Raw genomic sequence first — 144179 nt, 5'->3', positions numbered from 1 at the left:
ATTTGCAGGAGCTGAATTGAAACATATAAGAAACATCTGGGGTAAATCATATCAGATAGATAGATAGATAGATAGATAGATAGATAGATAGATAGATAGATAGATAGATAGATAGATAGATAGATAGATAGATAAAATAACATATGTTTTAGGCCACACCCACAACAGTGTGTATTCTGATACAGATACACATAATTGCCACACTAAACAGAAACAGGCATTGCGTTATATCTCTAGTGTCTGTCGGGTCAGTAATCAGCAGCTTCTCATCATCTTCCAAATTACACAATCTCTGAGAGCAACTCGAGTTCTCACTAAAACCTCGAGTGTCGAGAATCATGTTCACATTCTGTCACACTTCAAAGCTTTCACATGCTCTCTCTCTCACACACACACACACACACATTAGTATGACCTATGACCGAGTGTCTTTGTTACGAGATAGAGGTGAAGTGGTAAAACTTCAACCACCAGACTTTCATCAACCAGCATTTCAGACACTTTTAGATTGAAAGGCCATAAAGAAATATCATGAAATTTCATTAGGGTACTAATTAATGAGCCTTTTTTCCAGGGAAATGATTGCTACAAGCTCTATGAGAGGTTTCCAAGGAAACTATTTACGGTCGACTTCCGCTGAGGAATTCTGCAGACACAAAGAGGTACTGAGATAAATCTTAGGCTAGAGAACCTCATGGGCCGAGAAAATATAATCCAAGAAGACAGGACATCTGAGCCAAGCCCCTTTTTTAACAGAGCATGGGAGAGTTCCAAACTGTTTAGTTGTTTTGTCACGGGATAGGGGCTTGACAAATGCCTGGGCAAGAAGTGCATAGACTAGCACTTGTCTGGTCTTAATCTTTATTTTATAAGCAGTGATGCCTTGTAAGGGCTTTGAGAAACCTTCATGGAATCCTGATACCTTCTAAGACATTTCTACCTTTGTTGGGGTTACAAAAGAAAAAAACAAGACATAATGACTTGATAATTCTTTACAGGCAAAACACTTCAAGTTGACAGGACTTTCACTTGGCCATTGTATTTTATTTTATTCATTAAGCAGATGTGTCTTTCTGACATCAAGAAGTCAGCACCAAAGCTCCAGCCAAACCCAGTGCAGATTAATGGTATGAGTAGAGGAAGCACTGTTTCTTGCGCTGACACTGTTTTGTGGTGCAAACTGAAAGCTACACTGATTGAATCCAGAGGTGTCTTTTGTATGAAAGAAACCCTTCACAATACAGACATTATTGGAAAACAACCACAAAAAAATGCTTTCATGCAGCTTCAAAAAGAAGTTTCTCTTCAGAACATTACAGGGGAATATTGTCTTTTTTTCTCTTTTTTCCTAACTGGCCATAATAAGAAATATGCCCTGCTGACCAAGTCACACAGTAGAAGGTTCACACTGTAATAATGCCCCTGAATGACCAGCTTTCTGTATTTCTCATTGGTTCAGCTGATCAGAGTCCTGGGTTACTTCAGATCTGACCAAAAAAGGGATTTTTACTGCTACTGGGAATCTATCTCCCCCACCGTCTGGGGAAGTGACTGACATGTTATGCAGCACAAGGAAAGAATTTTGCAAACATGGTCTGGTTATTCCCATAACAAGGGAATGCTAAATCTCAAGGGCTAAAAAGAAAACGTAAGCCTAGAATAGAGGATAGTAGAGATTACTTAACATAGCGTTTTTAACAGCATTCATGTGAAAACTGAAGGATGGCCATTGCTGCAAGTAGGATCTTATCCTGATGTTATCATCAGTTACCGGTGGTAAACACCATTTAAGCATGGGTGTGCCAAGTGACTTCAGAGCAAATATTTGCAATGCGTAATCTTCCAGGGTTAGAGACAACAATTAAGGTAACTGACTTCTTAGTTGATTAGTCCCATTCTCCTCTGTTGTTTTTTTTTCCATCACTAGACTTGAGTACATCATCCTTTAACACTGTACAGGATCATCATGACATTATTTGTTGAGACGTGTCTGGGAGCAGTACAATAATAATAAAAAAAGTCATTATATGAGTAATGTAGTTCAGCATTAACTTTATGAATGAAAGATGTGTGTTTGGTTACAGATCATGTCTGAGAGCTCTGAAACAGACCCTGAAAGTGTATTTAAGAGAAGAATAAAAAAAATCAGTGGGTGTCTGACTCCAATTTAGAGAGACTCCAATTCTAGAGATATGTGGCATGTATGTACAAGTGATCCAGATTGTGTGTGATCTTCTACCTTGGCAAAATCAACACAGTGTCACATACGGAAAATCATGTGAAAATGAAAACAAGCCTGTTTATGCAAGTATGTTTGTATTTATACCTTTTCATAGAGGGTGTCCTGGCATTTTCAGCATTTCTGATTCTATCAGTGCTTCATAATGGCCACCATGCAAAAGAACAGGGCGGCCCACTGTTAGCCTAAATAACAAGCATTGTGCCAGTTTGCAAGAGGTGAGATTGTGAGGATCTGATGCTGGTTGGGTGTAACTGCCAGTTTTCCGCCAAACAGGAGGGTTACACCCAGTAGATATATGCAGATCATCTGATTAAACAAGTATAAACAGATACCCTTGTTTACCTGGCATGAAAATGTTTAGTTATACTGGCACTTTGTGAAACTGAAGGAACCTTCTGACAGCTATATTAAAAACGACCTAGGTTTTCTCACACTCTTAAGCTGTGCACACAACGGCTGGATCTGAGGCATTAATGATCTTCTGATGAACCTTTTTCTTGTCTTGAGTAGCCAGGCTGAACCCGGGTCTATTTTGTACCCAGCAATTTCTTATTTCCACTAACTCAGCTGTTGTGTTTGCACCCAATGGGACTTTAAACCAAGAACATTTAGATGTTATCATCTAAACAGCCAAAAATCTCCAACACATCCTGTAAAATAAACACTGTTCATCCCCTTTATACATGTTGTAGTGTTACAACTAGGAATTAGAAATGAGATTTGTACCATTTAATGTACACAGTAGTTTGATGGACTAGTGTTGCATTCTGGGTGAATTCTCCTGCTTTGCATCAGGATTGGCTCAGAATCCACTGTTAACCATGGCTCCACCACAACCTTCACCAGGATGGAGCAGTTACTGAAGAGTAAATTATTTATACAACATGTGTATCATTTTAAAGTGCAAAATTCTTTTTTATTCTAACACAAAGGTTTATTAATCTAAAACACAAAAAAAAACACACAGAAATATACTAAATACTTGGTATAATCAGCTTTGCCTGCAATTACAGCTGCTGGGATATATTTCTGTCAGGCTTTGCACATCTAAATTTTGATATTTAACCCATTCCTCATGGCTAAATTGCTCAAGTTCTGTCAGTTTGGATAGAGACTATTGGTGAACAATTTCCAAGCATTGGGTTTTGTAGCACTTTGACAGTATGCTCAACACTGGTTTTCTGTTGGACAGCGAACCTCCTCCTCATTCTCATGTGTCTTGCAAACTGGAACAGGTTTTTCTTTTAGGGTTGTCCTGAAGTTGACTCCATTCATCTTGCCCTCAAACTGTCAGTTTCCCAGGCCCTAATGAAAATCATGATTTACTGTCATTTACTGTGGGGATAAGATTTTCCAAGTGATGAGCAGTATTGGGTTTCTACCCAACACAGAGCTTTGTACTAAGGCCAGTATGTTCAGATTCATCAACCCAGAGAACCTTGTTCCACATTACATTGGGGTGCTGAGAGATGGGACTTAAATAGGCCTTTTTGCAATATTGGCCTCCTTCTCTCTACTCCTTTATAAAGGCCAGCTTTGTGAAGTGCTCCTCTGTGTGTTTCCGGTGAACAGCTTTTCCTATCTCACCTGTGGATAGCTCCAGCCGGTCCACTGATGGTTGGTAGAGTCATGACCATGCCATATTAATTCGTATTAACAACCAATTAAATAACCTGCTTGCAGTCAGTTTATAACCTGATTGGCACATTTCCAAAACTTTTCCGAGACTCGTTTTGATAGTGTCCAGGTCTTTAAAGTGTTGTTTGTGTACTGTACATAACATACTCTGTAATAAGGGGCCTTCCAGAAATAGGTCTATTTACAAAGAGATCATATGACACTAACTGCACACAGGTGGACTCCATTCAGATAAATATTTGACTCCTGATAGTCGCTAGGTGGATCAGAAAAGAACTTTATCAAAGCAGTGAGGGTAAAGGCTAAAGCAATCACGATTTATTCGTTCATTCATCTATCTTCAGTAACCACTTTATACTGGTCATGGTCAAGGAGGACCCAGAACTTATCCTGGCAACACTGGGCACAAGGTGGGAGCATTTATCCTGAATGAGATGCCAGTCCATTGCGGTGCACCATGTGTTTACACACACATTCACACACTTGTTTACACCTAGGGGTAATTTTTCATAACATAGGCTAGTCTACCTACCTGCTTGTTTTTGTACACTGGAAGGAAACCGGTTGCAAAAAAGGGGAGTAGCCTGCAAAAAAATTCAATAGCCTAAGCTCAGGATAAAAAAAGACCTAGGATCCTGGAGCTGAATCATATCTTGTGCTGTTTTAATTGCAAATAAATTCCAAACTACTGTATAGGCTATTTTGTGTAGATTACCGACACATTATTACCGACCGACAGATTACCGACCTCAGTTCATGTTGAAGTTAGAAAACTACAAAATATGGAAAAGTTCAAAGGGGTGAATACTTTTTCAAGGCACTGCATGAAGCAGCTGTAACAGAATGTCCTTAGAGGAAGTGATGTTAAATCCATGATCACTGAGAATTGTCATACACTATGCAAATTGTCTTTGGCCTAGATCGGAGCAGTTGATCTCTGGTCCACATACAAAACTGAATGATTTTCATATTAGGCATCAAGAGTGGTCTTCCTCACATCTCATGTGAAAGGCTCACATTTGGGCCTTATGAGTAATGTTTACATGCCTCACATATGGCTAGCCAGTTTATCCAAAAGTACACTATTGTATTAGTTTAGCCTACATCTTCCCCTACTTAAAAATAGAAAAGGCCCACATGTCTGACTTTAATAACTTTAAACTTTTGCATATTTGCATATGAAGTGATTCTACCTATGTGTTTCCTAATTCAGTCCTTATGACCTTCCACATGGTTCATATGTTTGCCATCTTGTGTGTGACCTACACACCTATACCAGATGTTCAACAGTCCCAACTGCTTTGTTCAAACACTGTGGTATCTCACATAATATATGTTGAGTTAATAGACACACAAGACACCTGGTTAATAATTCTTCACACTGTCTGTGCTATGCCTTTAAATTGAAATGCATGCTATGTAGAAATTCATGGAAGTTAATATCTACCCTAGGCACAAGTTAGGGCAAGGGAATGAAATGTGTAAGTTTCCAGATTTTTGTCACAAATCATTACGAGCATCAGTGTCTAGATATGCTGCATTCTGTCTCATGTATGTTGTGTCTAGTGTGGGTATTGACGCTGTGTTTTCCATCATAATTTCCAAGTTATTCTGATCTTAGTCAAGCTTCTGGTATTCAGATGCAGACATTATCTTTCCTGTTTTATAGATATTTGACCCTGCGTTTGGGTTAGGAACGGTTCTCCTGTGTCTGTTTGGATTTCCTCCCTCCTCCCAAAGACATACCAGAGGGTGGATAAGCAGTCATAACTTGCCCTTAGGTGGGAATGAGTGTATGAATGTGTGTGTACCCCTGTGATGGACTGGCATCCCTGCTATCTAGGGTGTGTCCAGAGATCAATATCAGGCAAGATAAAGCATTTACTGAAAATGAGTGTGAGTCAGTGAGTGAATATAATAATATGTATATCACGGATGGTCAGACATACCAGGTCCAGTTAAACAATTGCAATTTCCATTAATAATAATAATAATGCAAAAAACATTTTGCAGATTTTCTCATGTTACAATATTGCAAAAGAATGTTTCTGTTATTGCTAGAAATGGATTTTCTGAGTAAATAAACCTTCAGCTTGCATATAGGCTGCTTTCTGATCTCATTGGTCACTGCAGTGGTGTCTAGTCCAGGTTGTATTCCCACCTTATGCATCATATATAAACTTCAGGAAGCTTTCATACAGGCAATTTAGTCTGAAACAGACAGGGTTCAAGCTGTAAAAGCTCTCCTGTGCAATGGGAAGCGCACTGCAGTACCGAACCCGGGACTACCTGTAGGAGGTGGTATGGGTTTGGCTGCATGTGAACATGAAGTAAAGTAACCTGTACATGTGTTTTAGCCAATGATGACATGACTCATTTCTACAAGACATGAGTGACATGAGTGGCAGAGAAACATTTTGGAACACATAAGAGGTGAGCTTCACCCATCTATCCATCCATCAATACATAAATACATTCATCCATAAATACATCCTCTACATCGCTTATCCTACATGGTCATGGGGAATCCCAGGCTCAGAACACAAGGTAGGGTACACTATGTACAGGATGCCAGGCTATCACATGGCCCAATCGCATACACACTCACACACCCATTTAGACAATTTAGAGATTCCAATCAGCCTACAATGCCTATCTTTGGACTGGTGGAGAGGTGAGATCCAAAATAATAATTAAAAACGTAAGATGACGTAAGATGAACTCAAATTCACGGCTGTGAGTCTGAAACCAACACTGAGGGGGGCACAGGGAGCAATCTTACTCGGATTCATACCGCAGCAAAGGCTCAGACCAAAAACCACCTGAGATCCACCAGTACCCTGACCAGAATAAAGCTATCTTATTGAAGGGATGTGAACGCTGGGCCCATATATTTCAGCTGAAATCCCATAAAGCCTGTGATATTTGTTGTCAGAATTAAAAAAGCCACATGTGGCCTTATAAGCAGCTTGAGCCCAAATTTTTTTCAAAATGAGCTGCTGCGTACCATTTACTGTGCTCTTCCTGTGTGATTAAGGACATGAGTCAAACCGAGAGAACTCATTTGTCATGGGAGAAAAAGCTACACTTGGGAGGCTCCTGGTCTATAAATATAATTTAGTCTGGCCTGCCTTTCCACACACTTTCTACATCTCTTCAAAGCTGTGCTATAACGAGTGGCAAACACTCCACTTCTCACACCATATTTATGCCTGTCCATCTATCTGTGCCTCTAAGAGCTAGAGATAGAGGAAGATAGAGGATAGAGGAAGTTTCCGGTCACTGCTCTAACCTATAAAACTCCTACAAAAGTCTCCCTCTTGTGTAACTGTAAACAATGTAGCAGGAAAGTGAGGATTATGAGGCCATAACCTGGTGCAGATTATATCTGCTGATAGTACACATGAACATGTTTATTTATTCTTCCAGCATTTGAAAGTAACAGAGTACTCAGATATCTGACATTAGAATGCCAAATCACACGAAACCGCAGGAACCACTGGTGACCCACAGACAGGGAAGTATAATACAGTGTACACATGCGTGCATGCACACAAGTGTCATATATATCTATCCTGATGGGAGTGGGCTCTTCTGGGATGTACACATGGCACAATGGTTCACTGAATGCTTTGAGACATGTGTAAATGATGCAATTCATGTGTAGTGGTTTGTGCAGTCATCAGATCTCATCAGATCCCATTATAAACACTTTATATGGACAGGAATGTCAAACAGAGCTGTTTACCATCTTCATCAATACACAAACTGAGTGAATATCTTCTGAAGAATGGTGTTCATGTCTCCAGTACAGCTGAAAAGACTTGATTCCAAAGTGCCTGTTTGTGTGTGTGTGTGTGTGTGTGCTCACTTATAACTAAACAAACTACAAAAAAACACTCCTTCCCCATACAACATTCTTTCTCCACTTATGGATACACATGATGATCACAGCAAACTAGACATAAGGTACACAAAGTTGAAAACTCTCCCTCTAACAAAACATGCACACATCTCAAAATCAACACTGGATAGGTGAAAGGCCTAACTAATGCTAATGATGTTTACTTTGCAGTCACCTTGTAAGGTGGTGCAGCATTGAGCAATATTTGATTTGTTCATATAAATAAATAAAAAAAGTTGAAAGACACGCACGTGATGACTACTCTGTGTGTATTGTTCAGCCTTCTCTTTCCTTTATTGCTCATGAGCTTTATGAACAGCTGTTGATATACCACAACTGAAAAGAGCACTGAGAGAGCAGGTGAGGATGCACTTCAATATAATCAGCACACACAGAGCCCAGACACAAATTTCAGCCCATGGACCCATTGGTATATAGCTAATGGATTGAATCAGGTGAGAGACAATGCTAAACTCTACCTTTATACAGCCATCCAGGACTGGAGTCTCACACCCCTGACTTACTAAAACCATCGATCTATGACTTGTTCCTTTATGACTGTTATAAAATACAGCAGATAGATGAGCAGGCTAGGTGTCATTTAGATAAGCTTTCAGTCATCGAGCTCATTTCTCACACATGACCACTCAAATCCCATCATCAGCACTGTCAGCGCTCTCAAGCATTTGTTCACCCCCTAAAAACAAACACTCTGCTGACTCACCAGTCATGAACCTGGCAACCAGAGAACTGCTACACAGGCACTGCTACACATCAGGGCCTGTTTTAATGAGAGTCTCTGAAGGAGGCTGTTCACATTTTAGGAGACCTGGCAACTTTGGAGTAACTATGAGCTTCTTCTAGAGTGAGATGAGAGGAGTGTATAAGCAAGATGTAATCTGATCGTCTCGCCCCTATATGCGATCGCTATTTGTATACCAACAATGCTTTCAGCAAACCATGCTCAAACATGTAAAGTGTTTACTGGTTCCCTGATTACAGTGAAGACACTGTAGAGGTTTTTGACAGGGTCAGAGCATATTCGAAAGCAGATCTATCCATGAGTTGAAAAGGAACTGCAAGAAAAACTAGCAAGTACGGCACAAAATCCCCTTTTGTAATCGCACTGTGTGGAAAGCACACATGTGGGCTACTGTTTGGAATGCAAGGGGAGGCTATCTGTTGCCAAAACAAAGAATGAGCAGTTTGGCAGGTTGTAAAGACCTTGGGTTTGGCCATGAGGAGGGAAGGCATGGGAGACGAGGGCTACAGTCCTCTTAATGGCTCTTCTGCGCTGATTTGTGGGACATTTGGACGCCTCCCAGTCTTCCCACGCGTTCTGGCCCTTCCCTGTAGTGGCCTATCAGCCATGCACAAGTCGTTTCCATAGAGACTTTTTCAGATTTGGACGAAAACAGAAGGCCGAAAAAAAGGGAAGTGTTGAGGAGTGACTCACCAAGTCAGGAAAGGACCTTGTGATCGTGAGGGAGGACAACTAGGCGGAGAACTTTTGCTAATTAATACATCTTAACTTTGTCTCAGAGTAAATATGATTAAGCGTCTTTCATTCATCTTTTTTTAAAGATAAGTTTTCTGGAATAGTGGCTTGGTGTAGCCTAAATGAAGCATAACCCCAGTACTTTGAATGCAACCAGAAGTCACTGCTGTTCTCCCTCTACACATGGAACTGAAAGAGGGAAAGTTAGTGGCGCACTGGTTATAGCAGCTTAAAAACATTGTGCTCTCCTCATTCAGGTCCATTCAGGGAAAAATCTGTCAGTCTCTGGTCTACCAACACCCTGTTATTCAGCCTAGTTTGATAGTTTACATGATTAAACTTATCTGAATGAGCTGTTGAATGTAGGTGCTTACTGATATACAGTATCTCTCTATCTGTCTGTCTTCAGAGACAAAACTGCCACCCAGTGGACAGACGATAATCTTTTTTTTGTTGTTTTTATGCAAGACTGCTCACTTCTCTGACAAATTCAACACCCTTCGGAAAAATAGCACATGTAGCATTTTTTATTACAAATTTATATAAAAAGCCAATTAATTTTAAGAATAATACTTGCAATAACAAAAAAATAATGTCACAAGTTGAGGCACTGGTAAGGATTCACTACATATTACGGCACAGATGACTCAATTTCCAGTGACATTCAAATTTAAAGTATTAAAAGTTTATATGTGATATAAATTCCATAGCTGACATGCTCACAAGTTTCTTTCAAGGTACTTTCAGGCAGGATCTAGTGTTTACTTTTATATCATTAGTCTCAAACAAACCATATGGAACATCAAATAAGATAATAAATGAATTAAATAAATCAAATAGTGGTTAGCACTGTTGCCTCACAGCAAGACAGTCCTGGGTTCGAATCCTGGGTTCGAACAGGCAGGGGCCTTTCTGTGCGGAGTTTGCATGTTCTCCCCGTGCCTGCGTGGGTGTACTCTGGTTTCCTCCCACAGCCCAAAAACATGTACATTAAGTTGATTGGTAATTCTAAATTGCCCATAGGAGTGTGTGTGTGGTTGTCTGTCTATATGCGGCCCTGCGATGGACTGGTGACCTGTCCAGGGTGTACCCCTGCCTTTTGCCCAATGTGTGCTGGGATAGGCTCCAGCAGATCCCCGTGACCCTAATTAGGAATAAAGCGGGTATAGACAATGGATGGATGGATGCATAAGAAATCATTTGGAGATCTACAACAACAAATTACATTTATAGATGAAGCTGGATGAGAGTTCATCCACTGAGAGGCTTCAGAAAATAGGATGTCATTTCCTGTAAGGGAACATGGTGAGCTCTGATGCTCCCTTGTTTTCATAGTGCATTGTGGAACTTTGCAAGGGAGTGAACTTTCCAGTGTAAGGGTTTTGTGATTGAGACATCTCTTAAAGTGGCTCCCTAATCAATGCCCTGGATACTGAACTAGCTCCCACAGTCAATGACCCTTATAGTACAGATTTATTTTATAAACAATATTGTTCCAAAATGTTCCTATTCCTGTACAGGGAACATTAGGTCCAAGCTGACATTATTTATAAGGCTATACTTGCTTTTGAGTTAAACCCATTAAAATCAAGGGAGAAGTCAAACAGACTAAGAACTATAAAAACACAATAATAAATTAACTTTAACAGTCAGCATTGCAACATTTCTTTTTTAAATCATGGACTCCACTGTATAAACCACAGGCCTGTATGACAACACTGAAGAAATTTCCTCATAGCGTTCTGGTATTGAAGGTAGGGATATTGACTGATTTGGATAGCACTTAACAATGTTAATAATAAATCACACAAATTGGTAAACAACTGACCTTTCCTGTTTAGCCAGGACAGGACAATTACTCTACAATCAGTCTATAATCCAAAAGGAAGATGCAACGCAAAATGATAATGTTTACTATAATTATATGATAGAAAAGCTATTAACTAGGTCTGATTAGACATTTATTGTAGACTACAATATATCATTTAGAAAGATAAATGGCAGGCAAGTCTCCCTCGGTGATCTGGTTAGGCAAGGATAGCTTGTCACAAGCAGTCTGTCTTAAATATCAGTTATATAACCATGAGAAGTGGAGATATTTATGAAACAATGGTCTTGGAATATCTCACGGTCAGTACATTTGATCAACGCTAGATAGCTGAAGGAATAAAGGTTAATAGCCTTGTAAGACTATGCATAGTGCGTCACCCCCCTCTACCCCAACCATTACGGGAAACAGTCCATCATAAGATCAGTAACAAGAGCACTAACAGGTCATTGTCACCACTGTGCTGAAAATAATCTAGCAGAGAAATAATACCTAATGCATGTACTGTAGTAGATAATGGTTGGCCCACTACATAGTAAAAGACAGACTACGGTCACTAATTTCAAACCTACAAAGAACACCTATATGTAGGTGTACAACAAAAACCCAGTGAATGTAAGTGTTAAATAGATGTGGCACCTGAATATATATTAGTCTTCATCACAATGTTCATTATATTGAATAGGAAGGCTGAAAGACAGAGACTCAACGTAGGTATTAAACTGTTATACATACACACAGGAACACGTTCATTGCAAGACATACAGTCAACTCCATTTATGATTCACATATTAAGTGTTTCATTTCCATGCTATGTCTCATACATAAAAAAGCTGTGCTTGTGTGTTTGTGTATGTACTCCGACCAGGCATAACTTTATGACCACCCACCTAATATTGTGTTGGTCCCCCTTCTGCTGCTAAAATAGCCCTGACCCATCATGCACTGTGTATTCTGACCCCTTTCTATGAGAACCAGCATTAACTTCTTCAGCAATTTGAGCAACAGTAGCTCGTCTGATCTCATCAGATCACACGGTCCAGCCTTCACTTCCCACGTGCATCAATGAGTCTTGACCACCCATGACCCTGTCGCCAGTTGACCACTATTCCTTCCTTGGATCACTTTTGATATATACTGACCACTGCAGACCGGGAACACCCCACAAGAGCTGCAGTTTTGGAGATGCTCTAATCCAGCGGTCTCTCTCTCTCTCTCTCTCTCTCTCTCTCTGACAGTCTCCACCTTTACTTGAAAAAAAAAGGAAAAACCTCACAAATGGGCAGACATAATTTTCTAAAATGTCAAAATTAGTACAAATAATTTTAGAAAAATCATAATAAAATTGATTATTACTATGACTATTATGACTATTATAATAAAAGTGATTATGACTCATTTTTGTTCATGTCTGCCCTATAGCTCTTGTCTCCCTGCTCCCCTACTACCTATATAAAAGAATGTGAATATTTGTCTGCTAAAATACTCATGTAACTTAAAGAAATAATACTAAAGTCTTTTAGCATATGGTATTTCAAGTGATGATAGTAGGGGCGCTACTGCTAATTTTTGCAATTCAATTCAATTCAATTTATTTGTACAGCACTTTTAACAATGGACCTTATCTCAAAGCAGCTTTACAGAAGTATAGAAACATAGAGAAGACAAATAATAAAGTTTAAAGATAAGTTACTATTTTACCCTATTTAACCCTAATGAACAAGCCTGAGGCAATGGTGGCAGAGAAAAACTCCTTGAGATGATATGAGGAAGAAACCTTGAGAGGAACCAGTCCCAGAAGGGAACCCATCCTCATTTGGGTGACACTGGACAGTAAATAATGTAAATGTAAATAATGTCCTTACTACAGCAGCAACCAAGAGCTCTTGAGGAACTATTAGGCCAGTATAATTTCTGAGTTCATTATAGACATAGCACTAGTTCCTTCCTGCTGAAAGCTGACTGATGCAATGGCAGTTCAGAGACTTCTCCAAATGGTTCTATCCTCAGTCCTCTGGGTCACAGGCTGTTCACACAGATCTAGCCAAAGCGGCAGTGAGCACCACCAAGCAACAAGCGTCTGGATGGATCAGGTCCGGAAAGAAAAAGTGGTCACTCTGGGAACTCAGGAGTGGGGCATATAGCTTGACAGAGAAAGACAGAGAGAGAGAGAGAGAGAGAGAGAGAGAGAAAGATATATGGTATGCTTGTGATCATGTGATGTTTAAAGACAATGTAGATTATTTACAGATGAAACTGATTTGCACTTGAAGCTCTGAACAGATCTGAAATTTTGCAACTTTTCGCTGCTTTTTCTTGAAGTGCTTTCTTTTTGCGTGCTTTTTCCCATTCTGCTTCACCTGGCCACTTTCTCCCCATAATAGCATGTCTGTTTAACCACTTTTTGGCAGCGGAGCAAGTGTAAATCAAACACTGACAGTTTATTTTTTATTATTTTTATTTACTTAATTGATTTTAAGACGAATATGAAAATTATCACTCATAAAATGGCTGGCTGGCAGCAGGTCAAATCAGTCCACAGTCCACCTCCCGGTGCTCCTGATGGCCAATCCGGGCCTGGTTGTGTGTGACAAATAAAATTTGAATTTGAGTTAGCAGAAAATTGCGTACTGTTGTTTGTCCTTTTGCGTAATTTGTACTTGGAATTTGTACCAATGTTAGTCTACATTATACACTACTCGTTTCTCCACCAAACACCTTATAAAAACTTGGTGTTCTACACTCGCTACTTAATGCCAGATACAGCTGATGAGAAGTGCTGGATGTTTTTAAAGAAGCAGGTTTAAATAAATTAACCCCAATGTACATGACTGTCATGAAGAGAGATAATGTGTGAATCTATAGTCTGGGCTAGAAGGAAATCAGCCCTAGGCTTTACTCCATATCTATTTGTGTATTTTTACTCACAACCATTGGTGACACAAGAGTTGTACTGGTTTCTAAAATGAAACATTTAACTGAATTGAAAAAGCCATTTATTAACAGTTGGAAGAAACTTTACAATATACCTACGCATTATTAAAAATTAAATATTTTAACATAAGCAAAGAGAAAAACAACTAAACACAGTACATCAAGAAAAGCTTTCGCTTTTGAAGGACAAAACGGTGTCTGCGTCATCAAGCACGTGGTGGCGTTTCCATCCGGGGCATGTGACACGCACTCGCTCTCCAACATGGCGGCTTCAGGTGAGATTTACTACAAGAGGTTCCGTGCTGGACCAGCTCGTTGTATTGGGTTTTGGTGCGGGATGGCATTGTTAAGCCGTGTTCTGCAGTACTAAGGACTTTGCAACGGCGCCTGATTAGGATCAGGTCTGAATAATTACGAGGCGTTATAGATAAAGGGTTCGGGTGCGAAGCTGGCGTTAGCGGCTTATTATGCAAAAGCGTACGAGGTTCGTCTGCAATCTTCCGAAAAGAAAACATCCGACCTCAGTTCTTAGATCGACATTAGTTGTGTTATTTGGTTTGAAGGCTGGATCGTTTGCTTTCTTAGCAGTCTCCAGCTTGTTTGGTGGAAGAGTCCGGACAGCTTCAGCGGCAGCAAGCTGATCTGCCTCCGTCTCGCCTGCAGGTTAATGAGGCGGTGGTAACTATCAACTAAATGTCCCCTGCTTTGTTGCTGGATAACGTGCACTCTAGGGAAAAAACTCGTTTTCTCGTTCATTTTAGACCTACAGAAACTTCCCACGTGGCAAACACGCTTGAGAAGTGTTTGTACGCTAAGCTAAAAACAAACATTGAGCAAGTTAGCATGACCGTCTATTAGCCGAGTCGATAATAACGCAGGTCCCAGTGTGCAGGATAAAAGGGAAGTCTTTTTGTTAAATAATGTTTATATATGTTTAATAAACATCACATTGCTATAATATTACGTGTAAAGAGGCTTGCGCAACATTTTGTACCGAAAATTCAGCTGCTGCTAAACAGGCCGAGTTGCTAGGCCAGATTTGCTGCTAGAATGGAAACAGCTACGTCGTGTGTTTTTAAAGGAAATGACACACATTGGCACGTAGTTATAAGGAAATGAATGTTTAATAGGAATTAGGAAATGTATTAATCGATGTAAACGAGGATTAAGAAAGCTGTGTGAATTTTCACAGCTAGAAATCCATGTCTGCAGCTACATGCTGAAGTGGCTCAATGTAGACCTGGCAGTCACCTATACTGTGTAGAGTCCCTTAAATTTAATACAGAGAAGATGGAAGCCGGTCAGAACCTCTGGAGGCCTGTTGTTGCATAATTGTTGATTTTCTTTCTTCTTCTTCTTTTTTTTTTAAAACAACTGATGCAACTCATCCAAGGCGAGTTGATTGCAGATCACTATAGTTCAAGGCAAAATGCAGGTTTCTGAAATGTTGACTGTACTTCAGCCAGACTTTCGTATTGATCGAAGCTGAGATGAGACCTTTGATTAAAGGTTTGCTAAGAAAACAAACCACAAAAATAAAAAACAGATTTGGGAGATGCATATACAAATGACTTTCTTGCTTCTATGGAGAATGTGGTCAGTTTCCCTGGTTTTTAAATTAGATTCAGGAAGTGTGTGCGCGTGAGTGCAGGCTTGGGTGGGAGTGTGTGTTGGATTAGGTAAGAGTGTGTTTGAGAGTGCAGGCTGAATTTGGTAATGAGTGTGCGTGAGAGTGGGAGCGGGGTGAATTGGTTAAGTGTGCGTGAGAGTGGGCTGGATTGGGTAAGAGTGTGTGTGAGAGTGGGAACAGGCTGGTTTGGGTGAATGTGTGTGAGAGAACGTCTTGGATTTGGGTAAGAGTGTGTGCGAGTACAGGCTGGATTAGGGTAAGAGTATGTGTGAGTGCAGGCTGGATTAGGGTAAGAGTGTGTGTGAGAGTAGCTGGATTAGGGTAAAAGTGTGTGAGAGTGGGCTGGTTTGGGTGTGTATGTGTGAGTGCAGGCTGGTGTGGGTGTGTATGTGTTAGTGGAGGCTGGTTTGGGTGTGTATGTGTTAGTGGAGGCTGGTTTGGGTGTGTGTGTGTGTGTGTGTGAGTAGCTGGAATAGGATAAGAGAATAATAATGTTTGTAAAGGATAATGTTTGAGAAGTGCATCAGCTAGCACAACCACACTCAATGTGGAATTAATTGTCTGTTTCTATGTTTATACAGAATAAAATTTGGGCTGTAGTTTCATAAGTTGTCAATTATTAGACATCGAAATGAAGCTGAAGCTCTTTTACCATCATCAAAAAAATCCAGATTCAATGAGTATACAAATTTATACGCATCCATATCCTTACCCTGGAAAAACAACAGAGTATTTTGGCAGCTTGCATTTGTATATTGGAAACTGATGGACATATAATGATGCAATGCCATTTGATATTACAAGTCTTAACTCTCAATGTAGTGCTGTCAAAAACATGTTGTTTGGTTAACCCAGATGGCAATAGACAGAGAGGTAAGATTTTCCATGCAAGTCTTCAAGATTAAAATATAACTGGCAAGCATTGTGCCTGCATATTAATTTCACCATTGCTGTTCTGCCCAAGTGTGGTGCCAGTATCTAAATCAGGACCTACCATGGTCCTAGTTCTGTATTACTTCAGAAAGCATGTGAAAAGTGATCTCGTGCACCACAATGGCATATAAATCAGCAGTAAAAATGTAATCAGAAATCAAATTTTAATTTATTTTGCAGCCCTAGATATGTCTCATTTATGCTACATTGGCTGTAGCCTGCATTGTGCTTGCAGTAGTAACAATGAAGGCACTACTACTAGTCTTCATTTGAGAATTTGTGAAATATTTTGCATGTATTTTTATTAAATGTCTCTTTCTGCAGCTAAAAAGAAGGGCAAGAAGGGGAAGACCCTCACCCTGACTGATTTCTTAGCAGAGGACAGTGGAGGCAATTCTGTACAGAATTACCCACCCCCAAAACCTACCAGTTGGGCAGATGAGACCGATGACCTGGAGGGAGACGGTGAGAGCACTAGCAAAAAATACACAACCTGTGTCATGCTTAGAAATGGGGTTCGGTCAGTATAGACCAACTGTTCTCTCAGGTACTGTAAGACGAGACAATTCAGTGCTTTATAGGTCATTCGTAGTATTTTACAATCAATGTAAAATATTACAGGGAGTATGAATAAGACAATGTGATCAAATAGTAAGGACTGCATGGTGTCTTTCAGTCCCACTTAATTCCTAAGTACATTTTCAGGTACTGAAAGATCAGTGTTTGCAGTCGTAGTTTTCACTTGATTTAGGAACAGGTAGCTTTATCTCTGGCTCTCTCTTGCTGACAGTTACTACCTCCTGGCACACGGAGGAAGATGTGTATCGTGCACCACCCATTGATCGCTCCATCCTGCCCACTGCACCCCGTGCTGCCCGTGAGCCCAACATTGACCGCTCGCGCCTGCCGCGCTGCCCGCCATACACCGCCTTCCTGGGCAACCTGCCCTATGATGTGACTGAAGACTCCATCAAGAGCTTTTTCCATGGACTCAGTGTAAGGGCTAAAATTTTTTATACCTATCACTGTGTTATCAATATTTATATATGACATCTGTTGTCATACATCTATCACCTTTTATGCCACTGTACTGTATGCAAGCAGTTGCTAGTGGCAGCTCACTCTTTACAATTTACTAGAAATTTGTACTGGAAATTTCTGTAGTCTGTGTAAACTTGTATAGCCAGTTTGCACAGATGCTGTGATATATGGGGCCCCTATAGGCATGTTAGTGTTGACATCACGTATGTTATGTACACTAGACCTACAGTTGAAACCTAGAAGCAGTGTTTCCTGCACATGTTCCCTCTTCCAACTTTATCCTAGTTTAGCTTTATTATTACTTGATGTCTTTTTGGGGTTAAGGAAAACACCACAGACAAGACGGCATGGACTATGTTCTCCAGGTTGAGAGTATACTGTCCTAGAGTGCTGTACAGGATGTTTTATCCCCATCTGTGTCCAAACCCCACTACTATACAAAATACTGATTTCATATTTTCAAATTATCTCGGTCACATACAAAATGCTTTTTAGGACTGTGTATTTTACAATCAAATAAAATGGGGCCCGAAGGAGAGATTTAAAAAACAAACAAATAATACAATGAAATAAAATCGAATAAGTTCAGATAACATGAAGTAAGTATGAAGCAGTTAACCGTATAGACACAGAGCACTGAGCAGATTGTGTTTGTGGTGAACTGTTTTCAGCACAGCAGTAACACCCTCAATGTCTGGCAGATGTTGCGCTGGTACAAGTGTAACAGGCACAGCAGTATTTCTGCAGGGCTTTTAACACCCTGGTGTCAATGCTGGGGTTTGAAGCATTCCACAAGCCCAGAATATCCAACCAGCAGTGGTGATGTGGTCAGAAAGTGACCACAGATGAACGGTCACATGATTTGTTAACCCACTGTGACTTCTGCAGAAGCTCTATGTTACATGAGTAAATATTCAGTGTCAACAAGGTAGGTATGTCCAATAAAGTGGACATTAAAAATAGATAATTTCTGTGTATTCACTGTAATAAAGCACAATTTGAAATTAACTTGCAGAAACAAAAATGCATTTGCCTTCAAAGGTCTCTCTTCAATGAGGATAATGTCTCGCCCTAATGCTTTATTTAATCTGTTCTGTTCCTGCAGATCAGTGCAGTGCGTCTCCCACGGGAGCCCAGTAACCCAGAGCGACTGAAGGGCTTTGGCTACGCAGAGTTTGATGACGTGGACTCTCTGCTACGTGCACTCAGTCTCAATGAGGAGGTGAAACTTCAGTATTGTGCTGTACTTTATATCATTATTTTTAATATAGTGCTAGTTGGCTTAAATGAATAGGTTCATATTTACCTATATTTATGTTAAGAAGTGAGCCTATAAAATGGTGATGTTCCTTTTGTAACTTTTGACATACATTTTGACTGTAACTCCCTTTCCCTGTTTCATAGAACTTGGGGAATCGTCGGATTCGTGTGGACATTGCAGATCAGTCCAACGAGAAAGGTGTGTTTAATTAGTATATGCTGCCGACATGTCTACTAAACTGAAGACTTATTCCTAATTGTTTATGGATGACAGTCAAGCTTATTCTTGATCAATTTCTGTTTTTATCAAAGGATTAAAATTAGAAGTAGCTAATTAAAAAAAACAGTTGGTTTTATTACAAAGAAATAAATGTGATTTTAAAGGACACTGTTTTGCAGAGAGGGATGACCGTTCAATGTCAGGCCGAGACCGTAATCGTAGCATCGACATGGGACCAGACAAGACGGACTCAGACTGGCGAGCAAGGCCAAGTGCTGACGTGGATGAAGGGCCACGCAGAGACGACGGCTACGGAGAACGTGAGAAATCGTATTTCAGTTGACAGATCTCCTCTCTCTTAGTTATTCGTATTTGTCATTGTTCTTGAAGGAAACTACTTTGGACACTTCAAACATCTCTCTCTGATTTTTAGGATCCCGAGATCGCTATGACTCAGACAGGTTTCGTGATGGTCCACGCCGGGACAATGATCGCTACGACAGTGGCAGAGACAGATACCGGGATCGCTATGACGACCGGGACCGCAGAGACTATGATAGAGGTGGAGCATCATTACACTTGCTGGTTACCAACTATTGATTTTGCATAATAAAACATGATACAAAGTGATATCAGTCAACGAGTGGACGTCCATACATTTTTACGTTAATGATCCGTTTGTAGGTCAATAGGCAGGGGCACATACACTATATTGCCAAAAGTATTCGCTCACCTGCCTTGACTCGCATATGAACTTAAGTGACATCCCATTCCTAATCCATAGGGTTCAATATGACGTTGGTCCACCCTTTGCAGCTATAACAGCTTCAACTCTTCTGGGAAGGCTGTCCACAAGGTTTAGGAGTGTGTTTATGGGAATTTTTGACCATTCTTCCAGAAGCGCATTTGTGAGGTCACACACTGATGTTGGACGAGAAGGCCTGGCTCTCAGTCTCCGCTCTAATTCATCCCAAAGGTGTTCTATCGGGTTGAGGTCAGGACTCTGTGCAGGCCAGTCAAGTTCATCCACACCAGACTCTGTCATCCATGTCTTTATGGACCTTGCTTGGTGCACTGGTGCACAGTCATGTTGGAAGAGGAAGGGGCCAGCTCCAAACTGTTCCCACAAAGTTGGGAGCATGGAATTCTCCAAATGTCTTGGTATGCTGAAGCATTCAGAGTTCCTTTCACTGGAACTAAGGGGCCAAGCCCAGCTCCTGAAAAACAACCCCACACCATAATCCCCCCTCCACCAAACTTTACACTTGGCACAATGCAGTCAGACAAGTACCGTTCTCCTGGCAACCGCCAAACCCAGACTCGTCCATCAGATTGCCAGATGGAGAAGCGCGATTCGTCACTCCAGAGAACGCGTCTCCACTGCTCTAGAGTCCAGTGGCGGCGTGCTTTACACCACTGCATCCGACGCTTTGCATTGCACTTGGTGATGTATGGCTTGGATGCAGCTGCTCGGCCATGGAAACCCATTCCATGAAGCTCTCTGTGCACTGTTCTTGAGCTAATCTGAAGGCCACATGAAGTTTGGAGGTCTGTAGCGATTGACTCTGCAGAAAGTTGGCGACCTCTTCGCACTATGCGCCTCAGCATCCTCTGACCCCGCTCCGTCAGTTTACGTGGCCTACCACTTCGTGGCTGAGTTGCTGTCGTTCCCAAACACTTCCACGTTCTTATAATACAGCTGACAGTTGACTGTGGAATATTTAGGAGCGAGGAAATTTCACGACTGGATTTGTTGCACAGGTGGCATCCTATCACAGTTCCACGCTGGAATTCACTGAGCTCCTGAGAGCGACCCATTCTTTCACAAATGTTTGTAAAAACAGTCTGCATGCCTAGGTGCTTGATTTTATACACCTGTGACCATGGAAGTGATTGGAACACCTGATTCTGATTATTTGGATGGATGAGCGAATACTTTTGGCAATATAGTGTAAAACACCTAGTGAGGCATCTTGTCACAAAATTAGGCAAAAAAAAAAGCACCTGTGGCGTGTTCATTGTTTTCAGACATCAGGATGCTTTAGTGGATTTTCTCTTGAGTAACTCATGTTAACTTACCAGCTTATGTATATGTTGGTAGCTGACATACAATCATATACTGGGCCACTCATAATGTACTGATTACAGACCCTTGGTTTAGTCTTTTGTCCCCTCCTACTGGGATAAATTAGTGGCATTTTCTGACCTTTTCGACACACAATGCCGGCATATTTTGTGTATTAGACGTAAGTGTGGCTGTGCTGATTACTTTGGAAAAATGTTGTCATAACTCTATCAATAACTGTCTATTGACTAATTTATTGCATGTTACACTGAAAAATAGATACAAGTATATGTTGAACTTTAATACCCTAAACTTATTTTTGTTAAAAAGGAAAAAAATATACAAATACCTTATCACGTTGTACTAAGATAAAAGCAATAATAATTCATGCATGCAGTTAAAGATTAAGGATGAAGTGTCTCTTGTGTGTTAGGTTTTGACTCTCGCGGTGGAGGGCGTCGTCCATTCGGTAGTGGCTTCCGTCGTGACTATGACGACCGCAGGGATGATTACCGTGGCAGCGGAGATCGATATGGTGATCGGTATGGAGATCGCTATGCTGACCGTGATGACCGATACGAGAGGCGGGATGAGAGACGTGAGGACAGAGGTGAGAGTTTCTGAAATCAATATCTCAGATAAGCTTCGTAAAATTAAAGAAGGTCAATATGTTGTCTGCTTATTGTTTACATCATATGTGATGTATAAAGTATATCTGCTTTTTTCCAAAAAAAAAATTGTGCACTACACATGGTATTTACTGTGTTGCAGTTGTCATTCTACTCTAACTGTATTATTGTTTGTGTTGTCCTGTCTACAAAGCATGTCTGGCATGATAGACAAGATTGTCTTACTGTTTACGGTGAGAGAGAATAAAGTGTTGGCTTGATTTGCTCAGGCCCTCCTCAAAGGCCCAAGTTGAACCTGAAGCCACGCAGCGTTCCAAAGGAGGAGGACCAGACCAGCACCCACTCAACCACCTCTAGCCGATCAGCTTCCATCTTTGGAGGAGCCAAACCGGTGGACACGGCTGCTAAGGAACGGGAAGTAGAAGAGAGGCTGAAGAAAGAGCAGGAGAGGTTGCAGAGACAGCTAGATGAGGACAAGGGGAGAGGACCTGAACGCAAGGCCAGAGAGAGGTAATCCCCACATCCGATCAGGAAATTTTCATCTTCCAAATATACCGGGAAAATGATTTGATGTGGAAAAACCGAGCCACCCTGTTGTGACTGGATGATGGCGAGAAGATGGTAACTGATCCTTTTTTTCCCTGTATAAATATTTAAACTTACTAAGGAGTTTATTAGGAAGACACATACAGGGTGGATACCAATCATATGGTATCCTAGACTTCAGTTATTTAAACCAAACAGGTTTTATGCCCCCCCCCCCAGTATAGTGCTTTGGACAAACACCGGTAGAAGCGCCCTTGCTGTTGTCGTTCATAATACGTCCAGTAGATGGCAGCATTGTGTTGGTGTTAAACGCTTGACCCACCCTCTCCTCAGCTCATGTGCTGCAAATTTGGCAAAATTCTAAATGTCTCTCTAAAAATATCACATTCTTCCTGTGAAGTTTCATAAATATTGAATGTCTGGAATGTGAACTGCCTGATGTATCGACCTGATTTGACTGCTGTTTGTTTTCACTTGCTGTATGGACACGAGAGGAGGAAATAGATGAATTATTCATTGATTTCATCCCTATATAGAACTGTAAGAGCAGCATTTTGTTTGTAGAAGGCTGTCTGATTGATTGCAGAGAAGAAATACAGTACAATCGCTTTTATGGCTCTGTGTCTGTCGGTTGTCTTGTCTCGATAGGATTGTTCTCTGCCAAGTAATAGTCCTTTATGTTGTCTCTCCTTAAAAGAGAGGCTTAATAGTTCAGTTGTCTGCTGTGAAGTCAGCCAAACCTTAATAATGATCATATTTTAAAAATTAAAACAGAACTGATGAGGCTTTTTGGAATTAAAGCATATGGAATGATTAGGAAGAAAAATGTATTCGGTCCTCTTTTCTTTTCTATGTATTCAGACATCCCAGTTGGCGAAGCGAGGACCAAGCAACAGAGCGCTCCCGAACAGGAAGCGAGTCATCACAACCAGGAAGCACCACTAGCAGAGGTGCATCTTGGTTCATCGTCATCATTGATTTAAGCAGTTGTTGTTGTTGTTGTTATTATTATTATTATTTGAAAGGAAACTCCCTCCTCCTCCTCCTCCTGCAGGCTCAAGGCGTAGAGAGAGCGAGCGCTCTTTGGAGAATGAGGTGTTCAGCGGGCGCGATGATGAGCCACCCTCTCCAGGAAGCCATGGGTCATCATCCAAGCAGGACGGGCTTCCCCTGAAGGTGGTCCCAGCCCCGCCCCCTAAAGAGAATGCCTGGGCAAAGAGAAGTGCCATGAGCAGTGGCTCCTCTGAGAACGAGGTGAAAGCTGGTCCTCCCAAAAGGTCAGAATCGAAACACATCTCTGAAATATACTGCCTGTTTCTGAAATATTCCAGACCAAGTTTATTAGCATGCTGTAGCCATTGGACAGTGGTTGATTATAGAAGAACGACCCAAACATTTAGTTAATAAGCAAGAGAATTATAGATGTCCGATTAAATGAGTAAATTACTTTAAGGGGCATTTATGCCTCTTAAATTTGGAGGCATTTTGACCTTTTTTGAATACTCATTCTAACCTATTCTTCCAAGATTTTATGGTCATAGAACACAAAATTACAGCGTGTTATTCTGAGGAGCTTGAACTTTGTCAAAATTGCTCCACATTATTCGCAGACTTGGGCCAAGACATGTCGTGTGACACCATAACACGCATTCAGCCAAAGCCCTCTTTCATTCATGTGCATTGAATGAGTACAGCTATCACAGAAAGTAGTTACATATGTCTTTACTGATAGAAAAAGAATCCTCTGCCTGCAGTTTCCACAATTCAAGTTGCCTTCTGTAAAAAGCAGAAAACCTCAAAGTGCAGATTTTTGAAAAGAAATCGCTCTGCGCAAGGGTGTGTGCCAGATGCCAGAAAAATGTAAATGCTGCAAAATCAAGGATTTTTTGGTTGCAGCAATCACAAAAAGAGGGACTGTCTAATGCTACGTAGCAGAATAATGAGTTTGACTGCAATCATGTTGGCTTCTCTGATTTCAGCTCTACAAGCTCAGCTGATGAGAGAGTTCCCCAGAAAGTCAAAGGTAAGATCAAGAGAAATGGGTAATCATCAGGATGTACGTTAAATGGCCGGACCACCTTACTATCACACCCATATGTGGGTCTGCCTTAAGCTTTAGTTATAGTTTCCCCTTACTGGAACCATTGGGTCATGAAGATGCAGTGGCCTTTATAGAGCCCTGACCGAAACCTCAGCGAGCACTTCGGACCTTCTGAACTGACATTGTTTGACCACACTAAGGCTCTTTTGCTGAATGAACACAAATTCCCACAGTCACGTTCTCAGTACAGCAAAGGAGACTTCATCTGGAATGAGATGTACACATGTGGATGTGATGGTCAGGTGTCCACAAACCTTTGGCCATATAGTGTATCACATGTACCCTGTTGCTTATGCCTTGGTTATGCATTTCAGTAAAAAAAAAAAAAAAAACTGAAACACGGAATGCCTAAGTGGGCGGGATATATTAGGCAGCAAGTGAACATTTTGTCGTCAAAGTTGATGTTAGAAGAAGGAAAAATAGACCAGCGTAAGGATTTGAGCGAGTTTGACAACAGCCAAATTGTGATGGCTGGACGACTGGATCAGAGCATCTCACAGAATTACCAACACAGTATTAGACAGCTGGTCATTGTTATAGCTGACTGGTGTATACTTCACTTTCATCCCCCCTGTACGTCCACATGCGCAGGTGCAACATGACAGACATTGTTCATATGCTCATTTATGTACATCTCTCGGATAACCAAATCATCATAAACATCTCTGTCCAGCTGGTTTCCTGTGATGTTAAACAGACTGGAAAACTCTTTCAGATTTTCTGCGATGAGTGTGTGTGTGTTGTCATGATCTGTGTCTAAAATCAAATCTCTTACAAATTTTTACTAGCAAATATTTTACTAGAAATTTCAGATTAGGTTTAAGAAGTTATAAAAATTACCGTTAGTAACTGTAATAGGAAAACCACTTAGTCTTAATAATTAATAACAGTCTAGAATAGTGCATTAATGCATGATTTGAGGCACAGTGTCTGACACAGGGTTCCACAGTGCTGTACTGTCTCCACCATAAGGACATGTCACATTAATTGCTGAAGACGTGCACAGGCTAGTTAAGGCAAATATAAATCAGCCTTTAAATTCTCTTCTTGGCTATAGTAATAAAAGTGAGTACTTCCAGTCATTAAGTGTTTTACTTTGGTCAGTCTACTACTCCTTACCACTGCTTCTTTTTGTTAGCATTCTCAGTGGAAATTATTTCTAAATGCTACATTTTGCTTAACTTACAAAATGTAGCATTTAGAATATGCTATAATTTCCAGTGTTTATAGTTTTTTAGGGTAGTATGACCAAAGTTCAATTTTCTATGTGAAATATTTTATAATCTAATTAAATTCTAATAAAAACATCTTCAGAAGTGTTAAGTTTAGTACCATTTTATGGCAGGTAAGGCAGATATATTGCTATCAGCTTTACTGTCCGTTTTTGTTTATTTTCTGGTAGCAGGTGTGAAGTACACTATATTGCCAAAAGTTTTGTGACACCCCTCCAGGTGTTGTTTTTCAGGGTTTCGCCCCGGCCCCTTACTTTCATGCTCCCAACTTTGTGGGAACAGCTTGGGGATGACCCCTTCCTGTTCCAACATGACTGCACACCAGTGCACAAAGCAACGTCCATAAAGACATGGATGAGTGAGTTTGGTGTGGAGGAACTTGAGTCCTGACCTCAACCTGATAGAACACCTTTAGGATGAATTGGAGCAGAGACTGCGAGCCAGACCGTCTCGTCCAACATCAGTGCCTGACCTCACAAATGCACTCGTAGAGGAATGGTCACAAATTCGCATAAACGCACTCCGAAAAATTGTGGAAAACCTTCCCAGAAGAGTTATAGCTCAGCGCAGGGCAGGGCCAACAACTCCATACTAAATTCATGTACATGTGAAGGCAAAACTTTTGGCAATATATTGTATCTTAATATGGTACAAACTCAATTAAATTGTCCTCTAAAATGTTCTTTTACATTAGTCATGTTGGCAGAAACAATGGCACCTGTTAAGTAACAATAATTAAGCCCCTCAAGCTAAAAAAAAAAAAAAAAGTCTTACTGTATCATCTCAGTATGGAATATTGAGACTCTTGAATCGCCGGACAGGCCTATTTCAAAAGGCGTTGCCAGCTTTGATGACCAGCTTGCTGCTGCACCCACATGCCCTCATAACTGATATTCTCTGGAATAAGGCAGAGGATGTGTTCAGCTCTCACATGGATTTAGAATGCAAACCCACAGGGGGCTCCATCTCCCTGGGGGTGTAAGCTAAAGTAACCTCCATAATACTTTTCTGTGGCAGGTTTACTCACAAACAGCTGATCAAGAATTGCAGAGATTGCACAAATGATGGTTTGTGCACTTTGCAAACTCCATTAGCAAAATAACCTTGTTTGTCCTTATTGATCATTATTTCTTCTTGCAAAACCCTTGGTGAATTTTCTGTCATTAGGGAGGGGGCGCGTGTCTTTCCTTTTCTAATTGCCAGGTTGCAAGTTTTAGAAAAAAGGACCTGAATGCACACCAAACCTTTTTACTGAAGGGAAGCACTGGTATGTGCTTATAAGATTCAGTTTGGGCTTGAACAGACTTTGTGCATGGTTCACTTTCCTTCTGACTTTAATGGGGTCATTTACTGTGGACACCAACAAGTGACCCAGGCATGATGTGGCACAAACCAGCTGAGTAAACATGCTCGATATCGTAGTTCACAAACTCACCCGGTGAGGGACATGTTAGCTTTTTTTGTACACAGTATAATATGGCTGCAGTTAATACCACTTTCAGAGACAAAATATTGTCTGTGATATGAGGTGGTGCCGAGGCAGGCAGCATTTGGTGACTAGTGGTTAACTCATTCAGTGAACAGTATTACTAAACACAAAGTCTGTTGTACAAGACATTTTAGACTGCACTGCCTCTGCCAGCCAATATTCAGGCTAGGCAAAATGAGGGGGCTTGTCCCATATTGTGATACCTGAAAAATGCTTTAAAGAGAACACACTGAACACAAAATATCTATCATCAATGAGAATATCTTCTGTTTCTACAGTAGGTATGGGATGTATAGATTTGACTGGACATTGTAGGTATGCGTCACAGTATGGATGGAACACAGACATTACGACAAGGGAAAGTGGAGAGAAATTCTGCACTACTTATAGAATATTACCTGCTATAATTGTGCAAAGTTGCATTTCAGCAGTAGCAGCATAATATTAGTGCTTAAGACATTAGTGCAGCCCTCTACTGAGGAGCCACTTTAACTGTCTAATTGCACATTGTCTATACATGCACCTCTCCTTGCAGATGAGAACAGGGGAGATGGTCCACGCCGGGGCCGAGGGGGGGCTACAGCTCTGGCAGCAGGGAGAGAACGGCGCAAGGAAACGGACAGGTTAGCCTCTACTGAGTAGAATTTTGCCCATGGGACAAACAGAAATATTTGCAGCTACCTTTAGGTCTCGAATGAATACTTACAAAATTGTTACCTTGTGGCCTTACTATTCCATGCCTTGTAATATTATAGCCACATTGCCATCTAATTGCTCTGCATCATGTGCTGCCTCTAAGCCCTAGTTGCTTTAATTATTAAAAAGAAATTAATCTCTGGAGAACTTTGGGCTGTAATAGTTCATTCCTTACAAACATACATGAATCATCCAGCCTTCAATAAGTCAAGTACAACCTTCAAGAAAAGACATTTCTAGCCATCAGACTAAGTGTGGCTGTACATGCATGCCAGAGACTGCTGTTTCAGTCTGTTCTACGTTGCTTGTAGAAAGGACGTCAGAAGAGAGCCAGATCTCAGACCGGCACCAGGCCCAAAGAAATATGAGGAATCTCCCAGTCCTGTGAGTGACAGAGCTCTAAGGCACTTTCTCTGGGTGTGACCTCCTGTCCCATGACCCTATATATTTTCACCTCTGGGTGTCCCTGTGTCTTTGTCCAAGTATTCTGAAATGGATAGCTGGTGTTTGATTATAGTTTGTGTTTATCATGTTTGCTGTATAAGAAGCAATGGAGAGGTTGCCATAATCAAGCGTGTTCTGTCAAAATCAATATTGACAAAAGCTTATTTCAGTAATAAGTGTTAAATGTAAGTCATGCAAATTAAACCTAATTAGTTTTAGATTGCTAACCTGTTGCAAGGCCCCAGATTATTCGCTTGATATTTAAACATGTGCTAATAGACTGTCCTGATCTTAACAATTCTAGGCAGTGCTTTTATGCAGAAAATACATGGTTAATTCTCTGCAAAATCCTAGAATTGTAAGATTTTTTTTTTGTTCGATTCCTCGGACTGCCCTGTTTTACCTACCTTGAACATGCCATGAAAAAGGCCATTGATGCTGACATGCCATTGTTAAAAGAACAAGAAAGAATGAAAGGAAGAAAGAAATACTTGCAGTGAAAGGTAAGTGTGTGCTTTAGGTGTGAGATTAGGAGTGAGTATTGTGTGGCTTTAGAGTGAAAAGGGGGCAAATGTTTTCTCCTGTACATTATTTGGACTAATGAACATAAGGCAGAATCTTCTACTTTGTTTGGAGCTGCAAATTGTTGTTCATAGTTCGGATCTCAAAACCCAACCCATTGATTGAGCCATTGATTGCCCAAAATTCTTCTCTTCCACAACAGCATACAAGTGTTTGAATTGTGTCAACAATTCAAAGGGTTATACTCACTGGCCACTATTAGGAAAACCATATTACTACTGGGTAGGACCCCATAGCCAACATCCCAAGGTTCATTATGTGATGATTTCTGGTCACCACAGTTATATAAGCTACAGTAAAATAAGTGACTATTTGAATTGTTGTGGCCTTCCTGTCACTTTAACAGAGTCTGACCGTTCTCCTCCAACTTCCCTCATCAGCATTGCTTTTCTGCCACTCACTGAATGTTTTTAGACCATTCCATGTAAACACTAGACACTGCTGTGCATGAAAGCCCCAGGAGATCAGTAGTTTCCTAAATACTCAAACTAGCCCATCTGGCACCAACAACCATGCCACGGTCAAAGTCACAGAGATCAGAGATATTCCGGATTCTGATGGAAACTAATTGAACCTCTCGACCCGTGTCTGTATAATTTTATGCTTTGTGCTGCTGCTAAATCAGTGGCTGGTTGTAAACTTGCTTGTCTTTACATTTGGGGACCCTAAGTGACGACTTTGTCAGCTTGGCCAAAGTTTTGGGACATCTACCTTTACATGCACATGAATGTAATATGGAGTTGGCCCTGCCCTTTGCAGCTATAACAGCTTCAAATCTTCTGGGAAGGTTTTCCACAAGGTTTAGGAGTGTGTTTATGGAAATTTTCGACCATTCCACTAGAAGCGCATTTGTGACGTCAGGCCACTGATGTTGGACGAGAAGGCCTGGCTCACAGTCTTCATCCCAAAGGTGTTTTATCAGGTTGAGGTCAGGACTCTTTGCAGGCCAGTTCTCCCCACCAAACTCCCTCATCCATGTCTTTATGGACCTTGCTTTGTGCACTGGTCCACAGTCATGTTGGAACAGGAAGGGGCTTCACTTCAGTCTTCACCAGACTTTTTGCATACATGTTTTTGATTAGGTTATTGTATTTACACTTTGCTGTTTTGTGGTCATGAACAAACCATTGTTTCATTGTTTCAAACCATTGTTTCCATCCAACACTAGCCACATTACCCGTTATGGCCATTGGGCTTAACCGTGTATTACGCCCCTTCTACATTGTGCATTTTTCTGCCCCAGATAGACACAAACGCTTCATGAGCTTCAATTCTTGATTTAAAATTAATTTGTTAGGTAAATAACCTATATTTATATTAATCATCATTTACACTATATTGCCAAATGTTTTGGGACACCCCTTCAAATCATTGAATTCAGGTGTTGTTTTTCAGAGTTTGGGCTTGGCCCCTTAGTTCCAGTGAAAGGAACTCTTAATGCTTCACCATACCAAGACATTTTGGACAATTTCTTGCTCTTTGTGGGAACAGTTTGGGGATGACCCCTTCCTGTTCCAACATGACTGCACACCAGTGCACAAAGGAAGGGATAAATTAGAGTGAGCCAGGACATTTCGTCCAGCATCAGTGCCCTCCTCAGAAATGTGCTTCTAGTGGTATGGCCAAAAATTCTCATAAACACACTCCTAAACCTTGTGGAAAGCCTTTCCAGAAGAGTTGAAGCTGTTATAGCTGCAAAGGGCGGACCAACTCCATATTGCATTCATGTGCATGTGCGTTCCAGTTGTGGAACGGCTCATGGTCTCCGTTCTAATTCATCCCAAAGGTGTTCTATCGGGTTGAGGTCAGGCTAGATAAGTTCCTCCACACCAAACTCGCTCATCCATGTGTTTATGGACCTTTAAGAGTTCCTTTTACTGAAACTAAGGGGCCAAGAACAACCCCTGAATAACTAGACCTGAATTCAATGATTTGGAAGGGTGTCCTAAAACTTTTGGAAATTATAGTGTATATACATAAACCTTTTCAGGTGTGGGTGATTTTTTTTTTTTTTTGTGTGTGTGTGTATTTTAAAACCTATTGGGAGCCTAAGTGACCGCGTACAGCACAAAACAGCCCTGATAATGGCATGAATGAGGTGTTCCTAATAAAGTGGCTGATGTGAGTATACATTTTCCATGAATAAGAATCAATGATGTACATGCCTTCGCTTAACCTTCATGGAGGCAGATGTTCCAAATGCGACGCACATCCACATGCAAGAATAAAAACGCTTGCCCTTTTTTTCAGTATAAACTACCTTACACACTAGGGATTATTTCAGTCTGGAAAAATTCTTTTCCCATTATTAACCATGTTTGATTTGATTGAGTTATATGAGGAAATCCATCCAAATGCTACACATCTTATGCGGAAAGTTCTTGGGTCGAGCTGTAGAGGGCAGTCTGTTTTTGTAACTGGAGCCTCTGTAATGTTGTTTTTGTAATCATCTCATGTTGCAATCCTTAGCATTGCACATATTTGTTAAACACTGTTATTGGTACAAGACAAAGCAATTATTAATCTGTGTACCTGCACAGAGCTTAATGCTGAACAATTTTGTTACCCCTGTAAAATGCTAGTTATTTATGTAATTGTGGTTGTATGAAGCCCAGATATCCATCAGGGCAACTGGATATGTTCTTGTGTGCTTATTCCTGCATGCCTAGACACATGGTGATGTTTAGCGCAGTGTTGATAATACATCTTTCTGGAACCATCTCAAATTTTCACCAGCTCAGTCCAGGTCCCAAATGACCAGCAAATGACCCTGGCAGCATTGCACCACAGTTCTGTTTCAGACAGACTATCTAGAATGTTTTCCACAGTGTATGATCATGGGTGAACTGCCTGAATCCCTCTTCACAAAAATCCTTCCACTGTCCCAACAAGCTGAAGAAAGCTCATGGTACAAGTGGATTTCCTAGAACCCTCTGGTCCATCTTGAAAACTTTTAAAAAATACACTCAGCAAGGCAGAGGAGATGAGAAGAGGATTCAGCTGCAGCTATATCTCCATACAGTGTACATGTGAAATATGGTGGGATTTGTTGCACATACCGCACGATCCGTCACACTTGATGTGCACGATACAAGAACATGTCCAGATGCTTCTTACCACAGAGAGGTGAAATAAATCCCACTGCTACATCCTCCGTACTGTCGTAATTTAGGATCAGGTGCATGACTGATGAATTTCATACAATGTTAGGATTGAAAAGTTTGTATGGTTAAGCAAAAATGGCTTAAATATAGATGATGGACAGAATTATTTAAAACGAAGTCCAGTTTAGGGACTACTCTCCAGCTGTCTGTCATTTTGCTTGGCATTCTTACATTTTCATGGTGTGTGTTAAGCTTTAAGCCCCGTTTGCTGATATCAAGCCCATATTATGTAAGGATCTGCCACAATACGCATTATATCACTGATTACAAAGTACTCAAAGGTATGTTAAGTGTAACAGAAGTATAAAAAAAATCTCTGCATTAATATACCTCTTCAAGTTTTGTGGAGCTTCTGTTTCGTCTTTTCCTTCAGACGATTCAGACCATAAGCTGTCAATTGCTTTAATTTGGCCGACTCAGAAGAGTTTAATATTTTTTTATAGCTAACGTTTATCAGTGTTGGGTTACATCTGATCATCTCTCTCTCTTTTGGCAGAAATTCAGCTCAGCCAGTAAATACGCAGCCTTACTAATGGATGGCGAGGGAGACGACGCTGAGGAAAACTGAGAATGAGAGATTTGCTGCGGGAAAGTCGGTCAAAAATGAATTACGAATTAATCCTCCAGCTTTTTCCACGCAGCAGCGAAGGACCCCGCTCTGCTCCCTTGAAGCAAAACCTGGAGAAGCAGTAAAATTACATGGCAATCTCTTATAACCACCTTCTTCAGGATTGAGCGGAAGCTAGTGGGGGGGGGGGGATACCAGACTCATTTTAAAAATAAGAGGTTATATGGGAAGTTGGCTAAGATAATTATAACTAATAAAAAACAAACAAGAGAATGTGATCCTGTTTCTGCAGCCACATACAACACACACATTTCTAGCACTAGTTTATAAAAGCAGGGCATGACGCAAGGTAGGTTCATACCAAAGGCGAGTGTCTTGATGCTTTTCAGGGTTTACGCTTTTTTTTTTTTTTTTTTGGTTCCTTCCCTCTTACTGATAGGACAGCAGAACGCTGTGATTCTACAGACATTGGGACCTGCATGATCTGTTCTGCAGCATTTTATCTTGCAAAAACATGTCTTAAAGCATATTATATGGGACTTACATTGAGGATGATCTACTAACTGGGAGGCAAAAAGCAAACCATTTCCACACCTCATATCAGTTTAGCATCTTCCATCATTGCTTTCTCCCCAAAGTTTGGCTAAGGTTCCTTTATCTCGCAGACCCATTCTCATGGACAAGTTTATCGAGCTACCTCTGTGGCCGGCTGTGCCCTCAGAACAAATATTTTCTATCTTCGAAGGATTAACAGCTTGTTAGTCATTTACAAAATGTTGCCCCTTAATCAGTTCCTTTTAAACATTGGTGACAAATTGCTTTTTGAATCAACCAGTACAGTTTGTGTGCATTCTGAATAAAGGTTTTAATAAAATGGTAACTATTGTGCAGTCTATGGTTTCATACTTGTTACATTGAGGTGTTCTAAGAAAAACAAAAGATTAAAGGTATTTAATTACATTCTCTAAATAATAGGAATGTGACATGACATTCAAACGTAAGCCATTCCCATTAATTTCCTTTCTGAAATATAAACAGCAGATTAAATGAACGGGGTTACACTCTACTGCAGCCGATTCTGCTGTGATATTATCACTCGCCCATGCCTTGTCTAAACCATCAAGTAAGCTGATATTCCATGAAGCAGCAAATATGAAAGTCGGGGGTCTCTCTTTTCCTGTAACTACAGGAAGTTTTGAGTTTATCTACAGGAGGTGGAGGAGGCAGACGGTCAAAAGGTCATGCACTTGATTCTTCCTGAACGCCACATCTCTAATAAAGAGCCCTGTGTCTGCTGCTTTGCTTCAAGGTCAAAGCATACTTGTAGTTCATCCCCAGTGGCACTTGCCAGTGTGGTTCAAAGGAACATGATCTGTGGTAACTCAAGGCAAAGTTAGCGTCAACATCCATGTGTAAACACTCATGCGTATTTCCTTGATGCAGTGCTGAGGGGAGATTCCATGCCATTTGTAACCTCTGATTCCCATGAAAACAAGCAAAGCTGCACGTCCCTCTCCATGGGAATGTAGTTTCTGCAATCAGCACATTGTGCGTGTATTTTGAAAGTCGCCAAGTTCAACCCAAATGGTTGCAAGGAATTTACAGTTTAACCTCAGCGCATGAAAAATGATATCCTAAAATAAAACTGCTTGTTTTCAACATGGTTCACAATGATTTGGTTCAATCTTTTATTTGATTAAAATCATTCTTCAGATTAATCACCCATTTACAAGCTCTTGCTCGGTGTCCGTTGGGACGCAGCTGAAGAATGTGCCCTTAACCCCAGGCTACAAGGTCTCATAAATAAGTGTCCATGCGCTGGATGTGACAGAAAGCAGACTGGGCCGTTGGAGGCAGCAGTGAGAACAGGCACACAGTGTTCTCAGCCTGGACATCTGCTTGTGTGTTGTCCATCACTGTGTGACCCTGACATTTTCTCAGCATCTTCCTGCAGCACACTCCCACATCTATCTATTCTGAGATCTGGGCCCAAGAGTGCATATAATAATATATAGAACCAATCCAGAATGGTTTTGGGTTTTTTTTCTTCTTCTTCTGCGATTACTTTGGATGCTGATCCAGGCTTCAGTAAGTCTTTGATTTTGAGCCCAGTCGGATGGTTTATTTTACTCTCTAAGTAACATTATCAACATTATCAGCTTGACACTAGTAGCTTCCGTACCTTTTGTCCTACTGAGATCTTCTCGAATGTTTTGGTGGTTACTACCACTAGTAAATAGATTTAACGTCACACAGCTGTCTTTTTGACTTCTGTTATCATTTTTTGGTCTTTTCCTTCCTGATGCTTGCGCTTGGTTTACTTTAACTTTGCCATGTTTTCCTCGAATCGCCACATGCAATCCCTTCTTATAGAGAATAATGTTAAATGAGAAATTCCAGTCGACTCTGAACAGATGTTTCTGTTGAAAAATCTTACATTTATGCTAAACTAGTCTATTGAAATTACTAGTGGATGCACTTGAAGAAGACCTCATCTTCTCATTAGGATCAGTCTGTAAAGGACCATACAGGTGACTGTACATATGGCAGTAATTCTGGGCCAACTGTGACCCCCAAACATTTTTTCACTTTTTTTTTTCCTTCAGATTTTTGTAATATTCCTCGGAATGCTGTGGTATTTCAGCTCTTCCTGATGGTGAAAAATACAGGCCAAGTTTGTGTGTTTTTGCACACACCCTAGATGTGGGCACAATTGTTTTGTCCTTGCACAAGATTATGCTTCTATACTGAGATGTAACCAAACCCTGGACGATTCCAGAGTACATTATGTACTAAGTGACCACTGCTTTAGGTGGAGACTGTGTGGTCAGTTCCATAATGGCTCTGTGTAGGGGATTATGATGTAGTATAAACAGCAGGTGGGAGGCCATGTCTTTCGTAATTTTGTTTTCTATGTAGTCAGTCTATATATCTTTAACCTTACTGATGTGTACAGCATTATAGCAGTTTCATCGCTTTCCGCTTTGCTCAATGATCTTAATGAGTTAGTGTTTTGTGTGCTGAGCAGAAGAATTGACAAGTGGTCTGAAAGCTAAGAATAAGCCTAGAACAATGACGTGTAGGACCTTAATATCTTCCATCCAAAGATGCAGAGAGTCTGGAATGTTTGGTTGCGAGCTGAGAAGGACAGTGAAGCCAGAGACACCAAGACTGATAGTCTGATAAGAAAAGGTGATCTTTAGTGAGGATTCCAGGTTTCTTTCTTTTTCATAGAGGTGATAGATCAGTCTATGTGAGGAGGATCGTGGGAGAAGCATTTAAGGGAGCATGATGCATCCCTGTAATCAGGAAGGTGTTTTTTATGCAAAAATGGTAGGCTGTATGATGACTTATTGGCTCCCACTCTTACTGGAATTCACTGTTCCTAAATGACTACCTTTTTTCACTGCTTTGTGATGGTATATTCCAACAAGACTATGCAAAGTGCCATTCAAGTCTCTAACCTCAAATATTCGCCACTCTTGTCTCAGTCCAAAACAGCAGTGGTAGGTGAGTTCTGGAGCTTCCAGTCTGCTGTCAAGAAAGCTGGCTTTTACATTCCTACTTTCCTGCTTTCCTACTTTTTTTTTTTTGGCACTGACTAAGACCTGGATCACTGCAGAGATCACTAAAGAGAGCTACACTGCCTGTTCTGTCCTCTGCCCATGCTTTTTCTTACACTCCATGAAAATGTAGCACAGGTTTGATTTTGTCCCAAAATGCCTTACATTCTCTTTTCTTAAGTTCTCAACCATCTTCCTCCTTTTTCACCCCCTCCCTGACTGCTGATGACCAATTCTTTCCCATCCTAGCTCTATTTCTACACTACACGATCACTCTTCTCCTCCTATTTCCTTAACATATTTTCCTCTTCTTTCTACAAATGAGAGCCTGCAGATTATCTTGTATAACAGTTCTGCCACATGTCTGCGGTATCACATTGCTTTCACCATGCTCCAGACCATCTTGCAAGTCCTCCTCCCTATCACTACTTCCATCATAAATGGTCATGTACCAAGAAAGGTAAGGATATTGTCATTCGGAAAAAAAAAATACATTCTAGGTAATTCAGCTACAATTGAATGGTATTACATCTCTCTATTCTTTCTAACCCTGTATGATCCTGCAACTGACCTAAAATGTAGCTACCTGCTTCAGACTTAAAACAATGATGCGTGCCTAGAAAGTCAAAAATGGACAAGCCTCCACATACCATACTCTGCACCATGTTCCCTTTGGACTCTAGCAGTTCTCCATTCCTGACAATCAAAGAAGACTCTGTCCTGGCATCCAGGTGATGGAATGAACTTGGGAGCCTGTCTTAAAGACTACAGACCTCTTCACCAAGCACTTGAGCACTTAATTCATCTATGTTTAAAAAGAAATCCCCTTTTCTTGTTGTACTAAGCTCCCTTCTAGGAATTTAGCTTAATGTGATGCTCAGGCCCCGACCTAGTAAGATAGCATGAGTCAGGGAGTGAATTACGGGAAGACAAACAGGAAGTTGAGGCTGTGAAATGTCCAGCACTTGACTTATATTCTATTACAAATGTGGAGATTCTGTTTGGGGAAATTTGAGGATTTGTTACATCCATCCTCTATAGATAATCTGTGGACAGCAGCGCAAAATGGAAAAGTTCTTTAAGATCATTCAAAATAATGTCAGGATGGTGTGAGGATGTCATCAAGGTGCCTTGCACATCTGGGATTGAGGGTTTGATTCCTGCCTTCCTGTTTTTCCTGTGCTTCAGGGATTACCTCCAGGTACACCAGCCCCCCTTCTTCTAGTCCATATACATGCTTTGTAGGCTGATTGGCATCTCTAAATTGTCTTTAAATGGTCCATAGTGCATGTGAGTGGGTAGTTATTTTGGGGGGGGGTTATCTTGGTTATCAAAAAATATGACGTGATGAACTTTTGATCTGAACATATTATTTCCTATAATTTACAGGTTATTTTCTCAACAGTCATTCCATCACTTTGTCTTGAAGTTAATAAAAGAGCAAAAAAATTTTAAAAGTCATCTGTCCTGAATTGCAGCCAGTTTTACCTCTAAATGTCATAAAGTGCTGACAAAGGAGATTCCTTTGGGATCTTATCTTATCTAATTACATTATTCCTTTCATGAATGTTAAATGTGTTTATTTCTATACTGTAATGGTAGAGATGTTAAAAGTTCAGCATAGTTCAGTTATCCAGTGAAACAGAATATTTCAGACAATAGTCCTCCTTCACTGTCTGTGTAGGCAGAGAGTGCTTTTAAGGTATTGAAACCTGTGAATATATACACAGTGAGGGAAAAAATGAGTTGATTCCCTGCTGTTTTTGTATGTTTGCCCACTGACAAAGAAATGATCAGTCTATAATTTTAATGGTAGGTTTATCTGAACAGTGAGAGACAGAATAACAAAAAAAAAAATTTTTTTTGCATTTTATTGAGTGAAATAAGTATTTGACCCCTTTGCAAAACATGACTTAGTACTTGGTGGCAAACCCTTGTTGGCGATCACAGACGTCAGACATTTCTTGTAGTTGGCCACCAGGTTTGCACACATCTCACATCTCAAGGAATTTGGGCCCACTCCTCTTTGCAGATCCTCTCCAAGTCATTAAGATTTTGTGGCTGACCCTTCAGCTCCCTCCACAGATTTTCTATGGGATTAAGGTCTGGAGACTGGCTAGGCCACTACAGGACCTTAATGTGCTTCTTTTTGAACCACTCCTTTGTTGCACTGGCCGTGTGTTTTGGGTCATTGTCAGGCTGGGATATCCATCCACAACCCATTTTCAATGCCCTGGCTGAGAGAAGGAGGTTCTCATCCAAGATTTAACGGTACATGGCTCTGTCCATCGTCCCTTTGATGCGGTGCAGTTGTCCTGTCACCTGGGGATGGTATACTTTGGGTCATAGGCAGCATTCCTCCTCCTCCAAACACGGTGAGTTGAGTTGATGCCAAAGAGCTGGATTTTGGTCTCATTTGACCACAACACTTTCACCCAGTTCTCCTCTGAATCATTCAGATGTTCACTGGCAAACTTCAGATGAGCCTGTACATGTGCTTTCTTTAGAAGGGGGACCTTGTGGGTGCGACTGGATTTCAGTCTTTCACAGCGTAGTGTGTTACCAATTGTTTTCTTGGTGACTATGGTCCCAGCTGCCTTGAGATCATTGACAAAATCCCCCAGTGTAATTCTGGGCTGATTCCTCACCGTTCTCATGATCATTGAAACTCCGTGAGGTGAGATCTTGCATGGAACCCCAGACCGAGGAAGATTGACAGTCCTTTTGTGTTTCTTCCATTTGGGAATAATTGCACCAACTGTTGTCACCTTCTCACCAAGCTGCTTGGCGATGGTCTTGTAGCTCATTCCAGCCTTGTGTAGGTCTACAATCTTGTCCCTGACATCCATGGACAGCTCTTTGGTCTTGGCCATGATGGAGAGTTTGGAATCTGATTGATTGCTTCCTTCTGTGGACAGGTGTCTTTCATACAGTTAACCAGCTGAGATTAAGAGCGCTCCCCGAGAGTGCTCCTACTGTAATCTCAGCTGTATAAAAGACTCCTGGGAGCCAGAAATCTTTCTGATTGATAGGGGATCAAATATTTATTTCACTCATTAAAATGCAAATCAATGTATAACTTTTCTGAAATACATTTTTCTGGATTCTTTTTGTTGTTATTCTGCCTCTCACTGTTCAAATACACCTCCCATTAAAATTACAGACTGATCATTTCTTTGTCAGTGGGCAAACGTACAAAATCAGCAGGGAATCAAATAATTTTTTCCCTCACTGTATATTCAAATCCCAGGTCCACCTAGCTCCTTAACGCTCAGTTGCATAAAAATGTAAGTTGCTCTGGTTTAGGGTGTCTGCTAAGTGTGTCATTTTACTTTGCCCACTCTTACCAACAAGGTGTTTTCACCCACAGGACTGTAGCTCATTCAGTGTTTTTTTTGTTTTTCACACCATTCTGTACAAACACTAGCGGGTGTTTTAAGTGAAAATGAGATCAAAATTTTCTGAAGTAAACCAAAACTGGTGCCATGGTTAAAGTCACACTTAAAGATCGGAACATTCTGTGGTTTGATGTGAACATTAACTGAGGCACATGTCGAAGAAAAACTGATTAGATAACTGCAGGAATGTAAAGGTGTTCCTATTAAAATGGCCAGTGAGTGTAGCTCATTAAAACAGGTCACCTGAGAGATATTAAACAGAATAAAATATTGCACGGATTTAACAACTGAAATAGAGGAATGTATAGGTTTCGACATGAGGTTGCATACTTGGATCTTTTTGTTTTTTTCTTTATCCACAGCATGTGTTCTTATAACAGAAGCACCCATTGTGAATGAAGAGAGTGTTTATTTTTAAAAAAAAAGTGGAGGACGGGACGAGTCCTCAACCTTTATTTATCTCTCCTTATTTGGGATTTTTCCCTTGCTACTATTTTAGGAGTTCTGGTCAGGTTTTGTTGTTCTCCCCTCTACTTTGGAGAAAATAACCTAATTGAAGGAACCAGAAGATAAACTCCAGTGCCAGAGACCTATCATTTATTTGACTGCATTCTTATGTATAACCAAATCCATTTATCATTCAAATCATATGTAGTATGCATTAGGTTTCTCTGCCCTGCTGCAGTTTGCTTTAACAGCCTCACCAGACCACTGGCAGAAAGTGAGAAATGTCTACAGAAACAGCTGTCCATGTTCTTGCCAAAAAAGTGCTCGACTGTTGACAGCTGGATGAGTTTGCATTCTCGCAGCGTAGTCAGCTTGCAGGTGGAGAAAAACACATTTGTTTTCACTACTGCATGTGTTCAGAGGTCATCATAAGAGACGTGCAATGGGGAAAAAAAGGTGCTTGCTTCGATCAAAAGGTGCAGGCTAATTGGTAGTACCTCAAGTAGTAAAGAGTACAGCAGAGGACAGAGCTTTTTCTTACAAAGCCCCACAGTTAAGGAACAGCCTTCGGGATTCAGACACAGTCTCAGAGTCTAGGCTGAACACACATTTGCTTTCAATGTATAGTTTTTCTTAGGTAAAGGAGTAGATCTAGAAGGTTCGTGGGCAGAGAGTGTACTGGGATATTTGGATGCTGTCTCCTTACCACCCCCTTGCTGACTGTGAAGTGTCACCTTCTGGCTCTCCGTTTTAGTTACGCTGTCATAGCTTGTCTTGCCGGAGTCCCTGCCTGCACTTTACACATAATCTACATTGTCTTTAAACATCGCATACCTAATGTCTTTCTCTCTCTCTGTCTTTCTCTGTCGAGCTATACATCCCACTCCCGAGTTCCCAGTGTGACCACTTCTTCTTTCCGGACCTGCCTGATCCATACAAACGCTCTACCCCTGGTTTGAGTCTGGTCGCCTGGTGGGGATAGATCTGCATGGACAGCCTCTGACCCAGTAAATAGAACCACTTTGGATTTCCATTACATCAGTCAGCTGTTCAAGCTTTAAGATTTGCATTGTGGTTCACTATCGCTCCATTCCTCTTGTAAATTTGTCTTCAATCTACCAAGCTAACAATTAAACTGTTCTCTAGTATATTTTGGTACCTCAGCCTATTCGTGTTTCCGCTGCTGATGTGTAATACCTCGGCACCGTTTGCAGAAAAGCGATGATGAAGCAGAGATATCATGATAGCATCCACCTCCCTCTACATGTTGTTCTTGGAATGTTCACAGCCCTTCTTTATTTAAAGAAGAAGTGTTCTAATTTTGTTTTGTCTGGCCTGAGTTTATTGCTTTTAGGGCTTCATGGGGTGAGGGAATTGAGATCATTGCAGTGCATTTCATTGCTGTGTAATTGTTGTTCCTGCTGCTTTTACGTCATCCTGCAAATCGTTTCTTGTCACTGCTGACTTCTCTCATAGTTTCCTTATCATTAACGAGAGAGCAGGATGAGAAATCTTAAAATTTCCACCTAAATATTGTACCTATGTATTTCCATCTACAGTTGTTCTGGCAGGGATGTAGCTTTTTTGTGAGAACATTTGGAAGCTCCATCAATATGTTGCCATGTTGTTTTGTGAAATCCTCCCAACAAATGTCTTTTACAAACCCCAGGTGCAATTCTGCAGCATTTCTATCTAGATTGATTTCTATGTAACCTTATAAATTAATAAATTGAGAATTTGGACATTAAATCGAATATATATATCTGCAAACATTAATTGCAAACATTAACAACAAATGTTAGTACTGTTACTATATTGTTTATGACTGAGATAAAGCCAATATGTATAAAGGACATTGATGTATTTTTTTTTTTTTTCTGTAGTGCTTTTAAAATCCCAGTAATCCCGGGTCACTTCGCGTCGTACAGTACTAAAGGGTCCAAAAAATGAGTTTTACATGTTTAATTCCTCAACAACATTTAAATGATGTGTGTAGCTTTAATTGTAGCAAATGTTTTATATAATGAGGGTTTCTTTCATTACTTCTTACCTAGAATAGATAAGATTAGTATTTATGATTATAGGTAGAATTAATGCTAGTAGTAAACAGAAGAAAGCTGTGTAATGCATAGAGAGATAGACAGAAAGATAGACAGAAAGACAGACAGAGTGATAGATAGATAGATAGATAGATAGATAGATAGACAGACAGACAGACAGACAGACAGACAGACAGACAGACAGACAGACACAGATTTTCCGTCTTGCACATTTAATGCTTATTATAGCTTTTGCCTTTAGAAATCATCAACAGTGGCATGTATTAAAGATTAAAGTTGTGATATCAAAAAATCTTTTTGACTAGACTTCATGAAGTACGTAGAAATTAATACTAAGAAAATCTAAAGCGATGAAAATATATTTAAAGGAGGAGCTCAGTGGCTGAGTGGTTAGCACCTTTGCTTGGAGTTGAGGGTTTGATTCCTTCTTGTACATGGAGTATACATGTTCTCCCTGTGCTTTGTGCTTTCCTTCCCCAGTCCAAAGACGTGTTGTAGACTGATAAGTATCTCTAAATTGCCTGTCGTGTGTGTGCGTGTGTCCTATGATTGGTTGGCACCACCTCCTCTGCCTTGTGCTCCGTGTTCTGTGGGATAGTCACCAGCTTCCCTGCAACTCTGTGTAGGATAAGAGTTTCAGAAGATGGATGTCACACACTGCATGCACTGATTTGGATAAAGTACACCATATTAGCTTACTGATGGAACAATTCATACTGTGTGTGATACCCAGCTCTGGGGATTGTTTCATTTTTGTTTGCACGTTGTTTTTCCCCATTAAATACCTGAGAATGCAGGCAGTTAGTTTCGTGCCGAAAGTAGAGCGAGAATGAGGGGATACAGGAAACAGAGGGAGGGATGGAAGCAAGAGGGCTTCAGAGGTATGAATGGAATTTGTTTTAACATGGGGTACAATTTGAAATGCTGCCCCCCTCTTCTCTACACACACACACACAAATAAGAACTTCTAACATGTGAAACTTATTTTAAGCTGAAACAGTAAACATGCTCGCTTTGCTGCTGTGGTGTTCTGCTCTCTGAGGCCACAGCGGAGGAATCCGGCCCTGCCTCTGAGAGTTCAGCACAAGGTTGACTTTGCTCTCACAGTCTCACTTACACACCGGTGTGTGTTCTTGAGTTCTGTAATGGCGCTTGCCAACATGGATACCAGCTGAGCCTGAGCTGCGGCTTTCCCCACTTTCCCAAGCGCTGCTGTTGCGGTCTGCTTCACCATTTCTGTCTTAGGAACATCTCCGCTTCGTTTCCCTCGCCGCAAAAGCTCAAAAGTGCAAAAGAGTGAACCATGTATCCAATGTGAAGTCTGGAAAAATGCACTGGGATAATGTCAGAATAGTTGAACGTGTGCAGCATATATTTAACAGAGAGCCTGATAGGGAGTCAGAGAGGCGAGTAATATACCTGTGTGTGTGTGTGTGTGTGTGACTGTGAGTGAATACAATGGTTTATGTGTGTGTGTGTTGAGGAAAGTTGGGGGTGGGTGCATGAATAATCCTCAGACTTAGAACCTTGTGTGTGACTGCATGAGTGGTGATAGAAATTAGATTGAAAGGGTAATTTGCAGCAGTATGTGTGTGTTATTTCAGGATGGACAGAGGAGTGAGTATGAGCTGGTGTGTGTGTGAGTGCATGAGTATGCGCTTGTTAGAAGGAGAGCCAGCAGAAGGGGAAGGGCCTCGAGTGAGTCGACAAAAACAGCTGCCCCAGTGTAGTCAAGAAAACACGAGCAAGAGGCAGAGAAACGAGAGGAGAGAGAGGACCAGCAAGGTCCAGTGTCCTTTTTTTTGTTTTTTTTTGTTGTTTTTATTTTGTTTTTCTTTTTGTATAATAGTAACAAAATCTCGAGTGTAAAGAAAAGTGCAGTGTACATAAATTATTGCATTATTATATGGGTTGCACCCTGTGTACGGATTGCTGCGGGGACGAGCCGGAGCCAGAGGTGCTCAGAGGGACACAGAACAGGGAGAGGACACACAACAGGATCAACATGAGACTCACCAAGGTGAGTTAGAGCAGCACTTGGAGTTCGCTGTTTCTTTTAAAACTTTCTTCGTAGCTTATTACTTATCATGACACTGAATTCGAGCTCTTGTTAGGTGATTCCAGAGGAATGTTGCAGTCTACAGGGGCGTTTTCACATGCGCCTCTATTTTTGGTCCACAGGACAGTTTCGTATGCTTTCCTCTATTTCTAAACTTTTTAGCCATTCTAGTATTGCTTTCATTCTTTCTTATTAGTAGATTTAGATCTCTTTGTTTGTCTGTCTATATACATAACTATATGGGTAAATAAATGCAGACACACATATATAATGTGTGTTTGTGTGTGCACAGATACATAGGTACATACCTATACACACTCATGCATACAATGTCCAGTGTTTTGGACCGTGTGAGCAGAGATGGAATGAGTGTAACAAACTGTGTGTGTGTGTGTGTGTGTGAGAGAGAGAGAGAGAGAGAGAGAGCGTGTGTATGTATATGTAATCGCCTATTCCCTGAGGCTTGCTCACACGCTGAGCAGTGTGGGAATGTGAAGCCCTCTGTACGATGACACATTTGTAGTCGACCCAATGTAGGAGGCCTGGGAATTAAATTTGTGTGTGTGTGTGTGTGTGTGTGTGCGTGTGTGTGTGTGTGTGTAGAGAAAAAGAGAGATCCTGAAAACTCTCCTCTCTGTTGGATTTATTCCATCGCACTCATTTCATACTGCTGTGGTCTAGTGTCTATGCCCAGATGCATAACTGAGAACCTCTACCGAAATTTAAGCGCTACACTTTAGTTCCAGTCTTGTATAAGTAAAATATAATAATAACGAACCTGTCCACTTTTATATTCGTATTTTAAAACCAATGTTTGCGGTTTCTTTTGCTGTATCTATAATATTTGGTCCCACATATTTTTTTCATCGTGATACTGGTTGGAATTATTGATAGGTACCGAGGAGGGCTGTGGTGGTGCATTAAAACAGCATGTGATCATGTCAGGAGTAATATACCTCATAACTCTATTGGGTCGTAACATGTTCATGTACATTCAAGCATCACAAATTGAATAAATATTGCAGTGCATTCAACCATCATTCGATCAAGCCTATAATGCTTGAACTAAATCCACACTTTATCCTCTTCCAGTAAGCAGATGAAATATGGACAGCATTGATTCTTCTTAACTAGCATGCTTGGCATTGTTTGGAAGTAAACAGAGATGACGGATGGTGGAGTTATGTTACTGTGCAGATGCCCACACCCAGTTGAAGTCTTGTGAGGGCAGCAATGCTCACTGTGGATTTTGTTGGGGTGGTTTACGCTATATTCCCGGAATATCCTTGGAATGACAAGCCTTTAACAAGTGCTAGTTTACAGCAGCCATAATCCACAGGCATGTGCCATAACACCACACAGGAAAATGCCTGGTTGACTGGATATAATATATATATATATATATAAAGACCTGCTATTCTGATAGCACAAAACACAATGTTGTTTACACACATGTGATTGCACATATGTTTTATCTTCGACATTACAATGTATGCATGAAAGAGTTTAAGATGGCTTTATGATTGATGTATGAATCTAGTTTGAAAAGGTAAACAACCTCCAGTTTGGGGGGAAATCGTAAATATTTTTAGCTAAACATATGCTTGGGAAAATATCTGAACCCTTTTTCAAGCATATAAATATGTAAAATATGTTTTAAATATTTATTTCATATTTTTTGAACACTACAAAATTTCCAAAGTCTTGCTTAAGGAGTAAAAACACAATAGGGTGTATTGATGCAATACTGACTCAAAGTGGATCATTTTCCTATAACAGCATATCCAAAAAAAAGTTTGTTCCTCTTGTACCACAGCAATTTGCATTATAGTGCCTACAGTGAACTCAGAAACTACACAGACCTAATAGTTCCTCATGGGCCCTTGGTTGCTGTCGTAGAAAGGACATTATCAACATTTACGTTATTTACTGTCCAGTGTCACCCAAATGAGGATGCAGTTCCCTTCGTAGCCTGGTTCCTCTCAAGGTTTCTTCCTCATATCAGCACAGGGAGGTTTTCCTTGCCACTGTCACCACAGGCTTGCTCATTAGTGATAAAATAGGGATTAAATAGTAACTTTAATTTAAACTTCATATAGATATATATTTTTTTCTTTCTCTGTTTCTCTACTTCTGTAAAGCTGCTTTGAGACAATGTCCACTGTAAAAGGCAAATAAATTGAATTGAATTTGCCAAAACTACCATTTTCCATATATTATTATATTATAATTTATTATTTTAAAAAAATTATGTAGTGGACATCCACAAAATATTCCCATTATACTTATAATACCTTCCCTCACTAGCCTCTCGCTCTCTCTTTAATAAATTTATTAAAAGCAGCTCAAGCTCTGGAGAAGCAGCAACTCTGTACTAAAGACTGGAGCACATTGACTTTTTATGGTTTTTAGCTTAAGAGATTCTACTAGGGCCTTTCTATCTAATGGAGGAATTTTGTGTGTGTGTGTGTGTGTGTGTGCCATCATGAGATTTAGCTGATTTAAATTCCTGGAATTTAAATTCCTTCTGAATTCATGGGCACAGTTTACAGTGTTAGATAGCAACATTAGGAGTAGTTAATTTTTCTAATCAAGTACAGATTATCTAGTAGTTTCCCCGGTAATCTATTCAAAAACACTCTAGCTATATTGCATGGCTAGAAAGTGTGTGTGAAAGAAAAAAGGAAAAGAATAAACAGTGTGTGTGTGTGTGTGTGTGTGTGTGTGTGTGTGTGTGTGAGAGAGAGAGAGAGAGAGAGAGAGAGTGTGTGTGTGTGTGTGTGTGTGTGTGTGGTGAGTGTGCCATTGCATGACTATGGGTGTGGGAACAGAGAGAGATGGGATATAGAGGGTAGGAATACAAAATGGAAAGGAAAAGGAAAACCACTGATGTGATTTCACTAGTTTCCCACTGCCACTCCAGTCCACCCAGGTCACAAAAAGAAATCTCTGTGATCTGGTTTGCATTCTTTTGCTACTCATGAAAAAAAAAAATCCAAACCTCTCTAGCATAGTGGTGCATGTGGATCCAGATGTTTTGGGAATGAGATGGTCATTAACGGGAAAAGAGAAGACGGAATGGGATTGGACAGCATGAAATATAAAGAGTAAATATTCCAATCAATCACCTGCTTCCTTACAAGTTGTGGCATTCATATTTTCTCATTTCTGTCCTTCTCCAATCCAACAAAAGCTTCTTCTTTATTATTATTTTATTTTTTCATACTTTCTGTTAGCCTCCCCAGTCTCATCTCCCCCAACTCCACAGCTGTAGTTGATCAACGCCTGGCTTTTCTCTTGGCCAATCATTTCTGTCCTCCCTCCTCCCGCCTTCATTTCCTCTGCCTAAATGTTCCCATCTCTCTCTCTCTCTCTCTCTCTCTCTTCATTTTCGCTCATGTTTTCATTCCCCCTTTCAAGAATTCCATCATCTGGCCTCTTTGACCCATTAAAGCAACATTACCTCACTGAATATGTCCCTAATCTGTCCTTTCTCTTCAGGCCATATTTTGCATATAGCTTTGAAGTATTTCTTCAACTTTACCCTTTTGGACAGACTGATGTTTTGCATGCTCTGAGGTCATTTTATGTTATATGCTTAATTTTTTCAAATGTCATGTTTTCGGTCATCAAATAAAAGTCATAGAGACATGAAATGTGATTTCACCTGACCAGAGCTGCACAGTAAACTCTACTGTTGTGGCATACTGAGTCCTCTCTACTGAATCTCTCTGTTCTCCCTATTCTCTTTCACATTGAACTTTTTTTCCTAGAGAATAGAAGGGAAACAGGAAAGACAGGACAAGGCTACGAGCATAAGAGGGAGGGGAGAGAATTCTTACTAAACCCTTCTAATAAACAAAGGCTTTTTCTTCTCCTTGTACCCTCTTCCCCTCTCTTCCTACTCCCTGTGGTTGTATAAATACTGTAAATTTATGTCCACGTGGCTCAGTGACTTGAGGAGTGGGAACATGTTTCATTCTTGGCACTTGGATGTTTGTGCTCACATTCTCTCTTATTGGGTTATAGCTCATGAGCCCCTGTATCATGTCCCTCACACCTTCTTATGCATCAGTTGTAGGTTTTCTCTCAGTTCCCCCTACCTTTTATCCTTTTCCTCTTTTCCATCTCTATCATCGTCCCATAGCTCAGTTTGTAAGCGCAACATTTGTAAAAATCAAATACTTTTTCTTCCACGTTTATGGGTGTCTTTGTAGGGTATTTGCCTTTTTCCCCGGTTCATTAATTCATTCATCCTCAGGAACTGTTTTATCCTGGTCAGGGACATGGTGGATCCTGGAAACAGTAGGGTGTGATGAATTTCCTTGTTTTGTTATTTCAGCTATCTCCAGTTTCACAATGACACCTGGATCCAGTGGAAAACTGTAAGATCAGCAGCCGATCCACATACTGTGTGACTCATTTCACATCTACACACTTGTTTGCTTGCAGCATATTTGAACATTTGATACTTTTGGGCTCAGTTCAGCATCTTTATAGCTGACTCACTGCTATGCAGGTGTAAAGTATAGTAAAGATACCTGATACTTCATGATTTAGTTCTCCTCTGTAGGATTTTTTCACAGCCTTATTTTACACTCCATGTCCTGAGGGATTATATATATATACGCTTGTGTAAATGTATTTTAATAGGCATAATTATACTAATAAATTCACATATTAGCCAGTTTCAATAATCAATGTGAATTGTTATACACCAAACAGGCATAACATTATGACCTCTGACAGGTGATGTGAATAACACTGATGATCTCCTCATCATGGCACCTGTTAGTGGGTGGGATATATTAGGCAGCAAGTGAACATCTTGCCCTCAAAGTTGATGTGTTAGAAGCAGGAAAAATGGGCAAGCGTAAGGATTTGAGCGAGTTTGACAAAGGGCCAAATTGTGATGGCTAGATCACTGGATCAGAGCATCTCCAAAACTGCAGCTCTTGTGGGGTGTTCCCGGTCTGCAGTGGTCAGTATCTATCAAAAGTGGTCCAAGGAAGGAACAGTGGTGAACCGGCAACAGGGAAATGGGCGGCCAAGGCTCATGGATGCACGTGGGGAGCGAAAGCTGGCCCATGTGATCCGATCCAACAGACGAGCTACTGAAGAAGTTAGTGCTGGTTCTGATAGAAAGGTCTGAGAACACACAATGCATGACGAGTATTAGGCATGATCGGCAGGTGGTCATACGCCTGGTCAGTGTATGATATATGATGTACATTTAGTTGGGTTAGAGGCTGTTAATGTCTGAAAAGATATTGTCTGATGGTGTCTCTAATTTTGGACTTTTTTTTTTTTTTACTAGAGACGTTTTTAATAACTGTCTTACAAACTAAAGTCAGTTTTCATTCTTTGTTAGACACCTGATGCGTTTGTGCACTTTTCTGTGATGACATTTTCCACCACTAGGTGTCGCAGTCGGATCTTTTTTTGTTTATAACTGACAATACTGATCAATTTACATAGGTACATATGTACAAATTTATACATATAGGTATATATGGTTCTATATAAAAAAAAAGAACAATTGTTTAGATTACAGATTTGAAAGTTGGTATAAAAAAAACAGCCTTATGACTAAATGTCGGTGTGTTGAACAGAATCTTTGCATTTTGCTTACTTTGTGGTTTTATTTTTCCATGCAGTTTTTTTTCCATGAACATGCAGCTGAACAAACACTCAGAAACAAAAATGCCAAGTGTTACTGTTCGTTTCCTCCATAATTTCAACACCTTTTGTATCTTTACAAGGGGCACGTGATGTAGCTTTAGCTTTCACAGTAAAGGTATATAAGTAGTCCATATGGTCTAATTATGGAGCACAAATTATTTCTTTTTAAGGTCAGAGACAAAGAAAAGTACACTTTATTTTTAAAAAAAAGTGTGAGTTTTCTTCCTTTTTTATTTTATTGATATTCGTTCCCGATCATCTGTTCAGCACTGGCGCCAGAGGATGAGAACAATCTTCCATTGATGCGCTATAAAAACAGGTCCCGCCCAATTTTCCCGTTCCAACCAATCAGGAACGCATTCTTGTCCTCCATGTATCCAATTAGAAAAGTGCGCTTCAATAAATCCGTTCCAGAGCGCGTGTTTTCCGCTGTGGCTCCGCCCCTGAGCTCAGAGTTGGAGGAAAAGTAAACATGAGAGTCAGTAGAACAGGAGCTGCTGCTGGACACTGTTTACACTGAACTGGATTAAATGTGTATTAAACGGGTTTAAACGCCAATATCTGATACTTGCGTTAGCGCTGTTTTGAGAAGCAAGATGAGCAAGGTAAGACTCTTTCAGAAAATACAGCCGAGGTGCGGGCAGATGTTTTTTGTTTTTTGAGTGAACTTTAATATTGAAAATTCTGTTTTGTTTTATATTTCAATTCACCCTCTTGGTGCACGTTAATGATCCGGATCGCGCTAAAGATCCGAATCCCAAATTACCTTCTGTCCATTCATGTGCACTACAAAGGATATGGGATATAAGCGTCTGTGGAAAACAGATGTAGTGCACTGTGGAAAACAATGTAGTGCACTAAATGTCTGCTAGAGAGGGATTTGGAATGTGACCATGCCATTGGTCACTAATGGCAGCTTCGTCACAAATTATGAATCGCTTTACTGGAGACGCTTTCATTTCACGGTCTTTAGGAATATGAAGATCACGTCTCTCTCTCTCTCTCTCTCTCTTATTCTCACTCACTGTCTCCCCCCCCCTTCTTTGTGCACTTTGTTGTCATCTCTGTTGCCATTCCATCAGCATCTTACTGACAGCCGTGTGTTTGCGCACGCGCTCCCTGTACACTGATTAAATATTGAGTAGAGGACTTTGCACTTGCCCCCCCCCCCCCCCCGCATATGAAGAGTTAAAAGTTAAAATTCGAGGTCTATTAAACACTCCTGCTTTACATAACAACAAGCTTGTTCAGAATTGCCTTGTTGCTTCTCCAGGGTTGTCCATGTTTCCTGGCGCGTTTATCGGCAAAACCCCGGCGCCTGCGTCAGAGACGTGGAGTAACGTTTCTTTTCCCTTTTCCAGAAGATTCGACGCGCTGATTGCTGAGCTTTACATAACCAGAATCCAGCCTTCAAAAAGCTCGGAACTTTTATTGGTGTTGTAATTAAGTCCGACTGGGCTAATTTGAAACAACCCTGTGGTTGTGGGAACTGTTTTTGTGCATGCTGTTTCGTGAAGAAACATCTACAATCTTGACATTCTGTTACATTTCTGATTCCCAGAAGCGTAACAGAAAGGTCCGGTTCCCGGAAAAAAATCTCAGGGGGAAAAACGTAAGTCGTATGAGTCCCGCTGCAGCGCGCGCTAATGATCCGAATCCCAAATCACCTTCTGTCCCTTCATGTGCACTACAAAGGATATGAGATATAAGCTTCTCTGGAAAACATGTAGTGCACTAAATGTCTGTTAGAGAGGCATTTGGAATGTGGCCATGCCATTGGTCACTAATGGCAGCTTCGTCAGAAAAATTATTAAGCGCTTCACTGGAGACGCTTTCATTTCACGGTCTTTAGGAATATGAAGATCACATGTCTCTCTCTCTCTCTCTCTCTCTCTCACACACACACACACACACACACACCTCACACACACGCTCTCTCTCACTCTCTCTCTCTCTCTCTCTCACACACACACACACCTCACACACACGCTCTCTCTCTCTCTCTCTCTCTCTCTCTCTCACACACACACACCTCACACACACGCTCTCTCTCTCTCTCTCTCTCTCTCTCTCTCTCTCTCTCACACACACCTCACACGCTCTCTCTCTCTCTCTCTCTCTCACACACACACACCTCACACACACACATCTCTCTCTCTCTCTCTCTCTCTCTCTCTCTCTCTCACACACGCCCTCTCTCTCTGTCTCTCTCTCTCTCTCTCTCTCACACACACACACACCTCACACACACGCTCTCTCTCTCTCTCTCTCTCTCTCTCTCACACACACACACACCTCACACACACGCTCTCTCTCTCTCTCTCTCTCTCTCACACACACACACACCTCACACACACGCTCTCTCTCTCTCTCTCTCTCTCTCTCTCTCTCTCTCTCACACACGCCCCCTCTCTCTCTCTCTCTCTCTCTCTCACACACACACACACCTCACACACACGCTCTCTCTCTCTCTCTCTCTCTCTCACACGCCCTCTCTCTCTCTCTCTCTCTCTCTCACACGCCCTCTCTCTCTCTCTCTCTCTCTCTCTCCCTCTCTCTGAACAGTGAACCACTTGAAGTTTTCCCTTCCAGTGAGTTTCTAGTAAGATTACAACATTACTGGAAAGACTGGCACTAATTTGAAACACCTCCAGTTCACTATAAGGCAGACAATTGAGAGCCTATAAAGTGTCATATTTTTTATTAGCCTTGAATGGCATCTCTTTTATCATTTTGACCAAAGAGAATAGAATTGTCCCTCACTGTGTGCAGACCTCAAGACCATGCTGCATCAGCTTTAGAGGTCGAATAGGTAATGTACAGATACATTAAATGATTGTGTGTGACTGCTAGCAACAGTATTTAGTCCGTATAAAGAGCAGTTCTGCTGTGTCACAATAAAGGCACAGCTACTTAATGATCGACCAGATGACGAAGCATGATGGTGTTATCTTTGGAACGTTTTCTGTTTGAGCTTGGTGTATAGATGAGAGAGTTGGGCAGTCTAAAGCGCTGCTGCATCAGACTCAAGCAGTAGGTTATCAGTAGGTTGTCAATTGGCATGTAGGAAGCCATTAACCAAAATGTCAACCTGGGGGGCACAGTGATATAGTGGTTAACATGTATGCCTCGCAGCTACCAGCTTGTAGGTTTGATTCCTGCATGCTCTTCCCATGCTTCCTCTGTGTGCTTTGGCTTTCTTCCACAGCCAAAAGACATGTGGTAGGCTGATAGGTATTTCAAAATTTTCTGGTGCATGTGTTTGTAATGGATTGGCACTTCATCCAGGGTGTCTTCTGCCTTGAGTCCCCTGGGTTAGGCTGCAGGTTTCCCGTGACCCTGTGTTGGATAAGTGGTATAAATGGAAAATGTCAGCTTAGAATTTAATTAAATAAATAGGCTATTTGATGCCACTGTGGCAGGTTGGCGTTTGTAGCCTTCTCTTTTAAACAAAACCAACATAAAAAGCTTGGAAAATACAACAGACAACATGGAACCTTAAATTAGAGAAAAGTCTAGCTATACGTCCCGCTCCAGAGCTCCCAGAGTGTCCAGTGTGACCACTGCCTCTACCCCTGGTCGGAGTCTTGTTGCTTGGTGATGCTGTGGATGGATCTGTGTGGACAGCCTGTGACCAGGAGACAGCCATGGACAGAGCCACTTGAAGACTATCACAACCTCACGGATCTGCCGTTACATCGGTCAACTTGCGACAGCAAGGAATTAGTGCCTATAATGAACTCAGAAACTACACTGATCTAATAGTTCCTAATAAGCCCTTGGTTGCTAAATAATAAGGACATAATTTAGTTACATTTACATTATTTACTGTCCAGTGTCACCCAAATGAGGATGGGTTCCCTTCTGAGCCTGGTACCTCTCAAGGTTTCTTCCTCATATCATCACAGGGAGTTTATCCTTGACAACGTCGCCACAGCCTTGCTCATTAGGGATAAAATAGTAACTTTGATTTAAACTTTATCATTTTTTTTCCTTCTTTGTTTCAATACTTCTGTGAAGCTGCTTTGAGACAATGTCCATTGTTAAAAGTGCTATAGAAATACACTGAACTGAATTGTTTAACTGAAGTGGTGAAGGAAGAAACTGAATTTTGGGATACTTCTATAGTAATACAGACAAAACTGCCACATCCACGTCTTTTCATGCCTGTTTAATTAAAGTCCTGCACTGAACGAGAAAGAAGAACTGAAGGAAGCCGATTCTCCTGGAATTTGTCAATTAGCCAGCACTAAGGTTCATTAGGAGTTCCTGAAATGCTTCAGCCTAGTGTTCGACAACGCCTCCTTCAGCGCACAGTGGCTGTTTTGTAGAGACTGTGGCATTTTGGCATGCTCCTTAATACGAAGCCTGCATACAAACAGCCAGCATTTACAGTAAATATTTGGAAGAGTCGAACTAAACCCCTTTTAGACTTTGCTGAGGAGTGTAGAGCTGTAATACTAGGAGGATTAACCTTCACTACCTCTGATGTTCAGAGAGCATCTTGATTTCTCTTTCTGTAGTCTTGTGCAGTGTATTTCAGACTTAACTTCTATTAGACTTCTATGAGAGATTTTTCTGACCTGCCTTAACTCACATCTAGCTGCAAGAAGACAGAAAACAGTTGTTTACCAAAGGGAAATACACACACTGATGTAAATGTGCTGGCTGGCAGTGTGGTGATAACTACAGTTGTTATAGCAGCAGTGATCACATCAGTAACAGCCAAGTGAAAATTGCTTTCATATTTTGTAATCCTAGTGCATTTCTAAGAAATCCATCTGTAAAAGGAAACGACTAAAATGTCATAGCAGGAAAGGCAAGAAAAACAATATAAACAAATAAACAGCTCTGCTGTGCCTTGGCTGCGAGTCTGCACATCTCTGAACCTGTACTAGAGGAATGAACACCATTCTCCAACATAGATAATTCCCTCTGATGATGGTGTCAGAGAGTGCTGACTTACACATCTGTAAATTACGTGTCGAGTAGCACATGCACTTAAACCTGGGTTATCGTGGTTCTTAACTAGTAGAGGAACATTTCACACTTGTAATTTAGAAGCAAGGTTAGCACCACTTTTTACCCCTGGGGTTATCAAACCCTGCTTTTGTGTATTTTGCGCATCAGTTGAAGCAAAGATGAGATTTGATGGATTTTTAAAAAGGATTTACCTGCAAATGAGTACATTAACCCAGGATTACACAGGATTAAATGTTAACCCCGGGTAAAGTATGAGCAGTGTGACACATGATAAGCCAGATTCAGTTTACCTGGAGTTTACAGTGACCCAGGGTTAACTATTTCAAGTGTGAAGAGTCTTGTCATATCCTGCAGATGGGGCAAAGTCTTCCTGCATGAGACCATTCCCTCAATCAGGCTAGAAATATTTGATTCTAGATTAAATGTGACAGAAAATCGTTGTGTATTTTTTTTTTTTTTACTTTGACTCTGACCTCTAAGTGGACAATTGGGCTTTAAATAATGCCAGCAAAATTCCCATGGCAATCTTTGTCTATTATGTGTCTGTAAAACAATACCAGAGCAAAAAAAAAAAAAAAATTTGAGTGCTTATTTTAATGCAATGAAATTAGACTACAGATAAAAAGGTAGTTATTCACAAGTACAGATAAAGAGCCAGGTGGTTATTGAGTAATAGGATGTTATGAACAATAGCTTGGCAAAACTGTCCACACATGCATGTATTTTTGTGTATGTGGCGTCTGGCTTGTGTGTTTGCTGGTTCTGTGAGATCCACCTTTCCTGCTGCATGTATCCCGTAGTCTAAAAGTCTCCAGTTTTCATTCTGATCTTGAGGAAAGAGAAAGCTTTGTAAGCTGATAACATTGTGCCCTTCTAGTTCGTCCTTGATAAACAAGCTGCTGCGTGTGATTAGCGTGTGCAGTCTGACATGACACAGGTCATATGGTGTACAGTGCAGCCAGATAAGACATCAATCCTGATCAGTGTGTCCGATGTTAGGAATGATGACATTATAAGCTTCTTTGAGTTAATCAGAGAAGCATCTTAATATGCCTGATGCCTGAAAGTAAATTATAGCTTTATCTTGTGTTTGTCTTTTGTAATCTTTCGCTCTTGTTTAAACTGATGGTATCATGCAGGCGTATATAGACAATTACACGAGTAGATACTGACCTGCTTTTCAGCCTTCGCTACATACAGTTATATAAAATCTGAAATGTGTATTTATGTAAAATTTGACTCTTTGATTTTTTTTTATTAAAGTAAAATAGGTCAGATTTAATCCAGCTGAGCCAAAAATGACTTGTTGAAAGAAATGAATGAAGCCAAGTGTTTTAGTGTGTAACAACCTCAAAAATATATCACCTTACAGAATGTTTGAGTCATAAGACATTCTGGGAAAGGGATGTAGAAAAATTATGGGGGGAAAAAAAGAGAAAAATTAGCAGAGATTCTAATAGAAATGGAGAGGGGAACACTGATGTTTCTTCAGTTGAAGGACTGGAATTAATAGATGCAAGTTGCTACATTGGTCAAGTTTCGAAACATGCTTTAACACGGCCCATGGTCCTGTGGCGCAGAAACCAGTTTATAATGGGCCGGCGTTTAATCTGCGATCCATAATCTGTAATAGAGGTTCTAGGGAGTTTATGCAGAGCCAGTGGCATGGAAACTTGCATGATGTGTTGGGAAGGTCGAGTGGACGAGAGGGCAGGAAACTTATAACAGTGCTGTGCTGACCTCATCTCTGGAACAGGCAGCCTCTGTTCCCCTACTGCCTGTCCCACCCTACACACACACACACACACACATACGTCATGTCCACCCAATTCTGTAACACACATACACACACAAACATACAGTCAGTTCCTTCTTTTTACTGTCCCACCCTGTTGGGACACACTGAAGCATTGAGGCTACAATTGGGGGTACATGCACATACACACACACACAAGCACAGATGTCCCCTGCTGAGCTACTCCTGGGTATAATGAAAGGGGGCATCATAAAGGCAAAGCCCACAACCAAGTAATCAAGTTCTACAAACTAAACACTGCTTTAAGTCTCTGACAGGATAAACAGTGGGGTTCGAGATTGTAACCTATTTCATGTGGCACAGGTCCATGAGATTTGCAGCAGTATCGGGTCTCGGATGGATTCGTCACTGTTCTAATTTACCAGCACAGGAATGTTCCTCACATGACATATTAGTTTTGCTCACCAGACCCGTGGATAGGTGAGAGCGCTTGTTCATCATGCTACAATTTTCTGTTGCATCATTGAGCAAGGTGTCTAATCATCTTTGTAGTGAATCTTAACCAATGCTCATGAAAAAATGAATATAATGACGGCTTTGGCGGTGTATCTGCTTGTGCTGTCTATTTTTGTGCGTGTGTCCAGATTGTCCTTTGCTCTCTTCAATTCCTCTTCTGTTCTTTCATTTGGGCTCGAAGTGAAGCAAGGAAGGGGAGGGTCCTCACTCTTAAAGGCCATCTTTTGACTAAAGCGCTTTTGGCTCATGCCCTGGGTGGCTAAAATTATGTGAACAGGCACCCGTTGTCTGAGCGAGAAGGCCATGCCCAGGAGAGACGCCGTCAACACACTGTTGACTGGGCAATAGAGCCGGCCAGAGAGAATCACACCTTAGCGAGTTGGCTAGAAAAGCTTAGACGAGAAGTGCTAGAGGGGGGTGGTTGACCTGTACAGGTAGTTAGTGCTGGTTTGTAGTGATGTGTTAGCTGGTTAATCGTTTTTCCACTGGGGCTTGTGGGAGTCTTGGGAGCTTTTGGTTTCAAAGGTAAGAGGATTTTTCTGTATATGAAATCAGTGAGGTAGGGTGGAGTTAGCAAAACACTGTGAATGCCAAATACCAAGCATACGTTTGGCATAAAATAAACCCAGGATTTGGGGCTGGAAGTGTTTACAAATTTTAAGTTTTATATTGTCTTATTTTAATTATAGATCATTTCGCTTATTTCTACAAACAGATGCTTGAAAGGAGTCAGATTATCTACCAGTAGACCAAGACTCTTTCAAGCTTGAATTTTTTTTAAGTCTAGAAATAAGTTTAATACATTTTGGTTTTTTCTGATTATGATAGGAAATACCTGGAAATAGGTAAATCTGATTATATTCCAAAGATTTTCACTTGATAAGATTTACTGTAGAAACATACAGTATTGCTAGTTAAGGACCAATGCCTGAGGATTGTAAGCAGGCTGGTTTATTAGAGCTATAGAGCCAAGCTGGTCAGTGTATTCTGGCAGAGCTGATCTTATCCTCCTGTAAACACTCCTACTCTGGCCCTAAACAGGCTTTTTCTCACTCTATGCATATTTTTCATATCACACTTCCAGCTTGTAGGATATTGTGAGTTGAGAAAGATGGGAGATTTATAGCACATGGTCTATCACTGTTTATTCAGTATCTGCATGCTGTTTTTCCACATTCTTTTCTTGTTATATAAAGACCTGAAGTCCAATGGCCTTTTCCGCTCAGAGCATTTCTTTTACAGCATCCTGATCTGCAGTAAGAATCTAAAGTGCTTTTTTATAGTATTAACAATCAAAACAGCTTCTACACAGTTCTTCAAATGTCCGTTTTAAATGTTAAATTCTCCGCACTTCTCAAAATGTTGTGATTTTAAGCCCTATATTTTAATATGATCTTGTTTTATCTGAAATATCTGAAATGGGTGTTGCTTATATCTACATGTGAAGGACAGCTGGACATATCACTAAACAGGAAAAAAAAAAATTGGGCAAATTTTATTTTTCCACAGTCCTATTACAACTCTGATTAAAAGCATTATTATCCCCATTTATTCTTTTATATATATTTTTTTAAATATTTTAAATGTATTAATTGTCAATAATTTTAATAATTAAATGATTAATTATTGCTCTTTTTATTTGTTTTATTTTTTATTATTATTTTATATTTATTAAATGATTATTATTATGATAATTAAAATTCTTCATTTAAAAAAAGAAAAAATCTGCCACTGATGTTTCACACTTAAATATTGTTATTTATTAATTTTTAAAATGTCCTCAGTACCATGGTGTGATATTTATGCCATATTGCCCACCCCTGGTGTGTTTGTGAGTGTGTGTTGTGTTGTATTGTGTTGTGTTGTATTTTACACTTTAAAAATCCACCCAGACGAATAAGGCACTATTGTGTGGGTGTGTCATTCAAAAAAAAAAAAAGCTGTCAAGCTTTGCAAATCTACACTATAGTGCTGTATGGCATGCAGTGGGCATGCAGTGCATCTCCTGACAGCTGTCCAAACAGTGCCCAGCTCTGGAGGCCGAGAGTGGAAATGAGCTCCTTCTGCCTCCACTGCCAAACGGAAAAACACACAACTCTAGACAAAGCTGATTTATTCTCCTCAGCTCAGACGTCACGCATGTTCCAGAGCACAATGCGTAATGTTGGTGTGCATATAGCGCAACACTTCATCTGTGTTCATTATATCTCTAAGTGTGTGTGGGTGTGGGTTTGTGTATCGGAAATTAGCAGTGCTAAAACAGGCAAGGCTTCAGGGATCACTGAATCGGTTCGGTTATTCTCTGTTCTCCAGTAGTATAGTGTCTCTTAAGGCAAGGTGTGTCTCTGTGAGATTAAGTATTATGCAAAGGTTTTGTCCTCCTACCGGACTTGGTAAGGTGAGACACTGTATACAAAGACAAGAAAAGGACCTGGTTCAAGATCAGAGGTACAGAGCAAAATGTTAGAGAATGACGAATACAACCAGAAAAAAAACTGAAACAATACTGAGGTTGGATCTGTGCGGATTAGTTGCTGTTCTTTTTTTTAGCTTCTTCAGGAAGATTGTAATTGCCTGGGACTTTAATAGATCTGTTTTCTTTAGGCAGGGAAGGGCGAGCCCCATGAGTTTAAGGAAAAAACATTCAAGAAGAAGCGCCAGTGTGGGGTGTGCAAGCAAAACATAGAAAGTCTGGGATCGTTCTGCCGAGGTGAGTCTTCATCTTCTGATTCCTTCACCATTTATTTCCCTGTGACTTCTTAATTGCTTTACAGTGAAGTCCTGATTCCTGTTGAACACTGTTATTCAAATCAAACCACTTTCAAGGAGCAAAACATGAAGTTTTCTTTCTGTGTTGTTTTCTAAATCTATACGTTAATCTCTGTCATCTACAGTCTGCAAGACAGCCACTCACAAGAAATGTGAAAGTAAAGTAAGTAGCTGCTGTTATTTATATTTATTTTTTATTTTTCTTTTAAAAGATTTTCTCTGGTGCCATCAGCCAACCAGTGTCAGAAATGTATAAAACCCGGGTACCTTAGCACTCAGATTAGCTAAATGTCATTGCATTTCTTCTGTCCGTCTGTCTCTCTCGCGCTCTTTCTGAAGGCCTCTGTGTTGGAGCTAGCCGCACCCCACCCGCATGCTCCACTCGTGAATGGCTTATTGACAAGGCACTGAATGCCTGCTCTACCATAGGCTGACCTGGCCTGCAGAAGCCTGCAGCATCCTGCATTACGCCAAGAGTACAGCGAGAGCTAAATCATTTTTTTGGAAGCTGTTAGTGTAAATGAATCTGTTGATTAATAGGGCTTGAGGTGTTCGACATCCTTTGATACATTCAAGCGTGTGGATTTTTCAGTAAAAGCATAAGGAAGAGCGGTTCTGGTTTTAGGAAAGTGAGTACATTATTTGCTAAAGAACTTCACAGGATGGCATGCCAATCTTCATATGTATTTCTCTCTCTAATGACACGGATGCAATCATTCTCAAAATAAAGATTTACTCTGGCACTAGAACCGGGGTTCTGTTTTGTTCCCTGAAAAGTTCTAGACGTCCTAAAAACTATCCAAATGACTACAGAGATACTCTTTACATCCTGCTGACGTGTTTATGATATGTATCATCATTTACATTACATATAACGCTTCAGCTAGTTGTTGAGATTTAGCTGCAACTGTACTGTGCATGACATCCCCGAACATCCCTGACTTCCTACACACAGCAGGCTGTGTATAGCAGCGGAACAGGGAGCCCCAATTTTTCTGCCATTCTGTAGTGATAGGGATCATCTCAGTCACTGTCCCACAGGGGAACTATCAGGAACTGAGACAGTGCCTTTCCAGTCCCTTATCTGCTCAGTACCACTCCAGCTTTCAACACCTTGGCATTGAGAATGAACAAAGGGATGCTTTTGAAAACCATTTCACTCCACCTGGCTTAGAAGACACAAAGGAACTTGGCGCGTCTCAATGCCAAGGACAAGATCAAAGACTTCGCTGTCTTTTTGGGGACAAAAAAAAGGGACACTTGAATGCTGGCTTGGCTCAACAAAAACTATTAATAGCAGTGCCAAATGGCGTACAGACTGCTAACATTAACTCTGGTGCTAAATCATTATAATTTCCACATGTGTGAACTGAAGAAGCCTTTGTTTAATATCTTTAGTCATGATTGCTGTTGCCAAAGTGCTGAAGCTGTGCAGCCCTCAGCGTACGGTGACTGCAGTCCTCCCTCGCTAATACCCAAAGACCCATTTGGACGAGAGTCAGCTGTTCCCTGTTGTTATGGTGAGCTTTAGGCAATCTGCTGTTCGCTGACAAGTGATTTGAGTTGACTGTTCGTCCGTTCTCCCTACTGACCTACTGGAATGTAAAACCGATCTGAGGCATGCGTTAGAGTGATTCAGAACAAATGTTTTATAATGATACATAAGCACGGATGGCAGTCAGTTTGATTTAGGTTCATGCTAAAAGCAGAGATATTAACATTTAAGAGTCAGATGGTGATGTAGCATGTTATTTAATTCGACACTATTTCATTTGTATAGCACTTATCACAAAGCAGCTTTAAGATTTATCATTTTATCCCTAATGAGCAAGCCAGAGGTGACATTGAGACGATATTAGGATGAGGAACCAGACTCAAAAAAGGGATCCCATCCACATCTAGGTGAAACATTTCAATTATAACTTAAAATACAGCTTAAGTGAGCTCACTTATACATTTATAACTTGATCCCCTAAACATGTTCCTTTTTGCTTCACGTTATGTTTGACATCTTACATCCACATAACTACAAAAACCTTTTTTTATCACTTTAAATATGAGTTAAACTCCAGCTCTGATCAGCAAATAAGCTTTAAAATGTCTATGCTCACAGGAGAAGGTGAAGGAGTAAAAATGTCTCTCCAAAGATTATTTTAAAATTATTATTATTGTCATAATTTGCAAAGAGAGCATGGAGTATTCTAGAAAATGACTTGCTAAACAGTCCGTTTGCAACATCTAGAAGATGGTTAACATGCAAATTACTAATAAACCTGTTTCAAAATAATTCTGTACTGCTCATATCACAAGCCATCTCATGGTTTAGTTCAAGTTTGATTAATGCGGCATTGCCATCAGTTTCATCAGCCCTTTATTTTCTCAAGCCAAATGTCAATGTGTATAAAGACCACCACTCTGTCCCAGTCCCTTGCTGGCTACAGATTGTCTGGAGTGACTCATGTGATGAGTCAAGAATGAATTCTTTTTATTTATGTCAGCGTGTGTTTCTGGTGAAGTTGTCCTGAATTTTCCCGTTAGATGAGTCGACTGCCATTAAGGTGCATCTGCAAACAATTCTGTGAGCAGTAAAGATCCTCTAACCACAACCGATGTTGCCCAATGAGACAAACTGGCTCATACATCAAGGCCCTGGAAATATCTTCTCTCCAACTCTCTTCTGTAAGCTGTTTTTCTCAAATGGGGCTTCCTGAATACAAAGATAGAATCAGGAATTGTCTGTGTTCTTCCTTTGGGCTGTGCATTTGCGTGGTTGTGTGAGAGAGACAGGTAGTGAGACAGCGTGTGCGTAAGTCTGCGTCATGGTACGCACTTATCGCCAAACTTACAACAAAGAAACTCATGCGTAGGTGTAACTTATACTGGAATCACTCTGAAAAAAATCTTTTGTATAATATATTGTGCCAGAAATGACTCCAAATGCTTTCCAGTAACATCAGCTTAACCATATATGCAGCGTATCTCAGGGTAATAAAATGTCTAAAAGATTAAAATCTTCTATCTGGACATCTCTAAAAGGCAAAAGCTTCTAGGAGCTGTGAACCGGAACGTTTGCATCGCACAAGGCTGCACGATCATTATTCTATTATGATTTTATCCCTAAAGAACTACAGTTATTATATTATTCCACATGTAAATGTAAAGTGAAGCTACAAACTTATTTTAACATGTTCCCCCGCATCAAGTGATAAAATCTTATCTGTGTGGCAGACTGGAAAATTTAGTCTACAGTCTGGTTTATACTTCTGCAAATGATTATCTGTTAACATACCTAGCAAATGCTTGCATAGGTTTCGGTCTTATTAGCAGCCTTTCTGACCTCTGACTAAGATAGACAGAAGAAAAAGCCCCCCTCAGGAAGGGATTATAAACCCTGAGCTGAACATGTGATGTTCAAACCATAACAGTAAATATAGTCGCTTTGTGTGTTGTGAGAAGATAAACACACCATACAAAGATCTCATATATTACTAACATCAGCTGGAGAGCATGTCGCTAGACGAAGACAAGCTTTCATGGAGGCGTCTAACTTTTCCTTCGATGTGTAGCTGAAATGCTCAGAGCTCAAACCTGCCATTATTTTTAAGCTCCATTTTTCCACTTTTGCATTAAGTACAATGTAACATTGAACATGAACACCTACAGAAACGTGTCATGCACCAAACCTCAATTTACATCAACAAGAAGGCAAAAAATAGTAGCATCCCAGTCAAAGTCCTGTGTTTTTCTGTAGGAATAATAGATAAAAGACACCACGTTTGTGTTGTGGCTTGGTGCTGAGACGTGCTGGGGGAAGAAAGAACCTCACGTGATCAAATATGAATCGAGTCAGTTTGCATCAAAAGCATTACTCAAGCACTTGTGTGTTTTAAGGAGTTCATGTATTAAAGGATTAAAGGTAAAGGGAATGTCACAGCTGTAGTGAACAGTGTATGGGGGGATGGAACATTTCCTGTACTGGTATATTAAAAAAAAAAACTCATTTCCTGTGGTGGCAGCAGTTGGATGGGGTGAGCTGGAAGGACATCAGTTCCAGTAACTACCATGACTACAGTGCATGTTTCTAATCTCATTTACTGTGTGTGTGTGTGTGTGTGTGTTTGTGTGCGCGGGCAATTTAGGTACCAACCTGATAAAACCAAAATGGAGCTCGAGATTTGGCAGATTTGTCTCTACATTACCTGATGATCCTCTGCACACTTTAATCCACCTGGTCACAAAGTCCAGTTTGTACTAAATGCTGTGATTAATTGTGTTAGGGATATGTGTTAACAGTACATGTACTGATGTTTTTGGTAGAGATGTTACACACATCAGTGTTTATGTTGAGATTAGAGCTGTGGAGAGACCACGCTGTGTAGCTTTCCATATGGGTGACCATGTAGATGCTAAGTTACCAAGTAATGTAGGTCACTGAAAGTACAGTGTGTTTTTCCAGACAACTCAAACAGATCAAATAGATTTGAACACTGCATCCAAGATTATTCTATACAATATACAGATTATACAGAACACTTTGTGCTATCATCATTCAAGTGGTTCTTTCAATAGTTATCTTTTCTTAGCATCCTAAAAGGCTTGTTCATGGAGCTCTCTCTGAAGTGGAATTTAGTGTAGGATTCTACGTAGAAACTTAGGGGGTGTTCCCCACAGGGAAAAACTGAAGAACGTTTTAAGGGTGTTAGGTTTGACAGAAGTCACAGTATAAGAAATATAACCAAATCAGGCAGTAAATAATCCCTGCTAGATGACGTGGGATTTTTCATCGTGTTGATATCTTGTAAATGGAGGAGGGTATGTACTGTTTTATTTTGGTCTTGGCTCTTGTTCTTGCTTTGTTGAATGACTGTTGTCCCAGTAGGATTTGTAGTTCCTGTTTATGCTGGCGGAATGTCATATTAGGGGGTTGAGAAAAATAAACAAGATTAATTAAAGTGCTTATCCTAAAAGGAGCAAAAAATGTAGTTGAGTTCTCCACTGGAGTTCCATATAAACAAGGTCAGATCGGAACAGCTGCTTAGGAAGTGGTCCATCAGCGTGTGTGAGAACCAGTCGGCTGGGGGAGATGATGAGATTTGGGAATCTTCTGAGCAGAACTCGTGACCTTTACACTGTCACTGCAGTTCGGACCAGCTTTGAAATCCTTATCACCCCTCAGGGATACTTACCTCATCATGCTGCATGTTTTGCAAGGTTTTTTACCCCTTGTTATTTCCACATCTCAGAGTCACATAAAAGCAGATCTGTCATTGCTTTCATCATTGCTATATTACAGTTCATGTGAGAGGAAGGCGATTATGAATTATGCAGATCAAGTTTCTCTTTAGGTATGACAAAGACAACCCCCCAGAGATGAGTGTATGGGTTTCTGATACTCCGTGTGTATCGGACCAGATTGTGACACAGGCTCTGTCCTTACCATTCCAATTTAAACAACAACATAATACAAACATTATTTCATACTGTATGTGTTATTAATAAAGATACTCCCTTTGTCATTCACGGTACCCAATCTACACAAGCTATAAACGAGTATAAAAGAGTAAAAGTACACATACAGTTGCATTTATACATGTTCAAATGAAATGCTGAAATCAGTTCAGCTTAAAACCTGCTGAAAATGAAACTTGTTCTTTAATTTGCTGGAATAGTGAAACTAAATCTGATTTGTACAGTGGGTTCGTCAGTAACAGTATAGCGTATAGCAACAGCTTTTTTTTCTTTCTTTTTTTTTTACAGTTCCTGAGCAGTAGCTACGCACACAGCTTTGGGATGAATCTGTTCAGGAACACAGCTGACCTAAAGAGTAAATTTAGGAACGTTGTGGGTTCAAAGGAAATCCCCTACCCTCCACCACAGTGTTTTTTTTGCCTACTTACATTCCAGCCTGACTAATCTCATTAATGACACTGTTTACACCAGAGGTAATGTCAGACCTCCCTTTCCTCCCACACTTCATCCATTCCTTCCTTCCTTCCTTCCTTCTCTTCCTCTAGCCATCACTCAACCTCAGTTTCAACCACGCCCATTCTTCTCCACTCCTATCTTTATCCCTATGTCTTTATCTCCCTCCCTCCCTTCCATCATTCATAGTCCGCCTTTTGGATAAAGAATATAGTAGCTATTTTGCTCTGAGCCTAACCACATGGCTTTTTTTTTTTGTTTTTTAAGTTAGATCAAGGAAACTTTCAGCCAGCTTGAAACCAGAACCTCAGAAAGCAGTTTTCCCAATGGATTACCTGCAGCATGTCAGTGTTTACTTTAGATCTCTTTAAAAGCTATCAGAATTGGAGGCAGGCCTCACGCTTTACATTATACAGGATCTCAAACCTCAAGATGGACATGCACACGCACACTGCCCTGTATTGAACTTAATATGACATCAGGCAGTGTTAAACATCTGGAATGCTTAATGCTGTCTGAATATACTGGATATTACATACCACTCCACACACATCTCACTGAAATTATGGTTCGGTTGTGTTGTATTTGGAGACCTGCTTCAGCAAGTGAGTTTTGTATAAAAGTATGTAATGTTTCCTTTGGCTTTACGTAATATTTATACTCACCTCCCGCCAAGCCAGCCTGGAGATTACCTTTATGGCATACTAGAGCCTAATCTCACTCAATGATGGAAGTCCACTCCAGTGTTGGACCGTTCCTAATTGCCCTGTATAACTCAGAGAGAGAAAGGGAACAGAAGGAAGGACACAGAATTCTAGGGATTGAGGGAGAGGGAGTGAGAAAGCAAGCCATTGCAGGAAATGAGTGCATAAGTGTTGGCCCAGGAGATGGAATCTAGTGTATTTGTTCTGGCATAATGCTCCCCTGCTGCAGGCCCCCAACCCAGCAAGAGTGAAACACACAGGGAAAAGACTACAGGAAAGCCTTACATGGGGAAAAGGGGAGCTTTGAGGGAGTTAGTGGAAAATGAACCATAACGAAGAAGGGATAATACAGTGACGAGAAACACCTCAAGAGTTGACAGGACAATAGAGATGGGGCACAGGAGAGGAAAGGTAAAAGGAATGTTTGAGTTTGAAACAAGGGTTAATGGTAGTGCAGACCTAGTTATGTGGCATTAGAATGACTGATGGTCATTGGAAGGGAAGGCAGTGATGAATTCTAACCAAAAACAGACCTGATGACGATATGAATAAATTGGACATGTGGAAAGTGGGTTAAACTGAAGGAAAGATGTTAAAATGACAGACGATAATTTACTGTGAAGGACAGCAGTCTGTGTTTCATGTATACTAATTACTTTAACAGACACTATCTAACATGTTCTACTTTAGCAGTCATTGCCCATTTTCCATGCTATCAATCATGTTAATCTTGCATATATAATATAATATAATATAATATAATATAATATAATATAATATAATATAATATAATATAATATAATATAATATAATACATAAAGTGCAACTTTAACAGTCAGAGTTCACCTGATCACTTGGAATGACACACACACACACACACACACTACCACTGTTAAGACACACAATGCAATTTGTTATAGGCCTAGGACTGAAATTCTGTTCTAAGGCAAATGTTTAACAGTTTGTGTTAACAAGTGCTTAGCCTATTTGCAAAATATAATATGAAGCCAGGGGCGGTCTGCTTCTACAGAAATACTGTTAAGAACACTAACCCTAGTCAGTGCATCATTCCATATGTGTTTTTTGGGAACCGGTGAAGAAAACTCTGCTTTGAGCGGAGCAGGTGTATAGACTTTTGACTGGAATTGTGCTGAATATTTCTTACAGAAGATTGCTTTTTACTTGCAGTCTGAGAGCAGAGAATTGATCTACTCATGAATTACATGAACAAATCCTACTGAATGTGTATTTTCCGACTTAAGCCAAGACATTTGGAAAACCGGTATAAAAATCAGAGCCCACCTAGCAACACAAACACACACCAAACTAAGCATAGAGAACATAGAGACTTAATTTGACTTATCTTTTTTTCCTCTCTCTCTCTCTCTCTCTCTCTCTCTCTCTCACTCACCCATCCAGTTTTTACATACACCCAAAGGCCTAAACTGCACTTTCCTGGAAAACAACACAGAAACATGCATCAAATCAGAATTTTGCGTCATACATTAGTTGCTCCAGTGTGTCATACAACCAGAATGCAACACAATCTGATAACCTCTCACGCATACACAATATATTTACACACACCGTCCCAAACCAAGGCCAGCACAGTGAGATCTTCTGGCCTCAGCCCTTTTCCTGTAGCCAAACAAACAGGGCAGTACAGGAGCGGATGTGTTCAGGGGGGTTGGAGAAACTGTAGCAATGGGCCATTACATAAGCATGACTGTCGGCACACACACACACACACACACACACACAGAAACACAGAACTTGCCCAGACTACCTGATGTGAGCCCACCACTGCTTCTCTGTATTTGTCTCCTTAAGGAAGGTCAAAGTTCACCCTGATTTCCAGTTCTCAGTGATGTACACAGCTTTCCTTAAGTGCAAAGCCTGACACAGTCTCTCTCTCTCTCTCCCTCTCTCTCTGTCTCTCTCTCTCTTACACACACACACACACACACACACACACACAGTCAGCAGCATGTGAGTGTTTTCTAGCTTATCTGTCACTGTAAGGAAGCATTTCCTCTGCCCCTTCCCATCACACCACTCCCTTCCTTTAATCCTCCACACAGAGAGACGAATTAGAACCGGGATGGAAGAGAATAGTGGCAGGCCTGTGTGTATGTGCCTGCATGTGTAGGTGATGGGGATGTTGCCATATTCCTTAATCAAGTTACTGTTCTTTGTTGCAGGCCAGCACACCCTGTGTCCCGGCCCCATCCTCTGATTTGGTGAGTTGAATTTTCTCTCATACTGTATAGTAAATGCCTTGTGCCCAGTGGTCACGGATTAGGCACCGGACCCACCGCAACTCTGGCCAGCAAGAAGTGCTTACTGAAGATGAAGGGATGAGTGAATGAATATTGCATTTTAAGAGACCATGGCTGTGCTAGATGACTAGATTGATTTGCTTATTTGCTCACTTAAGCACTCACTTTACTCCCTCTATTATTTAATCAGCGGTGAAAAAAAGAGCTCTATTAAATGTATATTTGTTCTCTGATTTCTCTGAAAGTGCTTTCTCTCATACCCATCAGATAATGAATCCTTCGTGCATTTTAAACATCTAAGAATACACCAAAATGTACAGTACCGGGTAACTCTCAGTAGAAAAGTGTGCCATGTCTCGTCCCTGGGACAGTACACTCAATCATACACCTTTTGTACCTTGAGTATGAACCTTTTACCTAGAAAATTGTAATATAGTGTACATTTTGAGCCCTAAGTACCGTACGTACCTTAATCCATGCAAGGAAAGTTATACTTTTTTTCAGTGAGCAAAGGACTTAGCTGTCTGAGATAGACTTACTTCTAAGAAGATCAGCGTTGCTCCTTTTGGAAATGATGACAGGAGTCCAAGCTACTAGAGAATTTCAATTATTCATCCGAGTGATTTTTCTTCCAGATTGTCTCTAAAGTCTTTTAGCATTCAGTAAAATTGAGGCCAAACTTGAAGACACATTCTTGTCTGTTGGCTGTGTTTATGATTCCTTATCCTGCTTTTCATCTACAGCAGCGGAGAGGAACGACCTCCTCTCGACACATTCAGCATCTGGTAAGAATGCTCTTTTCTGTCAACTTTCATTCTTTCTCAGTGTATTTGTACAACCAGATACAGTACACTGTTATATTGATACTTATGTGGAGAAAAAGTGATATAATAATGATAATTATAATAATAATAATAATTATAATAATAATAATAATAATTATAATAATAATAATCATCATCATCATCATCATCATCATCTTGGCTCTTTTCTTTAGGGCTCAACCAAATCTCTGACCTACACCAAACCGAGAAGTACTTTACCCAGGTAAATGCTCCTGAGTTTTCACTATGCATCAGAGCTGTAGGACAGAAAGGATTCTTCAGCAGCGGACCTTCATGAGCCAGTTACACTTTACGAACATCCTGTACCATAAATTTGTGGGTTTTATCTGTGGAACGAACCTGTTAAAGCTCATTGAGTTAATCTGTTTTGGCTTTGAGTGTGGAGTAATATGGAGAGAGTCATCACTCAAGCATGTGACTAAGCACTTGGCTGTTTCTGCTGGAACAGAATGACAGCTTGGATGTTTCATATCAAAACCTACTGCACATGACTTATACACCAATTCAAAACATTACCAACAACTGATGAAGACTGTTTGTAATTTTGTGGGCTGGAAGCATAATCATTTCCTAACTCCTTCTCATCAATAGCGGTTCCTTTACTGCCCCCTATTTATTACCAAAGCTTCTGTTACAAATGTAATGATTTAACTTTAAACATGTAAAATCCCTATTCTCAGGAGTCTAAGTGTGGATCGGGTGATGGACAGGGTGATGGAGCGCCACTACGACTTCGACCTCACCTACATCACTGAGCGTATCATATCTGTCTTCTTTCCCCCTCTGCTGGATGAGCAGCGTTATCGCCTCAATCTCAAAGAGGTGGCAGCTATGCTCAAGTCCAAACACCAGGACAAGTTTTTGGTCAGTACTCCCTGGTTCTTCAGTTCAGTATGTGGAAATAAAGCATTTTGTTTGCAATTCTCATTATAATACCTTGTCTGTCCTATACAGTTACTAAATCTGTCTGAGAAAAGGCATGACATCAGACGACTTAACCCCAAGGTAGGCTTTACAATGGACTTTTCATTATCCCCGTACAAGGAAATGTAGTGTAAATAGGTTTTGACCGAACTAAGCTTATTTTTCTATCATTATCTTTCCATTCCTCTCTCTCTCTCTCTCTCTCTCTCTCTCTTTCTCAGGTCCATGATTTCGGCTGGCCAGATCTACATGCACCCCCACTAGACAAAATCTGTTCCATGTGCAAAGCCATGGAGACATGGCTGAACTCTGACCCCCAGCATGTGGTGGTCCTGCATTGCAAGGTCAGAGGTTGCAAATGTCTTGAGAAAGTTCATTTAGGGTAACAAGAGGAGGTTATCCGAAGCTAAAGACCGTCTTGTGTAAACGTTAATGTATTTACGACTGATTTCAGATAAGGAAGGAACAGCAAATATGATTCATTTCAGCTAGAGCTAGTTTCACAGCTCGTACTTCGTATTAGAAGTGTCTTACATTAGAAAACCACAATAACCTGTAACCATTATTTAAAAGCATGAATGCACAATTTTTTAAAAATTAGGATCTAATTATTAACCTAACCTAATTAAAAATTAAAATAACCTAATTATTCCTTTCTAACAAGCTCTTATCAAATGCTTCTCTTTACAGGGGAATAAGGGAAAGACCGGAGTCATCATCGCGGCATACATGCATTACAGCAAGATCTCAGCAGGGTGACTCTCCATTTAATTCTCCACACAAAACTGTTATGTGTAGCCCATAAAACATCACCCAGGATAAAGATTATAACTGAATAAAAGAAAGTAACCCAAAGCTAGTATACTATACTATATTAAAAAACAATCTGGAGCTGCTGAATGGCACAATATTAAAAGATCAGCTGATCAGCAGAGCACAGGTTTTAATCCTGGTTATGCCATAAGTATCCATAGCTAGGGTTCCAGTACAAGAGAGTACCAACTGGTGAGTGTAAACTGACGGACAAGACAAAACAAACAAGAAATAAGATATCTCTTCTTAAATACCAGTCTACAGTAGCCTCAGGAGAATAACCGAGAGGCTGAGTCTTGAATGGAAGCATGAACATAAACATCCTTATGTGTCATATGTACTTATGTATGTCTTTATACAGGGCAGATCAGGCTCTCAGCACACTGGCTATGAGGAAATTTTGTGAGGACAAAGTGTCATCTTCTCTCCAGCCTTCACAGAACAGGTGTTTGTTCTCTTATGTATTTTTTAGTCTTATACAGTACTATTATATAGTATTACAGACATCCTGTTGGACTGTCCCTCTCTCTCAATTCAGTTCAATTACACTACATAGCCAAAGGTTTGTGGACACCACACCATCACACTCATGTGCTTTTTGAACATCACATTTCAGTCTCCTTTTGCTATAATAACAGACTCCACTCTTGGAGCATGTGCTCATCCAGACATAAGAGCTTTAGTGATGTCAGGCACTAATGTAAGGTGGGGAGGACTGGGGTGCAGTCAGTGTTCCAGTTTATCTCAGTGTTGTGTGCAGGACACTGAACTTTTTAGTTCCAGTGAAAGGAAATTGTGTGTTTTCAACTTTGTGCCAACATTTTGGGGAAGGCCCACATATGGGTGTGATGTCCACAAATTGTATACATAGTATACAAATATAGTACACATTTATTGGCATGAATGTTACAACAGTTGCATTCTCTCTCTCTCTCTCTTTACAGGTATATATATTATTTTGGAGGCCTTTTGTCAGGGGCCATAAAGATGAACAGCAGTCCTCTTTTCCTCCACCAGGTCCTTATTCCAACCATCCCCAAGTTTCATGCTGATGGAGGTAAGTGACCTCTTGTGTGGCTTGATGTGGGTATCACATTGATGGGAATGTTTTAGTGCTGGTGTGTGTGTGACGGTGCGCTCACAGCGAGAGTTAACACCGGTTTGTCAATAACCACTCCTCGTAAAAACACGCACATACAAACAGAGCATGTTTGCTTTTAATCTGTTGCAGTGGAGGAGACGGTCCTGGAAGCATTTAACACATTCCTCCATCAGTCTACCTTATACTCAATGTTTATCTCTCGCTATCTTGTTGGTCTTTTTTGTTCCTCTGTCTACAGGGTACTTGCCTTTTATGAAGATCTATCAGTCCATGCAGCTGGTCTACACTTCAGGCATATAGTGAGTCGTGTTCAAATTAAGCATTTTAGACTCAACTTATACATAACCAACTTATGTAGCTCATAACCTGCATCTGTGTGTTCTGCAGTGATTTGCAGGGTTCAGCAGGCAGAAAGCTGTGCGTGACCATCGAGCCTGCTCTGTTGCTGAAAGGAGACATTATGGTGAGTAGAACTGTCCACTAAACTCACCATAACAATAATCACTGTCACCTCTCCTCAGTTGACAGCATAACAGACCCCGCTAGTTCATTGTTTACAAATGTGTATGCCTTCTTTCTTGGTACGGTTAAATTAGTGTGCATGTCTGTCTCCCCTCATTCTCTAGGTCAAGTGCTATCATAGACGACTTCAGGCCACTGAGAGGGACACAGTGTTCCGACTCCAGTTTCACACCTGCACCATCCATGGATCACAGCTCTGGTTTGGGAAAGGAGAACTTGATGAAGCTTGCTCAGGTACACCACCCCTTAGCCATCCTGATGTTTGAATTCCCTCGGTACTAATTTTCCTATATTATCCTGCCTATCATACTGTTTTACCGTGTGAATGTAATGTTTCACAATTTCATCCTGATTGAGACCATGCCAAATTCTGTCAAAAATACTGTGTGTGAGTGTTCAGGAAGATCCTCAGGGGAGCTGTTTCAACTACAGTACAATTCGTAGGTGGTTTTAATATCTTCCCATAATTTATTGTATCCCCAGTTGAGAGAATTCACAAAATCTACTCACCAAATCTCCTCTCGGTGGATAACACCTGCCAACCACAGCTGGATAATTGAGATGACATACTCGCTTTACATTCTTTCCTGGCTTTGTAGCAGGACTGTTGAAGGAATTTGAGCTGCACTTGTCAGTTCTACTAATTTTGTTATGTTGTTGTACAGTATTTGTCTATTCATTCATTGTGAAATGAAGCGTTGATGATGAAGACTTATAGAACAGATCTTTCAGTGTTCCCTCCTGTCTTTAAAGTGACATAGTGACCAACTTTTTTGATATCTCTCTGGTCTCTAGATGACCGGTTTCCCCCTGATGCCACTGTGGAGTTTGTCTTTTCTTCTGGACCAGAGAAAATTAAAGGTATTTTGGTCACAGATCATTTTTGAACTAAATCATATTGTGTGGGAAAACTAAGTAATGGAAAAAAATTTTTTGAATACTTTGGAACATGATCATAGTGTGGACATACAGACATACAGTACTTATTAAAATGTTCAGTTTTTAAAGTGATTCTGTGTATGGTTTAGGGCGGGAATACCAGCGGAATGACCCAGCAGTCACAGTTGACTATAATACAGCTGATCAAGTGGTACGCTGGGATTCTTACGACAATTTGAATCAGAGACACGAGGACAGTCAAGATGGTATAACAATCTTATATTTTTGCTTGACGTGCTTTCTGAACTATTTTTGGTTAGATTATATATATATATATAAGTATATTGTCATTCTTTAGATATTGCACACACTCGAGGGCCTCTGGATGGCAGTCTGTACGCTCAAGTGAAGAAGCGCCGTGCTGCTTGTGCTTCCTCTTTCTTATCTGCCAATGGTAGTCCAGGACAAATCTCTGATGAGAGACAAGGTCATCTCCTGTCACTCAGCACAGATTCCGGGCATTCATCAGCTCCACCTGAACGCCTTGAAGATTCACCCAGGAGGCCACCACCTACTCAGCAGGAACGAGAGGAATTGGAGCGGCTTCTTGGGGGGATTGAGGGAGAGAGGACTAGCAGGGATCGTGAACGGGAGACAGCCATTCTGGATGATGGAGACTCACTCCCACCAGAAAATACTGCGCCGCTGCGGTTAGCTCGATCGTGTTCCTGCCGCATGGGCTACAGATCACAGCGTTGCTCTGAACTCCATCACATGCCCAATGGGTACTGCTTGGACCACTCAGCTCCCAGCAACAACCACACAGGAGTCTCTTCATCAAACATGCTAGGTCTGTGCCAACACCACAGTGGTCACACGCACCAGTCACTCCCACCTCCAGACCTGCTGTGGGACCGACAGCAAGGCTCTCCGCACTACCTGCATGGTCCTTCTAGGCATGTTTGCCCTTATCCATCCCAGGAACTCTGCCCTCACCCTCATACACTGTCCCCTAGTGGACGACTGCTGTGCAGGTCAGATGAATTCCTCACATACCCACAGCCACAACACAACCATCCACACCACCCGAAAGCACCTGGACCCTACCATGATGTGATGCTTGTAGACAGCCTCCTACCACCCCCTAGCTGCCCATGCCGGGATTGCTGCTTGAGACGAGAGGACTTTCACACTTTACGGCTTGACAGAGGTGAAGGATTGCACTGGGAAAGGGAAGAGCTCCCTCGAGACAGCGGCTTAAGGCGAAGCAGAGGATCTGAGGTTCCAAGACGATCGGAACTGCACTGGGAGCAAGAGGCAGGGTTAAGACAGGGTCGTGAGGTCTCATTGCATTGGGACAGGGACAGAGAGGCAGAACTACAATGGGAGAGAGAACGAGAAGCTGAGTACTGGCACAGAAGAACTGCCTTGTCACCATATGGTCCCCCAGGTCATGATCCTGCTTTCACGTTTGACCCACTGCCCCAGGGTCACCCAGCATTTCCCGAACCCTCAAGATCACACAGTCATGCCCACCTGGATATAAAGTACAGCAGTGGCTCCAGCAGCTACCAGACATCTCACCAGATGTGCCCCTGCTCACCCTACCAGCCTTCGCCTTCTGAGAGCCGTGGCTATGCTTCAGGTTACCAGTCAGACTCCACTTCTCCACTGCCTCACAGCTACTCCTCTTGCTACAGCCATACAGACCCCCACCATCAGCACTACACAACCAACACACACTCAGGTCAGATGCCACAGAACTCTTTCACCACTAACATGATAAAAGCATTTATTTAGAATATTTATTTGAAACAAATAGGGTGTTTCATCCAGTTTAGTTGATCAAATGTTGATGTTCCAGAGCCAGTATAACCCATTTAATAATGCATCCAAAGTTAATCTCAAGTTAGTCTCAAGGCTATGCTTTCCCGCATTTTTGCTCAGATGGTTCCGGAGTTCCAGGTGAGAATGTAGGTTGGCGGGACCATATTACCCATGGTTCCATGAGACGGCTACATCGTGAAGCACATGGACCATGCTCCACCCCATCTGATATGTCTGGACCACCCACTCCAGTCCATACCAGCAGCCCACTGATTACACAAGACAGGTAACTGAGCTTTTCAATGAGAATGTACATAGTGAATAAATTACATAAACATTTAGTTTAAGTGTAAGTAAGTGTAAAAAAAATCTACATAAATGTACATAGTAAAGCCACTCAAATATTACATTTTTCCTTCTGCCCCAGTCTGACTGTACAGGATCAGGAGGCCCGGTCATCAGAGATGAGCACAGTCAGCACCTCACACCAGGAGAGAACAAACCCATGTGTCCAGCAAAATCTGTCAAACTCTGGGCCAGAGCCTCGTCAAGTTGGAAGTCCATCCACAGAACCGCCTAAGTCATGTACATCCATCCCAGAGAAACACTGCATCCTTCCTCATCAGCTTACTACACATTCTTCTTTTTCTCCTCAGCAGAACTCTACACATTCCCTGTCTTCTTCTCAGCAGCTTTCCCTACATTCCTCATCTTCTCAGCAGCTGTCACCACATTCCTCTTCTCCTCAGCAGCTCTCCCCACATTCCTACTCTCCTCAGCAGCTCTCCCCACATTCCTACTCACCTCAGCAGCTCTCTCCACAATCTTCCTCTCCTCCACATCAGAACTCTACACACTGCTCCCCTCCTAATCAAAACTCTGCACGTTGCCCACTTCCTCAACAGAACTCCACACACTGCCTCCCACTTCAGCAGAATGGTACACACTGCCCACTTCCTCAACAGAGCTCCACACACCACCCATCTCCTCAGCAGAACTCCACACACTGTCCACCTCCTCAGCAGAACTCCACACACTGCCCACCTCCTCAACAGAACACCACACACTGCCCACCTCCTCAACAGAACACCACACACTGCCCACCTCCTCAACAGAACTCTGCACAATGCCCAGCTCCTCAACAGAGCTCAGCACACCACTCACCTAATCAACAGAACTGTGCACACTGCCCAACTCCTCAACAAAACTCTGCACACTGCCCAACTCCCCAACAGAGCTCCACACACCACCCACCTCCTCAGCAGAACTCTGCACACTGCCCAGCTCCTCAGCAGAACTCTGCACACTGCCCACCTCCTCAGCAGAACTCTGCACACTGCCCACCTCCTCAGCAAAACTCTGCACACTGCCCACCGCCTCAGCAAAACTCTGCACATTGCCCACCGCCTCAGCAGAATTCCACACATTGCTCACCTTCTCAGCAGAATTCCACACATTGCTCTCCTTCTCAACAGAGCACCACACACTGCTCTCCTTCTCAGCAGAACTCAACACATTCTGCCCCTGTAATATCCACAGCCAACACTAACCAACAAGCCCCAGTGCCATCTACCCATTCTGCCCCTGCATCTCCCACTAAAGTAAACCAACAACAGAGCACCAGCCAGCCAATCAAGGAAGCCAGTCTGCCCCTCTCACCTTCTCAACCAATCCAAAATGAGGCAGTCCTACCCACTGATTCTCCTCATTCTTTGCAGCAGATTGATCAAATTCAAATATCAGAGTCTGTTTCTGCCCAGCCTCACAGCAATGGAATGCCATCAATTTCTGATTCCGAGACTCCCAATGTATCTCCTTCTTCCCCTGTTTTACCTCAACCACCAGTGGGCAGTCTGAATGGCTCTTCCTCCCCTGAACCCCCTGTGCCAGGCTTCGCCACTCTGGGTAGGAAGCTGATGTTGGACACAGGATCAACCCCATCTGGAGATCCAGATACTAGTTGCAGTGCCTCTGATACTTACTCGTCTTCCACCTATGCCCTTTCTTCAACCACTGACAGCACTGCCACACAGCCTCCTTTGCCAGAGAAAAGACGCCAGGGTACCCTGCCTGGCTCACCCAATGGACGGTCAGGCACCCTAAGAGCATCCACGAGTCATTCCCCCTCTGGCCAACACCATGTTACCTTCTCACCATTGGTAGGAGCGGTGACAGTACCGAGCGGGCAGAACGATGGGCTGGCAGAGGGTGAAACAGGCAGCAGGGTCAGTGTGAAGTTTGTGCAGGACAGCTCCCGTTTCTGGTACAAGCCTGGAATCTCCCGAGAACAAGGTTAGTTAGATGGCCCGATGCATCAGAGGACATACCATAGTTTTTACAGCTATAACTTTAGCGAGACATTTAGAATCCAGGACCATTTTGCTTGTAGTTTATTCAAATTACAACAACATGATTAGTTATATGATGATGTATATGTAAATAGCATTGTCCTTTTATTTACTCTTTACTGATTGTCCGTGCAAATGCAAACCAAACATATTTTTAGAATTCCCACTCCACAGCTGTTTTTTGTTAGCAAGGGCTAAATGTACAGAACATCTGTCTTAAAAACACTCTTGTTCTCTCTCCTCATCTACAGCCATTGCAGCTCTGAAGGAAAAGGAGCCAGGTGCATTCCTCATCAGGGACAGTAACTCCTTCCAGGGGGCTTATGGTTTGGCCCTCAAAGTGGCTTCACCACCTGCCAACATCAGCAACCATTCCAGCAAAGGTACAGCATTATTTGATTGTGCATTGCAGGTATATCTAATACTACAGCTGCCCTTCTACAGGAAACCCTGAAATCTGAACATGAAGTATATGAGCTAAATAGCAGGCACGATTGAAATAGTTCAACTAAGTCTCAAGGGGAAAAGACTTATGTATGAATAACCAGAGTTGATCTGTTAAAGTGTTCACTGCAAGAGGACTTAAGAGGATCTGGCCAATTGCAAGCTAAGGTCTAAGTTTGTCTCTAGCACCCCCTGTGGACGATGTAATTGTCACTGCATAATTACATTCAAAATCACCACGAAGTTTTACCTTTCAGCAAAAAAAAATCTTGTGCTACTATAAACCTGTACATTTGTAAATAAAAACCCTTTGGGGTTTAAGCCCCAATGCTGCCATACAGTCACTGTTGGGCACTTGAATAAGGCCCTTAACCCTCTCTGCTGTATCATGGCTGTCCCTGCGCTTTGACCCCATCTTCCAAAGCAGGGACATAAGAAGAAAAAATTTCACTGTGCTGTTATGTATATGTGACAAAAATAAAAATGTCTTCTTCTTCTTCTTCTTCTTCTTCTTCTTCTAAAACAGCATATGTTTTATATTTACATATTTTCTAGGTGATCCTATGGAACAGCTGGTGAGACATTTCCTAATTGAGACTGGACCAAGAGGGGTGAAAATCAAAGGGTGTCAAAATGAGCCCCACTTTGGTAAGCAACATAGCATAACAAAACACATCTCAAAACAACTGAACAACACTGATTAACATTCCTGGCAGTTGGACTGTGTCACATTTTACTCAACAATATTCAGCATCAGAGTGTTCAACTTTTAGGAGACACAATATTATAGTTATATTAAATTATGTATGCTAGTGCCTGTTTTATTGTGTATTTTAATCAAAAAAGGTAAACCTTGAACCTTCATTCTGTGTACATGAAACATGAAGTCTCTCTCAGAATCGCTACTGTTTTTTTCCCCCAGCATTAATTAAAATACATCTGGGATTTAATTCTGCGTAGTTTGTGCTTCGAATCAATAGCTAACATAAACTAAACTATATGAACCTGAAACATAACATAATCCTCAACTGGAGTGAAACTTTTATTAAATAAAAGAAAATGACTTTTTTTTTTTTAAAAAAAAGAAAAAAGCTAGATGTCCTAGCACATTACCTTATTATCCTATAATAATTTATAATATAATTTATCCTATAAATATACCTTTAAATTTCTAGTATTTAGTATTTTTTTAAATATTTTTTATTTTATTTTTTATTTATTACCTTATTACCTACGTTTGTGGATACTGCTGGAATTTGTAATTTTCCCATTGAGATGAATAAAGTATCTATCTATCTATCTATCTATCTATCTATCTATCTATCTATCTATCTATCTATCTATCTATCTATCTATCTATCTATCTATCTGTCTGTCTGTCTGTCTGTCTGTCTGTCTGTATATTTGTCTATCTGTCTATATAGCACATAATCAAAAGACAGTCTGAATTTGGTTTGGAATTGGATTTGAAATGTATATAGTCTGATTTATTTCTAGTTTCCCACAAGTTAGAGGTGTGTTTGTGTGTGTATGTGTGTGTGTGTGTGTGGGTGGGTGTGTGTGTTAAATGGTATGAAATAAAGTATCAAGTAAATAAAGTATAAAAATGGTATCAAAATAAATTCTGTGTTTCTCAGGAAGTTTATCAGCGCTGGTCTATCAGCATTCCATCACACCCATCTCTCTGCCCTGTGCTCTCCGCATCCCTGACAACGGTAAACACTTGCAGCACATATTAGTGATGTTTGATGGAACTGCCAAACACAGAAAATATCAGCAGTAGGAATGTCATATCAGCACTAAAAATACTGCTGAAATCCAACTAACAAAACACGTGAAAACTGGGGTTTGAGTACAAGTCAGGTCATTCCCAGGCTTTAAAGAGTTGAATGATGGAGTGAAGATATAAAAGTATTAAATCTTGACTTAAATATCTCTCTCTCTCTCTCTCTCGCTCTCTCTCTCTCTCTCTCTCTCTCTCTCTCTCTCTTTCTCTCTCTCCTTCAGATCCCATAACAGAAAGCCAGGAAGTCCAGCCGGTCAGCAACATGAGCACAGCAGCAGACTTACTAAAACAGGGTGCAGGTAAACTCTCTCAAATCAGTCACCTGCCACTTCTCACCCAGCAGCCAGCTCATCCGCATCACCCAACAACCTCCACTCAGGGAGGAAGAAGGCTATAACACAAAAAAGCCCCGTGAAGCCAACCATGTGCATCTTTTCAAACTGCGTCACAAGGCAGCATTACGCTGAGAGGAGAAGCGCTATCCGCCCTTTTCCACGTGCATGAGTTGACAGACACGCATGATTACCTAGTGTCCCTGTAAATTCACACATGAGAACTTATGCCATCCTTTCCAACCGGAGAGCAGGAGCAAGCACACATCAGAAGTTGTCCATTGTTTGTTTTACTTTCTTTCTTGCTCATGCATTTGTCCTTATTTATTTTCTTCTTGTGAGCATTTCTTTCCTTCGCTAGTTCTTATACTCAATGTTTCTCTCTCCTCAGCGTGTAATGTCCTGTATCTGAACTCGGTGGAGACTGAGTCTCTCACCGGACCGCAGGCAGTAGCTAAAGCGACAGGCGTGATGATGACACTAAGCCCTCGGCCCTCGGCCACTGTAGTGCACTTCAAAGTGTCGACACAGGGCATCACTCTGACTGACAGTCAGCGCCGGTACACTATTTGTTGTTGAAATGTGCAAACACACATTTTTTATATAAAGAGTAGATTGTTTATAAGGTCCCCTGTTTGGTTATTTGTTTGTGACTGCTGCTGTTTTTCAGGGTTTTCTTCAGGAGGCACTACCCCATCAACAGTGTGACTTTCAGCAGCGTTGATCCACAGGACAGGAGGTGAGTTTGTTAAACATAATCCTCACACACTCGCTCACATGTTCAGGTCTTTGGTAAAGCGTTGTCGAAATTTATTGCGATTGATTTAATAGTCTCGGATTATTTTCCGGACGTTCTTTAATATGGTCAGTTCTAAAATGTTTTGGATTGTTCAGGCCATCATTTGGCTTGTTATCCTTACATGGAAAGTGCTGCTTTCTGAAACTTTATATTAATCGCTTGACTCTCGCTCATGATTTTGTACACAGTGGTGAACTGTCAGGTTGTGCATGAACTTTCAGGCTGGTTTGTGTGTCCAGTGTTAGCTCTGGAGGCTGGTTTGTGTGTCCAGTGTTAGCTCTGGAGGCTGGTTTGTGTGCCCAGTGTTAGCTCTGAAGGTTTTCGAGAGTGTAAATGTATGTAGACAAACAGCTTGCTGTTCACGTTTTGATTCTGTTCCTTTGTAAATGCTCCTGCATGAAGCTAAAAGTTAACCCGATTCTCACCTCCACTACAGTACAAATCGGAATAGTGCCTGATAACCCAATACACTTCTAAAGTACAGGTCCAGCAAGTGTGTGTGTGTGTGTGTTTTATTGTGACAGATAGCATGTTTGTGTAGTTGCCTGCAGCTTTGTGTGTGCACGCGTGTTTCTGAGTGTTTGTCTCCGTCTTCCTCTGCTATAGGTGGACTAACTCAGACAGCACGACATCTAAGTAAGTGCTCATTGTGTACGTGTGTGTGTGTGTGTTGCTGATGTGCTTGGCTTCATTTATGTTCATTTCACCTTTCCCCCCTTTTGGTCTTCTGAGTTAAAATGCCAGCGACATGTTCATCATCTTCCATAAAAGTTCGGTTTTACTTTATGTTTCAACTCCGGAATTATTAGCACCCTTAAATAAATAAAAATTTGGAAGCACATGTTGGACCATGTTGTCCTGCTGGAGGATCCAGAAGCTTCATGGTACTACATGTGTCCTCTACATCATCCAGAACATCACAGACCCCTCACCATATTAAAGAGTCAGGCTTCTATTCTATATAACCATCCTCTTTTATGCCATATCATAGCTTTATTTATTTTATTTTTTTTGTCTCATCTGATCCTGGCTGTAGTTTAAGCCGTTGACGTTTATGTTTAGATGAATGTAAAAGCTTCCAAATTTTTTGACTCTCCAGCAACTGTAATTTTATCTCACGATGGATGGAATTATACGAGAAGGCACTCTCACAAAAAAGGGGGGAAGGGTTAAGGTTTAAAACACTAAAACGCAACATGGTGCTAAACCTCTTACACCCTTGGGAATTAACTGATTACTGGATTTATAAATGAATTAATAGGTGTCCTAGTTAACGGTCAATCTGTACAGGCCCATCTGTCTCTAATCCTCACTCACATTCCTGCTTTTACCTTGTAGAGTGTTTGGGTTCGTAGCTAAGAAACCAGGCAGCGTGGCCGAGAACGTGTGTCACCTGTTTGCCGAACTCGACCCGGAGCAGCCTGCCACAGCTATCGTTAACTTCATCAACAAAGTCATGTTGGGGCCACAGCAGCGCTAGAGGAAGAGGGGGAGAGAAAAGGACGACATCGAGCCCTCACCGAAAAAAAAAGACATGCTTAAGTTACCAAAGCACTGAGAACTAGCCTGTAGTGTAAAGTGCTACAAGACCAAATCAAAGTGATTTCACCAAACAGTGATGCTGAGGTCGTATCTACATACTGAAGGTTTCATAACATTCGTGGTAGGAATTATTATTGAGCGCTGTGGATTTCTTTTATACAGCATGAAAAGTATCTCAGAATAAATACCAAATATCTCCACAGCTGACAATCAACAGTCTTTCTAATATACATTTTATTATTCAATCAGCTTTAAGTAGTTGCTGCTATAGGTGTCTAATCAGGCACGACGGTATAAGAGAGTACAGAGGAACGTCTGCGAGAGTCCGAGAGTTACCGGGAAAGGTGGCGTGAGGAAGGGGAAGTGGGTGTGTGAGGAGCAGGCGGTGGTACCGGGGAGGAAATGAGGAGCAATAGTGTAAATAGGTTCATCTAAAGTCAAAAGGTTGTGTGATATTTTTTCAGACAGATTGACTTTTCATGTAGAAATGAAGTTAAACAGACAGAAGAATTTATCCTAAGCTTCCACTGCAGCGCTCAGCCATGGGTCATTTTATTGCAGCATAATCAACCTGCCGAAAAATAACCAGCCTAAGATTTATTTCCAAATTTATATATTATTGTATTTCATTTTCGTGTCATAACCATGTCCCTGTAAAAAAAAAAAAGAAAAAAAGAAAAAAAAGGAGGTCTGAAGTTTTTACTTTGAACTAAAAAGCTTTGCTCAGCACTCGTATTTATAAGCTTCGTTCGGTCGCGTTAAAATGTCCTGTGTTTCGTTTGCATGTATCAGAGTCATTACGGCTTTCTAGGAGACCGACATGTCCGACAGCTTTAATATATTGTACTCTGTGTCTTCTTGTTGATCTTTGTATTTAGTAATATATTCACTCAGATGCAGCTCAGAAAGTGATTAAAATACTTAATGGAAGGACACTTTTTATATTAAATGGAATTTTTAAACTGCTATTTTTTCAATATAAGCATAAATGAATATAATAAATGTAAAGCTGTGGTACCAAGTACATGCTTCTCTGTGTTTTTTTCTCTCTGTTTTGGTCATATAAATGTGCATTTTATTTGTAAAGCCAACTTTTTTCAGTGTAATCATCGACTTGGCCTGCTTCAAGCTAGTTTTCAAAGTAGAATTTTTTACTTTCGGTTTAAACCATTTAGTGCACAATAAACCTGGCAAAGGCTTTTCTTAATAGTAATAGTTTTTCTTCAGGGTTTCTTCACTGATTGCAAAAAGTCTGCACACATTCTTTCATATCAAACTGCTCAAAAGTGAGCCGCAGTTCGATTATCCCATTAGCCAAAGTGCAAAACTTTCAAATGTTTTGAGCTCAGAAGAGGGGCTGCAACTATGGGCTGCTATACCCATGACAAAAGGTGTAGCAGAAGTACATGATATTGCCATAAGTTTTGGGACACCCCTCCAAATCATCGAGTTCAGGGGTTGGGCTCGGCCCCTTAGTTCCAGTGAAAGGAACTCTTAAATGCTTCAGCTTCATACCAAGACATTTTGGACAATTTCATGCTTTGTGGGAACAGTTTGGGGATGACCCCTTCCTGTTCCAACATGACTGCACACCAGTGCACAAAGCAACGTCCATGGATGAGCGAGTTTGGTGTGGAGGAACTTGACTGACCTGACCTCAACCTGATATAGACTTTGGGATGAATTAGTGCGGAGACTGCGAGCCAGACCTTCTCGTCCAACATCAGTGCCTGAACTCACAAATGAACTTCTAGTGGAACGGTCACCTAAACTTTGTGGAAAGCCTTCCCTGAAGAGTTGGAGCTTTTATAGCTGCAACGTGCGGGCCAACGCCATATTACATTCATGTGCATGTGAAGGCGGATGTTTTAAAACTTTTGGCCATACAGTGTAAGTACAGGAACTGTGTATTATAATCTTCAAGGTGTTTCGCTGCTCCTCTGAGGGGCTCTGAAGTTCTAAACTTACTACTGCAAATAAAGACACGGAACACAGAAAACTACAGACAGCACAAAACTTTCCACTTCCAGAATAAACCCCAAGACCACAAGAAGTCACAAGGATCATGGCTGCTTTATAACAAGATATCACACATTTACGCAACTCACACTATTGAGGGAAAAAAAAGAAAAAGAAAAAAAAAGAGACTTTTCATACTTTTTTATACTTTATGTCCAATCAGGTTTAAACATTACACATTCCATGCAACGTTAAGGACACAGCACATTCCACTGAGTCCCGATTTAGCTGTAAGGCAAACATTTCAGTTACGGTTATATCAAAAGGGACCATGTAAACAGAGTATGTATCATAAAAAGCAATTTACAATCTTTGGTAACTGTGGTTGATACCTATAGCAGGGGAATAACACCTACCAAGAGACTACCCAGAAATGCTGTTCCACACAAATACAGAGACATTTTCTTTAAATCACTGTAACCCCATCAACAGAACAAACATTTCGGGTAATCTGTAGGGATGCTTCTGTGGGATTTTTATATTCTAACATTCTATACAAATAAGTGGAAACAAAAAAAAAAATCAATAACTAATAATTACAAAAAAAAAAAAAAAAAAAACATTCATCAAGTGCTGGTTATAAAATGTTCCCCTTTGGTTTTGGTTGTACAAGGAAAAGGAAAAAAAGAAAAGAAAGCAAAGTTGAAAAGACATTCACAATTTCAGTGAGCAAACCTATAATTAATGGGCAGGCACATACTTTAGGTCAAATGTGACTCAATATGGTGCTAACCGCATCATTTTGAGGCAGTGGTGATTAAAAACAGTTTAGCAGATGCGAGAAGACTCGTACGCAGGGTGGATTAAAGTTCCCAGAGTTCCTACACATACTACAGTAAATTGAACAAAGTCTGGTCCTAGGTGCTTCTAGTGTCAAAAATAGTATTTGTGATAATCATAACATAAAATCACCTGATTACAGTGATTAGGTTCTGCGCCTAGGTAGTGTGTAGTGCTTATCTTAAAACGTAGACTCAAAACACATAAGCAATAGCTGAACAGCCCTGAACATCGTCTGCTAGTCTATGGGCTAACCGTTATGTATATGAGCTCGACACAGAGGAGCCCTTTAGTACCGTTGAGGTCGATCCCCTGCATACAAAAAAAATGACAGGTAGCTCCAAGAATAAATAGTTTGTTCCCAAGTGGAATATGTGGACATTCTCCAAGTCTGCTGGTACACTGATTAGCTGGTTTAGTGGCTGCGGAATGGCTGGACTTCAAGAAAAAGCAATAGGACGAGCAGCGTGCGGCTCGTGCTCTTCGGGATAATCCGCGTCATGATCGATATCGGGGCTGTGTTCATCTCCCATCTCTGGAGACATGGAGCTTTCCAAGTATTCCCTCTCCATCTGCTGTCCTTTTAGTCCAGCATGTTGTCTGTGCACACACAGCCAAGCCATGGTCAAAAAAACATCATCAATGAGTTTGCAATCTTTACATATATAAGAGACAGAACAGAACCAAACTATAACATTATGACCACCTGCCTAATATTGTGTTGGTCCCCCTTTTGTTGCCAAAACTGTCCTGACCCATCAAGGCATGGGGCCACTAGATCCCTGAAGGTGTGTTGTGGTATCTGGTACCAAGATTTTAGCAGCAGATCATTTAAGTCCAGCAACTTACAGGATTTAAAGGATACTTTTGATAGATACTGACCACTGCAGACCAGGAACACCCCACAAGAGCTGCAGTTTTGGAGATGCTCTGATCCAGTGGTCTAGCCATCACAATTTGGCCCTTTGTCAAACTCGCTCAAATCCTTACATGTGCCCATTTTTCCTGCTTCTAACACATCAACTTTGAGGACAAAATGTTGACTTGCTGCCTAATATATCCCACCCACTAACAGGTGCCATGATGAGGAGCTCATCAGTCTTAATCACTTCACCTGTCAGTGCTCATAATGTTATGCCTGATCGATGTAGTTCGCTGTGTAAAGAGGTGAGTGTAGCTAAATAAATGAAAAATCACTCACAGAGCAGACATAGGAGACAGATCAAGGCTGGAGTCACTTTGGGAGCCATCATCATGCTCATGAGCACTGAATTCTTCATGCATTACACTGGCCAGAGCCTGGAGGCTGGAGCCTCCTACAGAGGCCGAACCATACAGAGGCAAGCTGCTGTCCGCCATCACAGCCTGGGAAAACAAAAACAAGATATTTCACACCAAACTGAGTGGAAACTTTGCGTAATACACTACAATATTTCACTTGGAATCTTCCTGAAATTTACTAATCATCTTTGATAATCACCTTTTTAAGACTCATTTTTTATGTATAAATTATTATTAAAGCTACAGTGTGAGAACATTGGGCCTCATTTATCACTCTTTCAGTAGCGTTGTTTCACACATACATTAGAAGAACTCCTTTGCATTTAGGGCTAACTATAAAACTCCATTAAATTTCATGTACACAGACAGCTGGGAGCACGGAATGAACAATTAAGGTAAAGGCATAAGTAAAACTTAATGACTTTCTACTATGCCAATTAAAATATTTATTATTATTAATAATAATAATAATAATAATAATAATAATAATAATAATAATAGGCAAGCACAAATCTTCCATCAGAGGCAGCACATTTATATATATATATATATACACACACACACTGACCCAGCCCCTGTTTATACACAACTATTTCTTTTGTCATTATTAAATGATTAGTGTTATTTTTCTATATTTAATTAATTACTTTATATTACAGTGTTAAGGGCCTTGCTGAACCTTGTTTGGCAGTGCTGGGGCTAGAACACACCGATCTTTTCATCAAATAACCAGAGCCTTTAACGGTGAGCCGAAGACTTACATGCATCCGATATAATACTGTACTAAATACATAAATTACTGTGTGCAGTATATTGTGCAGTTTGGGACACAGCCTTCCATTCTGCCCGAATAAAGCATGCAACAGAACAAGATTCCAAATCCTGAAGCTTTGATGAAATCTGTGAGCATCTTTCTATCTAACTCTTAGTGATGAAGCAGTAATAAGTGTTTGATAAGCTTGTAGGTCCTTTAACTTAAAACTATAATAATTCTAAAATGCTAGGACAAAGAAATTATAAAATGTCCTAACATTTTACTTACTTGGAGAGCAGACAGAGCAGGGCTCTGGCCCAGACTTGATTGGATATTCTTCACCAGAGAGGGTGATCTATAGAAACAAAGGATGGGTTCACATGAATTCAGTTTATCTGTATAGCGCGTTTAACAATAAACAATTCTCTCAACTTTACAGAAGTATAGAAACAAAGAATATAAATTATTAAGTTATTATTTATCTCCAACATTTATCCTTAATTAGCAAGCCTGAGGCGAAGGTGGCAAGGAAAAATTTCCCTGAGATGATATGAGGAAGAAACCTTAAGAGGAACCAGGCTCAGACAGGAACCTCATCCTCATTTGGGTGACACTGGATAGTAAATAATGTAAATGTAAATAATGTCTTTTCTTCAACAGTGTTAGGACTAAAAATGTACACTAGGTATGAAAACATTCAACATTTTTATGCTGCCACTCAGTGGTTGTTTTCAGCATGTCCATCCGACAATCCAAGATTCTTATTAGAATGAGTGGTTATATGATTTATATGGTATTACCATTGGAATCAGACGATATATTTAAATTCTGGATTTTATGTAAACAGTGTAAACAGTCACAGCAAGATTCTACACTATATTGCCAATTTTTTTTGGACACCCTTCCAAATCATTGAATTCAGGTGTGGTTTTTTCAGGAGTTGGGCTCGGCCCCTTAGTTCCAGTGAAAGGAACTCTTAATGCTTCAAGACATTTTGGACAATTTCATGCTCTTTGTGGGAACAGTTTAGGGATGACCCCTTCCTGTTCCAACATGACTGCACACCAGTGCACAATGCAAGGTCCATAAAGACATGGATGAGTGAATTTGGTGTGGAGGAACTTGACTGGCCTGCACAGAATCCTGACCTCAACCTGATAGAAGACCTTTGGGATGAATTAGAGCGGAGACTGAGAGCCAGGCTTTCTGGTCCAGCATCAGTGCCTGACCTCACAAATGCAATTCTAGAGGAATGGTCAAAATTCCCATAAACACACTCCTAAACCTTGTGGAAAGCCTTCCCAGAAGAGTTGAAGCTGTTAGAGCTGCAAAGGACGGGCCAACTCCATATTACATTCATGTGCCTTGACTTTTGGCAATATAGTCTTTCTTCAATAGTTTCCTTCTTGTTTAAAGTTGTCAAGGATTTTTTGGCATATAAAGTGAATAACTTGAATTGTTGCTGGCAGAGGCATCCCTGTGTGGAACACATTTCTGCTTACCCGGTGATCTTCTGAGGTCTTCTCTTCTGAAACTCCAGTTCATCCACAGTCCAAACAGCTCCTTTCACATTCTCCACTCTCACAAAGCACTTGTGGAGACTGAGGTTATGCCGTACTGCATTCTACAAGCCAAAGACATCAAAGCATTGTGATTTCATTATGTCACATTTTCTTGAGCTGACCTTATAAACCACAGTGGTAATCAAACGCTAAGACAACAACGACATAATACTGTACCTTCCATGTTGCTGCGTTGCGTCTAAAATATGCAAAGGTTCGAGTAAACCAGTTGTAGATTTCATTTAGTGTTAGCTGCTTTTCTGGGGACTCAAAAATTGCCTGTAAAAGACAAATTCAGAATATTTAATCCATTGATGGTTTCACTGCTTAAAATATTAAGAGATTTCAGTGAACAAAAATAAATAAGGTCCCACTTTAAATGAGGTGCTGATAACTATATAGCTACAGAAACAAATACAGGCAATAACAATGTAACCAGCCACAATGTCTGCACTGTTGCAAACGAGGCTGAAATGAGGTTTATGGGTAGGCGTGAGATGTAGAGGGGCACAGACAGGATGACAAGCACATCTTGTGTCTCTACAGTGTGTCAAACAGGCTTTAGGCTAATGCTGATTAAATGAATATGAAATCATTGACCTTTCAAGTCCAATAGATGTATTCCTGAGTCTTGGATGCATTTTAGGTAAAATTGTGCTACTTATCTGATTGTTTATATGAATACAATTACAAATAATGCATCTCATTTTAGAGAATTTGTAGAGAATTTAGAAATATAGTTCGCTCTGGCTTGCAAACTTGCTGACATGCAGCACAAAGTATCCAGGAAAAAAGATTCAAGCATTGAGCAGTGAGATAAAAGTGATGGTCTAGTTACAAAGCACCACTCATTATCATGGGCATGAACCACATGCTCAGACATAATTATACTTTAAAACATAGCTTCATTTGATAAAATTATGGGATAGCAGGCTGTCAGACAGATTAAAGTTTGGAAATTAACTTCATATAATTAATATTACTAGCCATGTCAGTTCTGAAAGTTCAATAACATTCTCGTTTAACAGACAATATCCCTGCTTGTCCCATGTTGTTGACTTTAACAGCTAATGATGTATGTTTTTAGAACCTGGAAGCAAGTAGTAGGAGACCTCGTCCTATCACATCCAAAAAAAAAGATGTTTATTATTATTTTTTATATATTTTGTTTGCCCCCTAGTGGACAAGTTGGTGGCACCTGTATGTGTGTGAACACGATGCTCTCAAGCGTTCAAAGATATATACAGCAGTATTTAAGAGACCTAAAGCATATATGCAAATATCTACATTTACACAAGTGTTCTAACCAACACTTCAGGTTTCACAGCTGTATTTTCAACAGAATTTTTCTTTCTGATTCTATCTCCATACAACAGAAAATGACCACTTAATTTAGTGTGTCCATGTAAAAGGAGAATAGTTCCTGTTTAATTAGCATATAATTAATATCCAGTGGATATTAATTAAATTAATCTTAATCTGATTTTATTGATATTAATCTGAATTTGTAAGCACAAATGCAGTACAGGAGATTTAAAGTATCAAGATTCATGTATGTACTCGTAGATTACAGACCAACTGTAAATCTGTGACAGTGCAAACATCCTCAGTAGTTATATTACGGTTGCCTGTATAAGTTTGTTTAATTACATAAATACAAAAGACACTTAAACTGGGACCATAAAAGGAAATATGATATAAGAGTATACAATACAGTGTGCTACTCCACTTAGGGTAATGCTTGCTGGTGCAAACAAATGCTCCTTACCTGCCTTATTAAAGCTGCATATGTAAATGGGGGTCTGACCTCGGTGCTCAAATAGAACTCCTTATTCTGCACAATGTCTGAGAGGCAAAAAACAGAAGCTGATACATTAGTCAAAAGATATGCCTGAGTTTAAAATCCTTGTAAGTCATATTCTAACCAGTCTAGCCCTGGTAAGTAAAGACAGTTCATTACATTTAGATTTAAAACATTTAAAACATACCGTAAGCTTGAAAAAAAATCTACAGTCCGTGAGTTGTTAATGCATTCACATGCAAATAAACGTCTAAGGTTATAAAAACAAGACTGCAGTACTTTTGACTAGATGTTGTTGTAGAGTAGAACTGACCTTGGTCCATAGCCAGGTTGCATTTGTCAGAGTAACGTTTGCGAATTGGCCCCACGGCATGCAGGCTGCTGGGGATGATGACACTGGGTGTCTGAGGGAGTGGTGTGAGTGGTGTCGATGGCGCTGTAGCACTCTGGGAAAGGCTCATGGAGGGAGTGGGTTTGGGAGCAGTGGCCTTAGCCAGTGTGAGGTTGGAAACCAAATTCACCTTCAACAACACACATATCTATTACCACCCACACATGTGACTTGTAACAAGTCATTACTTTAGGGTCATACTAAATCTTTACATATCTGTACTGACAAGCAAAAAATAAGCTGGTGTATGAGCGCTAGGGTACTTACTGGCTGTGGAGTTGGTTTAGGCTCAGTAGATTTGACATGGAGGTGGGCCATCATGGCCTGGAGACGTTCTTTGTCTTTTGCTAGCTATTTGGCAAACAAACAAAGTTGACACAAAGATAAATGACCTGCTCAGTCCTTTCTGCTTTCTGCTGCTTCTCAAATATTCTTTTCATTCTTCATAATCAAACATCCAGCTTTGAAGTTTAAACACACAATTCCTGTTTATTATCTATAAATAACTTCTGACATTTTTGGAAATAAATATACCAGCCATATTAGAATGCTGTTAAATCACTCAAACACGTTAAACAAAAAGAATGCATAGTTATAACCTTGGATTAGGCAAAAAATTCAACAAAAAAAACCCTTTTTCTGCTATATAAAGGCATTTCCTCACTAGGAAAACCATTATTTAATACAGAATAAAAACATGATGGTGTTCACACTAGAGTTGAGTGAATTTATAAGTTTAGCACAAAATACCTGCAGTTCAAGTTGTTGAACAACCTGCATCTGAACTCTGCACTGAGCTGTGCTTTTGTCATCCAGTGCATGCTCACTGTTTAAATGCCTGGAGGAAAAAGAAGTAGTCATATTAAAAAAACAAACAAATATACCTAATTCCAGATAAGAAGAGAATCAGCTGGTCATACAGATGGACATGTCAAGAGATAGAAGGTTTTGTGTGTTGTTCAGTGTGAATCTGCAAAAGTGAACTCAACTATGAAGTATGAAGTAAAAGTAACTCAACTATGAACTCAGCTATTCAACTATGAAGTGACTATAAAAGTTCAATTTTATTTTGTACAATTTATAAGAAATGATAAGGCTAAACCAATGCTGTGGCTGAAGGATTGTGATTATGGCATTAAGCACTAGGGGGCAGCATAGTTCAAGGTGTGCTATAACCTTACATTAGCATTTAATCTGTGGTTTACAGTTTCATAGAGAAACTTGCTTCTATACTTGACTATACTAGACTTGATGTCCAGCAAACCAAGAACATTTAACATACCTACATCAAAATCCAGGGAAGTCAAAAGATTTAGACCAGATCACTGAACAATGTTTTAAATGAGCTTAGAAACAATATGCCTCAAATGACAAGTGTAAAACCTGAACTAATTCCAAGTATAAATACTACAATCCATTCCCTTCTGAGAAGACAAACAGTTCAGAAGAGGCACATCATACACAAGAGCAATGTAGAGTACTGTTTATTGTTTGCCTTCATGTCTGCTGTGCCTCTTATCAATGTTTAATAGTATAAAACTCCAGAAGGGAACAACAAACAACTACACGAGAGAAATATTAATGTACACAGAGAGTGCTCAGGGCGAGGCCAGGATGATGTGTGCTAGTTTAGTGTGTTTTTAATAGCCTGACTTAGACTGAAGCTGTAGAACAAAGGCAGTGTTGTGGCAATAAGGCAGGGCGGAGACGCAGAGAGGGAGCAGGGGTTAGGGTCAGCGCAGGGGGCATGCATAAACATCCTCCTGCTGTTTGTTTTGGGAGGGATGGGCCAACATCACCATGGGTACACTGTTTATCACAGAGCAGTGCAGCTCAACCCTGAGGGGCCCCACCACTCCTCCACCACAGGGGAAGGAGGGGAAGAGAGAGAGAGAGAGCGAGAGAGAACGAGAGAGAGAGAGAGAGAGAGAGAGAGAGAGAGAGAGAGAGAGAGAGAGAGAGAGACGGAGAGAGGTGGGGGATTTTGGAAAAAGGAAAGAAAGGCAAATATTGAAATGAGCCGACGAAGAGAGGCAGGAGGAAAAAACAGAAGGAAACAGACAAAGAAAGAAAGATAAACACAGCCAGACAGACACACATTTTGGTTTTCTGGTAAAGTGCTTTAGTGGAGCGTTAATGCATTTCAAAGTTCAAATTGAGAAGTTTAATTAAACAGCCTTCATTGTAACTGTTGAACAGAAAACTTCACGTTTTCGTCAAGAGCAATCAGATTCCTAGTGAGAAATAAAACATCTGTTCCTGCCTAAATACAAATAAATCAAAACATTCACCTTTGCTGTTTCTACCTGTTGTGAATTTATTCACAGTGCTCAGGAGAAGAACAAGACATTACCAGTGAGGGGCGGAGAAAAAAACGAGGAAGACAGACTCACTTGAGGAATGACTGGAAGTCTCCTAACACAGCCTCGCAGCCAGGCCACTTACACACACCATGGCTATAGAGTGGGTGATTGCTCTGAGCCTCCTGTGAACTAACACAAAGAAAAAAGCAAATTTAAGACAGTTTCTGACGACCTGATGGCAGTGAGCTCAAGAGTTTTATCCGGTCAGTTTAAGAGGCTAATGTTATCATTTCAAAATATTCTTTAAAATGAGATAGAAATAAAAAAAAAAAAAGATATTTGTTCTGTCCATTCAACAATTCATTCAACAATGACTGACTGACTGACATGTCCATTCAACAATGACTGTATTTGTAACTCATATCTTGCCCCGAGAGTTTCGCATCAACCTATGCCGTCCTCCTACTGGCGGCTTGTAGACAAATGTCATAGTAGCTGTCACACAGATTTCAACACAACCAGCTCTTTATCACTGGTGATCTTTGGTTGCAAAAATCATCCGCCACTCGACAGAGCCCATTATGCATCATGAGGCTATTTATCTCAATTCACAACCAAAGAATGTTTTTAATGATGTGCATGGATCCTACATGCCTCTGTGGCGAACTGGATAGATGAACAATTCTTCAACATATTGCTTCAAATGGCAGTTTGATGATTTTCATGTATTTTTAAATGTTGTTGTTTTGTTTTTTTTTCCATTCAAACTTGCATCAATTAAAAGCTTGCATTTCTCGAATAATGTTTAATGTAAAACATTTTCTTCAACCTTTTGCACCTGCCTGTATTCTTGGATATGGGAACAGAATTTTCATTAAAATATACTATAGTCTTCTGTCTGATGTAACTGGAACACTATTGTATCCAAGAAACCATAGCTGGGATGACCCTTCACTCTTTATATGTTCCAGACCGGTTGCTCTGCCTCATATAAACAAATTATCTCACAACCTGCACAGTCAAAAATGATACATAGTACATTTGACAAACAAATGATGCAGCTTTAAAAGAGAATGCAAATACAATAAAATTTGTTTCGAGTTATTTGCTCGGTGAACCAGATGAAGCTCTAAAATTCCCAACCCACACATGAAAGGCACAACAAGCACAGCGACACATAAAACACAGCAATAACTCACGAATACAGTGTTTCAGCTACCTCTGCAAACTTATTTGTTTGATTCGATTTAGCTGGGTAGCAGTTCATTTACACCCGTGGTTTAATCAGCTTTCCTGAGCAAAGAACTAAAGCAAGGGAATAAAAGTGGCAGATTTAAAAGAAACAATTCCCACAGGAACGATTATTTTATTAGTGACACATCTCAAAGAGAGGATCTTCAAAGAACATTTTAAAACTCTGTTCAATTAGGGTGGAGAGGAAGAGAGAAAGTAACGATGAGGGCGAGGCCTCGCTTTTCATGCCACTGGATAAACTAAAGGTTTTAGTTGCAGGCGCCACTTTGCCAGGGCAGAATTTACATGACACATGAACCTGACCACACAGTCCTTGAGCATTCACCCTGAACTAATATCAGCCACCACAACTTCAGCCAAACAATAACAGACACGCAGCACAAAGGACGGTCCTAAGGACAATGACAGTTGTCCTTAAATGTGTTTGCAGTAATCTACCACGACCTTCCAGTATCAGACATCAATAAACAAGCAGTCAAGATTTATTTTCAGTATCTCTCTGATATGTATAAATACTGCAAACAGGTAAACAGGTCTGTTCAGAACTAAAACAGGCTATGAGAGAAAATAAAATCTTGAGAATAAATACCTGCACTTAGCCTCATTCATTAGGAGAAAAATAGACCTGTGTCCATCTTAATGTCCAAGCTGTGGCCTTCTAATACATCCGCCTTATAATAAATCAACCCAGTATATTGATAATCAACAGACACTGCCTTGCTCAGTTCTAAGACTCTTGAGCATGGCATGGTTTCAATTATGCAACACTTGGTTGAACCATGCAATCAGACTGGTTGAAAAGCATTCTAGCCATGCTGTTATATGTGATAAAAGCCTGAGTTTTGTCACCACATCTGTATCATTTCGCTGACCACAGGTTGCTAAGTAACAGAAACAGTCATGTTACTCCAAGCTGTGAGAATCGTTAACCAACGAAATTAGAAAGCATCAGGAAAGATACTTATACTTATATCAATGTAGCCTATTTTGGTCAGAGTTGGAAGAAAAGTGTAATATTATTATTATTATTATTATTATTATTATTATTATTATTATTATTGCATTTACATAAGTGGAAGTTATAACTGTGACCGTTGAGTATTGTCACAACCTACAGATCATGTTTTGTAACATCTAAATCAGGTAAGGGCAAACTATACCCTTAAGCAATATTAACTGTAGCTTGAGTTGAAAAGCAAATTATTCTATGGACCGTTTTTCTATAAATTTAATTATTCTGGCTGCTAGTTGACAGACAAAAATATCAATTTATTTTGCCAGTGAACCTACATGGAAAATGAAATTTCTCCCTAATACAGTAGGGGAACCTGTGTCAAGTTTACACTGAAGATAATGTGCAAAGACTGGACTATAACCACATCTATACCTGTACCTTAACTTGTATGTAAAGTGATGTAGGGTTTAAAGAATATAATGTCATTTAAACATCTGTTTCGGAGCAACTCGTCTACTTAAACAGGCAATATTATTATTAATATTATTATTATTCATAATTTTTGTTTTACTTTTGGCTCTACTTTCTAAGCAGGTGTATAAAAGCAGTACAAGCTTTGCGACTGTATGCTATGACATCACATTCCCCTTTGTCCTGTTTGTGCCTGATATCAAATCACAGACATGCTATTTTCAATAACACACTTCCTGTCAATATATCAATGTCAAACATGTCAATAAAGGCCCATTTCAATCATCCCATAAATAAATAAAGCCTCGGCAAACAGAAAAGCAAGTATGTGCCGGTGTACACCATATATCAATATGCCTGCAGGGCATAAATTATTATTTGAAACTGTCACACATCAACAAAAATACAACCGTGCCCTAATCGGAGACATGCCAATAACCTGCTAAAGTGAAAATGTCAGTCTCCAAACTCTTGCTTAACATGTTAAGTATTTATCATTTTAGCCTTGAGGACAAAAACAAAGTTATTAGTCTATTAATAGCACTTGGATGTGCTACAAATTTAATATTGACAGTTTTTAGCATATAAGCCAGTAGAGATTTTTACCTATGAATGAGCCTAGCCATTGGATTAGCTCTTAGCAGTGGCCATACCTTTCTCTCCTGATTGGCCGGGGTGTGTGGTGTCCATTGGTACTGGGGTGCTGGTTAAGAGCAGACGGTTTAGAAGAAGAGGGTGACTTGTCACCCCTGCTCTTTTCCTCCGATCTAACCTCTGTCACATCTTTCCACAGCTGTTGCAGCTCTGCAGGAATCAGACCTGTTTAACACATCAGCCCATTTACCACCTAACATAACTATGAACTTGCTTTTGTAAGTTCAATTTTAATATCCAAGTTTGTCTTTTAGGTTAGGAGTCGCTATATTGAGTATTTGAGAAACGTAATGAGCTTAAAATACTTTCTAATCTAAAATATTAATTCTGTGAGGAAACCTGCCTGCAATAGTTTGGGGTACAAAATAAGCAATGAAAATTGGTTGTACTTACTCTGGGGCAGTGAGGTGAGTGCTGTGGCTGGGAGGGTCAGCAGTCCTTGCCTCTGCAGATGCTGCTGTTGAAGAGAGAGGAGCTGCTGCTGGACAGCCATCTGCTGAGCAAGCATCTGCTGCTGAAGAGAACATTCACATGCCATAGTGTCACTGCAGCAGAAGTTACCAAACAGGCTACCCTGTAAGTAAGGCTTGATCAGGACTATTGACACCTAAGCTTTGATTGCTTGTCTGGCATTCCATACGTCTTTTGCCTAGAATGTATTCAGATAACATTTTAACCACATGTATTTACAGTAGTCAAATGCATCTCCAGTTAGACGGACTTATATCTGATTGTCGAATCACGCTTCATATACAAATCAGCTTATAACCACCAACTGCGTCGTTCCTTATTTCCAGCTGTTTTATGCAAAAGACGATTGCCACAACAAAGATCGCAATTTTGTGCAGCATTTTACTCTCTTAAAAGCAAAGACCTTGGCAGTCATGGACCATGAAGGTTATAAAACATTATCTAGAGGGATTTTTGGTTGTTATTTTTGAGAGATTGATGATTGTATATTTGAACAATGACTGGCTTAATTGGGTCTGACACCTGAAATGGTTTTTAACAACTACAATTAAATGTGTGAACTGAGTGCATTTACGTCTGAATTTTTAAGTGAAAACCTCAGTTTCATTTCATGCGGATCCTCATAATGCATAAGAGTCTCTCTCACACACACAAATAAGAAATAAGCACCCAAAAAAAAGGACTAATCTTAGTTAGTACACTTAGCAATGCAGTGTGAAATACAGAAAACTGTACTACACACCTCTTTGCTAGGTTTGCCAGTGTGCTGCTGCTGGAGGAGCTGCAGTCGGAGCTCGTCCTGCTGCTTCTTGTAGAACTCCTGGAGTTGTTGCTGCAAAACCGCAGTTACAAAGAGGTGTACGGCAACAAGTAATTAGTTATAATTAAACTGCCATTTTATCTGATGACAAAAAATGCTTTGAACTGGTCATGTTTTGACTGATAAGTTTACAAACCTGCTGCAACATCAGAGCCTGCTGTTGCTGCAATAGCAACTGGAGCTGTTGGGGGTTCAGAACTTGCTGCTGAAGTATTTGCTGCATCTGTTGAGGTGTGATCACCTGAGGGGTTATCATGGCCAGCGATACAGGCACCTACACCACAGATACAGAAACTGTTTAATTACAGAGTCCATGTTTACATATATATATATATAAAAAATGGGAAAAAAATGGTTAGCTTTGTGATAGCTATGAAAATAAATTTATTATGCACTATATTTTTGTGGACACCTGACAATCACACGCAGATGTGCTTGCTTTCCATTCCAGATATATTCCCACATTGCTGTTATATTAACCTCTACTCATCTGGAAGGATTTCCACTTGATTTTGGAGTGGAACTGTGGGGATTTTTCCTTATTTTTCCTCATTCAGCAAAGTGCTAGTAATGAGTAACAGTGAGGCACTGAAGTCAGGTGTGCAGTCGGCATTCCAGTTAATCCCTGAAGTGATCTGTGAGGTGGAGGTCAGCGCTCTGTGCAGGATATTCAAGTTCTTCCTCTCCATCTGTGGCGAACTGTGTGTTCATGGACCTCGCTTTTTACACACAGTCATGCTGGAATGGGCCTCTTAGTTCCAGTGAAGGGCAATTGTAATGTTACAGCATACAAAAGCATCCTTTACGACTATTGGTTTTAAATTTTGAGGCAAAGGTTTGGAGAAGGTACACATAAGGGGTGTGATGGTCAGCTTTCCATATTCTTTTGGCTGTACAGCGTATAAATTCTTTAACACTCAATACTGATAAAAGCTCTCAGAGTACTAGGCAGGAAACAACTGATTTTAAATTAAAAATATGCTTTATGATTAAAAAAACTGCTAGATAACTAAACAGATAAATGTCTCTCTTAAAAATTGGCAAGTGCATTATTTATTCTACTTTTTTGTCACGCATTCAACCGATAACAGTAAAAGAGCTATAGAAGAAAAGAGAAGTACAGCAACACAACTGCTCAAAAATGTACCACTTTCAAAATGCATCAGTCAGCCAAAAGCAATTACTGCTTTTTAATCCAGACACACACTCAAACACAATAAACACTCAAACACAGTGTTTTTTTTAAACTGTTTACAATAAACAGAATAATTAAAATTGCATTTATGGATCTGTATAAACAATACATCCACTGGGGTACACAGCAACTGTGAAAACAAACTGGAGATTGCATTTTAATTACGGCTCCACAACCCAAACAAACAAGGGGTTCCAGTAAAGCCGGCTGTGTTGGTCTGCAAGTAAACATGCCGCTAGACCATTTCTCTGCAGCTGTGAGTGAAATATAACGGCTGACCTTCACGCACACACTTTCCCACACTAACTGGGTGGGGTGTATGGGTGCAAGCTATCGTAAGAGCTTGAACTATTTTCATCATTAATAAATATCGTCTGACGCCCTCAAGCAAGCCGTCTGTAAAGGCTGCACACTTCACTGAAACACAACACAGCAATGACAGCAACCCCTCGGCTGCCTACCTGAGCATGCTGACAATTAACAGCAATCATTCTGCTTTTACAGTCTCCCAAAATGTTGATCTGCGCTGTCACTATGACGATAGACAAGTCCAAACAGTGTTTTGTTGTTGTTATTGTTCCTGCCAGTGTGTCAGAGAACAACTCCCTATGAGTGAGCATGTCAACAAGCAAGCGCTTCTGAAAACACAAGCCCATAAATCAACAAGCCTCAACAGTCCAAAAGCAAAATCCTTTGTTATTGCTCTCAATGCTTTAAACATTTTGGGGTTGGGCTACCTGCTCTAAGTTTAAAAAAAAAATAAAAACAACAACAACAACAAAAAAAAAACATACACACACCTCTATATATATATATATATATATATATATATATATATATATATATATATGTACATAAAAGAAATGTGTGTGTGTGTGTGTGTATATATATATATATATATATATATATATATATGTGTATATATATATATATATATATATATATATATATATATATATATATACATATACATATATATATACATATACATATATATATATATTACACATACATGCATACACACACACACACACTTCTTTTACCCATCTGTGTACAAATGCAAAGGCAAAAAATCCCGAAAAAGTGTTAATTACAGCTCTTCACAAGATTAGGTTTCTGTCCAGCTACACATGACCAACCGCAGAGAACGAGAAAACCTTTTAGCAACGCAGTACTATTATTTACAAGACAGAATCAACACTCTGATATCACAGAACCAGTGTCATTTATTAAGCTCATCACTCCCTCGCAACACCACAGGAAAAAAAAAAAAAAAATCAATGCTTCCCTGAAATACACAACTCAATTACAGTGAATCCATACTGCTACAGTAATGCTGTGCATCTGCTCGGCACCCCATTAATCTTCAAGCAGCAAATAAAGTTACTTCATACAAGTGCAGTCTTAATCAAGAGAATAATATCCCTCCATTTAGTTTACCAACTTGTAAATTCATTTAAATAAATGACAAAAATAATAGTAATTCTGTAAATAAAACGGGTAACAATTTCACAAATATTTAGCTTCATGGGTGTATACATGTATGTATAAATAAATAAATAAATAAATACTACCCAGGAACAAGATCCCCATCAACTACAGCTCACAGATGGCAAACTCCACATCCTGCTCATAAATAAACACCTCGGCAAACACACCCAGCACAACACAAACCTGGTTAATTCCACTGGTATTAAAGGCTGTGTGTCCGGCAGTATGTGTTGTTTCAGTTGTAGTGCGCATGCTGGTGCTAGCATTCAGACGGAGTGCGACTCCCAATGGGCCGGCACATCCTGGCTGTATTTCCTTCCACCATTTACAGAGCGGCAAACGTGTCCAATCATGTACTTACAGCCCGGCCGCTACGCTTAACCTAGTGGCGTGACCTAACCCATTAATCCAGCTCTCGTTTCAGTCCATTCATTCCAACTCTGAGTAATAAACAACCCTATAACAATCAATATACAAACAGAACCAAAAAATTATAGTTCATATAGAACTACACATCAATTATAGAACAAAATAGAAAAAGAAATGTGAGCCACATTTTATTTCTCATATTTTATGCCAGGTCTAACTCACTATATTCTATGTGAATCAAGATCAACATTTATGTGTGTGTGTGGGGGTGTGTGTGGGTGTGTGTGTGTGTGTTGTGAGTAGTAAACAAGATTACAGTTGTACCTGGGTTTCTGGCTCCTTCTCCACACTCTTCTGGGACTTCTCCGCACTCTGCTGTTGCTGTTGTTGAGCAACTTGAAGTGCCTGAAGATGCAAAAAACAATAACAAAATCCTGATTGGCTTTGTAAAGTCTCTAAGGAGTATTGTCTTTGTTTTTTCAGCACATGCAAGTGTACCGTCAACCCTCTACTGCATATAACAATTAACCCTTCATTATCTTTGGTACATTTAATAAATGACAAGTCATCTAGAAAATGTCCAAACCAGTACTACAGGTTTGCCGTGGCTAAAGCAGCGATATTACCGTGTAACAACAGGCACACATTTTTATAGAAAAGACATCTGCCGTATTCATAAGGAGAGAGAATGTATAGAGCCACAAAATATCTGAATGACAAAAAGGACTGTGCAAGAAAACCAAACAAACAATAACATTATCATGTGAAATCATTTAAAGCATGCATTTTAATTAATCATCTTAGGGCTGCAATGATTGGCCAAAACTGACTCGGTTACTAAGAAAAATTCTTCACCACACATTTTATAATGCGTTGTTTATCTAATAACAACACCAACAACAAAGATTTAATTATTCAGGACTCTAGGGTCAAATGCAAAACACTACTGAAGCCCATAGAGGCAGCAGCATTGCTTCTGTTTTTTTCTTTATAAAGGATGGTAAATCAATCCAATTATCACAAACAGAAACAAAGAAATCTTTTTATTAAAAACACCACACACACACATACAGACTAAGCAATAAACATTGAACATGAAAGAAGCCACATATTGTGAGAGAAGATAAACAGAAGTGGTGTAATGCAGTACAAGGAAAGTGGAGAAGCCTTTCATATCAGTACACTGATGATGCACAAACATTTCAAAGAAAAGCCCTTGCGCAAGACAGCATCTTCAGATTCTGCTTGGTAAGTGAAACTGACTAACCAGCTGACCTTGGCCTCCTATAAGGAAGTGGTTTGACATTTAAGCAAGGCTCATGTCAATAGAGTAAAATGCCACAGTGGCAAGTTCATAATTTAATAAGGTCTGGTACACTTAGCCACTTTAATTATGGCTTGGTCAGACTAATGGTAAAGCACCATCATCATTTAGGCCACTGATTTAGAATAGTTTAGCTCACATGTTCCCGACCCCATGCACATTTTAGTGTTTCCTACTCTAACATCTATCTGATTCAACTAATCAACTAAATAGCAGCTCTTCCTGATTTGGAGAAGGCTTGTCAGAGAACATTAAAATGTTAAGGTAAAAAGGTTCACCAGGACCAGGGATGGGAAGCTGTAATTTATATAAAAAGATACTGATATTTTTTTATTAAAATAATAATAATTTGTTGCCGTCCTATTCACCATATGTGGTCTTTAATCAATCAATCACAACAAAGACAAGCCTTTGGAAAAGTGCAGCTGCTGCATGGCTGTTAGATTTTTTCAAGCATAAACTCAAACACAAGTCCTTCTGTTCACACGGATGGTCATTTTACAGTTTTGCATCAGCATTTGCATTTACTCATTTGGTTGACACTTTTATCCAAACGAGACATACAACTGAGACAGGACTGAACAGATGAAGGTTAAGGGTCTTGCTCAAGGACCCAACAGTAGCAGCATGGTTGTATTACCACACCCATATGAGTTTTTTAAGCTACATGATGTTTAACCTCTCCCCACAACATCATCTTTACTCTTTTATTTATTTGTAATCTAATCTAATCCAATCTAAAAGACCTCACAAGTCTTTTGAAATCAGAATAACAAGAATGCTCTCATTTTGGCTTCTAGGAGAATCATGGTATATAATCAGCACTGGATTAAGTGGCCAACAATCCACTGTTTGCAGTGCATTTAGGTTTCTATTTACAGGCTATAAATACATTTATTTAGACAGATTTGTTCCTGCCTGGCTGAGACAGACCATGTCTAGTTTGTTATCATTAATGGAAATTCGTTAAGCATATGAAAGCACAATATGGCTTCCAACAAGGTTGTATTCTAGGCCCTCTATTCTCTTTTAATATCCAGCTCCTCAGTCGTGAAATTCTCTTACATAAGTTTGGCTTTCGCTCCTATGCTTATGATGAATAAATTACACCCCGCATTTTGGCCAGGCAGCGAAACACAAAAAAACTGTAAAAGGCATCAAAACATGAATGAATACAAAACTTCCTTCTCCTGACTTTTCATGCAAATATTTAGTACCGTGTCTGCCTGTAGTAACATTTCTGACATCATACATCTAAACAAAAAGATTAAACAAAATCTAAAACTAATGGTTAAAAGACCATGAGTATTACACTATACTGGCAAAGGTTTTGGGACATTCAGCTTCAACAGCTTCAACTCTTCTGGGAAGGCTTTCCACAAGGTTTAGGAGTGCGTTTATGGAAATATTTGACCATTCCTCTAGAAGAGCATTTGTGAGGTCAGGCACTGATGATGGACGAGAAGGTCTGGCTCGCAGGTTGAGGTCAAGACTCTGTGCAGACCAGTCGAGTTCCTCCACACCAAACTCGCTCATCCATGTCTTTATGGACCTTGCTTTGTGCACTGGTGCGCAGTCATGTCGGAACAGGAAGGGGTCATCCCCAAACTGTTCCCACAAAGAGCATGAAATTGTCCAAAATGTCTTGGTATGGTGAAGCATTAAGAGTTCCTTTCACTGGAACTAAGGGGCCGAGCCCAACCTCTGAATTCAATGATTTGGAGGGGTGTCCCAAAACTTTTGGCAATATAGTGTATGTTTATTACTACTACTATTATTATTAGTTTGCTTCTCAAGGTAGAACATGAAGAGAGGAAACCAGAACATGAATAAAAACTAGCTGTTAGAGTTTAAGGTTTATACACTAGAAAAGAATAATTCTTCTATAAAAGTCACTGTAGACTTCTTTAATTTCAAATATCTAACAGAAAGCTTGAATTAACTTAATTATGTACTTTGACTAACATCATAATATTATTTTGGGGTGATTATCGGAATACAGTAACAAAAGTGTTTATTCAAGTGAGCATAAGGCAGGTGAAGGGAAGTGCAAAAACGAAAGGTTCAGTGTTGTTAAATGTGAGTTTTTCAAGCTGATACTGTAGCATAACAAAGGATTATTTACATGTTCAGCCAAAGCTTAAAAACAAACAAAGTTTTTCCAGTGAAAATTTAACCAGAAGTGCAATAACAAAGTGATATTTCTGGGAAAGGACCTGAATGTTTTTATGGGTTCTCCTAATGAATGTTTTAAAAGTGAGCAGAAATACAGTATACTAAATCGTCATCTAAGAGTAACATCAGCAAATGAAACTGGGCTTAATCTTCAGTTCCTGCGCCGTCTGCAAATGAGCTCAAATAGAGCTTCTCAATCACCTCGCCACAACAAAATCAAACCCGGGACTAGTGGGTGAAAGCAGGAGGCAGTCTGGGGTTCACTGAGTGGAAACTTGACAGGTACAAGTATTAAAACAATACACAAAATTTAATTAAACCCTTCTGAAATTAAACCAGGCTTATGCACTATATGGACAAAGGTTCCCTGAGGAAATATTAGCTATATAAAAGTTACACCGATCATGCAGAATATTATAAGCAGTGACAGGTGAAGTGAATAATGCTGATTATCTCCTCATCATGGCACCTGTTAGTGGGTGGGATATATTAGGCTAGTTTTAGCAATATTAGCTATATTAGCAAGTGAACATTTTGTCCTCAAAGTTGATGTGTTAGAAGCAGGAAAAATGGGCAAGCGTAAGGATTTGAGCGAGTTTGACGAAGGGCCAGATTGTGATGGCTAGACGACTGGATCAGAGCATCTCCAAAACTGCAGCTCTTGTGGGGTGTTCCCGGTCTGCAGTGGTCAGTATCTATCAAACGTGGTCCAAGGAAGGAACAGTGGTGAACCAACGACAGGGTCATGAACGGCCAAGGCTCATTGATGCACGTGGGGAGAGAAGGCTGGCCCGTGTGATCCGATCCAACAGACGAGCTACTGTTGCTCAAATTGCTGAAGAAGTTAATGCTGGTTCTGATAGAAAGGTGCCAGAATACACAGTGCATGACAGGGGGACCAACACAATATTAGACAGATGGTCATAATGTTATGCCTGATCGGTGTATCTACTGATAAAAAAAAGATTCTTGAAGTTAGTTAAGAAATTTGAAACATCAAATTGCTGTTTAAAATTGCTTGCCTTAATTAATCCACTAGAAAATGACTTTTAGAGAAGAAGAGGAAACTTTGGCAGGGTCTACACTAGCCTACTAAACTTGTTTGGGTCAGCAGAGATGCGATTCCAGCCAGAGACATTACTGAATGTCTGTGCAACTGTGTTTGATCAATAAATTTCTAACTCCACCTGTATTGCTCACATGGTAGCTGGGGAAGAATTATAACCAAATTCAGCACAGGTACTTAAGTATGGTTACCATGCTGTGGGAAATATGTGTAATCTGCTGAGCTGTACATCAAAAAATGTTAGACCTCTTTAAATGGCAGGGCGTTTCTCACCTTTTATGTGGCTCTGCATTAGCTAGAAGGGTTTCTAAGAATCTTATGAAAATCATGGATTTCCTAGGCTTAGGCAGTAGATTTCTCTGAATGTTAAAACGACACGATTACATCATAGTAGACTCATGTAAACTCATGTACGTGTATTCACAGCATGTGAAATTACAGCTAATTCTTTGTCACTCTAGGGACGTCTCTGTAGAATTGGTCCGTACATGCATCTGTACCTCACACGTCGGCCAAGACGCCATCTGGTTGATGATTGAAGGATTCTCACTACACATGTTAACTATCTTGCGCGGATGATAGACAATATTTTCAGAATAAAGAACACACAGGTATGTGGAAACACTGACAAATCCAAGCAGTGTAATGCTGTCACAACTCGTCTGCCGACACAACACGCAGTCACCTGCATACCAGCCAGACGTGAATAATATCCTTAATGTGCAAAGTGAGGAGGAGAAAACCACAGCTCACAGACCAAATGAAAAATCACCATAGAACACATTTATGCAAAATTTGCCACCACTGTGAAACCCTGTATGTTTGAACACTCCAGTTTCTTCCTTAACATATGAGAACATTGAACACTCTATTCATTACCATTAAATGTATATGTAATATATTTGTTCTTATACATGTTCTTCTCTCAATGCTGTATTGACTATTTCAGCTTTTTTCAGAGATTTTTTGGTGGCATCTGTAATATAATTAATGTTCTTGATTTTAAAAAATACATAGTCCCATCTAAAAGCATGGGAACAGCAATGCTTATTCTTTTGTTTTTTCTATCTAGTTTTTTATCTTCCTAGTGCGAATTACTCCTTTTCTGCTGTTCAGAGACAGATGCGGGAACAAGTACCAGCTGATTCAGTGGCATGTAAAAGATTCCATGCTAGCACCTTCTTCGTTATGCATCAGGGATAATAGGGGTGGTGTAGTGACCCTTAGCCTTCTGGGAACAGGAATAGAATGGCTAATATTAAAGCCAAACAGGTACAACCGACTTGTAGTAGCCACAGCAGACCACACTCTCAAGTGCCAGGACCTCTTCCTCTGCAATCACAGTTCGCATCTCAAGGCAAAAAAAAGTCACCCATTTTGTTACCTCTTATAATCAGCAGGGTAATAGGGACCTACTCCATCCCGGGTCCTCACCTGGGCTAATCTATGATGCTAATTGATGATGTAACTACAGAAGTCTACAGAAACATTCTGTCTGCCAAATTACAATGAAATGCAGGTACTGCAAGCAAGTAACCAAACATTAAGTGTTATTTACTTTAATCTGATCTGTTACTTCACATAAAAACTGTGGTTTGTCAACAAAGGTTTATTGATCTCAACCCCAAATGTCTTCAATGCACAGCAAAATCAAAAGCATGGGCCCTGTTATTCTAAATCTTTGGAAAGGGAAAGTCGTCTATTGTTAGTCAAACATACCTTGATCGATTTTAGTTCACAACTCAAAACCTTCAGAAAATGATGTCAACTGACTGATTTGGCATTTTATTAGATAAATAAGAAGAGTTTCTTATCTAATAAAGTTCCAGTGCAAAATGTGTGAAGTTGACAGAGCTTAAAATAATTATATTTCTATATTCATTTTTTGCTAGTTTCCTAGCAAATCCTAGTCAAAATCCGCTAGTGAAAACAGGTTGGATACCTCTGCTCTAGGTAAAGGTAAATAAATACAGAAAAGTGTTGTCCATTTTGCAGTTATAACTATGATCGAGTCGCACATTAACATCAAACACAATGTCCTATTAATCTTCACATGGGCGAGATCCTGGAAATGTACTATAAGAATATACAGTAAATATTGAAAAAAAGACTATTACAACATTAAACAAGAGGTTTAAACATAGATACCTAGTAAAAACCTTCACAACAGGAAGCTAACCAGTAATCAAACTAATCAGTTATGCAAGAAATCATTTTCCACCATTCTGTTCAATGCTCTGTTTTTGTCCTCTGTAAATACCCCAACAGACCGAAATCCAGGAAACAGGAATTCAACAGTTGTGAAAACAAAACAGCCAGCAAGAACACCGTCCTCCCTGCTCTGACCCCTCACACTTCTGCAGGGTCAAACATCTGGCCTTGCGGAACTCCCCCACAACGAATATGGAGGAAAGAAAAGAATGGTGGATGGGGCATGAAGGGAAATGAAAGACTTGATGGAAAAGTGTCAGGGGAAGCAGATGAATTATATCAAGGGAAAGGAGATGAAGACTACAATAGATATGAGAGAAAGGTTAAAGATCGTTCTTCGACACATCTTCAACAAATATGCTTTGGAAATTCCAATAATGATCATTATTGGCTCATCATAGTGCAAATAGTGTTAGTATGACAAATAGAAAAAAAATTTGATTATGACTCTCTAATGATAAATTCCAGAACAATGAAACATTAACAAGAGACGACTAAAAGATAAAATCGTGTTTAACCTGTTGTATCTGGTGTATGCTGGGTGCAGATGCTTTTACTGGTGTCTCATTGGTCACTTGCTCCACGCCCAAGCTCAGTTGCTCCTGGCCAGCTGGACTGCTGTTGGCTGCTTGATCCGTCTTGGATTCCTGCATGTCGCTGTGAGCAGAAATACATACGTTAATTTAATTAAAACCTAGGACGGCTTAATAATTGGCACTAGAGTTATAGTTGAGGCAGGAAGAAATCTGAAGGACAAACTATACACCTAATATGGAGTAAATACTAGAATTTTTTGTTTTTTGCAAACATGAACCTAAAAAGTAAACATAACAACAGACAACTCTTGGGTGCAAAAAAGCTCTTAATAGGGTGCAAAATAATTAAAGGTCTTCCCTGCCCTTGAACATATCCTCTGCTCAATGTGGGAGATTATTGGCAAAAGAGGAATGTGAACAAAAGTGACAACAAATCATTTATTTATTTTAAACATAACTTCCAATGCTTTTCTTACATGAGTCGCAGACAATACGTTCTACCATTCAGATGAAAGCAGGGAAAGACCATCCAAAAAGATAATGCAGCGTGTTATATCACACTAAAACAGTCCAAAACCTGAATATATACTGAGACACCAAATCTTTGACAATCACCCCCACAGTTTTTCCCTTGCAACGCAACTCATTTTCCTTCAGTCTTCAGATGGTTAAGCACTCTCCCACACAAGGAAGCCTGAGCCGATATTTTCTAAATAACTGACTGCCACCATGACTACAGTAAACAAAAGAGCCCTAGGTCCAGTGTTTATTAACAAACACATCTTGCTTCTGGAGCTATTTAACATTAACCAGGTGGTATGATCTGAGGATCTGGCAGGTGCAATAATACACTGGAAGGGCCTTATGTAAACAGCTGGTGGGGGCGGGGAAGCATTTCAAAAAGCAACACAGCTAGAGTAAACAGTAGAGAAAATCTCTAGACAAACAACCAACCCTTATCCTGACATGAATGTGAACCAGAACACCAGAGGACTTTTTTTTGGCCTGGAAGACAGAACACACTGTAACTTTGCTGACAAGATCCAAATATTGTGCTACTTACGCTCATAGCTCTAGTCTTTACAATGATTTATCTAATTTTACTAGAAAATGACAACAGAGCACAGCTATTTGTATCTACTGAAAACATCCTTATCATTGCCAATAGGATGTACTTTTCTCCACTTAAGCTTGCCTGTAATCGTATTCTTCATCTCCTAACTAACATCTTGATAACAAGCCTTAAACAATGTGACCTACATTGAGCATAAACAGAGGCACCAAAAACTGAAGATCACGCCACTCTCGGTATGCTGGAAAAAAAAAAATCTAAAACAAAATCTTTGTGATCCAGCAATAACGTTGATTGTTCAGTTTCAGAAAGAAAGCACAGTTTCGTGCAGAACCGTACTGAAAATAGTAGGTTTGGTGCAGAAGCTACAGATAATGGATAATGATCATGAAAATAAACTGATAGTGATTGTCAGCGTTTACATTCTTTTTAATGATAAAACCAGCTACATAGTCTGGATTAACATAACATAACTTCCAGTTAATAGATAGATAGATAGATAGATAGATAGATAGATAGATAGATAGTATTGCCAAAAGTTTTGGGACACCAATCCAAATCATTGAATTCAGGTGTTGTTTTTCAGAGTTCGGGCTCGGCCCCATAGTTCCAGTGAAAGGAACTGTTAATGCCTCATACGAAGACATTTTGGACAATTTCATGCTCCCAACTTTGTGGGAACAGTTTGGGGATGACCCCTTCCTGTTCCAACATGACTGCACACCAGCGCACAAAGCAAGGTCCATAAAGACATGGATGAGTGAGTTTGGTGACATGAACTAGAGCGAAGACTACAAGCCAGGCCTTCTTGTCCAACATCAGTACCTGACCTCACAAATGCACTTCAAGGTCAAAAATTCCCTTAAACACACTCCTTGTGGAAAGCCTTCCCAAAAGAGTTGAAGCTGTTCTAGCTGCAACGGGCAGGCTAACTCCATATTACATTCATGTTTATGTAAAGGCTGAAGTCCCAAAACCTTTGGCTAGATAGCTAGATAGATAGATAGATAGCTAGATAGATAGATAGATAGATAGATAGATAGATAGATAGATAGCTAGATAGACAGACAGACAGAACGAAAGAACCAGGTACAAAATGCAGTTATGCATCTACCAGAAGCAAATAGAAGCCCAGTGAAAATTTTTAAACATGCACATATGCATTAAATAAATAAATAAATACATACATACATACAAATAAATAAATAAAAGTCAGTGGGCAGTGATTATGTGCAGTAGAAAATGCACTAAAACATTTCTGCTTAAGCAGACCAAGTAATTGCTGGTAAAATTGATTTCATTAGTGTGTCTAGTCATTTTAAGAAAGAACCCGTGAAGCATGATTACAGTATAAAACACAAGTACACCAAGGATTGTGTTAATGTTTTATTAATGCTACCCTAGCAGAGAAAATAGAATAATATGCCTGTGTTAAAAAAGGAAGGTTAAATTATTGGAAATAACATGTCAATAACAAATAATGACATAAAGCAAAAGGGAAAAAAGTATTCCTAACAGCACTAATAGCAAGAGATGCTGATCAGTCCCGTACATGTTTTGGCTACCTGGATTTTTTTTTTTTTTTTTTAAGTAAACTTGTGTGTGTTTGTGCTGGTAAAACCAATTCATCATGCTTTTTTTATGCTCGTAATGTCTCACCTAGCTCAACGTGCAGAATCATATCCTGTGGCAAAGAGTGAGGCATCTTCGCTGCATTCCTACTCGAGTTTGTTTTGTTTTTAGAGAGGATGATAAAATTACGCAAAAACATTTCTTAGTTTAACTCATGTTCAGGCACTAACTTACACGAATATTCACATTTTATACTGCTTCCACTAATCGTGAGGCATCATCACACAGCACATCGCCTGGGTGTAGGTTCTCCAAGAGACATGGAAGACACTAACCGTGTCATCAACCCAGTTGTAGGTTACAGAGATGGTGTGAGCAAGGAGGTAGTGGGGCAGAGCTCCAAGAACATTTATTTATTTATGCTACTAGTAAAATCTGACTTGAATAAAAAGTGAGGGAGCAAAACCAAAAAACAATTAAACTACAACTAAAATAACAAAGATGACATTAACAGGTGATCGCAGCATGCAGTAGTAGTGTTAGAAAGCTGGGCTAACATATAAAGGCTATCCTTTTATCAACATAAGGAGACCTTATACAGGACATCCTGACCAGGTTCGGATGCTTGTCAGCTAGATGTCTGCCAATTTTGAGCAGATCTTTAGGATAACCGTAATCATCACCTCACTCCTGTCTGTTCAACAATCTGTAGGAGTGAAAGGAATCATTGCATAACCCTACACTGTACTGTACTGGTCAGTTTTGTCAATGTTTCAACATCCTCATATTGGAAGGGTTGTCTAGAATCCTGTCAAGTTAATTAACATGACAAATAAAAATAATTTCCATCAGCAGCCAGACAGGTCTTGGTGTAGCTGCTCAGAACAGCATGCTTTGTAGCACTGAAAAAAATATTTTAGAGACTTTGGCAATTGGAGCTTTTTAAACATTTCCATAATGCTAAAGTCAAGACAGTGGAGTTTTTATCTATCTCCGGATGCTGACTACATCTTACTGAACCTGCTTGTCAGGAGTACAAGAATTTCAAACAAGGTATTCCATTAACGTCAAGAATTACGGTCGTCACTGGGAAGCCGAAACGTATGATTTACTAAACTGTAAGTTCATTTTGAAAAGAGTTTCTTGTGGGATTTTAGCAAGACTCAAAACATTTGTTATAGCTGTACTCACAGCTTTGCATATAGTTATTTTTCTTCACACTATACTTAAACCCAGTGATAATTATCACTAATCCACTCAACTCACACAAACTCACTGATCTACACTGGTTTATCTACATTCTGAGTTCAGTATTTCAGGACTTCACAGCCTGGAAGTAACTCATCTATTTCAGAACAACAAAACGTGTAATACTCGTGGATAACTAGAAAAACAACACATGTGGATGACTGCAACATGCCACTCCCTTTAAGGAAGCAGATGTGAACTGATTTAATTTAGAAGGAGTGGTTTTAATGCACAAGGGTCAACTCTAGTTCCTCCAGAAAACAAAATGTAGTTAGTGTCAGTGAAGTGCACCACCTTACAGCAACACATGACTTTTTTTGTTTTTTAAGCAAATAAGTTATTTTTCCCTAAGGTCTGACCCTGGGTTAGTTTTATGGCGCTGCTTTAGTCTCCTCCAAAACAAACTAGCTTCTCGTCAGCCCTGAGGAACAAAGCTGAGAGACTGCAGCTTCCCTTGTTTTTATTGCTGCTTTCTGTTTAATCAAATTAGAAATACAGGTTATCTGCATATCCCACAGACGGTGCATGAGCATGTAGTAGCCTGGTTGGAAGTGTCTATTCCCATGCCTTCAACATACCCACCAAAACATGTCCCAGCAAAACATGCCTACAGAGTGAGGGCATGCCTGGCAAACAGTGTTTATCTTGTCAACAAAATTACTGGAAAACATTATCACCGCCTAACTAGACAAAAAAAACACAGCAATGAAACCGAAGTGATTTTAATGTCAGTCAACAAATGAAAATATAACGATACAAAAATATTAGCCATGCACAAAGAAAATCTCTGTCCATCTGGCCCACAATATCAAATATCAAAGAATGAAGAAAGCATTGGGAATCATTTGTGCTGCATCCTTCATATCCAGGTCACACCATAAGAATCTGATCTCATAAAGACGTAGATAAAGAGATTATGCACATGTACAAAGTAAAACAGTTTCCGAAAACTGCCTGGAGTTGGAAAACATGCTCCGTGTTATGAAATGTAATAAATCTCTCACTAACTGACCACATGTGATAGTTTATATTCTAAAAGATGCTGATGAATCTACTTAACCCGTGTACCTCCTCTTTGACTGCTTCTGCTCAGATTTTTGCTGTTCTTCTTTCACTAATTGTGGGCCATCACATCCCACCAAGCATGGGTTTAGATTTCACAAGAGGCATGAAAGACCCCAACAGTGACAAATTGACAGTGATATGAACACAGTTCTAGGTTAGAGAGAAGAAAAGGGGCTGGTAAACTTGGTAAAGCTTTCTGCTTCCCTGTTTTTGCCGGGATGTTAATTAGCCTGCGAGTCTGACTGGTAGCCTGTAAAATCCAAATTGTCAGCTCATGCAAGATTACGGTACAGATAGAGTCTCTAATTTTTGCACACTCACATTTTCCAAGTATTCTGTAGCTATCATATGACTGTGACTAACCATATCCTACAAAGAGGAATACATTCATGTTCCTTATAAAAAAGAAAGAAAAAAAAAAACAGCAATATGGACTTAATCATGTGCTGAACAAAATGTTTGCCATCAACCTGCTGACATTTTTCAGAACATGCTGCATAAGAATCCACTGCAATAATAAGCACATTAAAGTAGTCACACGGCACATTTTCAAACAGGCATGAATCGGACCGTTCGTCTAAATAAATATCGTTCAGATTGATGCCGGTTTTTGTTGCCAATAATGTCTGACCACAACTTGATCACCGTTTCTTCCACCTCAGGCTGTTTAGAAGTGGCTGAGCGGCGGTGAGCTAGACGCGACTTGCTCTTCTCTTTATTATGAGCCAAAAACAGCAATATAAAGCTGCAGTTAGTAATAAATTCACAGTTTTATTAGAGCCATGTTTTAATGCTGTAATATACGCATAATAAGAATTATAATTTCACCGGGGTTATATTGTGTTATACTGCTCCAAAGGGAAAATTTATTTTGTTAGCTAATTTGAGAGAGAGAGAGAGAGAGAGAGAGAGAGAGAGAGAGAGAGAGAGAGAGAACTATGCTCACATTCAAATTATAGAGAAAAGAGAAAAGTCAAACATCAAGTAGAGATACGTGTATGATAGATAGATAGATAGATAGATAGATAGATAGATAGATAGATAGATAGATAGATAGATAGATAGATAGATAGATAGATAGACGAGCGACACAGACAGACAGACAGACAGACAGACAGACAGACAGACAGACAGATAGATAGATAGATAGATAGATAGATAGATAGATAGATAGATAGATAGATAGATAGATAGATAGATAGATAGATAGATTCAGATAGATTCAGATAGATTCAGATGTTGATTTGCTGGTGTACTTAGGATCATTGTCCTACTGCATGACCCAGCTATGACCAAGCTAAAGCTGCTGGACAGACAGCCTTTTTTTCTATTTTATTCTAGTCTTAAGAATATTTTGATATAAATTAGACTTTTTTGGTATAAATTAGATTTGGTATAAATTAGTTTGGGGATGACCCCTTCCTGTTCCAACATGACTGTGCACCAGTGCACAAAGCAAAGGTCCATAAAGACATGGATGAGCCTTGACCTCAACCTGCGAGCCAGACCTTCTCGTCCAAAATCAGTGCCTGACCTCACAAATGTGCTTCTAAACGAATGGTCAAAAGTTCCCATAAACACACTCCTAAACCTTGTGGAAAGCCTTCCCAGAAGAGTTGAAGCTTTTATAGCTGCAAAGGGTGAGACAACTCCATATTACATTCATGTGCATGTGAAAGCAGACGTCCCTAAACCTTTGGGAATATAGTGCATCTCTAAGCATTAAGTAATCTAAGCTCGAATTGAATTTGATCGGACGCCCATCAATGCGTCATGGGAAGACCGCTAACTTGAAAGCTCTCCATGCTTCTGTGCTTCTCACTGCATAACTGTGAACTTGAAATTGTTTGCTAAGATCAAAATAACGCTACGGTTATAACCTTTCCCATACTAATAAGCAGCAACAATTGGTTCTCTAAGGTCATGGCTTATGTGCGTGCTTCTTACCTTCTTACACCGGGCTCCAAAACACCAAGCTACCAAACATTCTGCTTTTACAGAGGGAGTCACACTTTCTGATGATTAACTAATCTTGTGCATTTCTTAGTAACATCTGCCAGCTATTTACCCTCTTAATGATTGTGAAAGCAGGAAGGGTGTATCCCTTTGTACCCCCGGGTTTCTGTATGCTTTTTTTTTTTTTTTTTTGAAGGATGGTATCTGTAAGCCAAACAGCCAGACTACCTACCTCCTGTTAATGTAGGAATTAATGATATAATATGCATATATTAAAACCAAATTAATTAAAACAGTAAAAGTAAAATCTGAGTCTTGAGTTTTTAAAATAATAATTATATCATAGGCATGGCAACAACTGCATGTGTTCTAATAAAGGTCATGAAAAAGTCTCAGTCTTTAGTTTTGTTTCAGTGAAGTTATAAAGTAAAACAAGATGATGAAGATGCAACAAGCCTAGTTTCAATCTTAGTCTACCCATCGAACTTTCACTTTGAAAGTACATGGATCAGGCATAACATTATGACCTACCTAATATTGTGTTGGTCTTTCTTCTGCTGCCAAAACAGCACTGACCTGTCATGCACTGTGTATTCTGACACCTTTCTATCAGAACCAGCATTAACTCCTTCAACAATTTGAGCAACAGTAGCTCGTATGTTGGATCGGCTCACACGGGCCAGCCTTCGCTCCCCACGTGCATCAATGAGCCTCGGCTGCCCGTGACCCTGTCGCCGGTTCACCACTGTTCCTTCCTTGGACCACTTTTGATATATACTGACCACTGCAGACCGGGAACACCACATAAGAGCTGCAGTTTTGGAGATGCTCTGATCCAGTGGTCTAGCCATCACAATTTGGCCCTTCCTCAAACTCGCTCAAATCCTTACGCTTGTCCATTTTTCCTGCTTCTAACACATCGACTTTGAGGACAAAATGTTCACTTGCTGCCTCTAATATATCCCACCCACTAACAGGTGCCATGATGAGGAGACAATCAATCATTCTTATTCACTTCACTTCTCACTGCTCAGAAGGTTATGGCTAATCGGTGTAAAACACTGGAGCTGGAAGTAAATTAAAACCTATTTGACTTGAAATAGATTACGTTTCACATGTGGAGGTGTGGTAATGTTACCAGAGTATCTCTGAATTTCTGTCTAAAATGTTTTAAAGGTACTGACACTGATTACATCAGTACCTATTCACGTTAATCTGTGCCAAATTTCGGTACCTAGGCGCTGTACGAGAGTACGTTAGAGAAAGAAAGAGAGAGCATCACCATGTGACGCGACATCACCCCTGCAACTTGTTGAAACACAACAACGGCTAACCCGAAAACGTTCACAAGTGTGGTTACTGCAACTCTATTTGCAATATTTGTAATTTTCAATGCAAGGCTGTCCATGGCAACACATTTAACCTCAGGAAGCACCTCATCAACAGAACATATATTTAAAAGCTCAAGAGTGGACTGTATTTGGCAGCCTGATCTCCTGAAGCAAAAGTAGCTGCATCTAACATGTGGTGGTGCCGTGGTAGCTCAAGTTTAAGGTTAAGGCTCTTGGTCACTGACTGGAGGATTGGGGTTCAAGCCCCAGCACCGCCAAGCTGCCAACTTTGGGTCCTTGAGCAAGGCCCCCAACCCACCCTACTCCAGGGACGCTGCATCATGGCTGACCCCGAGCTCTGACCCCAACCCCCAAAGATGGGATATGCGAAGAAATAATTTCACAGTGCTGCAATGTATATGTGGAAATAAAGACTATTTACATTTTAACCCACCCGCCGTAGTCAAACCCCTGGACGAGGATGACAAACCATTAAGTGAGGCATCGACGACAAGTTCTTCATCTTTAGGTAATTAATTATCCTAGCTAACTTAATAAGTTGTTGGAGAAAACGGCATTTTCACTGTAGCGGCTTCTAGTTAACGGATCGTAAATTCCGTACTGTGCTATTCATGTTAAACAAATAGTAACGTTAACGTTATATGAGATGTCCGAAACCTTAGTATGAAACCATTTCTAAATAAAAAACAAAATGTAATTAAGACTTTTTTTTTTTTAAGTGTAAAGTGCCAAAAAAGGTACTGAATTACAGGTACCGACGTGAACAACACCCAACCCTAAAAATCATAAATGAGGTTCAAAGCAAAAAACATTTAAAACAGGATTTTGTGAAGAACTGAACCCACAAGGACACACGATGAGGAGGATGGTGAAGTAAGAAAAGCGAGGCACGACAATCAGGTTTAGAATTACACTGTTTAGTTGATTCTTGTGGTTGTCAAGTTTCAAAATCAATTGTTCATCTTTCACTTTCATAACAACAAGCTGTTTTCAGACTGTGCAAAGAAAGTCACACAAACATTTTGTGGTCATGTACACCATCAGCAGACTCAGCAATAAAGGGTTACTGAACAGACGCTGAGGCTCCATGGCTCTATTGCTGGAGGTTCAGGTGAGCGGACTGATTAGGGATTCACTATGTACCAGTGCAACATCTGTGTGCCTCTGCAAGGAGGTTATCCCATAGAGCTTACAATGGGATGAAGAGCCAATCTCGCTACAGAAAACTCTCCCATATTACAGAAATGCTGTAACTTTTATACATTGTGTTATTACACTATCCATACATTTTCATGATCCTTCTAAAGATCAGTGTACTAAAGATTTCCTGATGCTGCAAAATGAAATATTTTAACTCCTGATGGTTAGATAAATGTCTGGTTATCTTGGACTAGAAAAGACAATTATCCAAATAAATGAACATCCTATACAGAGACAAACATTAATGCTCCCTGTATCTGAAGGAAGTCGTACAATGTGGTGAGATCACGTGAATCCTTATTACACTTAACTGCACCAAAAAGCTCAGGTTTACTGCCCTCTTCATGTAATTACAGTGAGCACTTCCAAACAAAAGAAGTGGACAAGCCACTAGCCTGGACGAGAGGGATGATAACACCTCCAGACTGTCTGCAGGGCGGACGAGCAGGCTCAGGAGCTTGACTTGCTTGTCACTTTTCTGAAACGAAAGTTTTTATTGGGTATGTACATTTAAACAAAATACACTTCGCGGTGGAGCAACACACCTCGATGTTACTAGAGCGAGTATTATGCGTTCTGCAATCCAATTCCTCCGCCTGATGCACTGTACATGGCACTGGCTTTTATTAGATGGACCAACCAGCATGCATGGGTGAGGGACTTTTCATAAGCTGGAACACTGACACAACTGAACATATGAAAGTGCTGTCATATAACTCCCCTGCTGGGACGACACACACCGTCACCTCGCAGTCGAATCGTCTATTTACATGTCTTGTGAAGAAAACCAAACAGCATATAGACATATTTTGGCCAACATCTGGTTAAGGGCGCAAAACACAACATGCAACCTCAGGCACATATTTAGAAAGGAACATTGAGTTTTTCCTTATGCAGGAATTTATACACTCACTTGTGTCTGAAAGAATGTTGTTATCTAGCTCTCCATACTCCAAGAGACAGATTTCTCTCACTGTTGCTTGTTAAAGATGTTCTGCAAGAAGCAGCAGTCGAACCTGTTTTTTTTGTTTTGTGGGTTTTTTTTAAATCCCTTAATATATATCAAGTGAGGACACAAGAAGAAGACAAACTCCACAATCGCGGTAACGTGCACGTTACAACACAATCAGACCTGCATGGTCAAACCACCACCCCCACACCACAATCAAAACACACACACAGGAAACAGTGCAAAATCAAACACTCCCTTAATAAGCAAACAATACAGTCTGCCAAGCTGTCAGAAACACTCCAGGCATATAACCAATCAGAAACTAAAGTTGGCTTCAGCTCTACTGAATAAAGTGTTTTAACTAAACTACTATCCAATCATCATCTCTAGCGTCTCCCTAAAATAGGAATTACCTCAAAGCATGTAACTGCAAGCAGCTTTATTAAACTATCTACCACATGCGCATACAGATAAAGCACTGTTAATTTTTTTTTATGATCCAGAAACACTGACAAAGAAATGTCTGTGTTGAAAGGAGAAATCTCTAAAACAAAGGTACGCTGCTCTGAGATCTCGGACCCTCGGGCTACGCAACACCTGGTCTTTTTAAAACGGGAGTCGAAGCTTTTAATCATCTGGTAGACGACTTATCAAGAGTCATTTACAAGCAGGCAACAAACACACTTAGCAGAAAAGGTTTAATCGGATTTGGGATTTTAGACTACCAAACCTTTGGATTACTAGAACACCGAACCAGAGTTCTGTGACAGAAAACCTGGACTGGTCTGACCAGCTACCGGCTGAGCTCGCAGACATCTTCTTGTCAGCTTGGTTAAATGTTCGATAAAAGAATTGTCTAATGATCTAATTGTCATGGTATTTTTGTTAAAATTAGTTGTCTGCTATGTGGCATTTAGTAGTAGTAGTAATTCAGAACCTGTTTCCTTTCTGTCAGCACTTACCAAATGCCAAAGATGGCCTACCAGTTTGACTAGCTCTGTGTGTGTTTTAGCAACTGGTCAGATCAATCTGGACTCTTCAGTCTGATACTATACTTCTGCTAAGAGACCTTGTTGAAAACTATGCACAATTCTCATTTATAAGAATCGAAACCATTTCTCTTCTTCCGTTGTATACTATAATCACGCTCTCTGGCGTAAGCCTGATGAGGAGGACTCCGACTTTTGAGTATCTGAAGGGGTCTTCCTCTCCGAGAGTTACCACCATTACATCTGGGTTCTCATTAGGGCTAAATCAACACTATATTGCCAAAGGTTTTGGGACACCCCTCCAAATCATTGAATTCAGGTGTTGTTTTTCAGGGGTCAGGCTTGATTCCAGCGAAAGGAACTGTTTTTGAACAATTTCATGCTCCCAACTTTGCGGGAACAGTTTGGGCGAGACCCCTTCCTGTTCCAACATGACCGCGCACCAGTGCAAAAAGCAAGGTCCATAAAAGACATGGGTGAGAAAGTTTGGTGTGGAGGAACTTGACTGGCCTGCACAGAGTCCTGACCTCAACCTGATAGAACACCTTGAATGTTGATGAATTAGAGCGGAGACTGCGAGCCAGACCTTCTTCTGGGGCAGTGGTGGCTCAGGTGGTTAAGGCTCTGGGTCGTTGACCGGAAGATCAGGGGTTCAAGCCCCAGCACCGCCAAGTTGCCACTGTTGGGCCCTTGAGCAAGGCCCTTAACCCTCTCTGCTCCAGGGGAGCCGTATCATGGCTGACCCTGCGCTCTGACCCCAACCTCCAAGGATGGGATATGCGAAGAAAGAATTTCACTGTGCTGTAATGTATATGTGACAATTAAAAGGCTGTTTCATTTTCGTCCAAAATAATCAATGCCTGACCTCACGAATGCGCTTCTAAGAGGAATGGTCAAAAATTCCCATAAACACACTCCAAAAACTTGTGGAAAGCCTTCCCAGAAGAGTTGAAGCTGTTATAGCTGCAAAGGGCAGGCTAACTCCATATTCATGTGCAGGTAAAGGCAGATGTCCCAAAACTTTTGGCAATATAGTGTATCTCTGCTCTATGTTAAAAGCATTACATTAAAAAAATTGAACTGAAAATTAGATTATTATTATTACTTTTTCGGGATAAGCCAGTGCCATGAAGAAGAAGAAGAAGAAGAAGAAGGAGAAGAAGAAAATGATGATGATGACGATGATGAAGAAAAAGAAGAAGAAGAAGAAATGACATGTATAGGAAATATAGCAATCTGTGAAAACTGCTCTCTTCTGCAAAACGAGGATTTGAACAGGACTTTGCTGGAAATCTGTCTCTAAATGTTCTGAATGTTTTTATTGAAGGAAAGACCGCTTACTGGACGTACACTCAAATGGAAGAGGTCTGTCCCATTCTCCACAACTCAGCAAAACTAAGCTAGCTAACTTCAAAACTGTTTCAACTCTTCTCCACAGCAGGACGCGTGTGTTAGCCAGCATTGAGCTGTAAGGAACCGCTGGACAAACGATTATCAAGCCTTATAACGCTGTTAAGAACATTTATCCACCACTTAACTTGAATAACACACCGGAGTAGCAGCGCGCGAGCACTTTGTATGGGCTAGCTCTGCTAACAATGTACACTCAGCTAGCCTAGCTTCCCAGCCACGCATATATACACTGGGTCACATTAGCCTAGATAGCGTAGCCTGAAATATAGATTTAAACGGCTCTTTAATAAAAGGTTGTGAGGCGAAAGTGTCGAGCTGTACAGACTCACCGGAATGGAGTTTGTTTAACGGAGGTATTGGCAAAACTTTGTTGAGAGATTTGTAACGCAGCAAATAGCAGGAACAGCTTCACACGCAGCTCGCGCTGCCTCGCGCTACTGGAACCGCGCAGGGCAGGACGCACTACAATGTAAACAAATGTGTTCATCCGCTCCAGGAAGTAGGAATACATTTTTCTTTTCTTTTTCTTTAAAAACAAAACCGATTTTTTTTGAGCATTTCCTCGCATCTCCTGAATTGCTAATAAATACTATATGATTCATATGTGATATCAAATCTGGGTTTGTTTTTCTCCTGTAAGTTTTATTCAAATCGTGACGTCATCTTCACCTGCTTAAAAAATCACAGAAAGTTAAAGAAACGATATATTTATATACTGTTATATATATATATATATATATATATATATATATATATATATATATATATATATATATATATATATATATATATATATATATATATATATATTCGTGTGTCGTGTCAAAGAAATACAATTAAAAAAATGCGAAACGAAGAGCAGTGTAATGCAAGTCATTCTGTTGTACAAGCTTTGAAAAACGTCAGCACGTGCAAACATGGATGTTAAGGCGTCAAGTTATTATAAATTATAATAATGAGGGAAATAATTCGTTATAAATAAGATAAAATGAATTAAGTGTAATGTGAAAAAAACGGAACTATCTACCTAACCACCAGGCGAATGGTACTGCGGTGTTTTGGCGCCCCCTTGTGGTGAAAATCAATCAATCAATCGATCAATCAATCACAAACACTTTTCTATGTCCTCAAAAATGCGTCTTTATTCAATATCTCAAAACCTATAAGCAAAAAAAAAAAAAAAAAATCAATTTACATTGTAACTGATTAAATACAATAAAAGATAAAACAGAATATTCTATGAGTGAAACCCTGGGAGAACACAAGGCACCGATCCAGAAGATTAACAATCCGTTTGAGGTCTCGCATCCTGACTGGGGGGAGGGGGCCCCTGAATTTACCGACAAAGAATGCTCAGAAAAATAAACATATCCATTTCTGTACTTGTGTTTCATAAAAAGATTTATAGTACATATGAAAAGTCAGCTGCATGCGCATATCCGCTTCTACATACGTGCCCGAAGGACGAACCCACAGTTGTGCTTCCAGTGCATTTTCACATTAGTGACCCAGGTCAGAATTTAGTCCCAGGTCCTCTTGTAGTGAGTTTTTGTTTTGTTTTTTTCTTTTTTTTGGATTTGACAAATTAATGTTAAAAACAAAAACGCTAACATGAAAGGCGATCTAAAACTGGATGGATGTCTGACAAAGACCGGTAAACACTGTTTAGACTTAACTACACGTATGGCAAGACCGAAGCTGTTCGATTCTAATGTGCACTTCTAAACGCATCACATCAGACACGAGGAGTGGGGCTTGTTAGAATTTACAGCATGAAAGTGAGGGGGAAAAAATCTCTTTGGTGCAGAAAAACTAAACAGATCCATTCAATCGGCTTAAATGTTTACACAGGTATTTATCAGTGTTATAACCGAACAGTATCATCATCATCATCATCATCATCATTATAACTCCTGCCATTTTCAAACATGATACAGCATAACAATTTCAGAAAGTCACCATTCGTACAGTATGGCTAAAGAGAGGGCTGTTAAATAAGTGCATAAATTACTACAAAATTGTCCTAGCTCATTCTAGATTAGTAATTTCATACTATGAAATAATCGAACTGCATCACACACCAAACTCCCACATAAAGACGAAAAAGACGTAAATACAAAATAGTACATTTCATCTGAGATCCAAATAAACAGAAAGGTGCCTGAAAAGGATGAAAACATAACAAATGGAATCGGGCTGGGGGGGGGGGGGTGGTGGGGGGTAGAAAAGGTTACAGGATTACATTTCAGGCTGAATCAAAAACAAAAAATTTCCAAAAATGTGCAACATGTTCGCATACAACATACAAAAGCTCAGGTACTACTGTCTCATCTAAAAGGCGGCTGAAATCTGTGAGGAAATGTCTGGTTTCTAACACGGCCGATGCGGGAGAAAGCAGCAATTATGTCACTGGGTAACATTTAACACACACACACACACACACAAAAAGAAAAAGAAAAAGAAACTGAACAAAAACACAAAAAGATCACGGCAACATTGCCCTACTATGATAAAAACATATTCCACTTCAATGTGAACTATATCGATATTGCCTAATATCATTTTTGTGAGAAACTTATTAGCCAAGACCACATTTCAGTTATTAGCCACAGGGATTTTCTGTAGCCTAAGTTTAAAATACCTAAAAAAATTAGAACTGAGCTGTAACATAACCTATTTCAGTTCCTGCAAAGGTAAAGCGGTTAAACACTTCTGATCAGGTGTGATATATATATATATTTTTTTTTTCAGTCCGTTTTCTAAGGACGGTTGAAGGACGAGACAGTGAAAAGGAAAGACACAGAATGTGCAAAAGTCTGCTAATGTCTCGAACGACCGCCTTCGAACGCATGGTGCTCCTCGTGCGCTGAAAGAGAAAGAGAAATTCTTAGACCTTGCGAGGTGTATCGAGCAAAATAAAGCAGATATGTAAATATGCGGTGAATAATGTACTAACAGATACATTACAAACATACAAGTGCTAGACTTGTTCAAATTTGGCACAAGAGAAGGTTTTTGCGCCGGTCACTTACGTTTATAAAATACTGCTTTAAAAGATATCTGTGGAAGGAGCTCGTAGATTCTCCCTAAAATGTTTGCCTCGTTAGCAAAGGATGCGTTTCCGTTCCAAACCTGAACCACGTCCTCTCTGTCTCGCACACTGACACTTACACCGACGACTTCGTCCTCTAAAAGAAAAGAAAAGAAGTAAAGAGAGGTCACATCACCTTGTAAAACAGTACAGCTATGAATCTGGGAATTCATCAGATTTAGGATTCATGGGTTTTGTAATCGGAGTCAAAACGTAAACGTGATAGAACTCTAATTTCACCACGTAACATAGGGAAGGCTATAGAAAGGACACACTCTCCTGTGTTTATAATAATTGATAAATCACACTCTCCGGTGTCACCTAGATGAGGATGAGGTTCCCTTTTGAGTCCGGTTCCTCTCAAGGTTTCTTCCTCTTACCATCTAAGAGAGTTTTTCCCTTGCCACAGTCGCCTCAGGCTCGCTCATTAGGGACTAGGACAACAACAACAACACCTTTTCCTCTACAGCCCCCAAGACTTGAGAAATATAAAGTACATGTTCAAAAGTATGTGGTCACCTGACCATCGCGCCCATAACCGCATCGGATGCCTTTGTATGCTGAAGCATGACAACACATCATATATCCAGCATGGCGATGCCTCTGAACGCTAGCCAGCGAGGTCTACGATAACAGGGTGCGTCAAGGTGAAGAATGGTGGGCTGAACTGGAACACTGAGTGAACCCCAGACCTTCTTACTGGACAGTGTCTGATCTCACTAAAGCTCTAGCAGCTGAATGTAATGTAACAAATCCCCATACTCCTAGATCAAGTGGAAGCCTTCCTAGAAGAGCGGAGGTTATTATAACAGCAAAGTGGGACTAAATTTGCTAAACACCAGTCAGGCATAACATTATGACCACCTTTTGCTGCCAGAAACAGCCCTGACCCATCATGCACTGTGTATTCTGACACCTTTCTATCAGAGCCGGCAATAACGTCTTCAGCAATTTGAGCAACAGTAGCTCGTCTGTTGGATCGGATCACACGGGCCAGCCTTCCTACGTGCATCAGTGAGCCTTGGCCGCCCATGACCCTGTTCACCACTGTTCCTTCCTTGGACCACTTTTGATAGATACTGACCACTGCAGACCAGGAACACCCCACAAGAGCTGCAGTTCTGATCCAGTGGTCTAGCCATCACAATTTGGCCCTTCCTCAAACTCGCTCAAATCCTTACGCTTGTCCATTTTTCCTGCTTCTAACATCAACTTTGAGGACAAAATGTTCACTTGCTGTCTAATATATCCCACCCACTAACAGGTGCCATGATGAGGAGATCATCAGTCTAATTCACTTCACCTCTCACTGCTTAGAATGTTATGCCTGATTGCTGTACATGACCAAAAGTACTTTTATCCATATCGTGAATTTTAATGCATTACAATCATTAAAATTAATCCACACACATGGGCAGCTTGTAAAGGTTGCCTGAGCAATTAACGTGCAGTATAAGCACTGACGTATGCCTTTTCACCTAAACAGAAATAAATTCTTATTTTATTGATTTAAGGCAGGCAGATATACATCAGGCAGAAATCTTTACCTAAAAATACGTGAATCATAAAACTCCTACAAAACATTGATTTGCATTTACTCTCCCTAAGTCGTGAAACTCACCTGATGCACAATAGTCAGCAAACTGTTCACCAATAGTAGCCAGCAGTAACTCTTTCCATACAGCTAACTAAATAGAGAACAAGGGGAAAAGGCACCAATGACTTGTGTAATACAAGTACTATTTAAATTTAGTCATTAATACTGATAAAATCATATCATGTCATCGGTTGGGAAAAAAAACAGGAATATACTGATCCACATAAAGAGTCATCTTACTGTGCTCTCCTTTGGTACTTTCATCTTCCACACACCTCCCTTTGCATTGCTTTCCTCCTCCCTGCATAGTAAAAAAAAAAAAAAAAGAAAAAGACAAGATTATAAATATCTAGCAGCGGGAAAAAGAAAAAGCACAACGGAAATATGCAGAATACCGAACGTCTACAGGAAATTTATTTATTTATTTTTACCATAGTGGTCTTCTTTCTCCTCGCATTAAGTGGTAGCTACACCTCAGTGGGAGAGATGACACTGGAGGGATGTTGTTGTAAACACTCCAGAAACTCTACACAGTAAAAAAAAACAAAAAAAAAAACCCCACACTTGTTTTTGAGTCACAGTCGAGTCATACAAAATCACCCGAGTCACGTAAACACGCTGCAAGCTTGTAATATCTCATCACTAGTATGTAGTAATTGCACACGATACTTCTGAAAAAGCATTATGGATGTATACACTTCACCTGAACAGTGTGCACTGTGTAGATCTTTTTCAGATTTGATTCACACTCGGCTGCTGTGGTCCCTGGTAAAGACCTAGGAGACAGAAAGCGAAGAAAAAAAAAACATTAAAATGAACAACTATAAATGATCTATTTAGGTCAAATTGCTAGCAAAAAAATAGTAGCATGTAAAAAAAAAATCCTAGCATGTCCAGTGGCTGGAACTGTTCCTTGCCAAGATAAAAATAAATCTACAATCTGCAGAAAAGATTGGATTTATTGTTTACTAAAAATTACCATAACAAGTGCATAGTCCTGTAAATGTCCATGTTATGCTGCACTGAATGCATTTTCTAGAATCCTGAGTTTATCTCGTAATTTACTTTTGGCTAAATACCCAGCTGATTGTTTAAGGTTACAACAAGAAATGAAGAAAAGATACAGAAATGCATTTTTCTGGTTATTTAAAAAAAAAGGCAAGGTCAGATCATACTGCGACTCGAACAACCCTAAACTCACATTTGTTAGAGTAACTGGAAACACGAAATACTTCAAATGGCATTGGGGTATATGTCTCAAATGACGAAAAAAAAAGTCTATGCCTCATATGTTGTGGATAAAAACATCTAGTGAGGGTCAGTTCTGTGTATGGAAATGCCTTGTTGATGAGACCTCAACGGAGAACGGCCAGACTGGACGGCAAGGCTACAGTAAGGCTCAGATGACCACTGAGTACACAGCAGAAAAGCATCTGAGAATGCAAAAACGTGAAACCTTGTGGCAACAAAGGCAGAAGCCCGCGTCAGATTCTACTTCTGTTAGCCAAGAACAGAAAGTTGAGGCTGCATAATAAAACTGGACAGCTAAAGACAGCTAAAAAGAAAAAAAAAAAAAACAGTCCAGTCTGATGAACCTTGATTTTTGCTGAGGCACACAGATTCAGTCAGAATTTGGCACCAACTGCATGAACCCCCGGACCCAACCTGCCTTGTGTCAACAGTCCAGCCTGTTGGAAGTGGTGAAATTGTGTGGGGAATGTTTTAATCGGGACATTTTGGCCCGGTTTATACCGATCAATCATCACTTGTATGCGACATTGACCATGTGCATCTCTTCATGGACACAATCTTCTAATGGCTACCTCCAGCATGATAATTCGAACCAACAGGACAGCTCTGGGATGTGCTAGAACAGGAGATCTGAAGCTGAAAAAATCTGCAGGAACTGTGTGATGCAATCATGTCAACATCTCACCAGAATCTCAAAGGAACTGGTTTTTGTGGAATCTCAGTGGTGGAGCTATAACAAAAAATAAATAAATAAATAAAATAAAATAAAATAAAATGACTGAAAATATTTTAAAGAAAAAACTAGATTTATTTTGAATGGATTGTGTATCATTTATAGCTTAAAAAAGCACTCAAAAATCCTGTCAAGGTAGTTTATGTGACTCAATACACTGACTGGAGAATTCTAAAACAATGTACAAAAAAGTTTGCTTCTGTTTTTCTATTTTATTTATTTTATTTCTATTTATTTTTTGTTGTTATTATTTTTCTATTATTTATTATTGTTAATTTTTTTATTTAATTTATCTGTTTTTTTGCTTCTGGTTTATTTATATTTACTTCTGATTTCAAAAGTATTCTAATATGTTGTTTTTTGTTTTTTTTACAGTAATGGATAGCTTTAATGACAATATTTCTGAGTATTTACTTCACCATACAGACATATTATCTTGTCACATCTATAACACTGACCATACAGACGGCTGTGTGTTTGTTTTTAATCACCTCATTTTGAGCTTGTACACGCTTGTCTAAAATGTGTTTGAATGTTGTAAGATTAAGACTAATAAAAAGAAAAAAAAGATCAATGCAATGCCTCTCTGCACTGAGCAAGGTCCAAAGAGGCGCATGATAAACAGGATGTTCCTCCAAAATTATCTACTGGTCACTTCCTGCATGTTACAACAAACTCTCACATTTTCTATTTAGCTAGATGGAAAAAAAAAAAAAATAAATCACCACACATTTTTGTGCCAAAATGTGTTATGGGCTCAAATAATAAATCTGTCATCCGATGGACGAGTCTGGGTTTGCCGGTTACCAGGAGAACAGTACTTGCCTGACTGCATTGTACCAATGGGATTATTGTGTGGGGTTGTTTTTTAGGTGATGGGCTCGGCCCCTTAGTTCCAGTGAAAGGAACTCTTAATGCTTCAGCTTCATACCAAGACATTTTGGACAATTTCATGCTCCCAACTTTGTGGGAACAGTTTGGGGATGACCCCTTCCTGTTCCAACATGACTGCACACCAGTACACAAAGCAAGGTCCATAGAGGACATGGATGAGTGAGTTTGGTGTGGAGGAACTTGACTGGCCTGCACAGAGTCCTGACCTCAACCTAATAGAACACCTTTGGAATGAATTAGAGCGGAGACTGTGAGCCAGGCCTTCTCACCTGACCTCACAAATGCACTTCTAAAGAAATGGTCAAAAATTCCCATAAACCTTGTGGAAAGCCTTCCCAGAAGAGTGGAAGCTGTTACTGCTGGAAAGAGCAGGCCATCTCCATATTAAAGTTCATGTGCATGTTAAGGCAAGTGTCCCAAAACCTTTGGCAGTATATTGTAAAAGATATACCTGGTGCAAAAAACAAGACATTTTATCAACCTAAGACCACAATAGCCATGGTGAAGCATGGTGGTGGCAGTATCATTCTCTCCGGCTGCTTTTCTTCAGCTTGGACTGGGTCTCTAATCAACAAAAAGGAATCAAGGATAGCTCGATAGTGTGCAGGCCTCTGTAAGACAGATGACGACGGGGCAAAAAAACAAAAAAACAAAAGCACAAATCCAATTCAACCTTTCACATGAAGCTCATATAAACATTTCTGCTATAGATCCAGACCTTCATGCATCAAAACACACGGCATAAAAATACACAAAAAGAGCAGGTGTAACAGCAAATGAGCCAAAACACATGTAACTCCAAAATAACTAACAGCTGAACAGGGGGTTGGAACTCTCTAATATTAACAGATCTAGAAGTCCTTCCTGCTTCAAATTATCTCATGATGGCAGTCTCTTCTACACGCGCTGCTAGGCTGCCTTCTCTTTCTGTCAAGGTAAATGGAGAATGTTTCGTGTTCAGAAACGTGAAATAAAGCCTATGCATGTATGCTTGACTTGGCTAACATCACACGATTACATTTAACTACATTTATTAAAGATGTCAGAAACAAATCTTAAAAACTGTCATTCGGAGTCAGTTCCACGGCGCATGCACACACAGCAAGCAAAATTAACTTAGCATCCAAGTGCTTCAGATAGCAAAACAACCAGGGGAAATTTTCTTTTGCATTTCTATTGCATTTGTCTGGTTGAAACTGAACTACTCAAGGCTTGAAATGCAGAAAGTCTGGAATAACCGTGTGCGAGCGATCCCATTTGGTTGACACACAGTGACAGATTATTGGATAAATGTCAGGAATATCATATTGTAGTTAAAGACCCATTACTCCATAAGAGCTTTCTGAAAATCAGGAGAACCAACACAGCCAAACCGATCATTCAGGCTTTTCAGACACCACAAACTGTATCCATGTCTCAACATCTAAATATTCTCAATTTCTAGTTTTGTAACGACCATTATCCAGCTCTGTTTGTGCGAGGTTAACTTGTTCCTTTTTTATACTTTAAGAGGGACAGAATGTACTTCGAGCCGTTCAGCCACAAAACTGGTTCACATCAGTTTACCTGCACAACATTGTCCCATTTCCCCAAAACACAGATGCAAATTACGGGTTGCCTTCCAGTACAAATATCAACCTTTGTGCCTCTCCATAGCATGACGAAAGCTTTCAAGGTTTATGCAGATGGCCTTGTCTCCTCGAATGTTAACCTTATCAGCTGGACCCAGTGCATTTCCTTTAGTCAAGGGATCCAGACTAATAAACTACAGCAAAGCAGCTGACTCTGCACCCAACCACTATAAATGGCATCGTTCTTTGTTCTCATAGGATTATTTCTGCCTTTCTAAAGGCGCTCAGCTCCACTCATCACAAGCCCCTGCGGAACCTGGTGTGGAAAGGACCCTTATGTATGCTGACTTACACTATGCTGCCATAAAATGAGTGTCAGTATAAACGACCTTTTGGCTAGTAAACACTAATGCTAATGTTCTAGAGACTTTGCATGCGTTGATGGTGAGATGACTCTGGGCTGACCTTGTGGCTGAATCTGGGATATCTGCCCAAGGTCATATCACCCAACTGTGTGAAGCAGACAAATGACCATTGGATTGAGCACTGTTCAACTGAGGGGAGCTTGCTATGGCAGGTACGCACCCTACGGTGTTATTTGCATTGCAAATACTGCATCAACATTTTCTCAAAACCATTTATGTTAAGAGGTATGTATCTCTTAAGTGATTATTATGTTGACATCTACAACCAGGGTTTAGCTTCCAGGTGGAGGTGACCAGGTTCATGAAGAATTTATATGATGGCGTAAGTCATTGCAAAAGCCCCTTGACCGCTACATTAAAAACAACTGGAAAGCATCAGTAGTCCATCACTGGTTCTTTTCTTTTTTTTTTGCCTCCTTCACCATCCTTTTCTCTTGTATGTTCACACATCCTCTTCCTGGATTTTTTTTTCATTTGTTTAGATAAATTAGGTGACTTGTCTACTCTGGTTTTCCCGTCTGTGGTGTGCGACAATGACGGCAAATTTTACACGAGTGCGAATGTGCAGATTGCTCAAGCGCAGCAATCATTTATGACAGCTGAAAGCAATGAGCAAAAATGGCTTGTTTTTAGGATGACAATACAGGCAAAAAATATATATTCTTTAGTGATAATATTAATGCCCTCACAAAAACATCATCAAGGTCACATAAAAGCAATAAATCATATACAACAAAGCATTAAAATAAAAGAAAACTGTGCCACTTTTATAATTCTACAGTTATGAGAATTGCAAATAAAAGAAGAATGGATAAAAAAAAAAGGAAGTGAAAAAGGGGGAGGACTTTTAGAGAGGAAAAACAAAAGTACACAGATTTTAAAACGCTTTGTTCATTCTCATGTGATGTATCAATAGAGATATATTATATATATATATATATTCATGAGGTTTTTTGGATCTAACACAACACAGTATATTAAACATCAGAAACATTTTCATATATGCAGCATCAAATAGCAATACTTCAATAAAATCTTTCCAAAAGATTAAGAACTAAATACACCCATCAGTCATAACATTATGAGCACTGACAGGTGAAGTGAATAAGACTGATGATCTTTTCATGGCACCTGTTAGTGGGTGGGATATATTAGGCAGCAAGTCAACATTTTGTCCTCAAAGTTGATGTGTTAGAGGCAGGAAAAATGGACAGGTGTAAGGATTTGAGCAAGTGTGAGGAAGGGCCAAATTGTGATGGCTAGACCACTGGATCAGAGCATCTCCAAAACTGCAGCTCTTGTGGGGTGTTCCCGGTCTGCAGTGGTCAGTATCTATCAAAAGTGGTCCAAGGAAGGAACAGTGGTGAACCGGTGACAGGGTCATGGACAGACCAGGCTCATTGATGGACGTGTGGCGCGAAGGCTGGCCCGTGTGATCCGATCCAACAGACGAGCTACTGTTGCTCAAATTGCTGAAAAAGTTAATGCTGGTTCTGATAGAAAGGTGTCAGAATACACAGTGCATGACGGGGCTGTTTTGGCAGCAGAAAGGGGGGACTAACACAGTATCAGGCAGGTGGTCATACTGTTATGCCTGGTCGGTGTACATTTGCAGCTTTTAATAGCTCATCCAAACGTGTAAACAGGACTTCAACCCCTGTTATTTAACATCGTTTACCTTGTTGCTTAAAAAGTCTGTATTAACATCAGAATAAACACACGGTCATCTGAGTCTCAGGTTACATTCATGTGTTATCTAACATCAATAACCACGCAATAAAGGTTTTAGTTGGACTGAAATCACGATTGAAATACAGACACCATCAGAACTATAACAAATGGTATAAATAAATCAACCATCATGTGGCTAACACGTGATAAGCATATTAGCTAAATATAAAAGACTAGGTGTTGCTATTAACGTTCATTTTTTTCTAATACAATCATAATAATATTTTAATAATGTATACATTTGTTTAAAGAGTTGCATTAAGCTAGTCAGGTGAACGCTTAGATTAAGAAAACAAATTTGGGTCCCGTCCAAAATCCCAAAATAACTAATAGTGCGGTATGTATTATAATTAGCGCACTATTTTGGTGTACTATTTAGTGCACTAGTTTGCGGTTTTGCAGGTAGCCATCACAAGGCGACTGACGCGCGAGTCGACCTACTTTTTGACGTCGCCAGCTAACATCATCAAAGTGAGAGATACTAGCTAGCAGGCTAACTTTACCCTAGCACGCAGCTATGTTTGCGTGTATAAACCTTCCACGTAGAATAAAGCTGTCTGCTTCACGTCCAAACACGCTAGACGTCCCAAAGAGTGAATTTATAAATGAACATTAAAAAGAGGCGAATCAGTGACTGGTTGTAAACACTGGGTACGCTGGGAGAGAGTCGGGAAGAACTGGGCCTGGGGAGAGCTAACCTTTGTTTAGGAAGCAGCCAACAATTCGTAAAGAAAACGCAGGGGATTAAATGAATTAAAATGGGTGCGATGAATAAAAAAGTGCTCTACCTATCGAGCCAGAAGGTCCATGGGGAATGTAGCGGGAGTGAAGTCCCGTCTTCAACGTTGTTTGTGATGTTTTCCAATTCTTTCTCGTCGATGTGAATGTTATTTTCCGAAGACGAGCTCACAGGGCTGCTCCGTCTTCCCGAGTTCAGCTGCAGATTTTGGGCTGCGGGTACCGCCATTATTTTTTTTTTTTTCACGGATAATGTGTTAACCAAACGCTTGAAGTTTTCACTAACAGAGCTTGTTTTATTGCCACATGAGAAATAAGCGACGCTTTCGGCGCTGCTGACTCATTTGCTGCTCGGCCGGCTGCACCGCCGCGTCACCGCCAAAACAAGCCCGAAGCACAGGCGCGCTGGGAGTGAAGCGAGCAGCTGATTTCTGGCCACTAGATGTTTCAAAATAGAAGTTTTCTGAGACCCTTCAATAGTCCAAAAGTTTTGGGAGACCTTTCAAATAAATAAACTAAACAGAAATAATTACGTCAGGACTCGGTCGAATGTCCAGACTGTTGGTCGAATGTCCAGACTGTTGGTCAAATGTCCAGGCGGCATTTAGATTATTATTATTAATGAAGTAAAATTCCAAGAAAATCTTTGCATGCTACAGATACATAGTAATGTATAAAAGTAATTAATTTAGAAAAAAACAACAACAAAGATTTATATTGTAAATATGTATAATGCGTAGTAAAAGTGTAATAAAACATTCATAGGTTATACGATAAGATATGACTTGTCTCCATCAGCGTACTCCCTCCCCTTATTTTTCTGAATCAGGTTTCAGGCCTAATAATGCATTATGGTATGTTTAATAATGCATTGAATGAAACACACACAAACAAACCAATCAATTAGTCTAGCAAACTGAGATGATAGCAGTGTCTATAAAAAGTTGTTGTTGCTGATCACAATTCCACTGAAGGACTATAAGATAAAGATAAGATAGAACTTTATTAATCCCAAAAGAAATTCTTTTGCCAGAGACTGCTTCAGATTACAAGAAAAAAATCTATCTAAAATGGAATATAAATGAAACAATCTATACATACACCATATTGCCCAATGTTTTGGGGCGTCTGCCTTTACTTGCACATAAACTTTAATGACATCCCATTATTAATCTGTAGGGTTTAATATGGAGGGTGTCCACCTTTTGCAGCTATAACAGCCTCAACTCTTCTGGGAAGGCTTTCCACAAGGTTTAGGAGTGTGTTTATGGGAATTTTTGACCATTTCTCTAGAAGTGCATTTGTGAGGTCAGGCACTGATGTTGGACGAGAAGGCCTGGCTCGCGCTCTAATTTATCCCAAAGGTGTTCTATCTGGTTGAGGTCAGGACTCTGTGCAGGCCAGTCGAGTTCCTCCACACCAAACTCGCTCATCCATGTCTTTATGGACCTTGCTTTTTGCTCTGGTGCGCAGTCATGTTGGAACAGGAAGGGGCCATCCCTAAACTGTTCCCACAAAGTTGGGAGCATGAAATTGTCCAAAATGTCTTGAAATGCTGAAGCATTAAGAGTTCCTTTCACTGGAACCTAGGAGCCAAGCCCAACCCCTGAAAAACAACCCCACACCGTAATCCTCCCCCAACTAAACTTTACACTTGGCACAATGCAGTCAGGCAAGTACTGTTCTCCTGGCAACCACCAAAGCCAGACTAGTTCATCGGATTGCCAGACAGAGAAGCATGATTGGTCACTCCAGAGAACACGTCTCCACTGCTCTAGAGTCCAGCGTGTTTTACACCACTGCATCCGACACTTTGCATTGCACTTGGTGATGTAAGGCTTGGCTGCAGCTGCTCGGCCATGAAAACCCATTGCTTGAAGCTCTCTACACATTGTTCTTGAGCTGATCTGAAGGCCACACAAAGTTTGGAGGTCTGTAGCTAATGACTCTGCAGAAAGTTGGCGACTTCTGCGCACTGTGCTCCTCAGCATGTGCTGACCCCGCTCTGTGATTTTACATGGCCTACCACTTTGTGACTGAGTTGCTGTTGTTCCCAATTGCTTTCACTTTGTTATAATACCACTAACAGTTGAACATGGAATATTTAGTAGTGAGGAAATTTCACGAATGGACTTATTGCACAGATGGCAACCTATCACGGTACCACGCTTGAATTGAGCTCCTGAGAGCGACCTATTCTTTCACAATTGTTTATAGAAGCATTCTGCATGCCTAGGTGTGTCCCAGAACTTTTGGCAATATAGTGTACAAATGTAGTATTAAAAAGTACTAAATGTATTCGAAAATATAAATTAAAAATAAATGAATTATTCTTTATTGCTGTGTTTATCTTCATTCTGTGTTTATCTTCGCTGGTCTCAGTCTACGGCTCCGGTAGGACTCCAGTGTCACTTGCAGGGGGTGTGACATGTTGTCAAGGATACTGAAAAGTTTCCTCAGCTTTCTCCTCTCAGACACCTCAGCCAGAGACTCCAGCTCCACTGCTTTCCTAATAAGCTTGCTGAGTTTGTTGGCATCTGTATTCACCCTGCTATCCCAGCACACTACAGCGTAGAAGATGATGCTGGCTACCACCGAATGATAGAACATCTGCAGCATGGTTCTGCAGACATTAAAGAACCTGAGTCTCCTGAGGAAGTACAGGCGACTCTGACCTTTCTTATGCAGTACATCAGTGTTTTTGGTCCATTCCAGCTTGTTGTCTATGTGGACACCCAGATACTTATAGCTGTCCACAATGTCCACCCATGATGCTGAATGGGCTTGGGGGAGTCCTGTGCTTTCTTAAAATCCACCACTAGCTCTTTCGTCTTTGAGACGAAATTGAGTTGCAGGTGATTTCGTCCGCACCACTCCACACAGCTGTCCTGTACGCAGACCTCTCCTAATACAGCCTACAATGGCAGAGTCATCAGAGAACTTCTCCAGGACTGTGAGCAGTTTTTGAAGTCTGATGTTTAGAGTGTGAACAGAATGTCTAAGAGTCTATGTTGGTATTGAATACATAGTGCACACCACCACAGTACCACCGGGCACCACCACTCTGAATCCACCATGGAGCTGTAGACCCATAAAAGTGATCAGACATTGCATGCTATCCATAGTGATTGCGCAGACATGCATGCCACATGAGAGATCTAGGCCAGAGCAACTCCTCTGCTCATGTTTGGTTCTGGCAGTTGGCAGACAATGTCAAATAAACAAATATATTTAAGCAATAAAACAGAAAACAGGCATGACAACAAAACAAAAACAAACTTTAGCCTTGCCTTGAGCTTGAAATGGTAGTACAAGAGAGTGAATAGGAGAAATCACTAGCTGAACATTCTTTTGCGAAATGTCCATGACTTTCCATAGAGCTGCATGGCACAGTTGAAAGCGCAGAGAGTGAGCCATGAGGCTTACAGCCTTCATAATCAATCCATTCTAGTGCAGAAGTGCAACAGCTGAGATCAAGCGGTTCTTCCAAATGGGTGACTCGGGCCATGCACTGGTTATCATAAATTGAACCAAGTCACTGTGAAAAATTTATATCCCTTAGCACTCAATTTGAACAATTTTGAACAATTCACAAATACAGGCATCTTCACCAAACTAGATGTTTTCTTATTAGTCATAACCTCACCAGAATCAGGGAATGGAATTAGTGAAAAACAGTCTTTAAGAGGACTTCTAGGCCACTTTAGACAATGTGTCATGCCAAATGGGCTCTTTTGTGCACCTTCATTATTCCAGTGCCAAATCAGTGATGTCCTCAGTGGAAACATGTCATCACTTACATAGACAACGTCCTCATTTACTCACCCTCATTTAAAATTCATGTAAACACAAGCAGGTACTGACCCCATGGCTACAATATCAGCTTCATGTCAAAAGAGTATACTGTGAGCTCCCGTGTGCAAGTATTATGATAAGTTATCAACCAGAGTGGAGTTATAATAGACCAAACAATCATCACCTCTGTCACAGAATGGCCTGTTCTTACCACGGTAAAGGAACTGCTGGATTTGTGAACATTTATAGAAGGTTTAGAAAAAGATTTAGCCCATCTTAAAGTATCCCAACCCCTCAGAGATATTCATAGGTGAGGTAGACATCTCAGAGAATTGGGTCAGTGCTGTGAGCAGGTGTGGAGGTAACACAGATCTGCAAGAGAGTAGGATTAGAGCAACAGGGAGCCTGGGCAAGGTAGAAGAATGTGCTGAAATGGAAGATTACCTGGATAGACAGACAGAAAGACAAGTAGGTAGAGCCCCATATTTTTGCTAGAGGCTATCTGTGATGTCACATACACTATATTGCCATAGTGCTATAGTTTTGGGACACCCCTCCAAATCATTGAATTCCTGCCTGATTCCATGCCTGATTGGTGTACAGTAGCCAAACTGCCATTAAAGGTGGCGTCACAGTTATAATAATATAGTCATCGCAAAAACCTGGGCATGAATACATTTGAAGTTCTTTGTACTATCATAACAAATGAAGCCACAAAAATAAGTCCACCACTTTTTATTTGAGTCCATTAATAATTTTTTTTACACCCCCAGGGCCATATTCTGAATTTCACCATGAATTTATGGATTTAATCTGTGGTTGTAGTTGTCTTTAGACAAAGGTTGTTTCTTTAGACAAAGCATTAATTGTTGAATACCCTATAAGAGCAGCCATTGAAGGAGATTTGAAGTGTGAATGGGTTTGTTTTGTGATATTTTTTTAATTTAAATAAATAACCCAGCTTTGTTATAGTTATATCTGCAGTGTAATTACGCAATCTACCAATCCATCCATCCATCTGTCTAATGTACACTATATTGCCAAAGGTTTTGGGACGTCTGCCTTTATCTGCACATGAATGTAAAATACGGAGTTGGTTGGCCCTTTGCAGCTATAACAGCTTCAACTCTTCTGAGGAATCTTTTCACAAGGTTTAGGAGTGTGTTTATGGGAAAATTTGACCATTCTTATAGAAGCGCATTTAAGAGGTCAGGCACTGATGTTGGACGAGAAGGTCTGGCTCGTAATCTCCTAATCTAATTCATCCCAAAGGTGTTCTATGGGGTTGAGGTCAGGACTCTATGCAGGTCAGTCAAGTTCCTCCACACCAAACTCCCTCATCCATGTCTTTATGGACCTTTCTTTGTGCATTGGTGTGCAGTCATGTTGGAACAGGAAGGGGTCATCCCCAAACTGTTCCCACAAAGTTGGGAGGATGAAACTATCCAAAATGTCTTTGTAAACTGTAGCATATGCCAAGACTTCCTTTCACTGGAACTAAGGGGCCAAGCCCAACCCCTGAAAAACAACACTTGAAGTCTATGATTTGGAGTGGTGTCCCAAAACTTTTGGCAATGTAGTGTATCATCATTTATTGCGAGATTTTAATTTGCCGTTGTAGTGCAGGCAAGGGATCATCTGAAAATCTGAGTGTCATTAGCTAGATTACACTATAATTATCCTACCTCCTTCTACATGTTTTTTTTTTTTACTCTCCCTATTTGACCAGCGATGCAAAACAGTTTGCTAAGCAGCACTTCTCATCAACTTAAAAACTACCTGTGGTTTCCCAGTCAAAAAAAACAGGATGCGAGGGTGTCTCACAGCAACACATTTAAATATCATCACAATACTTGAAGACTGTCTTTAGGACCATGCCCTTAATAAACCTAAGACGTTTTGTGACTGTGCCTCCTTGTTGTCAAGAACCATCTTGTATTTTGTTGAAAGATGGTGAAGCCTCCAAACAGGAAGTGAGGCTGCATCCCAGCAACTATTTAGCATACTTACACAAAAATGGGCGAGCATCTTCAGGACCATGAACCACAGCTATGCAACAAATTTTGTGACAGCGCCACCTACTGAGCAAAAGTTCCATCCTAGTGCATTTTTTTCCTACTCCTCCCTCAAATTAACTATCGATTTGTCTAATTGTCCATTGAAATAATTTAGAGACATATAGACAAATATAGAGTTTAGTATCAAATGCCATCATTACTGAACAATTTTCAATTAAAAATCCAAACACAATATGACAAATAAACACTGACCGGGCATAACATTATGACCACCTGCCTAATATCGTGTTGGTCCCAGTTTTGCTGCCAAAACAGCCCTGACCCGTCCTGCACTGTGTATTCTGACACCTTTCTATCAGAACCAGCATTAACTTCTTCAGCAATTTGAGCAACAGTAGCTCGCCTGTTGGATCGGATCACACGGGCCAGCCTTCACTCCCCACGTGCATCAATGAGCCTTGGCCGCCCATGACCCTGTTGCCAGTTCACCACTGTTCCTTCATTGGACCACTTTTGATAGATACTGACCACTGCAGACCGGGAACCCCACCACAAGAGCTGCAGTTTTGGAGATGCTCTGATCCAGTTGTCTAGCCATCACAGTTTGGCCCTTCCTCAAACTCGCTCACATCCTTACGCTTGCCCATTTTTCCTGCTTCTAACACATCAACTTTGAGGACAAAATGTTCACTTGCTGCCCAATATATCCCACCCACTAACAGGTTCCACGATGAGGAGACAATCATTGTTATTCACTTCACCTCTCACTGCTCATAATGTTATGGCTGATCAGTGTACATACTCCTGTTATATTGAAACTGTATTAATAAGTAGTTTCTCTGCAGATTTTCTCTGCTTTGTTTCTCAGTTTTAGATGTTTTCTATTGGCCTATGGCTTCAAGATCTGTGGAAGAATTACCATGAAGCATTTCTTTTTTCATATACCAAATCCTCTTCCATTTAAATGAATGGGCTCTCTAACCATGGCTTAGGAATGTGAGCGAGTACCGAAAACTACCCAAATGGGAGTCCATGAGAGGAAATAATACTATAAGAGGAAAAAGCATTCAGGACTTGATGGAGTTGTAGACAATTATTTGTTCTCTGGGCAAAAGTGAGTAATCTGTGTCATCTGCTCTTTTGTGAGATTACTGGAAAGAAACCAGGAGGTTTTGCACTTTCACGTGGTATTTTGTGACTGTGACATTCAAATACATGTGAACTTCTCAGAACTTTCTTGTAATATTAAAAAAAATCATGAGCCGATGACATTATACGGTCCATCACACCTTGATGGACATAGCATTCCTATTGCTCTACCCTACTTTACCTCACTCACCCTCTTAGCAGCTATAAAATCCTCTACTATTCTTTTAGTAGGTCATAAATAGAAATATGCATATATATTTTTTTGCGTGTTGATGATCACATACTGATCACTTTTTTTTAGCTGTCTACCAAAGTGTACTGGAGTTGAAATGAAAGACTTTCCGCTATAATTTGATGGTATTTTCATTCAAATTAGGTGAACCAAATCATTTTAGTCTGATGTCTGGAACCCAGAAACTACCAGATGCTAGGTTCCTTCCCTGGTGATGCTCTGTGAGGCCTTTACTGCAACTGTCTTCACTTCCTGCTTGTTCTAATGTAGTTTTACCTTCAATTGACTTCAGGTCAGGAGACTGACTTGGCCATTCGGCTACGGGAGCTCTCTCTGTGAGATAGAGGTTGTTCGCTTCAAAACGAGCGTAGAGATTATTTAGCTCATCTAGTAGGCAGGCAGAGGTGTTCATAGCGTCTGTGAATGAAACAAACACGGCAGTTTATTGATAGCTCGCTTGCTAGTTGCATGTTTGTCATCCAGAGGAAGAGGATTAGATTACAACAGGTGCTTTATATCAGCAAACAACAGCAACAAGAAGGACTTGCTCTTCCTGTAAGTTAGTGTGTGTTAGCTAAGAGTGAAACCATCAGATTAGCATGAACCAGAATCAGGTCAGGAGATTGACTTACTCATTGCAGAGTAAGTCATTGCAAGTATTCCACTTATTTGCCATAAAAAGTCTTTGTCTGCTTTCAAAATACATTGATCGGGCCTAATGTTATGAGCACAGACAGGTGAATTGAATAACTATGATGATCTCCTCATCATGGCACCTGTTAGTGGGTGGGATATATTAGGCAGCAAGTGAACATTTTGTCCTCAAAGTTGATGTGTTAGAAGCAGGAAAAATGGGCAAGCGTAAGGATTTGAGCGAGTTTGACAAGAACCACATTGTGATGGCTAGACCACTGGATCAGAACATCTTCAAAACTGCAGCTCTTGTGGGGTGTTCCCGGTCTGCAGTGGTGAGTATCTATCAAAAGTGGTCCAAGGAAGGAACAGTGGTGAACCGGCGACAGGGTCATGGGCGGCCAAGGCTCATTGATGCACGTGGGGAGCGAAGGCTGGCCCATGTGGTCCGATCCAACAGACGACCTACTGTTGCTCAAATTGGTACTGCAAAGCCGCAGACCAGTCAGGGTGCCCATGTTGACCCCAGCACACAAAATGTGCTGTTATTCCTACACTCTCCATCAGATTTGGATTTAAATAGAATTTAAAGTGGAGATTCTGCATTTTGCACGTCATATTCGTGATTTATTTCGATTCAAAAATAATAATCATGTCAAGAGCTTCAGCTAGTATTTACATCAAACATCAGAATGTGGAAAAATGTGATCTCAGTGATTTTAACCAGGGCATAGTTGTTGTTATTTCAGAAACTACTGATCTCCTGGAATTCTCCCACACCATAGTCATTAGAGATTACACAGAATGATGCAGGACACAAAAACATCCTGTGTGCTGAGGGTTTGCAGGCTCAAACACCATGTTGATGAGAGAGATTAAAGGAGAAGGACCAGACTGAACTGAGCTGACAGGAAGTTTATCTCAGAACACACAACAAACCAGAACTTGAGGTTGAACAGCAGACGACCACAACAGGTTCTACTCTTGTCAACCAACAAGAAGAATCTGAGGCTATCGTGGATACAGACCCACTCAAACAGGACGACTGAACTGTTTATTTTTCTAGTCATCATTTGTCCAGTTTGGGTGAGTCTTTTCTGTCAATACCCTCAGATTCCTCTTCTTGCCTCACAGGAGATGATCCCAGTGTGCTTTTCTGCTGTTGTAGCCTCATCCAGCTAAAGTTTCAGTGTTTTGTACATGCTGAGATGCTTTTCTCTTCAACATGGTTGCAATTTAGTATATTTACTATATCCTTCCGGGCAGCCTGAACCAATCTGGCCAGTTTCCTTATATAAAGACGCTGTTTCCACTAACACTGTCACTGTCACACCTTTCTGTGTAAATCTAGCATGTATGGAATTTCAGAAATTTCTGAAATACTCAAACCAGTCCATCTGGTTCAAACAACCATGCAACAACAACAAAAAATATATAAAGTTCTTGATGGAAATGTTTTTTGCATTGTGCTCCTGTCCCTATGGGCAAAAGGCTGCCTCACTGTGAGAAAATTTCCCTCCAACTAATAAGCAGGGCAGAACAAGCATTTGTAAACTAATGAGACTGTTGAATTGTGCTGAAATGTTAGTAGCCCTTGAAATAATTTCAAGGCTAAAGTATTTTTAGGCCATTCTTGGACCTAAACTGTAGGACCAAATTTTCTGATTTCTGGCACTTTAGACCACAGTTTTCCCCTGAACAGCTTCATACATACTGACTCCAGTTTTCAGTTTCAGGGCCTTGTCTCTAAACTTACCCTGCATTTACTGCTTATTGTACTACCTATTGTCTTTTCATTGTTTTTCAGGGGTTGGGCTCGGCCTCTTAGTTCCAGTGAAAGGAACTCTTAATACTTCAGCATACCAAGACATTTCGGACAATTTCATGTTCCCAACTTTGTGGGAACAGTTTGGGGATGACCCCTTCCTGTTCCAACATGACTGCACACCAGTGCACACAGCAAGGTCCATAAAGACATGCATGAGCGAGTTTGGTGTGGAGGAACTTGACTGGCCTTGACTTTCCAAACCTGGGATATCTGCCTTTACATGCACGTGATGTAATATGGAGTTGGCCCACCCTTTGCAGCTATAAGGCTTCAACTCTTCTGGGAAGGCTTTCCATAAGGTTTAGGAGTGTTCATGGGAAATTTTGACCATTCCTCTAGAAGTTTATTTATGAAGTCAGGCACTGATGTTAGAGCAGAGGGTCTGGCTTGCAGTCTCTGCTCTAATTCATCCCGAAGCTACTCTGTCAGGTTGGGGTCAGCACTCTGTGATGTTCCTCCACATCAAACTCGCTCATCCATGTCTTTATAGACCTTGCTTTGTGCACTGGTGTGCAGTCATGTTGGAACAGGAAGGGGTCATCCCCAAACTGTTCCCACAAAGTTGGGAGCATGAAATTGCGCAAGGGATGCCACCAGGATTAACAAGATAATTCTCAAGGCGGGATCTTACATTGGACACAAACTAGAGACATTTGAGTCAGTGAGGAACAGAACAAACCACTCTCCATCATAGACAATCCATCTCACCCACTCTACAACACACTACAGAGTCAGCGGGGCTCCGATCCAGTCGTCTAGCCATCACAATTTGGCCCTTCGGTCAAACTCACTCAAATCCTTACGCTTGCCCATTTTTCCTGCTTCTAACACATCAACTTTGAGGAC

The 144179-nt window shown here is 40.3% G+C and overlaps 4 protein-coding genes across 17 annotated transcripts; 2 read left to right on the top strand and 2 right to left on the bottom strand.

Moving 5' to 3' along the window:
- Nucleotides 1–14252: 14252 nt before the first annotated feature.
- Nucleotides 14253–33529, top strand: eif4ba (eukaryotic translation initiation factor 4Ba). Of its 5 annotated transcripts, none has more exons than XM_058409617.1 (15): nucleotides 14253–14319; nucleotides 16932–17072; nucleotides 17398–17603; nucleotides 18754–18870; nucleotides 19053–19107; nucleotides 19308–19448; nucleotides 19562–19690; nucleotides 21627–21803; nucleotides 22092–22332; nucleotides 23230–23318; nucleotides 23423–23645; nucleotides 24348–24391; nucleotides 27726–27813; nucleotides 28198–28270; nucleotides 32573–33529. In XM_058409617.1, the coding sequence occupies exons 1-15, from the start codon at nucleotides 14307–14309 to the stop codon at nucleotides 32642–32644; spliced, it is 1809 nt and encodes a 602-aa protein (XP_058265600.1). In that variant the 5' UTR covers nucleotides 14253–14306; the 3' UTR covers nucleotides 32645–33529. The 5 variants fall into 5 exon arrangements, with proteins under 5 accessions (XP_058265600.1, XP_058265599.1, XP_058265598.1 ...); XM_058409616.1 differs by lacking the exon at nucleotides 14253–14319 and adding an exon at nucleotides 15407–15437; XM_058409615.1 differs by lacking the exon at nucleotides 14253–14319 and adding an exon at nucleotides 16439–16547.
- A 10301-nt stretch (nucleotides 33530–43830) lies between these two features.
- tns2a (tensin 2a) lies at nucleotides 43831–83969 on the top strand. 5 transcript variants are annotated; one of them, XM_058409906.1, is made up of 29 exons: nucleotides 43832–44132; nucleotides 59713–59818; nucleotides 60003–60040; nucleotides 68705–68743; nucleotides 69526–69567; nucleotides 69780–69829; nucleotides 70308–70491; nucleotides 70582–70632; nucleotides 70773–70895; nucleotides 71242–71306; nucleotides 71726–71809; nucleotides 72309–72421; nucleotides 72705–72765; nucleotides 72854–72929; nucleotides 73093–73222; nucleotides 73784–73849; nucleotides 74017–74133; nucleotides 74226–75614; nucleotides 75815–75980; nucleotides 76122–76279; nucleotides 77540–77986; nucleotides 78294–78425; nucleotides 79042–79134; nucleotides 80124–80201; nucleotides 80494–80571; nucleotides 80996–81164; nucleotides 81275–81343; nucleotides 82010–82039; nucleotides 82742–83969. In XM_058409906.1, exons 1-29 carry the CDS (start codon nucleotides 44019–44021, stop codon nucleotides 82881–82883), a joined length of 4410 nt encoding a protein of 1469 aa, XP_058265889.1. In that variant the 5' UTR covers nucleotides 43832–44018; the 3' UTR covers nucleotides 82884–83969. The 5 variants fall into 5 exon arrangements, with proteins under 5 accessions (XP_058265886.1, XP_058265885.1, XP_058265887.1 ...); XM_058409903.1 differs by having other exon boundaries at nucleotides 43831–44132; nucleotides 69529–69567; nucleotides 76122–77986; XM_058409902.1 differs by having other exon boundaries at nucleotides 43831–44132; nucleotides 76122–77986.
- A 1043-nt stretch (nucleotides 83970–85012) lies between these two features.
- Nucleotides 85013–122173, bottom strand: foxp1a (forkhead box P1a). 6 transcript variants are annotated; one of them, XM_058409910.1, is made up of 17 exons: nucleotides 121977–122173; nucleotides 108811–108949; nucleotides 101841–101921; nucleotides 98598–98735; nucleotides 98384–98473; nucleotides 97564–97684; nucleotides 97170–97320; nucleotides 93927–94025; nucleotides 92284–92371; nucleotides 91801–91884; nucleotides 91456–91663; nucleotides 91110–91186; nucleotides 89519–89620; nucleotides 89282–89403; nucleotides 88068–88134; nucleotides 86946–87109; nucleotides 85014–86344 (listed from the first exon to the last, which is right to left on the bottom strand). In XM_058409910.1, the coding sequence occupies exons 1-17, from the start codon at nucleotides 122156–122158 to the stop codon at nucleotides 86185–86187; spliced, it is 2073 nt and encodes a 690-aa protein (XP_058265893.1). In that variant the 5' UTR covers nucleotides 122159–122173; the 3' UTR covers nucleotides 85014–86184. The 6 variants fall into 6 exon arrangements, with proteins under 6 accessions (XP_058265896.1, XP_058265893.1, XP_058265892.1 ...); XM_058409909.1 differs by having other exon boundaries at nucleotides 97170–97335; nucleotides 97564–97681; XM_058409911.1 differs by having other exon boundaries at nucleotides 97564–97681.
- Nucleotides 122174–122756: 583 nt separating this feature from the next.
- On the bottom strand, nucleotides 122757–134088 carry eif4e3 (eukaryotic translation initiation factor 4E family member 3). The gene is made up of 7 exons (XM_058410480.1): nucleotides 133729–134088; nucleotides 127039–127111; nucleotides 126767–126861; nucleotides 126576–126636; nucleotides 126360–126426; nucleotides 124680–124835; nucleotides 122757–124513 (listed from the first exon to the last, which is right to left on the bottom strand). The coding sequence occupies exons 1-7, from the start codon at nucleotides 133905–133907 to the stop codon at nucleotides 124467–124469; spliced, it is 678 nt and encodes a 225-aa protein (XP_058266463.1). The 5' UTR covers nucleotides 133908–134088; the 3' UTR covers nucleotides 122757–124466.
- Nucleotides 134089–144179: the final 10091 nt, after the last annotated feature.

This window comes from Hemibagrus wyckioides, linkage group LG15, assembly GCF_019097595.1.
Source record: "Hemibagrus wyckioides isolate EC202008001 linkage group LG15, SWU_Hwy_1.0, whole genome shotgun sequence".
In the NCBI taxonomy this organism is placed as follows: Eukaryota; Metazoa; Chordata; class Actinopteri; order Siluriformes; family Bagridae; genus Hemibagrus; species Hemibagrus wyckioides.
This window is presented reverse-complemented; position numbering and strand designations above follow the sequence as displayed.

Coding starts and splice junctions, on each gene's coding strand:
- eif4ba (XM_058409615.1), top strand. CDS start 16,451: ATGATGCAATGCCATTTGATATTACAAGTCTTAACTCTCAATGTAGTG. Junction 17,073..17,397: donor CGATGACCTGGAGGGAGACG/GTGAGAGCACTA, acceptor TCTTGCTGACAG/TTACTACCTCCTGGCACACG. Junction 23,319..23,422: donor AGGAAGCACCACTAGCAGAG/GTGCATCTTGGT, acceptor CTCCTCCTGCAG/GCTCAAGGCGTAGAGAGAGC.
- tns2a (XM_058409902.1), top strand. CDS start 44,019: ATGGGTTGCACCCTGTGTACGGATTGCTGCGGGGACGAGCCGGAGCCA. Junction 44,133..59,712: donor TCAACATGAGACTCACCAAG/GTGAGTTAGAGC, acceptor TGTTTTCTTTAG/GCAGGGAAGGGCGAGCCCCA. Junction 78,426..79,041: donor CAGCAACCATTCCAGCAAAG/GTACAGCATTAT, acceptor CATATTTTCTAG/GTGATCCTATGGAACAGCTG.
- foxp1a (XM_058409907.1), bottom strand. CDS start 122,158: ATGTATTCCTACTTCCTGGAGCGGATGAACACATTTGTTTACATTGTA. Junction 101,922..108,810: donor GCATACACCAGATACAACAG/GTTAAACACGAT, acceptor TTGCATCTTCAG/GCACTTCAAGTTGCTCAACA. Junction 88,135..89,281: donor AGACCTCAGAAGATCACCGG/GTAAGCAGAAAT, acceptor TTGTTTCTATAG/ATCACCCTCTCTGGTGAAGA.
- eif4e3 (XM_058410480.1), bottom strand. CDS start 133,907: ATGGCGGTACCCGCAGCCCAAAATCTGCAGCTGAACTCGGGAAGACGG. Junction 126,862..127,038: donor ACACAGTGCACACTGTTCAG/GTGAAGTGTATA, acceptor TTTACTGTGTAG/AGTTTCTGGAGTGTTTACAA. Junction 126,637..126,766: donor GGAGAAAGAAGACCACTATG/GTAAAAATAAAT, acceptor TTTACTATGCAG/GGAGGAGGAAAGCAATGCAA.